Source organism: Dendropsophus ebraccatus, chromosome 9, assembly GCF_027789765.1.
Source record: "Dendropsophus ebraccatus isolate aDenEbr1 chromosome 9, aDenEbr1.pat, whole genome shotgun sequence".
Taxonomy (NCBI): Eukaryota; Metazoa; Chordata; class Amphibia; order Anura; family Hylidae; genus Dendropsophus; species Dendropsophus ebraccatus.
In genome coordinates, this window is record NC_091462.1 from 63,204,411 (window position 1) to 63,348,589 (window position 144,179).

The 144,179-nt window shown below is 45.0% G+C and overlaps 3 protein-coding genes across 6 annotated transcripts in view; 2 read left to right on the forward strand and 1 right to left on the reverse strand.

Annotated features, from left to right (window-relative positions):
- Positions 1 to 665: 665 nt before the first annotated feature.
- Positions 666 to 59,358, reverse strand: INPP1 (inositol polyphosphate-1-phosphatase). 4 transcript variants are annotated; one of them, XM_069985321.1, is made up of 6 exons: positions 59,252 to 59,358; positions 14,306 to 14,529; positions 10,472 to 10,532; positions 6,529 to 6,729; positions 5,588 to 5,762; positions 666 to 1,463 (listed from the first exon to the last, which is right to left on the reverse strand). In XM_069985321.1, exons 1-6 carry the CDS (start codon positions 59,256 to 59,258, stop codon positions 896 to 898), a joined length of 1,236 nt encoding a protein of 411 aa, XP_069841422.1. In that variant the 5' UTR covers positions 59,259 to 59,358; the 3' UTR covers positions 666 to 895. The 4 variants fall into 4 exon arrangements, with proteins under 4 accessions (XP_069841422.1, XP_069841425.1, XP_069841424.1 ...); XM_069985324.1 differs by lacking the exon at positions 59,252 to 59,358 and adding an exon at positions 40,225 to 40,249; XM_069985323.1 differs by lacking the exon at positions 59,252 to 59,358 and adding an exon at positions 32,072 to 32,205.
- Positions 59,359 to 64,057: 4,699 nt separating this feature from the next.
- On the forward strand, positions 64,058 to 81,606 carry HDDC3 (HD domain containing 3). The gene is made up of 4 exons (XM_069985325.1): positions 64,058 to 64,240; positions 69,967 to 70,022; positions 72,503 to 72,743; positions 80,686 to 81,606. The coding sequence occupies exons 1-4, from the start codon at positions 64,126 to 64,128 to the stop codon at positions 80,814 to 80,816; spliced, it is 543 nt and encodes a 180-aa protein (XP_069841426.1). The 5' UTR covers positions 64,058 to 64,125; the 3' UTR covers positions 80,817 to 81,606.
- An 8,059-nt stretch (positions 81,607 to 89,665) lies between these two features.
- HIBCH (3-hydroxyisobutyryl-CoA hydrolase) overlaps positions 89,666 to 144,179 on the forward strand; it is a 67,587-nt gene continuing 13,073 nt past the window's right edge. Inside the window, exons 1-11 of the mRNA XM_069985326.1 lie at positions 89,666 to 89,767; positions 95,765 to 95,807; positions 102,605 to 102,745; positions 111,627 to 111,711; positions 117,084 to 117,164; positions 120,723 to 120,775; positions 124,974 to 125,052; positions 136,378 to 136,523; positions 137,504 to 137,590; positions 140,695 to 140,753; positions 142,800 to 142,881. Of these exons, the coding sequence (XP_069841427.1) occupies positions 89,730 to 89,767; positions 95,765 to 95,807; positions 102,605 to 102,745; positions 111,627 to 111,711; positions 117,084 to 117,164; positions 120,723 to 120,775; positions 124,974 to 125,052; positions 136,378 to 136,523; positions 137,504 to 137,590; positions 140,695 to 140,753; positions 142,800 to 142,881 (894 nt within the window). The 5' untranslated portion in view covers positions 89,666 to 89,729. The remainder of the gene's footprint in view (positions 89,768 to 95,764; positions 95,808 to 102,604; positions 102,746 to 111,626; positions 111,712 to 117,083; positions 117,165 to 120,722; positions 120,776 to 124,973; positions 125,053 to 136,377; positions 136,524 to 137,503; positions 137,591 to 140,694; positions 140,754 to 142,799; positions 142,882 to 144,179) is intronic.

Sequence of the window (144,179 nt, forward strand, 5' to 3'; positions counted from 1 at the left end):
AAATCCCGGAATGGAATGCCCACGGTGACTACATCTTGCCTGGTTGTGGCAAACAGAAAAGGCTAACATTACAAAGAAACAGGCTGTTTTACATTATTTCCTTAGCTTCCACTGAAGTAAATGGGAGGTAAGGACACAGCATACACAGCGAGCTAATTGTATGATATGTATAACTATATGTTCAAGCAGGGGTTTCAAAGCTCTGTATCAGAATAACTGCACACTGATATAAAATATATATTAAAAATATATTATCAAATAATTCACTTTAAAGGGGTTAGCCAGCAAACATATTTTTCTTTCAAATCAACTGGTTTCGGAAAGTTATAAAGATTTGTAATTTACTTCTATTTAAAAAAAACTCTAGTCTTCCCATACTTATCAACTGCTGTATGTTCTGTAGGAAATGTTGTTTTCAGTCTGACACAATGCTCTCTGCTGACATTTCTGTCCAAGACAGGAACTACCCAGAGCAGGAAAGGTTTTCTATGGGGATTTGCTGCTGCTCTGGACAGTTCCTGTCTCGGACAGAGATGTCAGCAAAGAGCACTGTGTCAGACTGAAAACAACATTTCCTGCAAGACATACAGCAACTGACAAGTACTGGAACACTTGAGATTTTAAAAAAAATAGAAATAGATTACAAATCTATATAACTTTCTGAAACCAGTTGATTTGAAAGAAAAGGATTTTCGCTGGACAACCCCTTTAAGCTATAAAAAATTGGCACTGCTTTCACAGTCAACAGCAGCAACAAACTTACAGTATACTACATCTTCCATAACGCATATGTTTTATTTTGCTATTTCTAGAATAGCATTGATAATACAATATAAAATATACATGCAATCCATGTAACATATACTTTCAAAGTATAACATTCACTAAAAGATTATTAATGAAGTTCATTTGGTAAAGACAATTTTTTTATGAAGAGATTCATAAAGAATTCTAGATCTTGTTCTGATCTGTAAGCAATAAGTCCTCCTTTATTGGCCCATCTGTCTGCTCCTTTTGCTCCTTGCACTTCAGAATTGTACAGGATATGTGGTCTGACACTTGGCACCTGATTCTGATTTGCAGATTTTAAACATTCGGAAAGGTCCAACATTCCACCTCCAAGAGATTTAAGAATGGCATGAGGAGCACAGCTATCCCACTTAAATGTGGTGTCTTCTGAAAACACATAAAAATCCACAAGACCTTGAATCACACATAGACATTTATAGCCTGCTCCAGCAGCAAAATGCAGATTTTCACCACACACATTTGACAGGGCCCTAAGAACATTTTCCGATTCTGCGGAGCTTGTTACTGTGGCATAAGAATTCTTTGCAGTAGCAGCACTCTGCTGGGAGCCTCCATCAACTTTGTTGTCGGGTTTTCCACTGGCAGCAGAAAAGTGTAAAGAACAGATATTTGATCCCATATATGATAATCCCCAATACCACTGACCTTTCCATCTAAATTGAAGAAAACAGATTATTAAATATTAAATAGGGTCACAAAAAAAGAAATACTAAAATTACTTAAAGTGTCACTGTAGTCTGTAAAAACATTTGACATGTCAGTCTGTTCAGTGTTCAGACCGGTACCCAGTGGCGTAGCCACCGTGGTCGCGGGGGTCGCTGCCGCGACCGGGCCCGCCACAAGGGGGGCCGGCGGGGCCCCCCGATCAATCACTCTTGTGACCGCAAGCATTGTTTTGCTTGCGGTCACAAGAGACTGGCTCCGTCTTTCCCATGGCTTCTGCGCGGCTGCCGGGGGTGTCGGGTCTTACCCCCGGCAGCGCGTGCATCCCAGAACTCCCTGCGTGCCTTGGGCCCTGACTTCCGGTTTCCGGCGCGCAGGGAGTTCTGGGATGCGCGCGCTGCCGGGGATAAGACGCGACACCCCCGGCAGCCGCGCAGCAGCCGGGGACAGACCGAAGGCGAAGGAGTGAGGATCAACGTGGGAGCGCGATGTCAGGTGAGTTAAGTTTTGTTTTTTTATCAGCCTGTACGGGTGGGGGGAATGGAGGGGGGCATCTATGAGGGTGGGGGGAAAGGAGGGGGGCATCTATGAGGGTGAGGGGAAAGGAGGGGGCCATCTATGAGGGTGGGGGGAAAGGAGGGGGCCATCTATGAGGGTGGGGGGAAAGGAGAGGGGCCATCTATGAGGGTGGGGGGAAAGGAGGGGGGCATCTATGAGGGTGGGGGGGAAGGAGGGGGGCATCTATGAGGGTGGGGGGGAAGGAGGGGGGCATTTATGAGGGTGGGGGGAAAGAGGGGGGCCATCTATGAGGGTGGGGGGAAAGGAGGGGGCCATCTATGAGGGTGGGGGGGAAAGAGGGGCCATCTATGAGGGTGGGGGGAAAGGAGGGGGGCATCTATGAGGGTGGGGGGGAAGGAGGGGGGCATCTATGAGGGTGGGGGGGAAGGAGGGGGGCATTTATGAGGGTGGGGGGAAAGAGGGGGGCCATCTATGAGGGTGGGGGGAAAGGAGGGGGCCATCTATGAGGGTGGGGGGGAAGAGGGGCCATCTATGAGGGTGGGGGGAAAGGAGGGGGGTATCTATGAGGGTGGGGGGGGGGGGGGGGGAAAGGGGACCATCTATAAGGGAGGGAGGAAGGGGACCATCTATAAAGGGAGGGAGGAAGGGGACCATCTATAAAGGGGGGGGAAAGGGGACCATCTATAAGGGAGGGGGGGGAAGGGGACCATCTATAAGGGAGGGGGGGAAAGGGGACCATCTATAAGGGAGGGGGGGAAAGGGGACCATCTATAAGGGAGGGGGGGAAAGGGGACCATCTATAAGGGAGGGGGGGGGGAAGGGGACCATCTATAAGGGAGGGGGGGGGGAAGGGGACCATCTATAAGGGAGGGGGGGGGAAGGGGACCATCTATAAGGGAGGGGGGGAAAGGGGACCATCTATAAGGGAGGGGGGAAAAGGGGACCATCTATAAGGGAGGGGGGGAAAGGGGACCATCTATAAGGGAGGGGGGGGGGGAAGGGGACCATCTATAAGGGAGGGGGGGGGGGAAGGGGACCATCTATAAGGGAGGGTGGGGGGAGAGGGGGCCATTCATAAGGGAGGGTGGGGGGAGAGGGGACCATCCATAAGGGAGGGTGAGGAGAGAGGGGGCCATCTATAAGGGAGGGGGTAGAGGGGGCCATCTATAAGGGAGGGGGTAGAGGGGGCCATCTATTTGGGGGGGCAACATAGGGGGAGAGGGAATACACAGAGGGGGGCATATATTAGGAGGTCACATAGAGTCAGGGCTACCCACTAAATGAGGGTGTAAAGGGGACAGTACAGATGTGCATTGTGTAGAGAGATGAGGATGGTGTCAGAGTGTGGAGCCTAATATATCTGTCTGGCAGATTCTGTGGATTCGTGGCTCGGAGAAGTTCTCATAACGGCCCAGGGCAGATGGAGAAGATAATGAAAAGGAAAGAACTCCGATCAGAAAAGACGTCTCCTGTGAGTCACCTGATATAACTGCACTGTAATGTATATGGTGTATAGAGCCTGTGTAGAGCTGGGGCCACCTCTATATGACTGGATGAGGTGATTTAGTGTACTGGATTTGGTCAGTAACAATATGGTGGTGATGGTAGTGGTTGTGGTGTGGCGGTAATGTTTCCTCCCTATATACTGGTATTACTGGTAATATTGGTCTCAGTATACAGGATTTGGTCGGTAACAGTATGGCGGTAATAGGTAATATCTGTCTTGGTGTGTGTGTGTGTGTGTGTGTGTGTGTGTGTGTGTGTGTATATATATATATATATATATATATATATATATATATATATATATATATATACACATACAGTGGTACCTTGGTTTAAGAGTAACTTCGTTTAAGAGCGTTTTGGTTTAAGAGCTCACAGTTTTTCAAAATTGTGACTTGGTTTAAGAGCATTGCTTTGGTTTAAGAACTTCCTGTATTGGGTGGGAGCGCGAGTGGAGAAGGGGCATGGCCTGCATAGCGGGGTCTACAGCACTGTACTCTAAACACCTTCCAAATCATAGCAGATCCCCTTCAGGCTGGGGCTTACATCAGGGGACAGGACTGTGGGGGGGGGGGGTAATCTCTCCATAGCTGTAACCCCTCTCTCCCCGGGCAGAGAGCGCTGCATGTATGTGCCCACATCTGTACTGCTCATTCCTTTATGCTCCCTGCAGTCTCTGTCAGCCCTTGTGTTTCCCATCCTCTCCATTACTGTACAGTACAGAATAATAAATATATTTGGGGTGTGGAACCAATTGTCTGCATTTACATGATTTCTTATAGGAAAATTTGCTTTGGTTTAAGAGTGGATTTGGATTACAAGCACGGTCCTGGAACGAATTATGCTCATAATCCAAGGCACCACTGTGTATATATATATATATATATATATATATATATATATATATATATATACACACACACACACACAATAGCATCACATGGTCGTGAAAGGAGGGGGGGGGGGACGGGGGGGTCGTGAAAGGAGGGGGGGGGGGGTTTGAGTGTTCAGACCCTGACCAAATCAGAAGAAAGAGCAGGGAGATGACATCCTCTCCTGCCTTTGTGTCAGGGTGAGGAGACCCATTGACTTACAATGTGACAGAGAGCTGACTTCCACATGAGTGCTGTTTAGCCATTTTTACCTACTGACATCTAGGGTAATGACCTTGATTGTAAAGTGAATTAAAATGCCCTTTACACTTGTCTATCTCAGCTACTGATGTTGTGGGTTGTATCTTCAAAAGGAGTCTCCTGATGAAGTCACCGGAGGGTGACGATACGCGTGGAGCTTTCTCCCCAGGGTCGGCCACTCCATGATTGTTGGAGCTTTCCTAGGCATTATTTAGATCTTGTTCTATGGTGATAGGTGATTTTTCTTACTTGAGATTGCATAGGCATTTCACTGTATTATGGGTTTTTCTTATGTATTGTACACATATGTTACGCTGTTGCATAGGGAATTATTTGTGTTTATAACGTTGTTTATTTAGTTATTCCAACTGTTACATGATATGATTTATTAATGTGATATCGCTATTTATGAGAGTTCTTTTGCTTTAGGTGTATAGCATATTTCTTCATCATTTCTCTCACCAATTGATTGTTTATATATATATATTAACATTGTGTATTAGCTCCGGTCATGGTTGCATTATTTTGTGCATATAGCCCCCTGTATGGTTGAGACCCACTGTTGATTGTGCATGTGGGTCAACCTTGAATTTTTCTATATTCCTTATGGGAACTTTTTAGAGGTTTTTAACTATGTGTCTGGTGTTTGACTTATTGTTTAATAAAATTGAGATTTTTTGATACCTGTTTTTTGTGGTGTGCACTCCTATGTTGTGTCTAGCTTTTCTTCTTTTTGAGGTTGTTTGTGATATATTTTAGACACAGAGTGGCACCCCTAAGATATGTGATTTATTGGTAGAGCCTCCAATCTTATGTTTGTTTTTTGATATGCCTAGGACATATCAAGAGCCGTTTTGTTTTTAAAGCTCGAGTACCTTATAATAAAAAGTAGAAAGTGGCATAGCTTGCACAAGTAAACTGGACTACTTATAAAAAACTGTAATGTTTTTCCTTACCTGAGTGTTATAGGATCCTGTATTGCAAAAGGCTGATTAATCACACCCATGACTGGATGCCCTGTGTCCAGAAGAAAAACTCCAATAAGTACAGTTACACACTGCAGGCCTTTAGGATAAATCCCTTTCTCAGGTTGAATATCTCCAGAACCTTTGATATACTGGTAGGTGGAGTCTGAAACAGAAATATTATTGTGAACATTCACTAAGAGTAAAACAGTATACAGTGGCAGCAGTCTTCCTGGAGAAGGAAAGCTCTTTTTTTTTTTTTTTTATGAGAACCAATCGTCTTCCTGATGGAGAGTGAACTGGCCCCACTGCCTTATAGATCGGCAGTGCTTGGCTTTTATATAAAGTTTTCAGCACTGAGTGACAGCTCACCAAGACAGGAGACAGGAAAGCGCTGCGGCCAGTGATTGGCTGAGTGGACTGTCAGACTCCTGTCAAACATAATGGGGGGGGAATTATGAAGGCCGGCGTATGTTGATCTTAACTTAGTCTCCACCCCCTTTTCTCCAGCTTAATTCACTAAGAGATGCACGCCTCTTAATGAATCCGGCCAGCAGGGTACCCAATCCTGTTTCTGGTGTACCAAATCTACACCTGCTTCTAGCAGGTGTAGATTTGGATCAAGATTTACACCTGCAAGCAGGTAAATGCGGCGCATCTGGCAAGTGGGGGGTAATGTCAGGTGTACGCTAGGGAGAAGGGGTGAATCTGCGCCTTCTCCATGGCGTATGCCTCAGGCGGACCTTTCATAAATGTCCCCCAAAATGTTTACGTTTTCTAACAGGGCAGCAACATATAAAACATTTTCTAATGCGAGATAACCCCTTTAATAGCCCAACAGAGTTGCCTGAAGTGCCGATGTTTATCCAATATGCTATGCTTTAGTGAGTACAAAATAATTGATCTGGATCGCTGTTTGGTGCTCGACTTACCAATAGGATCAACCCAAACTGCAATGTTATCTAGAGGGAGGCTCACATTAACATCATCTAAAGCCACGTCTGTCAGAGTCACGTCCTGGTGAACAGCCCTCGCTAAGGTCTTGGCTGCCGCTTTATTGTTATCCAGTACCTTCTGCAGTAGACTGGCAGTTTCCTCCTCGGTAGGGCAGACTTTAACTATGATTTTCTCTCCTACCAATAAAGAACATTCAACATAAGATTATCAAATATACATTTCTACTTAAAAAGATGGTTAAGGAAATAAACCTGTTAAACAAAGAAGGCTCATGAAAGAAAATCTTGTAATGTTATGCTATTTAAGGGTGCATTTTTGGCTTATCCACAGGTGCTCTGCTAATTACGCAACTCCCGTTAGCGTCTATGAGAGCTGTGCAAATTGTGTAAAATAGCTTGTTCATCTGTGTTCAGAATCTCTGTTGATGAGCTGACTGAATAGAAAGCTGCTATTTACCATGGAATCTAGGGGTTAAATAGCCAGCCTCAGCTCTTTCTCCATCGCTTGTTGTTAACATGGAGATGTAGCTGTCAATCACAGCGAACACTTCTATGCATAAACCTGCATTTGCATTTCAATGGACACATACAACCTAATGTCAGTAGAAGGTGTATGGGGTTCTCGACCACCTACAGATGATGTGAGTGACGTTCCTGTATATAGGGAGGTTGGACGGGGAAGGCAACTGACAGCTAAATGACTGTTTGGGGGATTTTTCATATTTCTATAAAGATAATTTTGTTTGCTTGTATAGATCAGTGCTATGCAAATGCATTGCTCTATTAGATTGATGCTCTACTGATACAGCCTGCCTGTGGCAGTCTGTATCAGTAAATCAGTCATGCAGGCACCATTGTTATCATGGGGGCTGACTGGTCCACTAGACTACCAAGGAAACATAGAAACATAGAAGATTGTTGGCAGAAAGAGACCACTAGGTCCATCTAGTCTGCCCTTTTAGTATTTCCCTTCTTATTATGTTAGGATAGATATATGTTTATTCCAGGCAGGTTTAAATTCTGGTATTGTAGATTTACCAACCACATCTGCTAGAATTTTGTTCCAAGCATCTACTACTCTTTCAGTAAAGTAATATTTTCTCACGTTGCTTCTCATCTCCCCCCCAACTTACATTTCACTGAGTCCTCTTGTTGTTTTTTACTAAAAACACTTCCCCCCTGAACCTTTAGTCCTTTAAAGGGGTAGTGCGGCGGTAAGCAATTATTTACTAAATAACACACATTACAAAGTTACACAACTTTGTAATGAATGCTATGTTAGTGAATGGCCCCCTTCCCCGTGTTCCCCCCCACCCTTGAAGTGTAGTGCTCTGAGCATAAATGTGCTCAGCCAATCGCGGCTGAGCAGCTGATGACGCGGCAGAGGGGGGCCGGCACTAAGAACGGTCAGAGTAGTTCGGCCCTCCGCCCGAAGATGACATCATTGTCACAAGATGGCGGACAGGGGTCGACACGAATCAGGTGAGTATAGAGCACTACACTTCAGGGTCTAGCGTGGGTGGGGGGAAACACGGGGAAGGGGGCCGTTGACTAACATAACATACATTACAAAGTTGTATAACTTTGTAATGTGTGTTATTTAGTGAATAATTGCTTACCGCCGCACTACCCCTTTAACATACTGAAAGGTTTCATTCATGTCCCCCCTTTCCCTTCTTTTCTCCAGAATATATAGATTCAAATTCTAAACCCTATTACACGAAACAAGTACGTCTTGTGTAATAGAAGACAACGATCAGCGGACATGAACGATGTCGGCTGATCGTTGTCTTTCAACATGTTGAAAGACAAACGACTAAGATAGCAACGATCTGCTGCTGTTGCTCCGTGGAATAGGAGCGGCAGCAGTAGACCGCTGCTATCTTCTATGGGCTGCCCGGACGATCTAGTGATCACCCAGGCAGCCCCCCCGCCTCTTACCCGCATGCTGCCAACACGTGTAATAGCACTGGCATCAAGCGGGGAACGAGGAGCAAGCAAGCGCTGACAGTGCTCATTTGCTCCTCTTTATCGCCATGTGTAATAGGGGCTTATATCTTTCCTGATATGTTTTATGCCTGACACCCTCCACCATTGATATTTATTGCCGTTGAAAAAAAAAAAAAAAAAAAAAAAAAAAGTTGAATGGCCGACATATAGGTAATCTGTAGTCATTATAATTTTCAGCTGAGACCCACAGGGTATGGAGAGGGTTCGCCATTGTACATGTATGACAGGCGTAAACAGGGTACCCGATGACCCCATGTTATTATTGTATTTAAAAACATCAATATTAGTTTAAAGAGATTACTAATAAAACAGTAAGATATATGTGTGTTTTGCTGTGGCAATTTTGTTTGAACCCAATTGTAAATTCTTTCTACTTTCTCTTTGTCAGAACACAGGGAACACTTCCACAGGATGTAATGCCCGACTCTGTCCTTGAACATCTGCCTGTAGAAGCAACCGCATTACATTCATTATTATTTTTTTTGTTATCAATCTTTAAAAGGGGAATTGTTGCGCTAATCATTTATTCACAAAATAACACACATTACAAAGTTATACAACTTTGTAATGTGTGTTATGTATGTGAATGGCCCCCTTCCCCGTGTTCCCCCCCAACCCACGCTAGACCCGGAAGTGTTGGTGCATTATACTTACCGCATTTGTGTCGACCCCCGTCCGCCATCTTGGCACAGTTATGCTCAGCCAATCGCGGCTGGGCAGCTGGTGACGCAGCACAGGGGGGCCGGCATGAGGGACGGATGGAGCGGTTCGGCTGGCCTCCCGAAGACGACGTCATTGTCCCAAGATAGCGGACGGGGGTCGACACGAATGCGGTAAGTATAATGCACCAACACTTCCGGGTCTAGCGTGGGTAGTGGGAAACAAGGGGAAGGGGGCCATTCACATACACAACACACACTACAAAGTTGTATAACTTTTTAATGTGTGTTATTTTGTGAATAAATGATTAGCGCCGCACTACCCCTTTAACGGGAAACAGCTGGTTTGTGCAAACTGGTGACAACTCCCTACAGCCGTGTACCCCATCTTTTCAGCACTGGTATTCTTTTCTTAGTCAGTCCCAGTTTTTGATAACTTTAATCAAATATATATGTTAATTAGCATGTTAGGAGCACAGGGGGCATTCTTCAGACCCCGCAGAGCACTGTTTGGCCCTACCACCTCCTCCTTCAGTCACGCCTACCTATGTAGTGACCTAACAAGCCAGTCTTTAGGTAGGTGTGAGCAGGCGGGCGCTAATTTAAATATTTCTGTTTGATTGAAGTTATCGAAAACGGCAGAACCGACTAAGGTAAGAGGACTGGAGCCTGAAAGCTGAGGTATGCAGCTAAAGGGAGCTGTCAGCAGGTTCATTTGCAGCTGATAGTTTCACTTTCCGGCTGATAGTTTTACTTCACAAAAAACAAAGCTATACTTACTTGAGATCCAGATCTCCTAGAGCAGCTTTTTAGTCTTGAGCTGGTTGAAAAAAAAAAAAAGAGACCAAACACAAGAAGTCCAGGTCATAAGCACACCCAGAGTAGGCTGTCGTGTGATTGATGGATGCATCGAGCTGTGACAATCTCAACTGGCCGGGACTTTCTGCGTTTGGTCTCTTTTTTCCTTCAACCAGCACAAGACTAAAAATCTGCCTTCAGGAGACTGGACCTGGATTTCTACTAAGTATAGCTTTATTTTGCAGCATGATAGCTTAAAAAATAATTATGCAAATTGTAAACTTGCTTTATATTACATCTCCTGTTGATTTAGATTTTGAAACAATAACAGTGACACTTTAACTGGTATTGTATCCTTTGTAAATGATTTTATTTTTCAAGTTAAATTAATAATTTTTGTCTTCAAAAATAAATGACCACATTTTCTGTTTTAAATAGGAACTTCACCTTACCAAGCTCATTTGTAAACTCATTTGATTCTTCACCCCTTACATTTTCCTCTAAACCTGCAAACTAAAACACACAGTCAATAAAAAAAACAACAACAGGGCATAAAAATTAAAATGGTCAACATCAAAACTGTGTGCCATCAAACATCAAAATATAGTTCATGCTTGCCTTATGTATGCTGTTAGCTTTAATATTGCAGCTTCAGTGGTCCATTTACTGCCCCATTGCACTGCTCAAGCTTCTGCATTTCACTTTAAGTGAAGTTTGCACTACGGAACATGCAAGGAAATTTCAAGCGGAGGCCGCGCCGGCAGACTCTGCTGAAAGTTCAGCCTGTCCCATTGATTCAAATCTGCTGTCTCAATCCGCCATCCGAAAAAGAATTGACATGTTATGTCTCGCAGCCTCAGCTTGAAATATCCTTGCATGTTCCGTAGTGTGAACAAAGCCTTAGCTGGTGTATACAGGGACATGTACAAGGGTGTGCGTGGCCACTGGTCAATCAGCATCCATCTTCACTGGGCAAATCTTTTTCGCTTTTACTAAAAGCCAAATGGCATTATTGTTGGAGCCTCGACTGCAGTTTTGCAGTAAGTGAGACACCTAGTGGCTAATTTCATACCATAGAATAATTGAGGCAAATTGCAAAAATGTAGTATATCACCTCCCCTGCTGATTTTAAAGAGGACCTGTCACCCCCGTGCTGCGGTGACAGGCTCCCGACCCCCCGTTACAGCCCTCTATACTCACCTGATCCCGCCTGGTCCCGCTTTCGGATCCGGTGGGGTCACGGAGATATCAGCTCCCGAAGCCCAGCGAGCGCGCTGACAGGAGAGTCCGACGCTCATAGAGAATGAATGGGGAGTCCAATGCTCCGTCATTCTCTATGGCATCGGACTCTCCTGTGAGCGCGTGTGCCGGGCTTCGGGAGCTGATATCTCCGTGACCCGACCGGATCCAAAAGCGGGACGCGGCGGGATCAGGTGAGTATAGGGGGCTGTAACGGAGGGTCGGAAACCTGTCACCCCGGCACGGGGGGTGACAGGTCTCCTTTAAATTATTTACTGGTAATGACAGTGCCCATCTAAGGTCCTCTTACAAGGCCCAATATTCGCCTATATACGTAAAAGAGGACACAGCACAAGGCATGTTCAATAGCGTGGCCGGGCCACACAAATGTTTGCTGTAATGTTTGTGCGGCCATTAACATGTATTGCTTACACAGAGAGATGTTCGGCTGATAATGATTTTTATGTCCGCACAAAAGATCAAACCAGCCAACAAACAAGCGTTTGCATGCTAGTCTGCTGGCCCTTTTACACAGGCTGATTATCCGCTGGATGAGCATTCTTAGGAACGTTCGTTAGCAATAATATTTCAGAATTATTATGAATATAATGCAGATAGTAAAATGGAAAATTAGAAAAAAATCATAAGTCTTAAAAACGTGTTTAAAGGACAACTCCGGCGAAAATTTTTTTTGGCTTATTTAACACACATTACAAAGTTATATAACTTTGTAATGTGGTTAAATACCCGGTCTGGCCCCCTTCCCCCACTTTCCGACCCCCGACCCCCCACCCCGGAAGTTAAAGAATATATACATTACCTATTACGGTCGTCACGGTCCTCTTCTCTGGTGTCGAGTGACGTCAGAGCTGGGGGGCGGTCCGGGTCTTCTTCCTCTTCGTCGTCTTCATTGAGAGTGAATGGGAGAGAAAAGGCTGCTGGTGCACATGCGCACCAGCAGCCTTTTCATTGGCTGGAGCGCATCACATGGCTTCCAGCTTGCTCAGCCCTGATTGGCTGAGCTTGCTGGAAGCCATGTGATGCGCTCCAGCCAATGAAAAGGCTGCCGGTGCGCAAGCGCGCTGGCAGCCTTTTCTCTCTCATGGACCCGGAAGCAGGAGACATCGCTGGACAGCGGACGCAGGTGACGGTGAGGCGGACGGCGGGCGAATGGAGTGGCGATCGTCACCGGAGGGATGGTGAGTATGGTGTCTGTGTTTTTTTTTGGGGGGGGGGTCCCGCCGGAGTTGTCCTTTAACATTAAAATTTGATTTAAACCAGAGCTTCAAAACTTTTTGTACCAGGCATCACTTGACAATCCGTGTTGCTGATGGGGCCTTACCAATAAACACATACTACCATGCAGTTCCAAATACAGCCACATAGTGCACATAATATCCCCTAGTAGAGCCAAGCCAACACCACAGTGCAGCAAGCAATAACTACTAAAAATAAGCCTGAACAATACTGTTCCACCTGTAGTAAACTAACACTGCAGGGCAACAATAAATCCTGCCTTACCTGTAGTAAACAAACACTGCAGGGCAGCAATACATACTGCTTCGCCTGCAGTAAACTAAAATCCAGATACTTGTTGTAACCCCAAACCACAGTGAAGCAGTCCTGTTCTCATACCCACCCCTCTATCTGTTTTAAGCCCCCTTCTCTACTAATTGCAGTACTGACTCACCTCTCCTTTAAGTGGCAGCTCCTTTCTCCTTGTAATACATTACCCAGAAGAGTGGAATCTCTTCCGATTTTCAGCAGCTTCCCTGTGCTTCATCTTTAGTTATTCTGCTCCCTTGGTAAAGGACCTGGGAAATCATGGTCATGTGAACATGATCATGAAATCATTGCAGGTCCCTTACAAAACTGTGAGTACAGAGCCTAGTAGGGGGCAGAGCTGTTATCAGTGTAGTCTGTACCTGGAGACCCTGCTAGGTGCTGATTTTGGCACAGATAAGGACCCCGCACCTCCCTACACTGTGAGCCACTCACGATGAGATGCTCCTCTGTTTGAGAAGCACTGATTTAAACAATGGTTAATATTTTGATATTGTCTTTAATCTTATTTACTGAAAAGAAGTTTACTAGTTACAGTTCATACAGTTTAAAAGTAATTAGTTCCTAATCTCCCCCTGGTAAAACAATAGTAGGCAAGTAATTTTTCATTTAAGTCTATGTAGGAAATTTGGAGCTGATTAGCAGACAAAGCAAAGCTTCATTCAAGATATATTATGAAATCAATCAGCACTGAATACAGACCTAAAAATGACATGGGAGTATATTTGGGCTTAAAGCGTAACTGTCAATTCAGGGTCATTTTTCTGAAAACATTAAATATCAACAGTACAAGCGATTTTAAGAAACTCTGTAATAGGTTTTATGTACTAAAAAAGTTTCCTTCTGGACTGAAAAAGCAATCTCCCAGCCTCCCCCCTCACTACAGAAGAAGCAGGATTTCTGTGTCCATTATGTGGCTATGGAGAGGGGAGGGGCTGTTAGGAGTGACTGAGCACGGAAAAGTCCTGCACAGCACAACACCCTGCAATCTTCTCTCAGTAAGTTCATAGATAAGCACTGACCTTTCTGACACCTGAATTTAGCGTTTTAGGTGCCCAGAGTCTACAAACAGCTGACCTTCATGTCACCTCTTCCTGCTCCCTCATCTCCCCCAGCCCCTCCCCCCTCCATAAGGATAGAATGGAGAGAGCAGAGCCCGTCTTCACTGGCTTCTCTGTAATGAAGACGTGTTTGCCTGATAATGCACAGATGCACAGATAATAAGTCAGGGGGGGAGGCTGGGAGATTGCTTCTTGAGTACAGAAGGAGGCTTTTTTGGCTGATAAAACCTATTACAGAGTTTCTTAAAATCGCTTATACTACTGATTTCTGCAATAAAAAACATGACAGTTATGCTTTATGCAGTCAATGGTTGCAGCAAAACAACGTCTGTGATTATACAAATAATCATATCAATAAAATCAGGATTTTTATAGAGAAAAACACATGGCATCCGATAAGATACTTATCTTGAGGCTCCTCACCTTTTTTCCAAGGTCATGTTTAATGACCTCCTGAACCAAAACATCAGCCAACGTTTTAAAATCTGTAAGGAATTTCTTATTCTTCTCGTCCTCTTTTTTCTCCTCAATTAAGAGCTGGAATAAGGCTTCTTCTTGTCGACACGCTCGAGCAATACATGCAGCTTTCTCAGAAGCACGTAACAACTCTTGAAGGATGTCAGCCATCTTTCCGACTGTCTTGTACACTGCGAATCACAATACAGGCACATTATTGTTACAATAATTAAAGAAATGGCGAGACTCCCATCAAACACTGGAGGCCTATCCGTAAAGTGCAACCGTCATTTACCCTCTTAAAGGGAACCTGTCACCCCCCGTGCCGGGGTGACAGGCTCCCGACCCCCCGTTAGAGACCCCTATACTTACCTCATCCCGCCGGGTCCCGCTTCTGGATTCGGTCGGGTCCCGGAGATCTCAGGCGCTGCAGCCCGGCGCGCGCGCTGACAGGTGAGTCCAACGCTCATAGAGAATGACAGAGCGCTGGACTCTCCTGTCATTCTCTATGGGTGTTAGACTCATCTCTCAGCGCGCGCGCCGGGATGCAGCGGCTGAGATCTCCGGGACCCGACCGAATCCAGAAGCGGGACCCGGCGGGATGAGGTAAGTATAGGGGTCTCTAACGGGGGGTCGGGAACCTGTCACCCCGGTACGGGGGGTGACAGGTTCCCTTTAACAGTCACATTAAGGCTATGTTCTTACAACATCTTTTTTGCCATTTGAGGTGAAATAACGACCATCATTTGTACAATAACAGCTATTATTATGAAACAATGTCTGTTATTTTGCTTCAAGAAGCCAAAAAAAGACATTGTGTATAATTTTTTTTATTGTAGATTTTAAATGACTGTCTCAAGTAAATCTTGTTTTCTACATTCTGGAAGCACAGATCATATATGAAGTACAGTGTGTCTCCATGACCTAACAGCTATGTATCGTTATCAGCAGTTTGAAACATGGATTGCAGCTGACAGATTCCCTTCACTGGTTCCCCTTATTGCTGAGAAATAATAAGAATGCTTTTTGTATAGCACCAACTGATTCCTATACAGAGTTTTGTCAATATTGGTCCCTGTTCCCATCAAGGCTCACAATCTAAATTCAACTATCTGTATGTTTTGGGAGGAAACCCAAATAAATTAGCAGAGAACATACAAACTGTTTGCAGTAGGTTTTGAGTCCAGGCTCCTGCATGCTTCGGGGCCTCCCAGCATCTTCCAGCGGTTAGCCAATCAGTGTGCTTCCCCACCGCAGCGCACTGATTGGCTGACCACCAGGAGGCTCCGAAGCAAGCAGGAGCCTGGAGCAGGTGATGTATGCTCCATGACTGCCTCCGGCCGGAGCATGATTTCCCTGTTCGGCACCGCGGCTGTGTGAAGCTGATTGGCTGATGAGGAGCGAGGGGAGCTAGGAGCTTCACGGGGAGTTAAAGGGGCCGAGTCACATATTTTCCACCGGATAAAAATTCTGCTGCCGGTATGTGACCCCATGGGCCTTCACTATACCAGGATCCGCAGCGGATTTCGCTGCAAACTCGCAGTGTGAAAATCCACTGCAGATCCGATATGTGTGAAGGCGCCCGTAAAGTGATCTGTACAGCATTGCAGCGACAGGTGACACCAGTAGATAGAGGAGCAAGAGCACACTCAGTAATGTTTACATTCATCTCAAGGGGACAGAGTCTGTCTATTTTCATCTACGCCCATGAGGCTTGCTGTAAAGCATGTCATTAAACTCTGTTAAGGGAACAGCCCAGGCAAGAGCAAGATGGCCACCCCCATGACAATGTACAAAAGGTGAAGAAAAAAAGTAAAAAAAAAATAGAAACAGATAAGAATAAAAGAACTATTTTTGTGTCCGATTTTAATCAGAAAAAGAAAACGTAGGTGACATATTCCTTTTAAGTGTCTATATACATGCTATGCTAATGAACATGACTGAAATATCTCATGTCTTGCCATGCAATAAATATCAAATTTCCACACTGTAATATATTAAGTCAGCTACTGCAATTTACTTCAAAGTTGCCTCATGCCCACATAATGGAAGCATCAATCACAGCTCTTCCTTACACTGGCTGTTTATGGATATATGCTGAACCTGTAATTTGTATTGCAAAACCTAACTGTACAACTAATTATCATAAGTGACAGAGAAAATGGAATACACATGCAAATATACACAGGGCACTTTTATTAAGTCTGGCATTTTTTGCACCGGGCTTAAAAATGTCCCCGCAGAGCTGAGGCTCTGAGGATTTATTTAGAGGTGTAATGCGCACAAAGTGTAATGCGCACTCCATGCGCACAAAGTGAGAACTACGCATGCTTAATTACATTTTTCCAGCGGAAAAATTATAAATGTGGCCGCACCGCCTGTTCCGCCCCACCCCTCTGGTGGAAGTGTCGATAGGGGGCCCGATGCAAACAAAATATTTGCAAAAACAGCGTTTGCAAACATATTAACGCGCATTGGGCCCATCTGCGCCATTAAAAGGCATTTTAGACTTAGAACTTATGTCCCCCATAGAGCACAAATATCTGAAGCTGGATAGAAAGAGCTGTGCAAAGCTTTGGATAAGGAAATTTATAGGCTGTCCATGTGAAGTGAAGGTATTTTCATACGTAATCTGAAACCAGATACAGACACACATTCTTTGATTTCTAACCTATTTTTGTTTTCTGATTTTAAAAGTTTTATTCTATTAATTTGCACATGATATAAACCAAAGAAGCCTGTATTCCGGAAATGACTCATTGACTTATGGTCTAGGCATGCTCTGTGGCCTGTGCAGATCAAGAAAACCTTAGTTTCCTCCATCATCTAATGTTGAGGGGGATCCTGTGTTACCTGCTTCCGGTTTGATAACTGAAGAGTAATTTTTCATTTTAACCATTCGTGCTTGCCCGCATCAGAACACTCCACTGCACAGTATGGATTGAGCGGCCGCAGCTGCTCGTGCCACAGTGTGCACAGACATGGTTTTCTACGGCCGCTATTCAATGAATTGCGCCCGCAGAAAACTGACATGTCCGTTGTTTGCAGCACCGCTATGGTCCCAGCCGGAGCGTATATTATATGTATACGCTCCGGCTAGGATCCCATAGACAACAATGCAACGTATATTCTCATAATAATCACGGCCGATTTTACGAAAATATATGTTGTGTGAACATAGCTTAACCCTTTGAGGACCAGGCCCAAAATGACCCAGTGGACCGCGCAAATTTTGATCCTACTGTTTTAGTTTTTCCCTCCTCCCCCCTTCTAAGAGCTCTAGCACTTTCCGTTTTCTATCTACAAGGCCATGTAAGTGCTTGTTTTTTACAGGAATAGTTGTACTTTGTAATGGCATCTTTCATTTTACCATAACATGTATGATGAAACCCCAAAATTATTATTTATGAAGATATAAATAGGTGAAATCGTAAAAAAGAATGCAATATGGTAACGTTTGGGGGGTTCCTGTGTCTACGTAATGCACTATATGGTAAAAGCGACATGATACCATTATTCTATATGTCAGTCCGAACACAACCATATGCAGGTTTACACAGATTCTCTAATGTTATATATATATATATTTTTTTAATGAAAAATATTTTTCTTTTGGCAATTAATTTTTTAGGAAATGGGCCTATTGGGATGCTTAAACCGGTTTTATTTTTTCACCTTTGGGGCTGTATGGGGTGTTATTTTTTCCGCCATGATCTCTAGTTTTTATTAGTACCTTATGTGTGAAGATTGGATGTTTTGATCACTTTTTATTAATTTTTTTTTAATATATAATGTAACATCAAATCGGTAATCCACGCACTTTTTTCCCTCTTTTCGTGTACGCCGCTTGCTGTTCGCAATGATGTTATATTTTAATAGATTGGACAATTACGCACGCTATGGTATATTGTATGTTTATTTATTTTATATGTTTTATTTATATAATGGGAAAGGGGGAGGGGCTTTGGGGTAGTGTATTAGTGATTTTAACTTTTTTTTTTTACACATTTGAAGTCCCTTTGGGGGACTTGTACATACATTAGTTTAATTTCTACACTGATCATTGCTTTGCCATAGGCACAGCATTGATCAGTGTGATAGGCGATCTGCTCATTGAGCCTCTGTGAGCAGATTGCCGATCGGAGCACATGGAGGACGGTGAGAGACCTCCGGCAGTCCGTTTCAACGATTCGGACCCCAATCGGTAAGTGATTCCCCCTGGCACTTACACTTAAACGCTGCGGCCGTGCCGCGATTGCGGCGTTTAAGGAGTTACGCCTTAACTCCTGGGAAGGATGTTATCTATAGGGGTTGGGGTACGGGATGTGCTGGCTAACTGAAAAGGGGGTACTTCATTTGGAGGTACAGTCTACTCACAGTGGTGGGGGTGTCTAACCACAGGAGGATTACCAGGGAAATTATTGCTGGGGAAGGGGGTGGCTGCATGGGGAATACATACCAGGGGGATTACCTACATGAGATGGTGCTGGAGGAGATGCCTATGCAGTGTTCCAGAACAGATTTGCTCTTAACTGTATGTCTGCACCTGTATTCTGACAGTTCCTGTTCTGGAAAGGTAATGCCAATGCAAACTGGTTATGTTATGTCACCCCCTCAGTATTCAAGTCTGGTATTTCTCCTATTTTACTATATATATTAATTTACCTGGTATTCAATGGTGTGGTGATGTAATTGGCTTGGTGTCACGTGACTTCCCCGGCTGCCATAGTAACCCCAATAGCCGTCGAGCTTTGGCTGGGGTTAGTTTAGTTACTTCCTGTCTACCTCAGACCTTCTCTTCACCTTCAGGGGAGAAGGACGTGTGCTCTGCTGCTCCTTAGGGAGAAGGCCCGCAACCCCGCGGTACCCGCTTCAGTGCTGTCCAGAAGTATTCTGGTCCAGTCGGGACCTTCCAGATTCTCAAGATTCTCATACTCACTAAAGATCTGGGTGTCGTTCTCCAACCACTACTCCTCTCATCATCCATTCTCATTAACAGCAAGTATTCAGTTCAGTCTATTCCGCTCAGTATCATTCTCCGGGACTACTACTCCCATCATCCAGTTTCCCTCTCGCCCAAAGTAACGCTATTATCACAGCCTATTGCAGCATCACGCAATTCTCAGTTATACTCAAGTTTGCCTCAATACTGGTTGCATCCAGAGAGACTGTTGCCACTGTTGCAACTGACAACTGACTACCTGGGTGTTCCAGACTACTACTACCCTCAGCAGGAAGCCCCAGCGCACCTACATGGAGGATACTACCTTTTAGGGGGGTTTGCCTCCACAGAGAGGTCTAAATACTAGATAAATACACAGAGGGGAGTCTAACTTCTATATGAGGGCAAAGAGGGCCCTTACTACTAATACATGGAAACAGAGGGAAATAATAACTATATTAGAGCACAGAAGGCCTAACTACCATATGGATGCACAGAGAAACTGAATTTCAACATGAAGGTACAGAGGGGTCAGAATACTATATGGGGGTGCACAGGGAGGGTCCAGCTTCTATATGGAGGAAAAAGGGGGATAATCTACTATGTTAGGGTATAGATGGTGGTATTTTTACTATATGAGAGCATAGAGGAACCCTGTGAACTATATAAGGGCTAAAAGTGGGTCTAAATACTACATGGCGGCATAAATTGGCTGCTCTCATATACCCTGTACACCATGGTAATAGGTGCTGATTTCTTCTATATTTTTAACCCCTTGCCTCCGCAGCCTGTTTTGTCCTTAATGACCAGGCTCATTTTTCTAAATCTGACCTGTCTCACTTTATGCTCTTATAGCTCAGTGATGCTTTAATGTATGCTAGCGATTCTGAGATTGTTTTTTCGTCACATATGGCACTTTATATTAGTGGCAAAATTTGATCACTACTTTGTGTTTTTTGTGAAAAACATAAAAATATCATGAAAAATTTGGAAATTTTGCATTTTATGAACTTTTGAAATTCTCTGCTTCTAAAAAGGGAAGTCATAGCACATAAATTAGTTACTAAATCACATCACCAATATGTCCTCTTTATTCTGGCATAATTTAGGAAACATATTTTACTTTTTTAGGGTGTTATGGGGCTTAGAAATTTATTAGCAAATTATCACATTTTGTGAAAGTTTCCAGAACTGATTTTTTTAGGGACCAGTTCTTTTTTTAAATGGATTTAGAAGTCTGGTATCCTGAAAACCCCCATAAGTGACCCCATTTAGGAAAATAGACACCTTAAAGAATTAATCTAGGGTTATAATGAGCATTTTAACCCTACAGGAGCTTGAGGAAAGTATTCACAATTAGGCCGTAAAAAAAAAAATCGAAAATGAAAATTTTCAAATAATATATACGTTTAGATTAAAGTTTCTCATTTTCAGAAGGAACATGAGATAAAAAGCATGCCAAAATCTGTAACGCAGGTTCTCCTGAATACAACGGTACCCCATATGTGGGCGTAAACCACTGTATGGGCACACAGCAGGGCTCAGAAGAAAAGGAGCGCCAATTAGCTTTTTTAATGCAGATTTTGCTGAAGAAGTTTCTGAGCGCCAGGTGCGTTTGCAGCGCCCCTGTAGTGTCTGCAGAAGAGAACCCCCCCAAAAGTCACCCCATTTTGGAAAGTGCTCCCCTCAAAGAATTCATCTTGGGGTGTGGTGACCATTTTGACCCCACAGGTATTAGAGGAAAGTATTTAAAATTAGACAGTAAAAATGAAAAACTCAAATTTTTCCAATAATATGTTCGTTTAGTTTGAAATTTCTCAATTTCACAAGGAACATGAGAGAATCCGCACCCCAAAATTTGTAACGCAGGTTCTCCTGAGTACAACGGTACCCCATATGTGGGCAGAAACCACTGTATGGGCACACAGCCGGGCTCAGAAGGAAGGGAGCGCTAATTAGCATTTTCAGTTCAGATTTTGCTGAAGTAGTTTCTGAGCGCCAGGTGCGTTTGCAGAGCCCCTGTAGTGTCCGCAGAATAGAACCCCCCCTAAAGTCACCTCATTTTGGAAAGTACACCCCTCAAAGAACTCATCTTGGAGTGTGGTGACCATTTTGACCCCACAGGTATTAGAGGAAAGTATTCAAAAGACAGTAAAATTGAAAAACTCGAATTTTCCCAATAATATGTTCGTTTAGTTTGAAATTTCTCAATTTCACTAGGAACAAGGGAGAAGCTGCATGCCCAAATCTGTAACGCAGGTTCTCCTGAGTACAACGGTACCCCATATGTGGGCATAAACCACTGTATGGGCTCAGAAGGGAAGGAGCGCCAATTAGCATTTTCAGTGCAGATTTTTCCGAAGAAGTTTCTGAGCGCCAGGTGCGTTTGCAGTGCCCCTGTAGTGTCAGCAGAATAGAACCCCCCCAAAAGTCACCCCATTTTGGAAAGTGCACCCCTCAAAGAATTCATCTTGGGGTGTGGTGACCATTTTGACCCCACAGGTATTAGAGGAAAGTATTCAAAAGAAGACAGTAAAAATGAAAAACTCGAATTTTTCCAATAATATGTTTGTTTAGTTTAAAATTTCTCGATTTCACAAGGAATGGGAGAAAAAACGTACCCCAAAATCTGTAACGCAGCTTCTTCTGAGTAAAACGGTACCCCATACGTGGGCATAAACCACTGTATGGGCACACAGCAGGGCTCAGAAGGGAAGGAGCGCCAATTTGCTGGAGCAAAACCGCAGCTAGTAATAGTTATTAGAATAGCGCAGTTACTAAAATACAATAAAAAAATTAGATTACAGGTAATGTGGGGTGGTCACGGGCAACCTGGGGTGGTTATGGGCAACCTGGGGTGGTTAGGGGCAACCTGGGGTGGTTAGGGGCAACCTGGGGTGGTTACGGGCAACCTGGGGTGGTTACAGACCATCTGGGGTGGTTATGGGCAACGTGGGGTGGTAACGGGCCACGTGGGGTGGTTACGGATAAACTGAAGTGCTTATAGGTAATCTGGGATGGGTACCTGTAATTTGGGGTGGTTACAGGCAATCTGGCATGGTTACGGGCAATCTGGAGAGGGTCACTGGCAATTTGGGGGGGTCGGAGGCAACGTGCGGTGGTCGGGGGCAACCTCCGGTGGTCGGGGGCAACGTGCGGTGGTCAGAGGCAATCTGGGGGGAATTACGTGTGATTAGGGGCAACCTGGGGGGGTTCCAGACAATCTGCGGTGGTTACGGGCAACATGAGGTGGTTACAGACAATCTGTGGTGGTTACGGGCAACATGGGGTGGTTACAGACAATCTGGGATGGTAACGGATAAACTGAAGTGCTTATAGGTAATCAGGGGTGGGTACATGTAATTTTGGGTGGTAACGGAAATCTGGTGTGGTTACGGGCAATCTGGAGGGGGTCACTGGCAACGTGTGAGAGTTAGAGGCAACGTGCGGTGGTTAGAGGCAACGTGCGGTGGTCAGAGGCAACGTGCGGTGGTCAGAGTCAACGTGCGGTGGTCAGAGGCAACGTGCTGTGCTCACATGCAATCTGGGGGGTTACAGGCAATCGGGGCTGATTGCAGACCATCTGGAGGGGGTCACTGGCAATTCGGGGTGGTTACGGTCAACATGTGGTGGTTATAGGCAACGTGCGGTGGTTATGGGCAAAGTGCGGTGGTTATGGGCAATGTGCGGTGGTTATGGGCAATGTGCGGTGGTTATGGGCAATGTGCGGTGGTTATATCATTATTCGGTGGTTATTATTTATTCATTTCCATCCCTGCGAACAAACATCGTGTCACCTGGGACCCATCTCCTGGCTGGGGAGAGAGCCCAACTGCCATGAAGCCCACCTAGGGGCTGCTGTCCACTGATAAAATGAAGCAATTTTGGAGCAGAAAGAAGACACAGACAAGTATTATACAGGCATATACTGAATGTTCAGCATCTAAGCTTGTGGATGGTGCAGAGTACAGCACATAGAGTAATGGAGTGACAATATCACTTTAAAGTAATATTGTCACTCTTTTGCCATATAAGTTCTCAGCACCTTAGGCTTATATTGTGGACATTTGATATCTTACCATTTAAAGAAGCAGTTCACTTTTTTTTTTTTTTGCCCCCCGGGTAGCCGCTGTCAAGTATACTTACAGAAGATGATCAGTGTCCCGTTCCCGTCGGTCAGTTCCGTCCCGCGGTGCCGTTCACATCGGGCGCGCGCTCACTTCCGCCGGCTGCTGCGAGTCCTCTTCTCTGACCAGTGATTATACGCCGGAAGTCACTCGCTTCCATGCATTCTCTATGGAAGCGCGTGACTTCCGGCGTTCAAATGACAAGGGAGAGAAGAGGAGTCACAGCGCCGGCGGAAGTGAGCGTGCGCCCGATGTGAACGGCACCGCGGGATGGAACTGACCGACGGGAACGGGACACCGATCATCTTCTGTAAGTATACTTGACAGCGGCTACCCGGGGGGGGGGCGAAAAAAAAAAAAAAGTGAACTGCTTCTTTAAAGGATTTCTTTGTGGTCTCTCCTCTCAAAATGCATGTTATTGTTGGTGGACAATGCCATAGTGGCGAGGTTTAATGACCACGGAACCCGATATCCCTGCCCACGTTGGCTTTGTAGGCCCCTCTGTGAAGCCATAGCCATCTAGGCCCTGCCCCTCCCACAGTGTCATCAGAATGGGCCAGCCTAGAGGCATAGCCCCGCTCTCTTTGTGGCATCTGGCTTAGAAGGGGTGGGGATTAGTCCCCTAGGTCAGCTCATTCCAATGGCTGCAGAAGGGGCGGAGCCTAGACAGTGATGACGTCACAGGGGGACACCGACGTGGGCGGAGACATGGGGTTCCACAGATGTTAAGCCCCACCCCTATCACACTGTCCACCAACAATATCATGCATTTTTGAAGGGAGAGACCACAAAGAAATCCTTTATGCAGTAAGATATCAAAAGTCCACAGCAAGAAGCTTCAGCTCTGCACACTGTAACTGCTGTGCCAGGTTACTGAAGCTCTTCTGCCACTGAAGTGAATCTTATTATTTCAGCCTTCCTAATCGCTGTCCCTGACTGAGCTGGTCCCAGTGACGACATGACTGCCAGGTAACAGGTGAGTGAGACTACTAGCCCTAGCACAGCCCTGACAGTAGTCGTGTTGCCACATGTGTTTGGAATGTGTTCCTAACACAGTGGAATCCACGCTCTCTCCCCCCCATAGTTGTGCAGTGTTGCCGGGATTATCGACAACATCGCGGCAGCACTGTCATCTGACCTGTCACTTGGCAATCATGTCGTCAGGGAGACCAGTGCAGGCAGGGGCAGCGATCAGGTAGACTGGAATGGTAGGATACTGTTTATGTTTGCACCTGAAGTATCTGGCTTTGTCTGGACGCCTGACACGGTGACACCTGACCCATGACTGTACCTTCTCCTGTTGTGAGAATCATATAATTTGTCAGGGCAGTTTTGGGAAATAAGAATAAAAAAAAAATTACAAAAACAAAATCTTCCTGTTTGAACAGTGTGTTGTTGTCACATTTCCTCATGGCTTTATGTTATGCTGTATACTGTCACATTCTTCATCAATGCTTACTAACAATCATGTTTTTATAAAACCCTGTAAAAAAAACTGTAAGGCCAGTTTCACACATATTGGATCTGCTGCGGATCCCTTGAATGCCATTTTGAATGAGAATACATACTTGCAGTGCGAGTGTGTAAGTGACAGCCCCCTTAACCCCCTGCCTGCCGGAGCATACATTACCTGCTCCACGCTTCGGGGTTTCTGGCTGGACGTCCCGCTTAACCAATCAAAGCGCAGCCCCGCCGCAGCCACTGATTGGCTAAGCGGGATGCCAGACGTCGGGAGCCCTCAAAGCAAGTCGGAGCCTGAAGCAGGTACAGTATCCTCCGGCCGGCGGATGGTTAAGGGGGCTGTCAATCCCGCTGCAAGTTTGTTTTCTCATTCAAAATGACAGGAAAGGGATCCGCAGTGGATCCATTACGTGTGAAACTGGCCTAAAAGTATGGTGACATGCAGGGCTGTGGAGTCGGAGTCGTAGAGTCGGTGCTAGTTTTGGCGGAAAAAATGTACCGACTCTGACTCCAGCTTTAAAAAAAATCCTAGAACAAATTAGAATTGAGTTTTGATATGAATTTTATAAGTTTTGCGCATCAATATATATTACTAGAAAATGTACCCGGCGCTGCCCGGGTATAAAATGTCAGTGTGTTAATTAGATTTGTTCCAAGGTCGCCCAGGAGGCCAATCTATACCCTTGTGTTTTTTTGTTTAAGGGGAAATCGCCAGGAGCCCTATATACCCCTACATACACTATATACTTCGACAGTTCTGCACTGTTTATGTAAATTGTAGGTTAGAAATAAACTAAAAACTTTAAACACCCTAAATACCTAATAGCCAAACTGAGATGTCATCATGAGATCAGACTGTATACAGAGCCTGGTTATATACAACATTGTCAGTGTTATATACAACCTGGTTATATGCAACATTGTCCGTGTAATAGACAGCCTGGTTATATGCAACATTGGCAGTGTTATACAGTATACAGCCTAGTATACAACATTAACCCCTAGGCGACCACTCCACGTGTTCAGAGCGGGGCCGTGCGGTGGCCGTGCTCTGAACCGGCGCAGTCCTGGATGCCGCTTGTAGCACAGGACCGCGGCTATTAGCGGGCACGGTCCAATCGCAATGCCCGCTAATACAGTAATCGGATGCAGCTGTCAAAGTGGACAGCTGCATCCGGTTACTTACTGTAGCACTTCCCTGGTGTCTAGTGGGGAGGATCGCTCCCCGTCGACTGCAGACCACAAGTAAGGTGTGTGTGCATACACAATCATGCATCATCATAATCTGGCCCTCTTCGCACTACCTTTCATCCTTGGTGAGGACAACACAGAAGAGGTTTCAAAGTTTCTAATACTGTATACACTCCCCCCCCCTTGCAGGTACTCCTATACTGTATACACTCCCTCCCTGTAGGTAGCCCCCATGTTGTATACACTCCCCCCGAAGGTAGCACCCATACTGTATACACCCCCACCCCTGTGGGTGGCCCTCATACTTCATACATTCCCCCACTTGCAGGTAGCCCCATACTTAATACACCCCCCCCCCCCCCCCCTTGCAGGTAGTCCCTATACTGTATACATTCCACCCCCGCAGGTAGCCCCCATACTGTATACACTACCCCCTTCTTGCAGGTTGCCCCCATACTGTATACACTCCCCCCTGCAGGTATCCCCCGTACTGTATACACTCCCCCCTGCAGGTATCCCCCATACTGTATACACTGCCCCCCTTGCAGATAGCACCCGTAGTGTATACACTCCCCCTTCAGGTAGCCCCCATGCTGTACAAACTCCCCTCTGCATGTAGCCCCCATGCTGTATACACTCCCCCCTGCAGGTAGCCCCCATGCTGTATACACCCCCCCTGCAGGTAGCCACCATGCTGTATACACTCCCCCCTTCAGGTAGCCCCCCATGCTGTATACATTCCCTAACACCCCCTTACTGTATACATTCCCTAACACCACCACCCAGAAGGTAAGCCCCTTACTGTATACACTGTACTGTATATACACAGTACACTGTTAGGGTGCCTTCACACCTACCGGATCCGCAGCGGATTTCACGCTGCAAATTCGTAGCGAAATCCACTACGGATAAAGTGTCATCCAACCCTATGACACTACATACTCGCAGTGGGATTGACATCCCGCTGCGAGTATGTAAATTAACCCCCTCGTCAGCCGGAGCGCAACTTACACTGACAAAGGCAGCCATCATCCTGCAAGCACAGACCGCTGTTAGATGGTGCAGGCTCCCTCCAGTGTGTTCAGCGCTGTGCTGCTGCCGGGAACGGCTCTCTCCTCGCGGTTCTGGACATCCCTCCCCGAAGCAAGCTGGAGCGGTGTGCGCAGCCTCCAGAGCTGTGAGGAGAGAGCTGTGCCCGGCAGCAGCACAGCGCTGAACACACTGGAGGGGAGCCTGCACCATCTAACAGCGGTCTGTGCGGGCAGGATGATGGCTGCCTTTGTCAGTGTAAGTTACGCTCCGGCCACCGAGGGGGTTATTTTACATACTCGCAGCGGGATGTCAATCCACCTGCGAGTATATAGTGTCATAGGGTTGAATGACACTGGATCCGCAGTGGATTTCGCTACGAATTTGCAGCGTGAAATCCGCTGCGGATCCGGTAGGTGTGAAGGCACCCTTACTGTATTTATTTCTGTGGATGTTGTGAGGCAGCTGGCCCTAGCAACCAATCAGATTCCAGCTCCCTTTGAAAATGAAAGTAGTAATCCTATTGGTTGCTAAGGCTCACAACTGCCATTTCTGCTGGTCAGCTTCAGCACTAATTATATCACATGTGTGTGCAGTGTGGAGATTTTCCTATTCATCTCTATGGGGCGCTGCTCTTCCCCCTCCCCCTCCCCTCCTGTACATCTGGCGGGGACGGGACCTTCGCTCTAACCTTCCCGGGCACCCAATGTATCTGTGGGCCAAATTTGGGGGTCAAACGGTTCAGGCGTTTGGAAGTCTATACGGGACAGACAGACAAAAGGACAGACAGACAGACAGACTTTCATTTTTATGATATAGATGAGCAACATTCTAGGACATTGGCCCTATTAGATAAGGGGGGTCATGGAAAAGTTGTTGGTCACTATTTGGCATTTGTTTCTGAGCTGGAAGAATCCATTGTGTGTGGGGAGATCTGTGCTGGTCTCTTCCTGGATGCTGGATGACTGTATATGAGCAGCAGTGTAATCTGATATCCTGTGTAATATAGAGGCGGAGGAGAAGACATAAGTAGTGTAGCAGCAACCTCTGTCCTCAATGTGGTGTTTTTCTTTAGTGTTCTATGGCTGCAGCAGGCTGTGTATGTGTGTGTGTGTGTGTGCGCGCGCGCTATGGCTGCAGTAGGCTGTGTGTGCGCTATGGCTGCAGCAGGCTGTGTGTGCTATGGCTGCAGCAGGCTGTGTGTGTGTGCTATGGCTGCAGCAGGCTGTGTGTGTGTGTGCTATGGCGTGCCCCCAAACACCCACAGTGACCTCTCTATATCACTATGGCTGACCTCCATATTACAGGTATCTGGCATTGTTAGCAGTGTTTCTGTGTGTATGGTGAATATTTAGTTAGAAACGTAGAAGATTGTCAGCAGGAAAAGACCACCTGCTCCATCTAGTCTAGTTGTGAGTTAGGGCTGGGCGATTAATCGAATTAATTCGATTAATTCGCCCAGACAGTTAGAATCGATTTGATTTTTTGTGAAAATCGTAAATTCGATGTTCACAAAAAATCATGGCGGGCGGCGCGGTAAAGTGTGGGGCCGGAGAGAGTTGCAGGACGGCGCGGTGAGGTGCAGGGCCGGCAGTCAGGAGAGATGTGGTACTGGCGGCTCCAGCCTCTCCACAGAGCCGCCGCTGACCTGTCCCCCGCCCCTTACACGTTAGTGCCGCGCTGAGCTGCGTCCCGCTCTCTTCCTGTCACACGTGCAGCTGACCGGTCTGTGGAGGAGGCGGCAGGGATCGCAGCAGAAGGAGATCGCGCCGCTGTGGGTCCTGGAGATGTACAGCGGGCAGCGGCGCGATCTCCTTCTGCTGCGATCCCTGCCGCCTCCTCCACAGACCGGTCAGCTGCACGTGTGACAGGAAGAGAGCGGGACGCAGCTCAGCGCGGCACTAACGTGTAAGGGGCGGGGGACAGGTCAGCGGCGGCTCTGTGGAGAGGCTGGAGCCGCCAGTACCACATCTCTCCTGACTGCCGGCCCTGCACCTCACCGCGCCGTCCTGCAACTCTCTCCGGCCCCACACTTTACCACACCTGCCTTAGTCCCGCATACCCCCTCTGTCACCCCCAGTCTGCCCCATAGCCCCTCTGTCACCCCCAGTCTGCCCCATAGCCCCTCTGTCACCCCCAGACTGCCCCATAGCCCCTCTGTCACCCCCAGTCTGCCCCATAGCCCCTCTGTCACCCCCAGTCTGCCCCATAGCCCCTCTGTCACCCCCAGACTGCCCCATAGCCCCTCTGTCACCCCCAGTCTGCCCCATAGCCCCTCTGTCACCCCCAGACTGCCCCATAGCCCCTCTGTCACCCCCAGTCTGCCCCATAGCCCTTCTGTCACCCCCAGACTGCCCCATAGCCCCTCTGTCACCCCCAGTCTGCCCCATAGCCCCTCTGTCACCCCCAGTCTGCCCCATAGCCCCTCTGTCACCCCCAGACTGCCCCATAGCCCCTCTGTCACCCCCAGTCTGCCCCATAGCCCTTCTGTCACCCCCAGACTGCCCCATAGCCCCTCTGTCACCCCCAGTCTGCCCCATAGCCCTTCTGTCACCCCCAGACTGCCCCATAGCCCTTCTGTCACCCCCAGTCTGCCCCATAGCCCCTCTGTCACCCCCAGACTGCCCCATAGCCCCTCTGTCACCCCCAGTCTGCCCCATAGCCCTTCTGTCACCCCCAGACTGCCCCATAGCCCCTCTGTCACCCCCAGTCTGCCCCATAGCCCTTCTGTCACCCCCAGACTGCCCCATAGCCCCTCTGTCACCCCCAGTCTGCCCCATAGCCCCTCTGTCACCCCCAGTCTGCCCCATAGCCCCTCTGTCACCCCCAGTCTGCCCCATAGCCCCTCTGTCACCCCCAGTCTGCCCCATAGCCCCTCTGTCACCCCCAGACTGCCCCATAGCCCCTCTGTCACCCGCAGTCTGCCCCATAGCCCCTCTGTCACCCCCAGTCCCCCCCAGCCCCCCTCATCTAGTCCTGTACTACTACACTCCCATCTATACCTGTACTACAGCTACACCCATCATCTATACCTGTACTACAACTACACCCATCATCTTTACCTGTACTACTACCACACTCCTCATGTTTACCTGTACTACTACACCCCTTATCCACTATACCCCCATTACTACCTACCTAGATGGAGGCACAAAGAAGATCTCCTATACTATATGGGGCACATATTTGGGAAAACTACTTATATGGGGGCACAGGGGGAGCACTGGTACACTGGGAAGCAATACCGTTGTCTCAAACGTCAATAAAATAGTATCTGATGCTGCAGGGAGAAAAATGTCCTGTTAGCAAAATGAAAAAAATTGAGATTTAAATCGAGAATCGTTCAAAATTTTTAAAAAATCGAGATTTTATTTTTTTGCAATATCGCCCAGCCCTATTGTGAGTAGTTCAGGACATGGAGGCTGGAGACTGACTGCATCCACTGCACACACAGGAGAAGCTGCTTCATATATTTCCTCAGTCCCTCAGAAGTCGCCCCAGGATCATGTAGGACATTAGGGAGAAGCTGCTGAGCCAGTGTGATAAACAACTCGCCTGGTATCTGACTGGCCATTTATGAAGGAGCAGGAGTCGGAGTCGGACTTGATAAAATTCAGGAGTCGGAGTCGGAGCTTACTGACTCCACAGCCCTGGTGACATGGACTGTTTGCACTGTGAATGTGATACTGCAGATGTAATGTGGATGAGTTTATGCTGTATTTAAAAGCAGTTTATTCCCTGTGCTAGTGAGGCATTTGGTGCACTGGGGGTGGGACTACAGCCAGCAATGCACCAATCCGCCCTGCTGATATTCATTATAAGGGGCAGGCCCGCCAGGGGTAGATCATGCAATAAGGGTGGTATTTCCTTATCTTCATCCTTAGCGCCCCATGCACTATAGGGAGGTTACATTTTTCTAACCTCCTGATAGTTTACCTTTAATAAATAAAGGGGTAGTTCATAAAAAAAGAGTTCTGTAATTAACTCAAGTCTTCCAGTACTTATCAACTGCTGTATGTCCTGCAGGAAGTGGTGTATTCTGTCGGGTCTAACACGGTGCTCTCTGCTGCCACCTCTGCCCATGTCAGGAACTGTCCAGAGCAGCAGCAAATCCCCATAGAAATCCTCTCCTGCTCTCTGTACTGCAAAGAATACCACTTCATGCAGGACATACAGCAGCTGATAAGTACTGGAATACTTGAGATTTTTTAATATAAGTATTACAAATCTCTGACACTTTATGGCACCAATTAATATGATTTTTTTGTGAACTACAGTACATCTTTAAAGAATACAGACACCAGCGTTCCCTACAGGGGATTGTAGAGGAAGCCTCCTGGTGAAAGCTGCTGTGATTTCACAAATCAAGTATGGCATAAACCACTGTTGTTATTAGCGCCGCACATCTCTGACGTCACACCAGAGTGACGTCACAGACGTGAGGCCGCGCGACTGTGTCACCGTCCACCAATCCTAATCGCTATGCTGTGTACCGGACAGGGACTCCCGCGGCTCCTTCTGTCAGCAGCTCGGAGCTCGCGGAGCTTCCTGTCACCGGTTTCCTGCTCATGAAATTAAGAGCCCTTGAGAAGCCTTTGCCCGGTTTACCACAGAAATGCCGGTCCCGTGTGCGGTCCTATCTCCGCACATCACAGACGGGTGACAGCAGCGGTCATACAGGCAGGGGCCACACTTACCTTCCCCGGTCCAGCTGACAGGCGGAGCCGAGCTCACGTAGCAGCCTCAGAGCTCGGGCACGTCTCGTCCCCGTTCTGACATTTCGCTGTAGCGGTCCCGCCTCCTCGGCTGAGCGGTGACTGGGCGGCTTCGGTTCCCGGGCGGGCGGCGGTTATGTCACACACAGACTGAGGCTTGTGTAGAGGTGCGGCTCCGCGGCCGCCCCCTCCCCTCAGCAGTGATGACACGGTGGGAGCTCCCCCTGGACATGGACGAAACCAGCATTTCTAGTCTGAAAGCTTTTACCTCTGGCCAAGTTTCCACGGACGAGTGTGAGACGAAAATAGCGGCGCGGCTGGGAGGCGGCAGAGTACAATGGAGCAGAGAAGTAGCTGAGGGGAGGACAGAGTGTGACAGGAAGGCCTCTACCCTGGCCTGGGAGAACACTATGGCGGCTATGTGGCCTGACAGAAATAGATGGATCCAAGGTTACTGACACTGTGCTCTAAGGGGGACATGGGTGGTGCCTTCTACCTTCTCCATGGCGTATGCCCCAGCCATAGACCTTTTCTCCCGCCTACTTCACCATGATTAAAGGTCCATTCACACTGCGTAATTGGCGCTGAGATTCCGCTCTGAACCCTCGCCCGCAGACTCTCCGCTAAATAACGTCATCTTTGCCTTTCAATGGGAGGTCTCCTGCCTCTCTGCTCAAAGAATTAAATAGGAGGCCTCCATTGAAAGACATAGCAGGCTGGATTTGGCTCAGATCCCCCTCCTGCGGACACCACGCCGATTCTGTAGTGTGAACAGGCCCTTGTGCCTGCTAGCAGCTGTAAATCAAGGCAGAAATTTACTCAGGAGTAGGTGTAGATTTATGCACCAGGCAAGTCCCGCCAGATTTGCCAAAAAAGCGCGTGTCTTAGTAAATCTGGACAGGAAAAGGGTGTCGGGCTTTATCCAAGACTGGTGTACAAGTACGTCAGTCTTAATAAATGTCTCCCTCAGGGTGCCCTGACACAGCACTTTTGTTTGGTGTTTTTTAGGCCCATAAAAAAAAAAAATGCCAATGCGGTGCAGGGCATTTTTTTATGCGGTTGCATTTTTTTGGAGCATTTTTCACTTTATGTGTGTATGTCTTTTTTGTACTTTGGGTGTTTTTCAGGTTGGCATTTTTACCCTAACATGAATTTCACTGTTGAAGTCCATGCTTGGGTCAAAATGCTGACCCAAGTGCACCCGACCTAGAAAGAAAGGAGTTAAGGGGCCCATTCCTTGCTGGAGCTGGTGGCAGACACGGCACGCAGAGGGTTCTGTATGCCATATCGCTCTGGTACTCCCTGTGGGCCAGACTGTGCTCCTTTACAAGGGAGGCCTGGAGCAGGGACGCTACTTCAGCCATTGACTGACAGAAATGACACGTGCCTTGTCAGCGAATCAGCATTTGCAACGATGCTGTAAGGTTTGAAGAGCCAGAGCCTGGCACACTTGTAGCTCAGTGTGCCAGGCTCTGGTGAAGAAAGAAGACATCGGGGTGAGTATCAATAGGGCCCCCCTTCTCCCCCCAGCACTGCACCCATCCCAGCAAGGAAGGGGGACACTTAACCCCTTTGTGCTGCAGCTAGTTTGGGCCTTAATGACCAGGCTAATTTTTCAAAATCTGACCCGTCTCACTTTATGCTCTTATAGCTCAGTGATGCTTTAACGTATGCTAGCGATTCTGAGATTGTTTTTTCGTGACATATGGCACTTTATGTTAGTGGCAAAATTTGGTCACTACTTTGTGTGTTTTTTGTGAAAAACATCAAAATATCATGAAAAATTAAAAAAAATTGCATTTTATGAACTTTGAAATTCTCTGCTTCTAAAAAAAGAAAGTTGTAGCGCATAAATTAGTTACTAAGTCACATTACCAATATGTCTTCTTTATTCTGGCATAATTTGGTAAACATATTTTACTTTTTTAGGGTGTTATGGGGCTTAGAAATTTATCAGCAAATTATCACATTTTCGTGAAACTGATTTTTTTAGGGACCAGTTCTTTTTTTAAATGGATTTAGAAGTCTGGTATCCTGAAAACCCCCATAAGTGAAACCATTTTGGAAACTACACACCTTAAAGAATTAATCTAGGGGTATAATGAGCATTTTAACCCTACAGGGGCTGGAGGAAAGTATTCACAATTAGGCAGTAAAAAAATTGAAAATTTAAATTTTCCAATAATATATACGTTTAGATTAAAGTTTCTCATTTTCAAAAGGAACATGAGAGAAAAAGCACCCCAAAATTTGTAATGCAGGTTCTCTTGAGTACAACGGTACCCCATATGTGGGCGTAAACCACTGTATGGGCACACAGCAGGGCTCAGAAGGAAGGGAGCGCCAATTAGCTTTTCCAATGCAGATTTTGCTGAAGAAGTTTCTGAGCGCCAGGTGCGTTTGTAGTGCCCCTGTAGTGTCAGCAGAGAGAAAACCCCCCATAAGTCACCCCATTTTGGAAAGTACACCCCTCAAAGAATTCATCTTGGTGTGTGGTGACCATTTTGACCCCACAGGTATTACAGGAAAGTATTCAAAAGAAGACAGTAAAAATGAAAAACTCGAATTCTTCCAATAATATGTTCGTTTAGTTTGAAATTTCTCAATTTCACGAGGAACAAGAGGAAAAAAGTACCACAAAATTTGTAACGCAGGTTCTCCTGAGTACAATGGTACCCCATATGTGGGCGTAAACCACTGTATGGGCACACAGGAGGGCTCAAAAGGGAAGGAGCGCCAATTAGCTTTTTCAATGCAGATTTTGCTGAAGAAGTTTCCGAGTGCCAGGTGCGTTTGCAGAGCCCCTGTAGTCACTCCATTTTGGAAAGTGCACCCCTCAAAGTATTCATCTTGGTGTGTGGTGACCATTTTGACCCCACAGGTATTAGAGGAAAGTATTCAAAAGTAGACAGTAAAAATGAAAAACTCAAATTTTTCCAATATTATGTTCTTTTAGTTCGAAATTTCTCAATTTCACGAGGAACAAGAGGAAAAAAGTACCACAAAATTTGTAACGCAGGTTCTCCTGAGTACAATGGTACCCCATATGTGGGCATAAACCACTGTATGGGCACACAGGAGGGCTCAAAAGGGAAGGAGCGCCAATTAGCTTTTTCAATGCAGATTTTGCTGAAGAAGTTTCCGAGCACCAGGTGCGTTTGCAGTGCCCCTGTAGTGTCCACAGAGTAAAATCTCCCAATAAGTCACTCCATTTTGGAAAGTGCACCCCTCATAGAATATATTTTGGGGTGTGGTGAGCATTTTGACCCCACAGGTATTTAAAGGAAAGTATTCAAAAGTAGACAGTAAAAATGAAAAACTCGAATTTTTCCAATAATATGTTCCTTTAGTTTGAAATTTCTCAATTTCACGAGGAACAGGAGAGAAATGTCACCCCAATATATGTAAAGCAGGTTCTCCTGAGTAAAACGGTACCTCATATGTGGGCATAAACCACTGTATGGGCACACAGCAGGGCTCAGAAGGGAAGGAGCGCCAATTAGCATTTTCAGTGCAGATTTTTCTGAAGAAGTTTCTGAGCGCCAGGTGCGTTTGCTGAGCCCCTGTAGTGTCAGCAGAATAGATTCCCCCCAAAAGTCACCACATTTTGGAAAGCGCACCCCTCAAAGAATTCATCTTGGTGTGTGGTGACCATTTTTACCCCACAGGTATTAGAGGAAAGTATTCAAAATTGGCCAGTAAAAATTAAAAACTCGAATTTTTCCAATAATATGTTGGTTTAGTTTGAAATTTCTCAATTTGACGAGGAACAGGAGAGAAAATTCACCCCAAAATCTGTAACGCAGGTTCTCCTGAGTAAAACGGGACCTCATATGTGGGCATAAACCACTGTATGGGCACACAGCAGGGCTCAGAAGGGAAGGAGCGCCAATTTACAGGAGCAAAACCGCAGCTAGTAATGGTTATTAGAATAGCGCAGTTACTAAAATAAAATAAAAAAAATGAGATTACAGGTAATGTGGGGTGGTTACGGGCAACCAGGGGTGGTTATGGGCAACCTGAGGTGGTTACAGGTAATCTGGGGTGGTTACGGACAACATGGGGTGGTCACGGGCAACCTGCTGTGGTTACAGGCAACGTGGGGTAGTTACAGGCAACGCGGGGTGGTTATGGGCAACGTGTGGTGGTTATGGGCAACGTGTGGTGGTCACGGGCAACCTGCTGTGGTTACGGCAACGTGGGGTGGTTACAGGCAACGTGGGCTGGTTACAGGCAACTTGGGCTGGTTACAGGCAACGTGGGCTGGTTACAGGCAACGTGGGCTGGTTACGGGCAACGTGGGCTGGTAACGGGCAACGTGGGCTGGTTACGGGCAACCTGCTGTGCTTACAGACAATCTGGGATGGTTACGGGAAACGTGGGGTGGTTACGGGCAACCTGCAGTGCTTACAGACAATCTGGGGTGGATACGGGCAACGTGGGGTGGTTACGGGCAACCTGCAGTGCTTACAGACAATCTGGGGTGGTTACAGGCAACGTGGGCTGGTTACGGGCAACCTGCTGTGCTTACAGACAATCTGGGGTGGTTACGGGCAACGTGGGGTGGTTACGGGCAATGTGGGGTGGTTATGGATAAACTGAAGTTCTTATAGGCAATCTGGGGTGGGTACCTGTAATCTGACATGGGCACCGCAATCTGGAGGGGGTCATTGGCAATTTGGGGTGGTCAGAGGCGACGTGTGGTGGTCAGAGGCGACGTGTGGTGGTCAGAGGCGACGTGTGGTGGTCAGAGGCGACGTGTGGTGGTCAGAGGCGACGTGTGGTGGTCAGAGGCGACGTGTGGTGGTCAGAGGCGACGTGCGGTGGTCAGAGGCATCGTGGCGTGGTCAGAGGCATCGTGGCGTGGTCAGAGGCAACGTGGCGTGGTCAGAGGCAACGCGCGGTGGTTACGTGCAATCTGGGGGGGTTACATGTAATCTGGCATGATTACGGGGAACCTGGGGGGGTTATGTGCAACCTGGAAGGGTTACAGACAATCTGGGATTGTTACTGATAAACTGAAGTGCTTATAGGTAATCTGGGGTGGGTACATGTAATTTGGGGTGGTTACGGGCAATCTGGAGGGGGTCACTGGCAAGTTGCGGTGGTTACGGGCAACGTGCGGTGGTTACGGGCAACGTGCAGTGGTTACGGGTAACGTGCGGTGGTTACGGACAACGTGCGGTGGTTACGGGCAACGTGCGGTGGTTACGGGTAATCTGGGGAGGGGTTAGGGGTAATTTGGGAGTAAACTGCAATTATTACTGTTTTATTTTTTTGTATGTTTGTCACTTTTTGTACTTTATACATTCATTTTCACTGTATTACTATGATTACTGTGATATTTTCTATCACAGTAATCATAGTTCAGTGACAGAGACCAAATTGGTCTCTGTCACTTTAAATTTTCAGAGCTTGGCTGGTTGTGAAGCGCATGCGCACTTCATAACCAGCCAGGACGTCGAGGAGGAAGGAGCTCCAGGAGCAGGTAACGTATATGGGGAAGGGGGGGGTGACTGGGGGACGGGGGTGACAGGGGGGGTGGGGGGGCGACTTGGGGGGTGGGGGGACATCACTTTTTATCCCCTGTCACCAATCATTTATGGTGACAGGGGATAAAAAGTGCCGGGAGCACATGGCACAAGCGATCAGCGGTATATAGTATATACCGCTGATCGCTTGTACCGGGACCCCACAGGGGGGTCCCCGATGACTGCCCCATGCTCTCCGTTACCTCCGGTGGCGGAGAGCATGGGGCTTTCATTCATTTTAACTTTTTAATCGCTGTGAACCGACGTTAGTCGGTTCACAGCGATGGCGGCGGCCATCTTGGAAATGATGGCCGCCGGGGGAGGGGGGTTAGTTATCGGGGCACTAGGGGGGGTCTGATCTGGGGTCTGATATACACTTATTTCATCTCCCCCCGCCGTAGATTCACGGCGGGGGGAGATGAAAGGTGGCGGCGGCACCGGTAATCCTCTTTACCGACGGCCGCCGCTATAACGTTAATAGCGGCGATCGTCGGTAAGGGGGGGGGCCGGGACGGACCTCACACACTGCCCCAACCCCTCAGCTACCTCCGGTAGCCGGGGGGATGGGGTGGGGGCCGTCCCGGCCCCGCAGCCTTATTCTCTGCCATCGCCGTAAAAAGCTGATGGCAGCAGAATAAGGCCCATTAGTGACAGCCGTAGAAAGCCGTATCGGCGGTCACTAAGGGGTTAACCCTCTTCCTTGCTGGGATGGGTATATTTTGACATTAGTGTGGCCCCCATGACATTGTTCAGTCTGGCACACAAAGGTTTAAGTGTGGATGCCATGCATCCTCATTTAACCTCTTGCATGGCAGACTTTAAAGAGGACCTGTCACCCCCCGTGTCGGGGTGACAGGCTCCCGACCCCCTGTTAGATCCCCCTATACTCACATGATCCCGCCAGGTCCCGCTTCCCGAGCTGGTCGGGTTACAGAGATATCAGCGCCCGAAGCGCGCGCTGAGAGATGAGTCCGATGCCCATAGAGAATGACGGAGCATCGGACTCCCCATTCATTCTCTATGGGCATCTGACTCTGCTGTCAGCGCGCGCCGGGCATCGGGCGCTGATATCTCTGTGACCCGACCGGGACCCGGCGGGATCACGTAAGTATAGGGGGATCTAACGGGGTCGGGAGCCTGTCACCCCGGTACGGGGGGGGGGGGGTGACAGGTGTCGGTACCTTGACTGCCCATATCGGTACCTTGATTGCCCATATACGTCTTTTTGATCGCTTTTTATTACATTTTTTCTGGATTTGATGCAACCAAAAATGCGCAATTTTGCACTTTGGGATTTTTTTGCGCTGACACCGTTTACCGTACGAGATCAGGAATGTGATTAATTAATAGTTCGGGCGATTACGCACGCGGCGATACCAAACATGTTTATTTATTTATTTATTTATTTGTTTACTTTTATTTAAAACCTGGGAAAAGGGGGGTGATTCAGACTTTTATTAGGGGAGGGGGCTTTTTACTATTAACAACACTTTATTTTATTTTTTTACACATATACTAGAAGCCCCCCTGGGGGACTTCTAGTATATACACTGTGATCTCTCATTGAGATCTCTGCAGCATAGATATGCTGCAGAGATCCATGAGATCGGCACTCGTTTGCTTTCGGCTGCTGCAGCCGAAAACGAACGAGTGCTGAGCCGAGGACGGCGCCATCTTGGACGCGTCCCCGGCCGGCATCCGTAACGGAGATCGCTCCTCCGGGACAAGGTCCCGGAGGAGCGATCTCCCCCACTAGACCCCAGGGAAACGTTGCCTCCGGTAATCGGAGGCAGCTGTCAACTTTGACAGCTGCCTCCGATTAGCTAATTAGCGGGCACGGCGATCAGACCGTGCCCGCTAATAGCAGCGGTCCCGGGCTACTCGCGGCACCCGGGATCGCGGCACTTCAAAGCGGGGCCGCCGCGCGGCCCCGCTTTGAAGTGCAAGTGCGGACATATGATGTACCGGTACGTCATATGTCCTTAAGAGGTTAAACCAAGTCACAATTGTGAAAAGCTATGAGCTTTTAAACCAAAACGCTCTTAAACCAAGGTACCACTGTACTCTCCTTTTATCCATCAAAAATGTTTTTCTTTCAAATCAACTGGTTTCAGAAAGTGATATAGATTTATTATTTACTATGGGCATTTGTCACTGCTCTCCAGAGATGTCAGCAGGGAGCACTGTTTTAGACTGAAAAAAAAAAAACATTTCAGCAGCACATACAGCAGCTGATAAGTATGGGAAGACTTGCGATTTTTTAATTGAAGTAAATTACAATTCTATATAACTTTCTGAAGGTTGATTATAAAGAAAACATTTTCGCTGGACAACCCCTTTACAGTCTCCCAAACGACATCTTGGATTGATCTAGGTTCTTTTTTGATCCTCTAATTTCATAGTAAAACCTTTTTAATAAGAGGATCCACGTCTTCTACGGCAAACAAAGGTCTCCCAGAACTATCTTCATCAGACATATCAGATACCTCAGAATCTGAGCCTTCTATACTATATTAATAACCCCTCCTCATGTGAATCAGACACTGACCTCACTTAGGCTATACAAGAGGGGTGTTTTTTATCTGTTTCTTAAGGCCCTATTATACGAAGCAATTTGCCGATAATCGTCTTGTGTAATAGAAGACAACAATCAGCCGTCATGCATGATGTCGGCTGATCGTTGTCTTTCAACATGTTGAAAAGTAAACAATCACGGTAGCAGCGATATGCTGCTGTCACTCCGTGCAATAGGAGCAGTGGCGGCAGACCACCGCAATCTTCTATGGGCTGCGCAGATGATCTAGCGATCACCCAGGTGCCCCCCGGCTTTTTCTCGCTTCCAACATAAGTAATAGTGCGAGCAGGGAACGAGGAGAAATCGAGCGCTGACCTGTCAGAGCTTGCTGGCTCCCTCTCTTCGCCCTGTGAAATAGGGGCTTTAGGCTGGGTTCACACTATGTATATTTGAGGCTGTATTTGGTCCTCATGTCAGGTCCTCATAGCAACCAAAACCAGGAGTGGATTGAAAACCCAGAAAGGATCTGTTCACACAATGTTGAAATTGAGTGGATGGCCGCCATATAACGGTAAATAACTTCCATTATTTCAATATAACAGCCGTTGTTTTAAAATAACAGCAAATATTTGCCATTAAATGACGGCCATCCACTCAATTACAACATTATGTGAACATAGCCTTTCTGTGTTTTTAATCCACTCCTGGTTTTGGTTGCTATACAGCCTCAAACATACAGCCTCAAATATACGTAGTGTGAACCCAGCCTTAAAGTGTAACTCATCTACGGAGATTAAATTCTTCCATATAGGCCACTGCAGGAGAGTTTCATCCTAATGTAACAACAAGAAAAAACACCCCTTAAAATATGAAGAGAGAAAGCTGAAAATATATCAAACTTGGGGTTATTTGTTTAGAAAAAAGATGTGATCTGATCATAATGGTCGAATCAGGGGCGTAGCTAGGGGTTCAGCCTGGGGGGGGGCGAGTGAGTCTAAGTGGGCCCCCAACCATTGTTACCCATAGGAAACCTCAGCAGGTGACAAGGATTTCTGAATAATAAAGGGAATATTCTTCTACATTTCTTATAGTGAATAAGGATAAAGAGCTGTGTAAGAGGCTTCTACATCTGAAATATAGAACCACAAAAAAAGTAAAAGGGCTCATCCATGTATGTACAATCCAAGATATGTGATGAGCTGCTAGATATCCACTTCTATTCTATCTATCTATCTCCTATCTATCTCCTTATCTATCTATCTCCTATCTATCTATCTCCTATCTATCTATCTATCTATCTATCTATCTATCTATCTCCTATCTATCTATCTATCTATCTATCTATCTATCTATCTATCTATCTATCTCCTATCTATTTATCTATCTATCTCATATCTATCTATCTATCTATCTATCTATCTATCTCCTATCTATCTATCTATCTATCTATCTATCTATCTATCTATCTATCTCCTATCTATCTATCTATCTATCTATCTGATAAGTACTGGAAGACTTGAGATTTTTAAACAGAGGTAATTTACAAATCTATATAAGTTTCTGAAACCAGTTAATTTAAAAAAATAAAAAATGCTGGAGTACCCCTTTAACTGACTTTAGCATAAGGTGTATAGATACCTGCATTTGCAACTACATGATGGTGCAGGTACAGCAAGGGGGTCAAATGTGTTGGGGGCGCTTGTGAAAATGTGGTAAGGGCTAAGCAGTAGAGGGAGGGAGAGCGTTTACCATGGTAAGAGCTCTATAAAGGGACACTAGTTAGCATGGCCTCTGAGAGAGTGTGGGTGCTGCATGAGGAGGAAGGCTAGGGATCAGAGTGGATGTGGGGGGCCTTTGGCCCCCGGACCTTACTCAGTTCAGCACTGGGGAAGGAAGGGGGGCTTTCATCAAGATTGGGGTTACTTGGAAAAAGCAGTGTGTGAATTACGGCATAGAGCGGTGTTCTACCAAATACAAAAACATCATTCAGTCACTCACAGGAGGCGGCTTCTCTGCATGAATTGTGATTTTTTTTTTTTATATTCAAGGTTGTTCACTTTTCCTTTGGTCTCCATCTGGCTCCGGCCACCATGAAGACTTTTCCGACCATGACTTGTCTCCACAGGATCTGCTAGAGAGACATTTTAGGCTCCTCGCTCCAGCATTATCCTCATCTCTATACAAACTCCCCTGTAGTGTAGCCCTCTCTGTGGTATTGTCCCCCCCCTCTCTGGGGTGTAGGCTTCTCTATAGTATTGCCCCCCTGTCAGGGCTGTATTAACAGCTGCTGCTGCCCTAGGCACTAAACCTGAAGACGCCCCATCAACACGCACCTATTGGCGATACCAGACCTGACCAATACCACCATACCCCCCACCCCCCTGGAAAAGACACCAGATTTACTGGCAAGTCTGAACGGTAGGAGGGAAACTAAAAGAATAAAAACAAAAAAATTTGTTTTTTCTGTCCCCCTGCTCCCTGGTACTGCCCCCCCCCCCCCACGGGTGCCTAGTGGTAAATACGGCCCTGCCCCCTGTGTGTAGTACACTCCTCTCCTCCTCTGTTTAGTACAGACTAGGGATGGTCCGAACCGAGTTCGGACGGGGTTCGTACGAACCCGATCCATCCGCAATGATTACCGCTGTCTGCCCGCTCCGTGCAGCGGGCGGATCCAGCGGGAGGAACGCCTGGAAAACTGGGATACAGCCATAGCCATAGGCTGTATCCCAGTTTTCCAGGCGGTCCTCCCGCTGTATCCGCCCGCTGCACGGAGCGGGCAGACAGCGGGAATCCGATGACGAGCGTTCGGGTTCAGCCGAACCCGAACCTCGGCGGGTTCGGACCATCCCTAGTACAGACCCATGTGCAGTCTCCATCATACTGAGTACTATTGCTGGAAAAGCTGGGTGACCTCCATCATACTGACTACAGGATACTGGGAAAGCTGTGTGACTTCCATTGTACAATGATGGGAAAGCTGGCTGACCTCCATTATACTGAATAGAAGATTCTGGAAAGCTGGGTGACCTCCATCATACTGAGTACAAGATGCTGGAAAGCTGGGTGACCTCCATCATACTGAGTACAAGATGCTGGAAAGCTGGGTGACCTTCATTACACACTGACATACAGGATGCTGGGAAAGCTGGGTGGCCTCCATGACACTGATGACAGGATACTGGGAAAGCTGGGTGACCTCCATTATGCTGACTACAGGACACTGGGAAAGCTGGGTGACCTCCATTACACACTGACTACAGCAAGGTTGTCACACTCAGTCCCTCCAGCTGTTGCAAGTTAGAGCTGTATATATATATCTATATCATAAAAATCAAAGTCTGTCTGTCTGTCTGTCCTTCTGTCTGTCTGTCTGTCCTCTATAGACTTCCAAACGCCTGAACCGTTTGACCCCAAATTTGGCACACAGATACATTGGGTGCCCGGGAAGGTTATTGCGAAGGTCCCGTCCTCGCCAGATGTACAGGAGGGGAGGAGGAGGGGAAAGAGAGGCGCCTCATAGAGATGAATGGGAAAATCTCCTCACTGCAAACACAGGTGATATAATTAGCTGCAGCAGACACGGCAGTTGGAGCCTTAGCAACCAATAGGATTACAGCTTTCATTTTCACAGGGAGCAATGGTTGCTAGGGAAGCTGCCTCACAAAATCCACAGTAATAACTGGTAGACCCCCTACTCCATCTATACAGTACATGTATATACAGGGCCCCCTACTCCATCTATACAGTACATGTATATACAGGACCCCCTACTCCATCTATACAGTACATGTATACAGGACCCCCTACTCCATCTATACAGTACATGTATATACAGGGACCCCTACTCCATCTATACAGTACATGTATACAGGACCCCCTACTCCAACTATACAGTACATGTATATACAGGGCCCCTACTCCATCTATACAGTACATACAGGGCCCCTACTCCATCTATACAGTACATGTATACAGGACCCTCTACTCCATCTATACAGTACATGTATACAGGGCCCCCTACTCCATCTATACAGTACATGTATATACAGGGCCCCCTACTCCATCTATACAGTACATGTATACAGGGCCCCCTACTCCATCTATACAGTACATGTATATACAGGACCCCCTACTCCATCTATACAGTACATGTATATACAGGACCCCCTACTCCATCCATACAGTACATGTATATACAGGGCACAACAGATATACCAAACTGTGACTGGGTAACACTGCTACACCAGACCTGACCAATACCGCCATACTGTGCTGGATAACACTGTCATACCAGACCTGACCAATACCGCCATACTGTGACTGGATAACACTGCCAGACCTGACCAATACCGCCATACTGTGACTGGATAACACCGCCACACCAGACCTGACCAATACCGCCATACTGTGACTGGATAACACTGCCACACCAGACCTGACCAATACCGCCATACTGTGACTGGATAACACTGCCAGACCTGACCAATACCGCCATACTGTGACTGGATAACACTGTCATACCAGACCTGACCAATACCGCCATACTGTGACTGGATAACACTGTCATATAAGACCTGACCAATACCGCCATACTGTGACTGGATAACACTGCCATACCAGACCTGACCAATACCACCATACTGTGCTGGATAACACTGTCATACCAGACCTGACCAATATCGCCATACTGTGACTGGGTAACACCGCCACACCAGTCCTGACCAATACCACTATACTGTGACTGGATAACACCATCATATCAGACCTGACCGATACTGCCATACTGTGACTGGATAACACTGCTATACCAGACCTGACCAATACCACCATACCGTGACTGGATAACACCGCCACACCAGACCTGACCAATACCGCCATACTGTGACTGGATAACACCCCCATACCAGACATGACCAATACCGACACTCTGTGACTGAATAACACTGCCATACGGGTAAATACAACCCTGCAGGTATACAGGACACTACAGGTATACAGGACCCCAAAACTATACACTACAAGTGCACGGGACCTTCACAAAACTATATACTACAGGTATACAGGACCCCAAACTTTACACTACAGGTATACAGGACCCCAAAACTATATACTACAGGTATACAGGACCTCCACCAACTATATACTTCAGGTATACAGGACCTCCACCAACTATATATTACAGGTATACAGGACCCCAAACTATACACTACAGGTATACAGGACTCCGAAAATATACACTACAGGTATACAGGAACTCCACCAACTATATACTACAGGTATATAGGACCCCAAACTATACACTACAGGTATACAGGACCTCAAAACCATACACTACAGGTATACAGGACCTACACCAACTCTATAATACAGGTATACAGCACCTTCACCAACTCTATACTACAAGTATACAGGACCCCAAATATACTATAGGTATACAGGAACTCCACCAGCTATATACTACAGGTATATCGGACCCCAAACTATACACTACAGGTATACAGGACCTCCACCAACTCTATACTATAGTTATACAGGACCCTCAAACTATTTACTACAGGTATCCAGGACCCTCAAACTATAAACTACAGGTATACAAGACCTCCACCAACTATACATTACAGGTATACAGCACCAACTATATACTACAGGTATACAGGACCCCTGAACTATACAGTATAGTAGGGCTGGGCGATTAATCGAATTAATTCGATTAATCGCCCAGACAGTTAGAATCGATTAGATTTTTTGTGAAAATCGTAAATTCGATTTTCACAAAAAATCATTGCGGGCGGCGCGGTAAAGTGTCGGGTCCGGAGAGAGTTGCAGGACTGCGCGGTGAGGTGCAGGGCCGGCGGTCAGGAGAGATGTGGTATCGGCGGCTCCAGCCTCTTCACAGAGCCGCGGCTGACCTCTCCCGCCCCTTACACGTTAGTGCCGCGCTGAGCTGCGTCCCGCTCTCTTCCTGTCACACGTGCAGGTCCTGTTCTGTGGAGGAGGCGGCAGGGATCGCAGCAGAAGGAGAGAACGTCGCTGCCCGCTGTACAGCTCCAGGACCCGCAGCGACGTTCTCTCCTTCTGCTGCGATCCCTGCCGCCTCCTCCACAGAACAGGACCTGCACGTGTGACAGGAAGAGAGCGGGACGCAGCTCAGCGCGGCACTAACGTGTAAGGGGCGGGAGAGGTCAGCCGCGGCTCTGTGAAGAGGCTGGAGCCGCCGATACCACATCTCTCCTGACCGCCGGCCCTGCACCTCACAGCGCAGTCCTGACACTTTACCACGCCTGCCTAGTCCCCCTCAGCTGCCCCATACCCCCTCAGTGTCCCCTCAGCTGCCCCATACCCCCTCAGTGTCCCCTCAGCTGCCCCATACCCCCTCAGTGTCCCCTCAGCTGCCCCATACCCCCTCAGTGTCCCCTCAGCTGCCCCATACCCCCTCAGTGTCCCCTCAGCTGCCCCATACCCCCTCAGCTGCCCCATACCCCCTCAGTGTCCCCTCAGCTGCCCCATACCCCTGAGTGACCCCCAGCCGGCTTCATATCCCTCAGTGACCCCCAGCCTGCCCCATACCCCTCAGTGACCCCCAGCCTGCCCCATACCCCTCAGTGACCCCCAGCCTGCCCCATACCCCTCAGTGTCCCCTCAGCTGCCCCATACCCCTCAGTGACCCCCAGCCTGCCCCATACCCCTCAGTGACCCCCAGCCTGCCTCATACCCCACAGTGACCCCCAGCCTGCCCCATACCCCTCAGTGACCCTTAGCCTGCCCCATACCCCTCAGTGACCCCCAGCCTGCCCCATACCCCTCAGTGACCCTTAGCCTGCCCCATACCCCTCAGTGACCCCCAGCCTGCCCCATACCCCTCAGTGACCCTTAGCCTGCTTCATACCCCTCAGTGACCCCCAGCCTGCCTCATACCCCTCAGTGACCCCCAGCCTGCCCCATACCCACTCAGTGACCCCCAGTCCACCCCATACCCCCTCAGTAGTACTACTACACCCATCATCTATACCTGTACTACTACCACACTCCTCATCTTTACCTGTACTATTACACCCCTTATCCACTATACCCTCACTACTACTCCCTACCTAGATGAAGGCACAAAGAAGATCGCCTATACTATATGGGGGCACAGAGTACATAGGGCACATATTTGGGAAAACTACTTATATGGGGCACACAATGTGTTTGTCTACTACATGGGGGGCACAGGAGGAGCACTGTTACACTGGGAAACAATATAGTTGTCTCAAACGTCAATAAAATCGTATCTGATGCTGCAGGGAGAAAAATGTCCTATTTATTTAGCAAAAACAAAAAAATCGAGATTTAAATCGAGAATCGTCCAAAATTTTTTAAAAATCGAGATTTTATTTTTTGGCCATATCGCCCAGCCCTACAGTATAGGTATACAGGACCTTCACCAACTGTACACTGCAGGTATACAGGACCTCCCTCAACTATACACTATAGGTATACAGCCCCCCCAACTATGCACTACAGATATGCGAGACCCCTAAAAACTATACATAGTGGGTATACAGAACCCCTCCAACTATGCACTATAGGTATACACTAATTCCACTGATGAAACAATACCTTTAGCTTGGCCTCCTGGGCACCTTAGAACAAATCTAATTAACACACTGACACTTTATACCCGGGCAGCGCCGGGTACATTTTCTAGTATATATATATATATCCTGCCAGTCACTTATCACTTATATATCCTGCTGCTCACTTGGTCATATATATATACACACACATACCGTATATATACAGCAGTGACCAAGTGAGCAGCAGGAGACACACACATATACTGTACATACAATATATATATATATATATATATATATATATATATATATAAAATCTATATCATAAAAATCAAAGTCTGTCTGTCTGTCTGTCTGTCCTTCTGTCTGTCTGTCCTCTATAGACTTCCAAACGCCTGAACCGTTTGACCCCAAATTTGGCACACAGATACATTGGGTGCCCGGGAAGGTTATTGCGAAGGTCCCGTCCCCGCCAGATGTACAGGAGAGGAGGGGGAGGGGAAAGAGAGGCGCCCCATAGAGATGAATGGTAAAATCTCCTCACTGCACACACAGGTGATATAATTAGCTGCAGCAGACACGGCAGTTGGAGCCTTAGCAACCAATAGGATTACTGCTTTCATTTTCACAGGGAGCAATGGTTGCTAGGGAAGCTGCCTCACAACATGCACAGTAATAACTGGTAGACCCCCTACTCCATCTATACAGTACATGTATATACAGGGCCCCCTACTCCATCTATACAGTACATGTATATACAGGACCCCCTACTCCATCTATACAGTACATGTATATACAGGACCCCCTACTCCATCTATACAGTACATGTATATACAGGACCCCCTACTCCATCTATACAGTACATGTATACAGGACCCCCTACTCCATCTATACAGTACATGTATATACAGGACCCCCTACTCCATCTATACAGTACATGTATATACAGGGCCCCCTACTCCATCTATACAGTACATGTATATACAGGGCCCCCTACTCCATCTATACAGTACATGTATATACAGGACCCCCTACTCCATCTATACAGTACATGTATATACAGGACCCCCTACTCCATCCATACAGTACATGTATATACAGGGCACAACAGGTATACCAAACTGTGACTGGGTAACACTGCTACACCAGACCTGACCAATACCGCCATACTGTGCTGGATAACACTGTCATACCAGACCTGACCAATACCGCCATACTGTGACTGGATAACACTGCCAGACCTGACCAATACCGCCATACTGTGACTGGATAACACCTCCATACCAGACCTGACCAATACCGCCATACTGTGACTGGATAACACCTCCATACCAGACCTGACCAATACCGCCATACTGTGACTGGGTAACACCGCCACACCAGACCTGACCAATACCGCCATACTGTGACTGGATAACACTGCCACACCAGACCTGACCAATACCGCCATACTGTGACTGGATAACACTGTCATATAAGACCTGACCAATACCGCCATACTGTGAATGGATAACACCGCCACACCAGACCTGACCATTACCGCTATACTGTGCTGGATAACACTGTCATACCAGACCTGAGCAATACCGCCATACTGTGACTGGATAACACTGCCATACCAGACCTGACCAATACCGCCATACTGTGCTGGATAACACTGTCATACCAGACCTGACCAAAACCGCCATACTGTGACTGGATAACACTGCCATACCAGACCTGACCAATACCGGCAAACTGTGACTGGGCAACACCGCCACACCAGTCCTGACCAATACCACCATACTGTGACTGGATAACACCATCATATCAGACCTGACCAATACCGCCATACTGTGACTGGATAACACCCCTGTAAGGAATATGGACAGCCCTGTCCTTATTCATGAATATGTAAAGTGGTTTTAGGTGTGGTGTGGTTTATATGTATTCATGCAGTAGATATTTTATAGATTGTGATTGATATTTTATAGATTTAGTCTAATGGCAATAACCCATAGCTGACGCAAGTTAATCATATGGACTTATTGATTAGCTTGGAGTCAGGCCGTCTGATTACCTTGTGTAAAAGACCAAAAGTCTCTCTGCATGGGGGAATAAGCATGGAGCTGTAAAGAAGATGGTGGAGTAGATTGTGACTAGAGTGTTGACTTCGCACCTCTGAGGCAGGCTCACTGACTCCATGCCAGCAGGGGGTGAACTCTCTTTGAGGAAAGGAATAGGAATATGAAATCTTCCATAACTTTCTTCAGATAAAACATAGAGCCACAGAACCAATTTCCTAGTGTCGGTTATGATGAGGACATCGCTGGGAGTCCAAACATGGCCTGTCTACCTGTCCTCATCATGCCATAAGGGGTATCTCACCTTCTGAGTGTCCGAGGCATATGATGTTTGATATGCCAGGAATCAGGATGACGAGATATAAATTATGAACAAGGGCTGGGGCCCGTACCATTGATATGGTGCCTGGGAAAGTATCTTTTTTGATATGTCCAAGTGTGTTCCCTTGAGGGCTGAGGGGGGGCAGCTGAAGCGCTGCCCAAAGGGGCTGAGTTACAGATGTCAGGTGACGCCCTCAGCCCAACCCTTTCAGGTCTTACATAAAAGTGAGACCTAGGGAACATGTAATTGTCACAAAGTTGGGGATCCAATCGAATTGGTTTGTGCACCACTTTCTAAGCCCAAATCCCCTGGGAAGGAAGAACCCATACGACGCATCCTGTGCTAAGTATTAGAACTTTCTTATTTTATCCCTTTTGTTTTCATTGTTTGCAGTGTCTGTATGTCTTTTTGTAACCATCTTTTTGTAACCAAGTACTGTCCATTTTAATGCATTAAACCTAAAAGTTTGATGGTTTGTCTTGTAGCCTAAACGAACCTAGTTAGCTCCAGGAAGAGTGCATGTGCGGTGTGTGACCGTATAGTGTATGACCGGGTGGCTTACTCTACCTTGTGGGTGTGTCTGCTTGCGGGTGGAACACTCTTGGGGTTCCCTGTCTCCCCAGTAACGTAATAGATAGGGTGGTGGCAGCAAAGTTGTGTATGTATGTTGTGTTTGGGTGTCTGGCAGCGGCTGGAAGGTTACGTGTATGACGACAGCCGGTGGGTCCCAACATAGCAAAGTTCTGTGTGCGTGCTTCGTGGATGTGTGTCTGGCTGCGGTCAGTGGGTCACGTGTATGACAGCGACTGGTGGGTCCAGATACTGCGAAGTGTCGTGTTTGTGTTGGCCAACGTGCAGGCAGTGTTCGTGGCCAAGTGGGTGTCTGGTGTCTGGGTGTGCGGAAGGCGGCAGGTGGCGATTTACGCTCGAGTTACGGCCCGGCAGCAGGGCGTAAAGCGTGAGTGCGTGAGGTGAATCGACCTGTAGGGCTAGTGCAACCCAGGGGAGTCCAGAGCCCCAAGTTCCTTTGATTCCCTTGTCTTGTCCCCCCCCCCCCCCCTTTTGATCTTTGTTTTAGATCCTTTCCGCCTGGCGTGGTTAGGACTCCCCTCCCCCTTGTCAGGGCCAGCGCAGGTTGGCGCGCGTGTTCGTGACAAATTGGTTAGCAGCGGTGGGATATCACTTTTTTGTGTGATTAGGCTTTAGTGTCTGGTTTACGGAATTATTCCTAACACTAAAGGCTGGTAGATACCTTGCGAGGTGGACCAGTATACAAGACAAACACAGTGCTTGATTTTTGTTCTATAGACATACGTGCAAACAATTCCCCTCCCCTATCTTGTTTTTCTTTTCTATCTTTTTATTTGTAAACCATGAGGATCATGGATATCTGCCTGCGAAAGTACCTGCGGAATCTAAGTATATATGAGCCCCTGATACGCCTGAAATACGTCCAACCCGAGATAGAAGCTATGAGAGAAATCCAGAGAAAGTTGACAAAACTGCTTGGGAGCCGTGTGGGGGCAATGCTGTATGGGCCCGATCCTGACTATTTGCCCATCATGGAGACAGATGAGGACCTACACACCCTGGGGCCTCTGTTTGAAGAGATTTGTCTACAATTCTATGTGCCGGCGGAAAAATGGGCACACAACTTCATCTGCTGCCTTAGGGGAAACCTGCTGGAAACTTTAGTTTGCTTACCTGCGGAGGCTTACCAGGACTATAACACCATTAAACGTGCACTCATCCAAGAGTGGGGAAAAAGGAGTGCCAAGATGCTAAACCCCAAGGACACTGTTATTACAAGGACTGTGCCAGAACAAGAGGTGGCTACTAGTGTGTGGCTGGGAACCAATGTGGAGCCGAGGACACTCCAGCATGTGGAGACCCCAGTTATGGAAAACACAGCAGCACCTGAGGAGGAGATCAGCAGAACCAGCCAGGTACTGTGTGATACCGATGGCAAGGACTGTAATATTACAACATGTGGGCCTGTGGGAAATGCTGGAGGAGTGTTGGACTGTTCCAAGGATCTGGGAAGTGCTGCAACCACTAGCATCTGGTGTAACCCCTCCCTGGAGACACCACTTTATCTAAATGGACTGTCGAAGGAGGATATTGCTTGTGAACCCACTGATGCTGAGGTGGTGGGTACCCAAGAGGCTGACTGTCCTTTTGAGATGTTTTGCATGGTGGAGGTGGTGCAAGGAACCCTGATGTCTGTAACAGGAGATGGGGTGGTCAGCCCGGAAGCCCCCATAAGTTTGAAAATGGACTGTGTTCCTGCCACTATGGATTCTGTGTCTCAGCAGTGTGAAGAGTCCAAATCTGTGCAAGGGACAGCCTCCCACCCTGGGATTAGGGAGCTGTCCCCAAAAAGCTGTGTGGAGTCGGAGGACTCCAATGTCCAGGAACCTGGTGGAGGTATGGACATTAGCGTGGAGTATCCCATTGATAAAGCAGATACTGATGTGGGAGACTGTGATATATGTAAAGGGCCCTGTGATGCCGGGGCTGAAGATTTTTCTTGTGTTGCCATACAGGAGGGACATCCTGCAGCGGAGGCTGTTGTCCATAAGCCAACTGAGGAAGGCATGGACGGTGTTCCTATAGCTAAATGCAGCCTGAAGTACAAGAACATTTCTAAAGAGTTCCCAGATGCAGAGACTAGGAACTGTGTGGAGGAAACCATGGAGGTGATGGGAACCGTTGGAGTCCTTATTAAAATGGACTATCCAAATGGATTACAAGGTGGAAAAAGTTCAGTGGATCCATCTGGATCATTGGGGTCCTTGGTCATTGAACTTGTTGTCTCTCTAACTACAAGAGGAGTCAAAGATGAGAGGCCCTTCAACATCAAAACTGACCCCCCAGATATCAACAGTTTGTGGGTGGCCGGGACGAGACCTCTTCATGAGATGCCTTGGGATTCTAGGAAGGTAGAGGACTTTCTTAAGATTGGAGGATGTTTCCTGTACCATTGCTATGTAAACTCTGTAATTGTGGCCACCAGTGGTTATGATATACTTGATATCTGTGTGAGAGGTCGGCTGACCTCCACTCATAATTCTGGGGCTTGGTCAGAAAGGATGTGCTTCCCCCTGCTAATGGGTTGTCCCATCAGAGGAAAGGAGCATGGAGATGGCCGGGAGATGATCTGTGAATCGATCTCCCTTGCCATCTCATAAAAGGGGGAGGTGTAAGGAATATGGACAGCCCTGTCCTTATTCATGAATATGTAAAGTGGTTTTAGGTGTGGTGTGGTTTATATGTATTCATGCAGTAGATATTTTATAGATTGTGATTGATATTTTATAGATTTAGTCTAATGGCAATAACCCATAGCTGACGCAAGTTAATCATATGGACTTATTGATTAGCTTGGAGTCAGGCCGTCTGATTACCTTGTGTAAAAGACCAAAAGTCTCTCTGCATGGGGGAATAAGCATGGAGCTGTAAAGAAGATGGTGGAGTAGATTGTGACTAGAGTGTTGACTTCGCACCTCTGAGGCAGGCTCACTGACTCCATGCCAGCAGGGGGTGAACTCTCTTTGAGGAAAGGAATAGGAATATGAAATCTTCCATAACTTTCTTCAGATAAAACATAGAGCCACAGAACCAATTTCCTAGTGTCGGTTATGATGAGGACATCGCGGGGAGTCCAAACATGGCCTGTCTACCTGTCCTCATCATGCCATAAGGGGTATCTCACCTTCTGAGTGTCCGAGGCATATGATGTTTGATATGCCAGGAATCAGGATGACGAGATATAAATTATGAACAAGGGCTGGGGCCCGTACCATTGATATGGTGCCTGGGAAAGTATCTTTTTTGATATGTCCAAGTGTGTTCCCTTGAGGGCTGAGGGGGGCAGCTGAAGCGCTGCCCAAAGGGGCTGAGTTACAGATGTCAGGTGACGCCCTCAGCCCAACCCTTTCAGGTCTTACATAAAAGTGAGACCTAGGGAACATGTAATTGTCACAAAGTTGGGGATCCAATCGAATTGGTTTGTGCACCACTTTCTAAGCCCAAATCCCCTGGGAAGGAAGAACCCATACGACGCATCCTGTGCTAAGTATTAGAACTTTCTTATTTTATCCCTTTTGTTTTCATTGTTTGCAGTGTCTGTATGTCTTTTTGTAACCATCTTTTTGTAACCAAGTACTGTCCATTTTAATGCATTAAACCTAAAAGTTTGATGGTTTGTCTTGTAGCCTAAACGAACCTAGTTAGCTCCAGGAAGAGTGCATGTGCGGTGTGTGACCGTATAGTGTATGACCGGGTGGCTTACTCTACCTTGTGGGTGTGTCTGCTTGCGGGTGGAACACTCTTGGGGTTCCCTGTCTCCCCAGTAACGTAATAGATAGGGTGGTGGCAGCAAAGTTGTGTATGTATGTTGTGTTTGGGTGTCTGGCAGCGGCTGGAAGGTTACGTGTATGACGACAGCCGGTGGGTCCCAACATAGCAAAGTTCTGTGTGCGTGCTTCGTGGATGTGTGTCTGGCTGCGGTCAGTGGGTCACGTGTATGACAGCGACTGGTGGGTCCAGATACTGCGAAGTGTCGTGTTTGTGTTGGCCAACGTGCAGGCAGTGTTCGTGGCCAAGTGGGTGTCTGGTGTCTGGGTGTGCGGAAGGCGGCAGGTGGCGATTTACGCTCGAGTTACGGCCCGGCAGCAGGGCGTAAAGCGTGAGTGCGTGAGGTGAATCGACCTGTAGGGCTAGTGCAACCCAGGGGAGTCCAGAGCCCCAAGTTCCTTTGATTCCCTTGTCTTGTCCCCCCCCCCCCCTTTTGATCTTTGTTTTAGATCCTTTCCGCCTGGCGTGGTTAGGACTCCCCTCCCCCTTGTCAGGGCCGGCGCAGGTTGGCGCGCGTGTTCGTGACAACCCCCATACCAGACATGACCAATACCGACACACTGTGACTGAATAACACTGCCATACGGGTAAATACAACCCTGCAGGTATACAGGACACTACAGGTATACAGGACCCCAAAACTATACACTACAAGTGCACAGGACCTCCACAAAACTATATACTACAGGTATACAGGACCCCAAACTTTACACTACAGGTATACAGGACCCCAAAACTATATACTACAGGTATACAGGACCTCCACCAACTATATACTTCAGGTATACAGGACCTCCACCAACTATATACTACAGGTATACAGGACCCCAAACTATACACTACAGGTATACAGGACCCCAAAACTATACACTACAGGTATACAGGAACTCCACCAACTATATACTACAGGTATATAGGACCCCAAACTATACACTACAGGTATACAGGACCCCAAAACTATACACTACAGGTATACAGCACCTTCACCAACTCTATACTACAAGTATACAGGACCCCAAATATACTATAGGTATACAGGAACTCCACCAGCTATATACTACAGGTATATAGGACCCCAAACTATACACTACAGGTATACAGGACCTCCACCAACTCTATACTATAGTTATACAGGACCCTCAAACTATTTACTACAGGTATACAGGACCCCCGAACTATATACTACAGGTATACAAGACCTCCACCAATTATACACTACAGGTATCCAGGACCCTCAAACTATAAACTACAGGTATACAAGACCTCCACCAACTATACATTACAGGTATACAGCACCAACTATATACTACAGGTATACAGGACCCCCGAACTATACAGTACAGGTATACAGGACCTTCACCAACTGTACACTGCAGGTATACAGGACCTCCCTCAACTATACACTATAGGTATACAGCCCCCCAACTATGCACTACAGATATGCGAGACCCCTAAAAACTATACATTGTGGGTATACAGAACCCCTCCAACTATGCACTTCAGGTATACATTAATTCCACTGATTAACTCAGATGAAACAATACCCAATACCTTTAGCTTGGCCTCCTGGGCACCTTAAAACAAATCTAATTAACACACTGACACTTTATACCCGGGCAGCGCCGGGTACATTTTTTAGTATATATATATATATATATATATAGATATATATATATATACATATATATATATATATATATACTAGAAAATGTACCCGGCGCTGCCCGGGTATAAAGTGTCAGTGTGTTAATTAGATTTGTTTTAAGGTGCCCAGGAGGCCAAGCTAAAGGTATTGTTTCATCTGAGTTAATCAGTGGAATTAATGTATACCTGTAGTGCATAGTTGGAGGGGTTCTGTATACCCACAATATATAGTTTTTAGGGGTCTCGCATATCTGTAGTGCATAGTTGGGGGGCTGTATACCTATAGTGTATAGTTGAGGGAGGTCCTGTATACCTGCAGTGTACAGTTGGTGAAGGTCCTGTATACCTGTACTGTATAGTTCGGGGGTCCTGTATACCTGTAGTATATAGTTGGTGCTGTATACCTGTAATGTATAGTTGGTGGAGGTCTTGTATACCTGTAGTTTATAGTTTGAGGGTCCTGGATACCTGTAGTGTATAATTGGTGGAGGTCTTGTATACCTGTAGTATATAGTTCAGGGGTCCTGTATACCTGTAGTAAATAGTTTGGGGGTCCGGTATAACTATAGTATAGAGTTGGTGGAGGTCCTGTATACCTGTAGTGTATAGTTTGGGGTCCTATATACCTGTAGTATATAGCTGGTGGAGTTCCTGTATACCTATAGTATATTTGGGGTCCTGTATACTTGTAGTATAGAGTTGGTGAAGGTGCTGTATACCTGTAGTGTATAGTTTTGGGGTCCTGTATACCTGTAGTGTATAGTTTGGGGTCCTATATACCTGTAGTATATAGTTGGTGGAGTTCCTGTATACCTGTAGTGTATAGTTTTGGGGTCCTGTATACCTGTAGTGTATAGTTTGGGGTCCTGTATACCTGTAGTATATAGTTGGTGGAGGTCCTGTATACCTGAAGTATATAGTTGGTGGAGGTCCTGTATACCTGTAGTATATAGTTTTGGGGTCCTGTATACCTGTAGTGTAAAGTTTGGGGTCCTGTATACCTGTAGTATATAGTTTTGTGGAGGTCCCGTGCACTTGTAGTGTATAGTTTTGGGGTCCTGTATACCTGTAGTGTCCTGTATACCTGCAGGGTTGTATTTACCCGTATGGCAGTGTTATTCAGTCACAGTGTGTCGGTATTGGTCATGTCTGGTATGGGGGTGTTATCCAGTCACAGTATGGCGGTATTGGTCAGGTCTGGTGTGGCGGTGTTATCCAGTCACGGTATGGTGGTATTGGTCAGGTCTGGTATAGCGGTGTTATCCAGTCACAGTATGGCAGTATTGGTCAGGTCTGATATGATGGTGTTATCCAGTCACAGTATGGTGGTATTGGTCAGGACTGGTGTGGCGGTGTTACCCAGTCACAGTTTGCCGGTATTGGTCAGGTCTGGTATGGCAGTGTTATCCAGTCACAGTATGGCGGTATTGGTCAGGTCTGGTATGACAGTGTTATCCAGCACAGTACGGCGGTATTGGTCAGGTCTGGTATGGCAGTGTTATCCAGTCACAGTATGGCGGTATTGGTCAGGTCTGGTATGACAGTGTTATCCAGCACAGTATAGCGGTATTGGTCAGGTCTGGTGTGGCAGTGTTATCCATTCACAGTATGGCGGTATTGGTCAGGTCTTATATGACAGTGTTATCCAGTCACAGTATGGCGGTATTGGTCAGGTCTGGTGTGGCAGTGTTATCCAGTCACAGTATGGCGGTATTGGTCAGGTCTGGTGTGGCAGTGTTATCCAGTCACAGTATGGCGATATTGGTCAGGTCTGGTGTGGCGGTGTTACCCAGTCACAGTATGGCGGTATTGGTCAGGTCTGGTATGGAGGTGTTATCCAGTCACAGTATGGCGGTATTGGTCAGGTCTGGTATGGAGGTGTTATCCAGTCACAGTATGGCGGTATTGGTCAGGTCTGGCAGTGTTTTTCCAGTCACAGTATGGCGGTATTGGTCAGGTCTGGTATGACAGTGTTATCCAGCACAGTATGGCGGTATTGGTCAGGTCTGGTGTAGCAGTGTTACCCAGTCACAGTTTGGTATACCTGTTGTGCCCTGTATATACATGTACTGTATGGATGGAGTAGGGGGTCCTGTATATACATGTACTGTATAGATGGAGTAGGGGGCCCTGTATATACATGTACTGTATAGATGGAGTAGGGGGTCCTGTATACATGTACTGTATAGATGGAGTAGGAGGTCCTGTATATACATGTACTGTATAGATGGAGTAGGGGGTCCTGTATATACATGTACTGTATAGATGGAGTAGGGGGTCCTGTATACATGTACTGTATAGATGGAGTAGGGGGTCCTGTATATACATGTACTGTATAGATGGAGTAGGGGGTCCTGTATATACATGTACTGTATAGATGGAGTAGGGGGCCCTGTATATACATGTACTGTATAGATGGAGTAGGGGGCCCTGTATATACATGTACTGTATAGATGGAGTAGGGGGTCCTGTATATACATGTACTGTATAGATGGAGTAGGGGGTCCTGTATATACATGTACTGTATAGATGGAGTAGGGGGTCCTGTATATACATGTACTGTATAGATGGAGTAGGGGGCCCTGTATATACATGTACTGTATAGATGGAGTAGGGGGCCCTGTATACATGTACTGTATAGATGGAGTAGGGGGCCCTGTATATACATGTACTGTATGGATGGAGTAGGGGGCCCTGTATATACATGTACTGTATAGATGGAGTAGGGGGTCCTGTATATACATGTACTGTATAGATGGAGTAGGGGGTCCTGTATATACATGTACTGTATAGATGGAGTAGGGGGTCCTGTATATACATGTACTGTATAGATGGAGTAGGGGGCCCTGTATATACATGTACTGTATAGATGGAGTAGGGGGTCCTGTATATACATGTACTGTATAGATGGAGTAGGGGGTCCTGTATATACATGTACTGTACAGATGGAGTAGGGGGTCTACCAGTTATTACTGTGGATGTTGTGAGGCAGCTTCCCTAGCAACCACTGCTCCCTGTGAAAATGAAAGCAGTAATCCTATTGGTTGCTAAGGCTCCAACTGCCGTGTCTGCTGCAGCTAATTATATCACCTGTGTGTGCAGTGAGGAGATTTTACCATTCATCTCTATGAGGCGCCTCTCTTTCCCCTCCCCCTCCTCTCCTGTACATCTGGCGGGGACGGGACCTTCGCAATAACCTTCCCGGGCACCCAATGTATCTGTGTGCCAAATTTGGGGTCAAACGGTTCAGGCGTTTGGAAGTCTATAGAGGACAGACAGACAGACAGACAGAAGGACAGACAGACAGACAGACTTTGATTTTTATGATATAGATATATATATACACACAGTATATCTCCTCCTGATCATTTGGTCAGTGGTGTGGGTGGGTGGTTGTGTCTGTCTGTCTGTTTGTCTGTTTGTGTGTTGTCACTCCTCTCACAATCCTCACTCAGTACCTGACATCTTCCAGCACTCGGCAGCCTCACTCCCTGTCAGAGCTGCTGCTGGACGTCTTCAGTCTCTCCCTGGCAGCCATAGACGGTGAGGATCCCTCCAGCTGCTGGTCCCTCCCCTCCCCCTCATACCAGCTCTGTAGGACAGTGAGGGGGAGGGGACAGCAGCAGCAGCGTGTGTGGAAGATGCAGGGAGAAGATCCAGCCCTGGCCGGGCTTGGCATCCGACAGCTGAGCGGGCCCCTCAGGAGCAGGGGGCCCGCTATCGTCAGGTGCTGTTGGCTTCTTGGGGGCCCCGGTCACTACAGACATGTGTTAAAGGGGTAGTGCGGCGGTAAAAAATTATTCACAGAATAACACACATTACAAAGTTATACAACTTTGTAATGTATGTTATGTCTGTGAATGGCCCCCTTCCCCGTGTCCCCCCCCCCCACCCGTGTACCCGGAAGTGTAGTGCATTATACATACCTGATCCGTGCCGACACGCGTCCGCCATCTTGTGCCAAACGCCATCTTCATCCGGCCGGCTCCGAACACCTCCGATCTTCCCGTATGCCGGCCGCGTCATCAGCTGCTCAGCCGCGATTGGCTGAGCCGCGACCGCCCTCTTTGCCCCCACCAAATTTCGCCACTGGGTCAAATATATGGACAGTACAGGGATCTTTTTACACCTTGGCCTGTAACCATGACGAGGGCATCCTCTACCTCTTCTATACTGTAAGCGCAGTGATCCTATGGAACTGTTTGCCACATGATGTTGTCATGGCTGAGGAAGTCCTTTCTAGGAAACGTGGGGCGGTGTCTCCCTCACTCCACAGAGCAGTAGCTATGGTGTTACTTGTTCTGCACGTATGTTTGTGGTGACATACATTGTTTTATGCTATATATAACCATGCTGCTCTCGTTCATCCTTTGATGTTTTTAAATGTTGTTACCCATTGTGTGTCTCTTTCATGTGATAATAATAATAAAAAAGATTTAGACATTTTTCACTTATTGGGATGTCATACTTATGCCTGTTGGTCTGTTCTTTTCTTTGGTTTGATATGATTACAAACAGGTTGATCAGCATTCTATAGCTGACAGGTGCCCGCCTGTCATATACAATTTACGTTGTCATGGCGGATTCATTCAATAAGTTCAAGGGAGGCCTGGATACTTTTCTCAATAAATATATTACACGTTAGCAGTACTAGATTTCAAGTGATAGGACGTTGATCCAGTGATTTATTTTGATAGCCATATTGGAGTCGGGAAGGAAATTTTCCCTCCCTGTTATGGGGCAATTGGCATCTGCCTTGTGGTTTTGTGCATTCCTGTGGATCAATACAGTAGGGTTATAGGTTGAAGTTTATTTACTCTTGTCTTTTTTACACCCTTATTAACTATGTAGCTTTGTCTCGCCACCAATTGCTGGGGGAGAGCATCCTGAAGTACCTTGGAAGGAGATTCTGGACCTGAAGAATCTTGTCTGGTGTCCCCACTGGTGCTCAATATGAATGTAAAACAGAACTGCTGTCTGACTCACATGCAATGTTAGTATCTCCCTGGCTGTTCTCCACTGAAGGACACCAGTATCTGATGTCATTTTTTGCGTGTGGGTATTCGGACTCCCTTGCTATGCAACTACATTGTGTGTCACAACAGGAAGCCCCAGTGTCCAAATTTGAAGCAAGAGAAGAGCTCAAGCTTTTACATACACCAGTAGCGGGGGAAAGACAAGTCTCCTGCCAGTGGGTCTTGAATGACACCTGTGGTCCTCCGAGATACCGGCAATAGCAGTAGCCACAAGGAGAGGGGAGAGTTCCAGAATGTCAAAGGGGAAAATGCTGTTTCTGTGGAAAAATGCTGGATGCAGGCCTTGCTGCGATTTAAAAAACGGACTGAAGAACACAAAACTACATTGTGTTTCTTATTATCCCATTGACTCCCAGCTAACATCTGGCTGCAATATTTTTGACCCTAAATTTTATAAAGAAAGCAAAACATAGACCAGTGCTTAGAGGACACATTAAAGCGACTCTGTACCCACAATCTGATCCCCCCAAACCACTTGTACCTTCGGATAGCTTCTTTAAATCCAAAATCTTTCCTGGGGTCCGCTGGGCAGGTGATGCAGTTATTGTCCTAAAAAACAACTTTTAAACTGGCAGCCCCGTGCCCAATGACTGGGGCTTAGATTGTGTATGCATTAAGTAGGCACAACCTCTCTGTCCCTCCTCCGCACCCTCCTCATCATTAGGAATGCTCCAGGCAGATTGTCTCCTGTTCCTCACCTGTGTCAGCCCAGCACATGGGCGGGATCATTGAGCACCTGTGCAGTGTTTAGACAGGAGAAAATGTTCCAGTGGCTTTCCTAATGATGAAGAGGTTGGGGAGGAGGGATAGAGGGGTGGTGCAAAGTTAGGCCACAGATACTCCCGTTGGGCACGGGGCTGCAGGTTCAAGGATAGAAACCCACTTTCCGGATCCTGTCCCTATACTTTCAATGGCAGACAAACTCGCAGCAGGAATGTACATCCCTGCTGCGAGTTTGTCCGCAGCCCGCCCCGTTAACCCCCCGGCCGCCGGAGCTGATACTTTAACTGATCCCGGCTCCGGCTTGCTTCGGCGGTTCTTGGTGTCTTCAGCAAGCCGGAGCGGGGACCAGGTGAAGTATATGCTCCAGCCGCCCGCCCGCAACCCCTTTAACACCTCCCGCAGCCCGGCCGCCCGATCAACCCCCCCCCCCCCGGGCCACCCGATCGCCAAGCCCCCCCCCCCCCCGCAGCCCCGGCCGCCATCGAAAGTATAGGGACAGGATCCGCAGCGAGACTCGCTGCAAATACGCAGCGAGGAGACTGCGGATCCGGCAAGTGGGTTTCTACCCTAAAAGTTGTTTTTTGGGACAACTGCATCACCTGCCGAACGGACCCCAGGACAGATCTTGGATTAAAAGCAGCTATCTGAAGGTACAAGCGGTTTGGGGGGGGTCCAATAATATTGAGTTATATCTACCTTTATTAGTCAAGGTCTAGCTTGATAAAGGTGGGAGCTAGCCCACTGAAACTCACTATGTTGTTTCTCTTAAAATAAATCCATTTTAAAATGTCATTACTGAGGCACTTTTCTCCAAATCCTGTTGGTACAATACCATCTTTAGGCGTCCAGGAGGGGGATAAGTTAGTGAACACTAGTTTTTCACCCCTAGTGGATTACACTGCCATATTGTTGTTGAAATTACATGTAACTGGGAAATTGGATTAATGTATCCTGGTGTTTCTGTATATTGTTCTGTCCAGTGTGGATTCCATATCTGGGTTGTATCTGCCGCACTCATGTATGGATGTTCTATGTGAACAGAGATCCGTTTTCGATTTGCTGATGTGGCTTTGAGGTGGTGTGGGTAATAGTTCTGGTTTCTCAGAAAACATTGAAAGAATTTTAAAGGGAACCTGTCACCCCCCGTGCCGTGGTGACAGGCTCCCGACCCCCCGTTAGAGCCCCCTATACTTACCTAATCCCGCCGGGTCCCGCTTCTGGAGGTGGTCGGGTGATGAAGATCTCAGCCGCTGCAGCCCGGCGCGCGCGCTGAGAGATGAGTCCAACACCCATAGAGAATGACAGGAGAGTCCAGCGCTCCGTCATTCTCTATGAGCGTTGGACTCATCTCTCAGCGCGCGCGCCGGGCTGCAGCGGCTGAGATCTTCATCACTCGACCACCTCCAGAAGCGGGACCCGGCGGGATTAGGTAAGTATAGGGGGCTCTAGCGGGAGGTCGGGAGCCTGTCACCCCGGCACGGGGGGTGACAGGTTCCCTTTAAGTAACTGTCATTAATATGTAATTTTTTCAAAAAATCTATAAATATCAATAAAACAAATGATTTTAGGAAACTGCAATAGCTTTTATTCAGGCAAAAGAGTTTCCTTCTGTACTCCCCCCTCACTTCACCATAAGCAGGTTTTTCGTTTCCATTATGCTCTATGGAGGGGGAAGGGGCGAGGGGGATGAGAGAGCAAAAAGAGGAGATAAGGCACCTCTGCTGCTTCTCTGCTCACTCATCCCCCTCGACCCCTCTTTGTAATGGACTGATAATGCACAGATAAGAAGGCTTTTTGCCTAATAAAAACTATTACATAGTTTCTTAACATTGCTTGTATTATTGATTTCTGCTAAAAAATGTGAATGCCAGTTACCCTTTAATCCCTGGATTAGCGCAGCCCTGACCTCTTTCTCTATATGCACCAAATTTGGTGTTTTCCAGAAAAAGATCTTGTCAGCAAAACAATAATGGAAAAAGACATAATTTTCTGGTCTTAAAGGGGTCAAACTAGACACACCGTGAGGAGGACTGTGCACCCAAAGTCGCCAGTCCCTGCAGAGCATTACACTGCCAGGGTGACAGTGCTTCCAGAGTCCCTGTAGGAAAAGACATTGCAAGAAAGAGCATTACATTGCTAGGAAGACATTGCAGCCAGGGTCTCTGCAGAGCATTGCGCAACAGTGAAGAGAGACGAAAAAGCCACCTTCATCAAAAAGGTCCAATAAAGACCACTAAATAGATAATGAGCATGTAAGTTATTTGGATACCATTTCCCTTATAAACTACACCAGGGTGCACCACTGTAATGAGCAGAACAAGGGGGTGTGTAACAGTCTAGGGAGTATTGCATTAGAATGCCCCCACAGTGCCCCCTCTCCTCTTATTGATGCTATTCCACCACCCAACACCCTGACAAACTCCAGCAATACTCTTCTCTGCCACTGAGGAGAAAACTGCATGGCGCCGCCCACACTAGGGGCTGGTCACATGTGCATGACGTCATCACAGGTCCTTCAGCTTCTACAGTAGTGAAACAACGGAGAAGGAGCCGGTACATAGGCGGTGACAGTCATGGACAGGTCCGATGTTGAACTTATTCTAGAGGCGGCAAACTTTGCTGCTGAAAAGCATAAAGCGCAGAGGAGAAAAGACGCAGAGGAGACGCCTTATATAAATCACCCCATAGGTAAAGAGCGTTTGTCAGTTCCATTGATGACCTGTGTCCGGGGTCCTGACCTTGTCTCCAGAATATGAGAGGAGCTTGGTCATGTTTCTGTATGACTTCATGTTAGTGTCAAACCTATAGGACTAGTATTAAACTACTTATGTAGTGCAGGCAATGTAAAATGTAGCCATCACATAGGAGTAGTCAGTCATGTTTGCTACATACAAGATGTGTTTACTGTTACCAGGCTACAACAAAGCTACCAGCAAAAGTGACCACTCTGGATGTGCTGCCCTTCCCACACAGGGTATACCATCACCTCACGCCTTACACAGTCTGTAGATACACCTGCAGTGCCCATCCTACACAGGTATTCCAAGCTAAAAGAGTGGCTCCCCTGTCCACAGGATATGGGCTAAATGGGAAACTGGAGTGTCTGACCACTGGGGCCCCCTTTATACTCCCCGTGCAATATCTCCAGACCAGGGCCCTAAGTGTTTCTTATATCTGGAGCCGCCAGTCATTCATGTGTCTCACCACCATAGGGGAGTTACAGTGGTGCCTTGGAATACGAGCATAATTCGTTCCGGGACCGCGCTTGTAATCCAAATCCACTCTTATACCAAAGCTAATTTTCCCATAAGAAATCACTGAAATGCATGTAGAACAGATGAAACAAACAATGAGAAACTGCTTAATATGTCATATTATAAGTTATTGTACAGTATAGCAATCAGTATGTGGTGTATAATGTATTGTAACTCTATAAACCTGAAAAAGCAACAGCAGTTTATAGATAGAGATGGTCGAACAGTGCTGATGTTCAGCTTTGTACAAACTCGAACCGGCATCGGTATTTGACTCCTGCAGTCTTCCCATTCCGTGGGGAAGGTGGAGACAGCCAGAGTCCCGCCTGTAAAACAGGAATACAGCCTATGGCCCAGGCTGTATTCCTGTTTTCCAGGCAGGATTCGAGCTGTCTTCACCTTCCCCACTGAACAGGAAGACTGCGGGAGTCAAAAACCGATGGTTCGAGTTCGTACAAATCTGAACATCAGCACTGTTCGATCATCTCTATTTATAGATATGGGATGGAACTGCAGATCCTCATAATACAGTAGCGTAGTACAACAGGCTAGAATACAGAGGCAGGGCTGCTGTCAGATATCTGTGTGGTCACATGACAGCAATGGGGAAGGGGTGTGTGTTCAGCATGGACCAATCAGGAAGTGGGAATCACAGAGCTATGCAGGAGGACAGTGACAGAAGCCTCTATACAGCAGTGTGAATGGCTGATTGTGAGTGCAGGCACATTATAGCAGTAGTGTGTATAGCTGATTGTAAGTGCATGCAAATTACAGCAGCAGTTTGTATAGCTGAGTGTGAGTGCAGGCACATTATAGCAGGAATGGAGAGGATGGCAAAGAAAAGGACTGACAGAGACTGCAGGGAGCATGAAGGAATGAGCAGGGCAGATGTGGACACATAAATTCAGCATTCTTTGTCTAGGGAGAGAGGGGTTACAGCTATGGAGAGATTACTTCCACAGTCCTGTCCCCTGATGTGAGCCCCAGCCTGAAGTGAATCTGCTATGATTTGGAAGGTGAGGGAGACTTCCTGGGTCAGAGTACAGTGCTGTAGACCCCACTATGCAGACCATTCCCCTCCCCCACTCGCCCTCTAACCCAGCACAGGGAGCTCTTAAACCAAAGCAATGCTCTTAAACCAAGTTACAATTTTGAAAAACTGTGAGCTCTTCTTGCAAAACGCTCTTCAACCAAGTTACTCTTAAACCAAAGTACCACTGTATTTTAAAGGGATACTCTTGCTGGGGCACCTTTTCTCACAATGCCCAGGGAGGGGGGATGAAAACAATGACCACAAGATGAGACAGAGGCAGGACATTGCTACAGCTGCTGAATGGCCTGGGACGTCAACATTGTTCCCTCAGTCTCTACCGCTGCTGAGCAGTATGGCAAGAGGGCTGGGCAATGTTCAAGCAAAGATGGGCAAACCAAAAACATAAGACTGGAACATTGGTACCTTAGTCTAAAAGCTAATGTAGCATAGCAAATTAAATAAAGTGGGTATAGTAATAGGTAAGCATCTGCTGTAGCTAACTACCCAATAATGAGCCCCCCCAGAATGTATTTAGAAACCCCTTCCTCAGTAGCCACCCCCAAAGTATGGAGGAAAATATTATTGTGTATGCGGCCAAGACCATGCCCCGTGTGGCCACCAAGAACCACACAATGTTGCTAGGATTGATTTACAACATAGCATGGCTATTGGTGACCACGTTGACCATTTTGTTAGTTAGTTTACACACTGACAATTCACAGTAGCAGCACTTTGCATGTTTTGTGTATTTGCCTACTGGAGAATTACTGCAGCATTATCAATAAAGTCAGAGGAGTAAGTAGAAATGGCTGGGCCCCATAGCAAGTTTTTGTTAGGGCCCAGTCATTGACCAACCACTACACCATCAAGTTTAGTCCTAAACTTATGTTACATGGATACTGGATAATGCCAGTATACAAGAGGCAACTCTAACCGCCACACCATGACCACTAATATTACCCCTATACTGTTACTGACCAAATCCTGTTTACTAAGATGAATAATACAAACAGTACCAGATTACAACAAGTAATTCATCCCCAGTAGTAAGCCCACCAGTATGTCAACAGGTCATGTTTTGAGGATTTCTTTAGTATTTCACAGGTGATATAATTATACTCAGTGCACCAGGTATTCTCACAGCTGTTCTTTGTATGGGATACCCTCAAAACATGACGAGTTGGTGAGGCCTGAGGACTGGAATTGAGAAGCACTGTGTTAAACAGACTGCAAAAACCAAGCCATAGTCTGCAGACAAGTCCACATCTGGTGGCCAGTAGGCAGGGCCGCTTTAACCAGAGGGCACATGGTGCACGTGCACCGGGCCCACTGGTTAAAGGGGGCCCCCCGAGCAGGCCGGCTGTTGCTATGTGCGACCAGTGCGGTCGCACAGGGCTCTGGCCACCAGCCTGTCAAGGGGGAGCGCCATGGATGAGTAAGCTACTTACCCCTCCATGGCGCCCCCTGCAAGGCCCCCCCGTCCGCCGCTGCCCCCGCGGCGCTTCAGCAGTAGCGATACTGACAGAGAGAGCCATTGGCTCCCTCCCTGTCAGTCACTCTTGTGGACGCACTTCCTGCGGTCACAAGAGGCAGCACTCTCCCTCTAGCGCCCGACGTCACTGGAGCGTCGGCGCGAGGGTACGGGGAGTGCAGCCTCTTGTGACTGCAGGAAGTGCGGCCACAAGAGGGAAGAGAAGAGGAACGCGTGGACCTAGGTGAGTAAAAGTGTTTTTTTTTTTCAATGTTATATGGGAGGGGGAGCGCATATACTATTGGGGAGCACAGGGGGCTATATACTATTGGGGAGCACAGGGGGCTATATACTATGGGGAAGCACAGGGGGCTATATACTATGGGGGAGCACAGGGGAGCTATATACTATGGGGGAGCACAGGGGGCTATATACTATGGGGGAGCACAGGGGAGCTATATACTATGGGGGAGCACAGGGGGCTATATACTATGGGGGAGCACAGGGGGCTATATACTATGGGGGAGCACAGGGGAGCTATATACTATGGGGGAGCACAGGGGAGCTATATACTATGGGGGAGCACAGGGGAGCTATATACTATGGGGGAGCACAGGGGAGCTATATACTATGAGGGAGCACAGGGGAGCTATATACTATGGGGGAGCACAGGGGGGTTATATACTATGGGGGGGTACAGGGGGCTATATACTATGGGGGAGCACAGGGGGCTATATACTATGGGGGAGCACAGGGGGCTATATACTATGGGGGAGCACAGGGGAGCTATATACTATGGGGGAGCACAGGGGAGCTATATACTATGGGGGAGTACAGGGGGCTATATACTATGGGGGAGTACAGGGGAGCTATATACTATGGGGGAGCACAGGGGAGCTATATACTATTGGGGAGCACAGGGGGCTATATACTATTGGGGAGCACAGGGGGCTATATACTATTGGGGAGCACAGGGGTCTATATACTATTGGGGGGAGAGCACAGGGGGGCTATATACTATTGGGGGGAGAGCACAGGGGGGCTATATACTATTGGGGGGAGAGCACAGGGGGGCTATATACTATTGTGGGAGAGCACAGGGGGGCTATATACTATTGTGGGAGAGCACAGGGGGGCTATATACTATTGTGGGAGAGCACAGGGGGGCTATATACTATTGTGGGAGAGCACAGGGGGGCTATATACTATTGTGGGAGAGCACAGGGGGGCTATATACTATTGGAGGAGAGCACAGGGGGGCTATATACTATTGGGGGAGAGCACAGGGGGGCTATATACTATTGGGGAGAGCACAGGTGCGCTATATACTATTGGGGGGGGAGCACAGGGGGGCTATATACTATTGGGGAGAGCACAGGTGCGCTATATACTATTGGGGGGGGGAGAGCACAGGTGGGCTATATACTAATGGGGGAGCGCACAGAAGGGCTGTATATAACTGGAGGAGCACATGAGGGTCTATATACTACAGGGACACCTTTAAAACTATGGAGGCACAGAGGGGTGTAACTATGTAGGGGTACAGAGGGGTGTAACTACTGTATAGGGGTACAAGGGACCTAACTACTGTATGTGTTGGAGCCTAAATTATTTTTCTGGCAGATTCTGGAGAGAAGATTCACAGCCAGGAGAAGACTTCAAGGTGGCCCAGGCTGGATGGAGAGAAAAAGAAAAGGTGACAGACTCTGATCGGAGAAGACGCCCCCGGTGAGTCACTGAATGTAACTGCACTCTGTTATAGGGTCTGTAGTGAAGGGGTCATGGTGTGACAGTATTATGTAATGGTATCATTGGCGATATTTTTGTTTTGTTCAGTGCAGTTTTTATGTAATATGTAATCACTGTATGGTGGAAATAGTGTTATAAGGTAACTACTGTATGTATTGGGGTTCTTAATACAGTGTGGGGGCAAATTCAGTACATTATACAATGTGCCGAAAGGGAAGGGGGGGGCCCACTCTTGAGGGCTGTGCACTGGGCCCACCAATGTATTAAAACGGCCCTGCCAGTGGGTGCACACTTTTGCCATTAAAACAGCAGTTTTACTGGCAGGATTGGGTAAATAGTTACCACCAAATGTGGTTGTGGTTTTGTCAGCGTGCATGCATAACCTAGATGTATTACATAAATAACATGTTGAAACCCTGATTTAAATGCATTTTATGGAGTTCGGAGGCTGGGGGGATATTCTTATTCAAGAGACGATGCCCCTGGGGAAAAACTAGAAGGAAGAATATGGTTGCCCTACTATAGTTTCCTCTAAGTGACATCCAAGGGACTTCAAAGGGGTTGTATTACGATTCTGGTTACAAGGTATCCCTATCCTCATGATTTTAAGAAGTCTTCCATCAGAATGGAGTGTCGGGATGTGCATCACCACTCTGCTGCAGAAGATAGTGGAGTACAGTGAGCCTGGGGGGGGGGGGTTCCCTGTTCTCACGATTGCAGGGAGTTCCAGCAATCAAACTGCCCATTATCACAGAGTTATCCCCTATTGTGTAGGTTATGCAGGGTAAGACAGATCTAAGTTTATAATGTGTCTCTACTACTGTTTGTTGTCAGTAGGTAATGTTTCCGCTATACTTTTATTATGTGCTATAGTTTAGTAATAAATTGTCTGTGATTTCTTTTGAAGGTGTTGCTAGGATTCTCTCTCACGAAGCTGGAATCAGTGATCTTGTGGTGCTGCAGGTAAAAATGTGCAGACATTTTCTGCCCATTTTATATTCAGAAATCCTGCCTTTTACACACTAATATTAATCAAATCATGGCATGTGTTCTTTCTTTTACTACAACATGCAGGGAAAGCCCATATTATAAAGTCTACTGTAGGCAATTTTACCTTATGAATTGTAGGGAGTATAGCGATGGGGGATAGCGCTCATCCAATATAAAATAGACACAATGATAGACAAACTCACCCGGTGTATGTGGGTATGGGAAAAATTCCCCACCCACTCCACCTATATCCAGAATCGTAGTAATAGGGGTATCACTCTCCGTCCCAATGGGATCATCCAAACATGGAGGGCGCTCAATCAAATCCCGGGGTGGAACCACGCTGGTGGGATAGCAGAATAAACAAAAAAAGAAAAAACGATAGCGCTCAGAGGAGGACACTCGTCTGTATGTAGTGTGATGAAAAGACTTTCCAAGAGTGATATAATCCACTTACTTCACTGTGGGGGAAAGATCATGTCCACTGACCTAACCCCCTCCAGGACGCTTAACATCAAACGGCATCAGAAGGCATATAGCAGGCGTATATTCCGAGTAATGGTTTATTCCAAGTATAAACGGCAACGCGTTTCAGTGGATATTAATTCCACCTTTTTCAAGCCTTGAAAAAGGTGGAATTAATATCCACTGAAACGCGTTGCCGTTTATACTTGGAATAAACCATTACTCGGAATATACGCCTGCTATATGCCTTCTGATGCCGTTTGATGTTAAGCGTCCTGGAGGGGGTTAGGTCAGTGGACATGATCTTTCCCCCACAGTGAAGTAAGTGGATTATATCACTCTTGGAAAGTCTTTTCTTCACACTACATACAGACGAGTGTCCTCCTCTGAGCGCTATCGTTTTTTCTTTTTTTGTTTATTCTGTTATGAATTGTAGGGGTTCAATTGTAGGGGTTTAATTCAACTCTCTACTGGTCCTGAGATAGAAAGTGCCTGCAGTGCTGTTTTAGCACCCGCTATGCAGGGAACTCCAGCATAGCTCTATTCAAGTAATTGTGGGTATGCTTCAGTTCACTGCACAACCTGTAGCAAGGAGTGCCGTCATATGGGAAAAACATTTCTAGTGATATGCTATTAATTAAAAGGATATTTTGAATTAAAATAACATAATCCCTGTACACAGGGTAGGGGATAAGTTTTGAGTCACGGGGGTAGTAGAGGTCAGACCACCTGCAATCTGACACCTATCCACTATTCTGTGGATCTCCAGAACAGGGCCACAAATCTTCATTCTATTATTGTTTACGGACCTGCTATTTGATATCTGAGTGTATGACCACTCATGGTCTAATGGTCTACAGAGCTACTTGAGATCAGTTGTCTTAGCAGCATGAGGCTTTCTTAAAGGGACTGTACTGTCAGGCCTGGGCTGAAGCACTGGAGGCGGGCTGACCCATCCCCAGTGGGAGGAAACCTCTGCCTCTCTATGACACTGCTCCATTAGAATCAATGGAGCTGTATCATAGAGGAATGGGGTTTCCTCCCATTGGGGGTGGGTCAGCCCGTCTGCAGTGCTTTAGCCCAGGCCTGATGGTACAGTCCCTTTAAGGGTGTTGTCTGTCCGTGGAGCAGAAAAGATTTTACCTGTTCTGCACCTCAGCATTCAGACAGCTTTCTCTGTCTTAAAAGTATACTTCCAGGATCCGGGGTCATAAGCATCAAATGCAGAAAAGACTTTCTACTTCCTGGACAAGTAAAAAAAAAAAAATTTTATAAAAAAATCTCCTCCTATAATAAAAATTAAAGTAGTTGTGCAGCATAAACTACTAATCTGTGATTCTGTCGGAGCTGCAGTTGGCATAATAGTGCTGTATACTTACACGTCCCGCCCCACCTCAGCTGCCGGTTCTTAGTCTGCTCGCTGTCCAGCAATGTCCTCATTTTCACAACTTCAGCTAAGGTGACATTCCTACAGTCTATGCCGAGCAACCATTTTCTTTTGGAATGGCACATCAGCGAAAGTTGCAAAGAAGAGTGGACTGTCGGGCAGTCTAGAAAAGTTTTAGGCACTGTTATGTCCCTTGCAGCCCCAGCAGCATCATAGTATAGCAATTTATGCTGGATGACTCATTTAACCTACCTGGTATAACCAATTGTAGAATTGTCTAAGCTGTTGAAATGTAGCATTATTTATTCCTGCATTTTGAATGTTGTAAACAAAAAAGAAATACCAAATGCCACAACTGATGATTTGAACATATGAAAGTGACCTGTATACTGTGTATTTTCTTCAGAAGCACTTAGCATGGCATGCTTTTTATTTGTTTGGTGCTAATAAGTTAGTTTCACTGTATATTAATATTGTGCTCACAGAGACAAAATGATCAAAAACATAGAACCAATCAGTACTGGTTTTTGTGATGCAATGTAGCATCATGGCCAATATTACAAAAGCACTGCAACACATATCCTATGTATTTGTTTCACAGGCAGCTCTTCTTCATGATACAGTTGAAGATACAAACACAACATTCCCGGAACTGGAGGAAAAGTTTGGTCTGGAGGTCAAAAAAGTAGTAGAAGAGGTCACTGATGACAAGACATTGCCAAAGATGAGAAGAAAACAGCTGCAGATAGAGCATGCCCCACACTGCAGCCACAGAGCTAAGTTGGTCAAACTAGCTGACAAGCTGTACAACCTGCGGGACCTGAACCGCAGCACTCCACAAGGTACTTACATCAGCTACATGGGGCAGAACATTTTGTTCAACTTCAGGGTATGTGCATACTGAGGAAATGTGCCGGAAAATCCGTTGCGGATTTCGCTGCACGTTCGTATCTCCGGCAGTGTCATAGACTCAATTCTGTGCAAGGGCGGATTTTGTTGTCCGTCCTAAGAATTAACACGTTTATTCTTTGGAAGGATGATGGATTCCGCCCGTGCATAGAATGGAGTCTATGACGCGGGCGCGGACGGCGATTTCCGTTACGGAGTTTCCGTCACATTTCCTCAGTGTGCACATACCCTTAGTTAGGTTCAATGGACTTTTCAATTAAAGACAAACCCAAAGGCCAGTTTGTCCACCTAAACTAGAATAATGTACCAACAGCTGTCATTGCACTGACAGGTAGCCAGTGTCTTTTCAAACACAGAGGAAAAAACGTAGTGGGAACATAGTCCTGGTGTCAAATGGATTGAAACAAGAAAAAAAAAAGTTGAAGTAGCATCTGTTCTTCATACTTTTTTTTTTTTTTTTTTTTTTTTTTTTTGTATTTCAAATTTTTCCTTTATTTTTTCTAATAAAATATACAATACACCATAAAAAAGAACAAAATCTCAATCCATATAAACAAACATATTCAACAACCCCTAAATTTCCAACCCTACCCCCCTACCCGCCCCGCCGAAGGGAACAACAAAAAAAAAAATAAAAAAAAAACAAAAAAAAAAATCAACCCACAACCATAATTACTGATAGTATTCTTCATATCTAGATCTACACCTCTCCCAATGCACAATGTTAGGGACTTCAGAACTAATCCATTTTCTTATTAGCAACAGTCTGGCATAAAAAAACCACCTCAGTATTTTCTTCACCGTTTTTTTCCCCTTTTTAATCTCCCCAAAATCACCCAGCACCGCAAGGAGCGGAGAAGGTACCAGTTTAATTGCAAATGCTTCATTGATCTTTTTATAGACCTCTAACCAATAATTTTGTATTTGAGGACAGGCCCACAACATATGCAAAAAATCAGAATCATCAGTGCCACATCTTGGACACTTCCCGTCCTGCCTTTTCTCGATCCTATTTAAGAAAGCCGGGGTGTAATACAACCTATGGTTGATATTAAATTGTATTAACTGGTGATTGCCCGACCTGGACACCATACTCACATTCTGATAAATTTTGCACCATTGCTTGTCGCTAATAGGTCCCAAATCATTAACCCACTTACTTTTACTATTATAACTTACATCTACCATTCTTTTTAAATATGAATATACATAAGAAACCACTTTAATTTTAATTGTCCCCTTTATCATTTGCTCAATCAAAGTGTCCAGGTCGAACTCCACCTTCTTCAGCCATATAGTGTTTTCCAGAGCGTGGCACAACCTTATATAATCAAACCAAACATTATCAGCTAAATCATATTCACCCTTAACCATATTCCACCCCTTAAGTTGACCATTTACATAAATGTCCCCTAACCTTAAAATTCCCCCTCTCACCAGGTTGTCCAGAGCTCCCATCTTCCAAACTTCATGAATACTATCATTCCACCATATAGGGGTAAACTCAAAAACAGACCTTAGATTTAAAGAACTCTTCAACTTCTCCCAGGTCCTAAGAGCAGTTCTAACCAGAGGTAGTTTTCCCATCTCCCCATTCCTCCAAGCTCCCATTTCTAAGATCTCATATAAATTATATAAGCCAGCATCCTTATTTTGCCACAGCCGTTGGAAGAACCTGCTACCACTTCCCTTTACCAGCCAAAAAAGTTGCGACGCCAGAAAGTAAACATTCAGATCTGGAAAATCCATACCTCCTTTTATTTTGGGAAGAGAAAAGATCTCCTGTTTTATTCGCGCCCTCTTCCTCCCCCAAATCAAGAAATTAATTACTAACTTAATCCTTTTTAAATAGCTGTCCGGCAACCAAATCGGGGCCACCCCAAAAACATATAAGAACTTAGGAAGACAAATAGTTTTAAACAACACCATCCTATCAACTCTAGAGATAGGTAACTTTTGCCATACCACACTCTTTCTTTCAACCTCCTCTAATATACCTCTCATATTCAGCTCATTAAACTCCTCCAAGTCCCTTGACACCCTTATACCTAAGTATCTGAAGCTACCTCTCTCTTGTAAAACCTTCAGCTGCGGAAAAGAAAAATCCAACCCCCTACCCAAAGGCATTAGAATTGACTTGCTCCAGTTGATACTTAATCCTGATACATATCCAATCTCTCCAATCAATTCCATAACTATTGGCACACTTTTTTGGGGGTCCTCCAAAAACAACAACACATCGTCTGCATAAAGGGACACCCTGTCCCCTTCACCCCTCGCCCCAAAACCTTTTATATCAGGATTTAATCTAATTAATTGAGCCAAAGGTTCAATGCTGAGGGCGAAGAGTAAAGGGGAGAGGGGGCAACCCTGTCTGGTCCCTCGGCCCAACAAAAAAAAATCAGATCTCTCTCCATTAACCAACACCGCTGCCTTAGGATTCTTATACAACAGCTGCACTAACTCAATAAACTTGGGACCTATACCAAAACGCTTCAGCACTTCCCACAAGTATCCCCACTCCACCCTGTCGAACGCCTTTGTGGCATCTAAGGACAGGATGGAGTGGGAACACGGAACTCCAACCAATTGTAAGTTCTCAAACACCCTTCTTATATTATATTTGGCCATTCTACCCGGAATAAATCCGCATTGATCCTCATGGACCAGCCCGGAAATTACTCTCTGCAACCTAGAGGCCAGGAGTTTAGCCAAAATCTTAGCATTCACGTTCATCAAAGAAATAGGGCGGTACGCATCCATAGCTAGTTTGTCTTTCTCAGGCTTTAGAATAAGGGATATAGCTGCCTCCTCCATTGAAGCCGGTAACCGCCCAGTCTCAACCGAGGATTCTATCACTTCCAACAGCCTTGGCAAAAGGAAATCACGATGCCTCCTATACAATTCATAAGGCAAGCCATCTAGTCCTGGAGCAGTACTCCCTGGAGAAAGATTCAACGCATTATTCAGTTCTTCTAAAGTTATCCGAGCATCTAGCTCCGCCTGTTGCTCTAAGTTTAATCTAGGGAGACAGCATTTGTCTAGTACATTATTCACTTCCTCAGTTAAAATGTCATGTTCAGGTGTATATACATTTTGGAAGTAAGCCCTAAACTGACCTAATATCTCTTGTGTATCATTCACAATATCCCCAGAGTCTGTTTTTATTGCCTGGATATCCCTATTTGCCAACTGATTTTTAACAATGGCCATTAGGCCTTTATTAGGAGCACCAGACCCCAAATAATATTTCTTTCCCCAAAAGGCCATCTGGTTCCTTGCTTTTTCTAACAGATATTTATCCAAATTAAACTTAGCTGTTTCTAACTGTAACTTAGCGTTCTCCGAGCCATCCCTCTTATATTCCTCCTCCCCTAAACGCAAATCTTCTTCTAATTTCTTTTCCCTAACCCTATATCCCTTTTTCAAACTAGTAATAATTCCATAATATTTTCCTCTAATTACCGCCTTTAGTGTATCCCATACCACCTGTGGAGATGCTGAACTTACATTAATATCCCATATTTCCTCAAACTCTTTTCCCAGTTCTCCAATATTAGGAATAAGATTCAACCAGTGACCATTGATTCTAATATTAAATATACTACTTATACCCCCTGTGCATAACTCAAACATAAGTGGTACATGGTCCGAAAGACCTCTATTTAAGTGTTTAACATTTTTAACTTTTTGTGCCATGTTCCCATTCACAAACCCTATATCTATTCTTGATAACGTACCTTTTGCCCTATTCCAGCAAGTGTACTCCCTTTTGTCTGGATTTCTATCACGCCAAATATCATATAAACCGTGTTCCACCATCATTTCCCCCAAAACGGACTTGTGTAGATTTAAGACTACTCTATTCCCTCTAAATCTATCGTTCTCTTCATGCATTACTGCATTAAAATCACCCATAACTAGAATTGGTGCATTAAAAAACTTTTTTGTGAATGAGAATAACTGTTCTAAAACAAAAGTGTTAAAGGGAGGAGGAATATAGACAAACGCCAGGACGCATAATAGCCTTTCTAGTTTACAAAATAAAAAAACAAATCTACCATCTACATCAATCTTTTTTTCCAATAATTCCCAGTTGACTTTTTTATGTATTAATACTGTAACCCCCCTAGAGTAACTGGAGTATGTGGCATGGTATTGATCTGCCCACCAAGGTCTGCTCAGTTTATGCTCCGTATCTCTAGAAAAATGAGTTTCAATCAGGCAGACCACAGCCGGCAGATAACATCTTATATAATCCAAAATCGCCACTCGCTTACGCCTGTCCCCTAGTCCACGTACATTCCAAGCAATGACCCTAGATACCGACATCTATCCAAGAAGAAAGAAAAGAAGGGGGCAGAGGACAAAAAAAAAAAAAAAACAAAAAAAAAAAAAACCCCAAAACCTCCCTGTCATACCCTTCGGCACCCCACCCCCAACCACCCACTACCCCAACCCCACTCCCCCCACCCCACCCACTTCCCCCCCTCCCCCCCCTTCTGACCTAGGCAACTAATCACCCAAGTCCCTAACCTGAGCAATACATACTAGACCTCTCTATTCTACTCCTTCATTCAGAGAGCCCCGTTACAGTCCCTTCTGATCCATCCAATTGATTGTTTCTGTCGGACTATCAAAGAAATATGATTTCTCCTCAAAAATCACTCGTAACTTAGCTGGAAACATCAAACCGTACTTTATATTTTTTTCCCTCAACCTTTTTTTAACCTGAGTAAATGCCACTCTTCTCTTTTGTGTATCGAGAGCGTAGTCTGGGAACAGCATGATCCTGTTGTTATTGTATTTTAGCTCCCCCAAAGAACGGGCTCGTCTGAGAATTAGCTCTCTATCCCGTGAGTTTAACAGCTTCATGACCACTGCTCTAGGGTAGCTTCCAGGTGGGGGTTTCTTTCCCGGTACTCTATGGGCTCTCTCTACCCCAAACTGTTCTGACAGGTTCTCCCTCCCCATCGTCTCTATTAACCAATCTTGCAGAAACTTTTCCACTTCCCTTCCTTCTGTCCCCTCTGGTAAGCCAACCAACCTTAAGTTCCCTCTACGGGATCTATCCTCCATCTCTACAAGCTTAGTCTTAAGTGTAGCATTTTCTTGCACCATTTTCTCCCATCCATCCATAATTGGCTTAAGGTTGTCTTCTAGATCACTAATACGTTGTTCCGCCTCAGAGAATCTGTCCTTAAATTTATGGAGGTCGTCTCGAATAATAGATATTTCAGAGCCGATACTCCCCACTTGAGAAGTCAAAGCTGCAATCGATGTGTCACACTTCTTAATTGCAGCCAACACTTCTCCTAACCAACTCGGCTGCTCCATACTACTTGTTCCTCCTAAAGACACTCTCCCTTCCAACACCTCCCCTCCTCCTTTCCCTTTCAATTTTGTGGTCGGAGAGTCTAAATATTTCTCAATTTTTGTGGAAGACTTATTCCCGTTTTTCCCGGGGCTATTCCCTTTGTTTAGTTTAGGAGACATCGTTAATTCACTCCCCACCAAACAAATTCCTTGAGCAGATTCAAGAAGTCTCAACACAAATCACTAGTGATTCTTATAGGCCCACCATAGAGGACAACCCCACCGCACAATTCAATCGTACTCCAACCTGTTTCCAGGAAAGAAATTAGTTAGTATAGAATTAGCAAGGATGAACCATATGATGTTTACAGTCTCAGTGGAACAGAGTTAATGTCCGATAATTGTTAGTAGATAGTATACAGTCAGCCAGAGGGTTTATAGCTTGTCTAAACTCCCTCTAAATACCTCACAGTCTTTCCAGACTGAAAATCCAAACATACGGTTAATGTCCAGGGGATGGTAGTGATTAGAATCAGTCAACCGGGTGAGTTATACGTTATCTCTTCTCCCCTCTTCTATTCCTCACAGACCTCTAACCATATATACCAGACAAAAGGTTAATGTCCAACAGATGTTAGAGGTTAAAGTACTATCAGCAAGGAGGATTATAAATCATATTCATCATAGTCTTTCCACTCTGTAAATCCAGACGTTTGGCTGAAATCCCACAATTGTTAAAGGTTAAGGTACAATTGCCAAGGAGAGACATAAAATTATTACATCCCCTTGTATTTATCACCGTCTTTCCAAACTGTATATATGACCACCAGGCCCAGATACACAGATAATACACCAGAATACAGCTGGCTTGCTACTTCATCCAGCAAGATTTTATTACAGCTCCATTTTTCAATTTGCGTGCAGCAAAAAAAAAAGATAATTTCTCCAAAGCCACAGTTCACACACACACCAGTTACCCTCCTTTATGCTCTGTCTCTTGGACCTTGGGAACATCTGGTAGTGGTTTCTGTGCTGTACACTCAGGAGCTGACAGGCATGCAATCTCCACCGCCGCTCCTCTCTCACAGGACGGGACGAGGTTAACCCCAGCTGACCTCCTGAGCTCCACACCGTCAAACACTCTTGCGAGTCCTCTGTCCGACCCCTCTCTCACCGGCAGCCGTAACTTCAGACCTCAACCGACCTCAGCCGACGCTCCCACCAGCTGGCACTGTAAATCATCCCTCCGCGTCTCTCTCACAGAGCGGGGGAACAGCCGTTCTTCTGCTGTGTCTTCGGAGTCACGGTCCAGAGAGCCCTCTGCCCCACGTCTACTCTCACCAGACGCCTGGAGCTTCAGACCCCCAGAACCTGGAATCGCGTGCTCCTAGGTCACTGCTGCTGCACGTCCGTCACCCTGCTGGATCCTGCTTCATACGCAGCAATCATCCGCTATCTCGCCGGGAGCTCAACCTCATGGTACGCCACATGCAGAGGTCACAGTATGGAGGCGTGCCTCAGCCCCGCCTCATGCTCCTCCTCTCTCCCCACCCCCCTGTTCTTCATACTTCATTATAATTTGCACCTGGTTTGGGCTGCAAAACTGCACTGTGTGAAAGGAACTTTAGGCTATGTTCACACATGGCGTTTAATTGGTGTTAAAGGGAACCCGTCACCCCCCGTGCCGGGGTGACAGGCTCCCGACACCCCGTTAGAGCCCCCTATACTCACCTAATCCCGCCGGGTCCCGCTTCTGGAGGTGGTCGGGTGATGAAGATCTCAGCCGCTGCAGCCCGGCGCACGTGCTGAGAGATGAGTCCGACACCCATAGAGAATGTCAGGAGAGTCCAGCGCTCCGTCATTCTCTATGAGCGTTGGACTCATCTCTCAGCGCGCGCGCGCCGGGCTGCAGCGGCTGAGATCTCCGTCACCCGACCGGATCCAGAAGCGGGACCCGGCGGGATTAGGTGAGTATAGGGGGCTCTAACGGGGGGTCGGGAGCCTGTCACCCCGGCATGGGGGGTGACAGGTTCCCTTTAATTATGCATTTTCATTGCAATTTTAATGCTATTTTCCCACTGAAAAAACTGTTGGGGTGCACTTGTGGTTCCCAATCAGATGTGTACCTCATACATATATGTAAAGCAGTACAAATGTGGTGTTTTTAGAAAGAAGCTTACATCACTGTACCATTTTCTTCCCTATACATCTGATCACTTTCTTCTCTGAACTGTGACCCTGCGGTTGCCATGCAACAGTGCAGACACTTTCCCACAATCCCCCTTTCTTGCATGTGAAGTGAAAATCAACTCTCAGTACTAATGGGACAGATCATGTGACTGTGATTGAGCTGAGCATGAGTGACCCAACCTGGTAAAAGCCTGGTGAGCCAAAACTGTGGCAAACCAAAGCAGGAACATGGGGGATTAGTAAGTCTTTATCTTTTAAGTGATACATTTAAAAAAATTCGTGCATTTGCACCAGCATAGACCTAGTTTCCTTCATGACATAACCCCTTTTCCAGTGTTTTAAGTCTTTTACCTTACCCTTCTTTTTTAGGTTGGTCAGAAGAAAGAGTACAAGAATATTTCCAGTGGGCATTCCAGGTTGTGAATGGTCTACGAGACACAAATGTGGTGATGGAAAAACAGCTGGACCAGCTATTCAAAGAGAGGGGAGTTACAGCATGAACTTAAAATAATAGAAAGGGTTACATCCTGGGATGTTGGTCAAGGGTGCTATGTGGAAAGTTTTTCTAATTTAAGGGTCCTTTCACACTTACAGGATTTGCTGCAGATATGATGCTGTGTTCAATCATGTAGTTAAATTGTTATCTGCAGCAGTTGCTGCACATGTGGATGTACCCTATTGGTCCCCCATACACCTTCAATAACTGATGGCGGAATTCTTGTCTCACAGGATCCCATACACAAAAAAGTTTGCACGGCAGAGTGTTACTGTGTTTATCATGGGGAGGGATAAGCTGCAGCAAGAGATCTATCGCTGCAGCTTATCTTTCCCAGAACGGGTTTGGGTGGTGATTTTCCATCATGCCCGACTATTATCACTACCAATATCCTCTGTCGGTGGTCGTTCGAGAGAGTCCAATGCATCTTCTGCTAAAGGCTGAACACACTATGACCAGGGGGTTCGGCCGAAAAAAGTATAAGGTTAGGGACTATTAGGCTGCATTCACATTGTGAACAAATCACTGGTTTTGGCAGTTTTGTCAAAAATACATAAATTGTTTGTGACATATAGCTTAGAGTGCTGAACCTCAAAACTGCATGTGCTTTACTACAAACTTTAGTGGTTAACCTGTTCCACTCCAAAAATTGTGTGGTGAATTATTTCATTGGAAAACTATGGCAATTTGCAGTAAAACACTTACAGTTGTATTAGGCGGCACATGAACCCAAACTAACATTCAAGCTTTAATTATGTCACCTACCGGATCCGCAGCAGATTTTCATGCTGAGAGTCTGCAGCGAAATCAGCTGTGGATCCTATACTGTGAAGCTCAATGGGTCCCATACACGCAGCGGATCCGCTGCCTGCATGGGACCCGGCCCCTATAACCCCTGCGCCGCCGCTGGCCACCCGCAGCTTACAGACCCGGGAGCATCACATGGCCACGGCCCAAACAGGTGATGTATTCTCAGGGCTGCGATCGGGCGTGGGGGCGGGGATCGGGCAGGTGGGCGGTGCGGGGGTTTAAGGGGGCCGGGGCTGTAAGCTGCGGGCGGCGGGCGGAGGCGCAGGGGTTAAAGGGGCCGGGTCCCATGCAGGCAGCGGATCCATTGCATGTATAGGACCCATTGAGCTTCACAGTACAGGATCCACAGCTGATTTCGCTGCAAACTCGCAGCATGAAAATCCACTGCGGATCCGGTAGGTGTTAACGCACCCTAAATCTTCCCCGTGTCTTTTTCTGTATTTTTAACTTCCAAAAATGGCACTCTTACCCATCCTGGTAAAGCGATAGCTGCTCCAGTCTTTTAGCTGCTATCTTAAACATGGGATGGATTTTCAATGACTGTAAACCACTATGTATTTAAAGTGAACTTTAGTCAGTAGATTAGTACTCATTTACTGATCCCATTACAAGGCTCCACTACCATGCTGGGAGGGCCACATGAATAATCTCTGGATTGTTTATGTGCCCCTTTGCTGCCATCATTCATCGGCTGCACATCCCATGTTACAGAGGGAGATGTACAGCTAGTGTTTACTGGTTCATTGGCTCATTGCTGGTCCTATTACACAGGAAAATATTGCCCTGTTCTGCTGATAATCTCTTAATGTAATAAGGCACTTAGCCAAAATTAATCTGCAGTTACCTTCTGATAGGTCCAGGGATGCAGAGGATGAAGGTTATTTTCTACACGTCTGTGATATATGGTCCATATGCTAAATGTATATCACAAACAGAGCTCTTTAGTAATTTATTATCATACAGTACGCTCCAGAACAGCTAGAGCAGAACCCTGCTTTATTTGGAGCTCACTGTATCATGATGCAGGGGTCCAGTAGAGTTCAGTCTGTAATATACAAGAAGCATACAGACTGTATATTATCCATATATCATGGACGTGTGACTGCAGCCATACCTTCAACCTTTGCTCCATTTTCGGCAGGTAAATCTTCACTTTATTATCAATCTCAAATTAGATTGTTTGGTGCATTGAGGATGGGACTACCGCTCTCAGTGCACCAAGCCCGCCCCTTCTCATGATTATAGAAGCAACCTGCTGCAGTGATGGCACTTACCTCTTCAGTGCCAGATGAATATTCAAGATAAGGGGTGGTCCAGAAGCACAGTATTCCTACCCCCAGTGCACTAAAATGCCTAATCTGCAAATTGAATAAAGTGAAGAATTTACTGAAAATGGCGCAGAGAATGAAGATAAGAAAATTACACTGATCTTTGGTTTCCTCTGCCCTACTGGGAACATAACAACAAGTTTATATTCTTCTAAGAAGTTGGAGTTTTCCTTTTTATGCTTTCTTACTTTTTAATTCATTTCTGTCTTTTGTTCAAGTTTCATCAAAACAAAAACATGCAGGTGCGATTGTAGCCGTACAGCTTTAGTTTTTTCTGCTGCTGTGTGTAACGTGAACCAGGCCTTATGAATTCTTCTCTTATAGAAATATAGTGGTGCCTTTTGATTACGAGCATAATTCAATCTGGGATTGTGCTTGTAATCTAAATCACTCTTTTACCAAAGCAAATTTTCCCCTAAGAAATCATTGAAATGCAGACAATTGTTTTTTTATTCTGAATAGCAGGTAAAACAAATAAAACAAACAATTAGAAAGCTGAATATGTGAGATTATAAGTTACTGTTAAAGTGACTGTACCACCAGGCCCAGGCTGAAGCACTGGAGGCGGGCCGACCCACCCCCAGTGGGAAGAAACCCCAGCCCCTCCATGACGTGACTCTATTAGAATCAATGGAGCCGCCTCATAGAGGGGTGGGGTTTCCTCCCACTAGGGGTGGGTCGGCCCGCCTCCAGTGCTTCAGCCTGGGCCTGGTGGTACAGTCACTTTAAGTATAGCAATTAGCATGTAGAGTATAATGTAAAGCCGCAGTGTGAGTGTGCACATTATAGCAGGAATGGAGAGGATGGGAAACACAAGGGCTGACAGAGACTGCAGGGAGCATGAAAGAATGAGCAGGGTATAGAGGGGTTATAGCTATGAAGACATTACCTCCACAGTCCTGTCCCCTGATGAAATCCCCAGCCTGAAGTGGATCTGCCATGATTTGGAAGGTGAGGGAGACTTCCTGGGTCAGAGTACAGGGCTGTAGACCCCACTATGCAGACCATCCCCCTGCCCCGCTCCGCCTCCCACCCAGTACAGGGAGCTCTTAAACCAAAGCAATGCTCTTACACCAACTTACAATTCTAAAAAAAATGGGAGCTCTTCATTCAAAACGCTCTCAATCCAAGTTACTCTTAAACCAAGGTTCCACTGTACATGCGGTACAAGTATCTGCCATAATCTTATTTGCCTTATGATAAAACAAATGCTTTATAAAATAGCTGAAATATAATGTGTTTTATTAGCTAACTGATTTAGTGGTTGATTTGTTGGAAAGAATGTATAATAAACTGCTTGGATCAATAATCAGATTTGTATGGGATCTTGATTGTGGGTTTACCACCAAGGAGTAATATCTCTGTTGTATAAAGCATTAAAGCACATAGCGTGTGTCTCTGTATATAACATATTTCTGAGAAATAGATCAGGGCAAAGATGTATAGGGAAAACAACAGCTGGTTAGAAGACTCTAACCTGGTCTTATGTTTCAAAAGCAAATGGGACACTGGGGATGATTTCTATAAGTTATATAACTTTGTAATGTGGTTAAATACCCGGTCTGGCTCCCTTTCCCCACTTTCAACGATTTGAGAACATGTTGAAAGATCACAATGAACGATTTATTGTTCGTCGCTTGATTGTACGCAGTGTTTACACAAGCCGATTATCGCTCAAATGCTATCGTTTTTGCAAAGATTTGAACGATAATCGGTCTGTGTAAACGCTCCTTATAACTATGCTATCAGAAAATGTCAGTCATTTATCCCTTTTAACATTTAAAGGAAAGCAATAACTATAACATGGCTGTTACAACTATGAATACATTCCTGTATGGTCTGAGCACTGTTTCCAGGCATATAAATAAATGCTCCGAGCTTTACATTATAATTCCCACCTATGTAGGCATGTGGGCAGTTCTTAGCTGTTAACTAGTCGCTGGCAGGAAACCTCTCCTGCCTCCCTGAGAGTGTTGGCATATAGGAGTCTTTGGTGTCACAGAGAGGCCGTCTCTGAGCACCAATACTCCCAGTGAGGCATGATTTCCAAAGAGGTTTCCTGCCAGCAGTAACTACTTAACAGCTGAGGACCACCCACATGCCTACATAGGTAGGAATTACAAAGTACTTTTTTACTGGAAAGACAAAAAACAGACACAGCGCTCAATAGTGCATAGATCAGTGTTATATGGAGAGCGATGGGAAGTAATGGTGAAACCAGCGTTTCCCCTCACCAGGGGAAGTTGTGCAACACTAAGACACAACTCTCTAATTGTGTGTATGGTTAATTTTAGTGTGCAGCTTTCCCCATACACCCACGCAAGGGCAGTAATACGATGCAGACCTCCACTCCTAGAAAGAACAGGGTAGCAGGCACAGCCACTCTAAGGCAGGTGTAATATATAGTATAAATCAATTTATTAAGGCAGGTGTAATATATAGTATAAATCAATTTATTAAAACAATGAGAGTAAACTGTGTACAGCACAACGTGTTTCCAGGCCGGACAAGCCTCTTCATCAGTGGTTTCTGATAAGTAATGTTAACGTTTACTTTTATGCCTGTGCGTGGGCCATATGGTCATGGTCATGTATGGTATTTAGAGCTGTAACAGCAATTTTATAGTGATTGGTTTCCATAAAGTGGCTAAACGACAATCTGGGACTGTCGGGTGTCTGACTGGTGTCCTCGCAATGTGATTGTGTGCCACCTGCCAAAATAGATCTGCTAGCACAGCCTGCTTCAGGTTTTGGTGTTTTGCTCTTTACAGTATGCAGATAGCTTTTTACAGTCTGGCACCCAAGGGGTTAAGTAAGGATGCATTGCATCCCCATTTAACCCCCTAAGGCCAGACTGATTTCACACTGATGCACCTGTGCCAGCAAGAAAGGGGGTTAAAGGGGTTATCCAGCGTGGGGGCTATTTTTAGATCTGGCCGGGGAGGAGGTGGCTGAAAGAAAAGATGTCCACTCACCTCTCCGATTCCAGCGGCGGCTCCTGCATCGCAGCGCTCCGGTGCCCGGCTGCTTCCGGGTGTTTGACATGGGCCCGAGACGTGACGTCTCCAGTCCGCTCAGCCACCCTTGTAGGGCTGGGTGATTAATTATGAAAAAATCTAACCCATAAATGGCCTTGGTTAAATGCTCTGATTTGCTGCCTGTCTGCAATGAACTCAGTAAATGCTACCGCTCTGTTTAGCGAGCCGATTGGTGCCGAGTTAGGGCCCTATTCCACCGAACGATTATCGTTTGCATAATCGTTAACGATTAACAATCTCAAACGACCGCTATTGCAAAAGACCTGAAAACGTTCACTCATTTCCATGGAACGATAATCGTTACTTATGATCGTATTTGCGATCGTCTTTTCTTCACTATTTCTTCGCTATTGCGTTCGTATCTACTGCGAACGACGGAAGTTTCTAGACTCCTCTCCTCCTCTCGCCCCACCACCTGCCCTAGTGACCCTATTCCCTCACACCTTGTCCACTCTCTCTGTCCTGTTGTCACTACTTACCTTACTAAAATCTTCAACCTCTCCCTCTCCTCTGGCATCTTCCCCTCGACTTTTAAACACTCCGTCATCACTCCGTTACTGAAAAAACCCTCCCTAGACCCATCCTGTGCAGCCAACTATCGACCTGTCTCTAATCTTCCTTTTATCTCTAAACTCTTGGAACGTCTGGTCTATTCCCGCCTAACCCGCTACCTCTCTGACAACTCTCTTTTTGACCCCCTTCAGTCTGGTTTCCGTCCTCACCACTCTACAGAAACTGCCCTTACTAAAGTCTCTAACGATCTCCTCACCGCCAAATCTAAAGGTGACCATTCTCTGCTCATTCTCCTGGATATATCTGCAGCATTTGACACTGTAGACCACCAGCTCCTCCTCTCCACGCTCCGCTCTATCAGCCTCAAGTACTCTGCTCTTTCCTGGTTTTCCTCCTATCTCTCTGACCGCTCCTTTTAGAGTATCACTTTCTGGCTCCACGTCATCTTCTCTTCCCCTTACAGTCGGGGTTCCGCAGGGATCAGTCCTGGGCCCTCTCCTTTTCACACTTTACCCATCGGACAAATCATCAGCAAGTTTGGTTTTCAGTACCATCTCTATGCTCTATGATAACCAGCTGCATACCTCCTCCCGTGATATCACCCCCGCTCTTCTACAGAACACCAGTAACTGTCTGTCTGCCGTCTCTAACGTTATGTCCTCCCTATTTCTAAAACTAAACCTTGCTAAGACTGAGCTTCTTGTCTTCCCTCCCTCTGCTAACCGCCCTCCACCTGTCATCTCCATCTCTGTATGTGGTGCAACCATAACCCTTAGACAACAAGCCCGCTGCCTTGGGGTTATAGTTGACTTGGATCTCTCCTTCACTCCTCATATTAAATCTCTTTCATGTTCCTGTAATCTGCATCTAAAAAACATCTCTAAACTCCGTCCCTTCCTTACTGTAGAATCCGCTAAAACTCTTATAGTCACTTTGATTCATTCCCGTCTAGACTACTGCAATTCCCTACTAATCGGCCTTCCTTCCTCTAAACTCTCCTCTCTCCAGTCCATTCTCAATACAGCGGCCAGGCTCATCTCCATGTCCAGCCGCTATACCGATGCCTCCCCCCTGTGCCAGTCACTACACTGGCTCCCTATTAAACACAGGATACAATACAAAGTCCTCCTGCTCACCCATAAAGCTCTCCACAGTGCTGCACTGTCTACCGCCCTACCCCTGCCTTAAGGGCCTATTACATGGGTCGTTTAGAGCAAACGAGCGCTCTCAGCGTTATTCCACGGAACGATTATCGTCCGTAGTGGCCGATATCGTCCGATAATCATTCCGTGGAATAGGGCCTTTACGCTCCTCTAATGCCTTACCACTAACATCCACCTTGATTCGCACCTCTCACTCCAGTCTACAGGACTTCACCCGAGCTGCACCCAAGACTGTCAGACTCACCTCCAATACACAAAGCTTCAAACGTGCCCTGAAAACACATCTGTTCAAGCAGGTTTACCAGGTTCCCTAATTTTGACTGCTACCCTCAAACCCCCCCCCCCCCCCCACACGCGCACACGCGCACACACACACACACACACACACACACACACACACATCTCCACCACACGCACACACACACACCTCCACCACGCGCGCACACACAGACATACATACACACATGCCAAGCATTTAAGCACTTAGACCTGTACATGCAGGCATTGGCTGGTGACAGGTTCACCCCCCCCTTACCTGCACTGCCTTATTTATATAGATGGCCGGACCATAAGAACAATGATGCACTTTGTCCCTCTGCCATTTTGTCTCGCACCCTCTCCTGATAGTATGTAAGCTCATGCATGCGAGCAGGGCCCTCACTCCTCATGTATGGATAATTATATATATATCTCTGTAATGTTTATTATTTGTCTATGTATGTACCCCCAGAATTGTAAAGTGCTGCAGAATCTGTTGGCGCTATATAAATAAAAAATTATTATTATTATTATATTATTATTTAGTGCGAACGTTTTGCGAACGAGCAACGATAAAAATAGGTCCAGGTCTTATAAAGCGATCAACGATTTCTTGTTCGGTCGTTAATCGTTAACTGCATTTCAACTGAACGATTATCGTTTAGATTCGAACGATTTAACGATAATCTGAACCATAATCGTCCGGTGGAATAGGGCCCTTACTGTACGTGCCTGGGGAACAGCAAGCCGTCAGAGATCTGCAAGATGCTGCTCTTCTTCTGACAAGCCCTAGCCTGCTGTGCTTGTGGTGACCCTGGGGGTGGAGGGGCTGTCACCGCGGAGGAGTGCCTGAGGTTTGCACTCACATGTCACCGTGCTGCCAGATCACTGCACCCCCCCCTACAGTAATACTACAACTCCCAGCATGCCCTGACAGCTTCCCTGCCACACCTACAGCTAGACTACACCTGCCAGCATGCCCTGACAACCTCACTGCCACCCCTACAGCAAGACTACAACTCCCAGCATGCCCTGACAACCTCACGGCCACCCCTACAGTAAGACTAGAACTCCCAGCATGCCCTGACAACCTCACTGCTGCCCCTACAGCAAGACTCCAACTCCCAGCATGCTCTGTTCTTTATTGACAGCTATCGATCATATTACAGTGCATGCAGTGGATACTCCCTGTATACAGGCCGTGGTGGTCTCGTTTGACAGGTCCATTTTGTTACTTTGTTGTAACTACTGACTTGAGGAACCCAGATCACATGTCAATTTTACTACAGGGTGAATGGTGTAAAGGCGAAGCTCCCCCAATTTCACAATAATTTTATGGAAAATGAAGTCTGTCATTGTATAGGACAATCGTGTGGCAAATAGGAGGCAAACCTCCCTAAGAGGTTATTTTAGAAACAGAATCCAGTATATAGATCCATTGAGAACTCCTCATTACACAAGGAGGCAGCTCATGACTGCTTGCTTTATTATTCATTGGGAGATGGTGTAGTGACCAGAGGAGAGCTGCCCGCACATTCACCACACATGTACGTCTATCACCCGGCATCCCCAGCTGTAGCCGCACTACAACCATGATGGGAGGCTGGCAGCAGACGGAGAGATTTGGGAATCCCGCTAAGCCCTTCCTGACGTCTCTGCTATCACTGGCGGCCTCTGCTGTGACGTCATCCGACGTGAAGGTTGGGTATATGCTGCAGCGGCTGGTCACATGGGCATGACGTCACCAAAGGTCCTTTAGCAAATAGTTTTCTAGTGCCTGTGGTCAATGTCAGGGCAGTAGCAGTCAGATGTGTCACAGTGCAGCAATGCTGAGGTCCCAGTACAGGTAGGCTGGCACACACGGCGGCACTGCGCGTTTTGGCCTTGGTGCTGGAGGGTGCATAATGACGGCTTTAGCCTGTTCTGGGCAATGGCAGCTGGTTGCGATGTATACAGTCCTTTCCCATCCGGATGTGACATTGCACAGTTAGTGGTTGTACATGTGTATGGAGCAGTGAGCACTAGATGGGCCACCTTGTTACATTGTGTCATCCATCTGGTTTCTGAGCTGGCACACTATTGTAGTGGTTGTCAGTGTTCCTTCTAATAGCTTTGCCTTCATTTATACACAAGTGCAGCCATTGTAGCTGGGCTGGGGGTCTCGCAGACCTCAACATATGCCTCACAAACAGAATTACAACATTCCATCAGGTGAATGGGGATCTGTTTACAGGTTACCTGTCACAGAGCCGACCAATCAGAAACAGTGCATGAACAGGACAGCCAGACAAATCTGGTGCACAACCCCTATGTTAACTAGTAGATCTTTGGTACAGAACGCAGCAGGCTTGGGACATATGCAAATCAGCGCAGTCTTTTTACTTTGCAAGAAGTACCCTTTAACATGCTGGGACCTACCTGTGTTTAAAGTGACTGTACCACCAGGCCCAGGCTGAAGCACTGGAGGCGGCCGGGCCGGACCACCCCCAGTGGGAAGAAATTCCAGCCCCGTCATGATGTGACTTCACTAGAATTAATAGAACCCTATCATAGAGGGCCGGGGGTTTCCTCCCGCTATGGGTGGGTTGGCCCACCTCCAGTGCTTCAGCCTGGGCCTGTTGGTACAGTCACTTTAAAGGGGTAAGTTTCTTACCTTTCATCTTTGACACCATTTTCAGGATATTAGCAGTTTATTCCCTATGCTAATGAGGCATTTCAGTGTATTGGATCCCAAACACAAAAACACCTCATTAGCATAAGAAATAAACTGCTATTATCCCAAAAATTGGTGCCGAAGATGAACATAAGAAATTTACCTTCATCCTCAGTGCCCTATAGGGGCATATCAGCAGGTTATATGCTTCTATCCTCCTCATAGTTTCCCTTTAAAGGGGCCTACCAGATACTGCTTTAACAGGGAACTAAGATGAATCTTACCTACTGATAACCAGATACTGCTTTAACAGGGAACTAAGATGAATCTTACCTACTGATAACTCCCTATTGTGCAAGGGGCTGAGGTATTTCTCTTACCTTCATCCTCCGCGCCATTCCTGTGCAGTTTAAAGTGACGTTACCACCAGGCCCAGGCTGAAGCACTTAGTGGGAAGAAACCCCCGCCCCTTTATGATAGGGTTCCATTGATTCTAATGGAGTCACGTCATAGAGGGGCTGGGGTTTCTTCCCACTGGGGGTGGGTCGGCCCACCTCCAGTGCTTCAGCCTGGGCCTGGTGGTACAGTCACTTTAAATGTAATCCTGTGTCCTCAGGAACAATTACTAGTGTTGAGCTGATCTGTCAAAAGTGTTCGAGTCGGCAACTGAAAGACTCAGCATTTGATTACCGGTGGCTGCAGAGATTGCATGCCCCCTAGGGCTGCCAGGAAAACATGGACATGACCGTAGGTTGTATCCATGTTTTCCTGGCAGCCCTAGGGCGGCATGCAATCTCTGTAGCTTGTACCTTCAGATAGCTGCTTTTAATCCAAGATCTGTCCTGGGATCCGTTTGGCAGGTGATGCGGTTATTGTCCTAAGAAACTTTGAAACTTGCAGCCCCGTGCCCAACGGGAGTATCTGTGCCCTAACTTTGCACCACTGAAAAGAAAAACTTTGCACAAGTGAAAAGAAAAAAATAAAATAAAAAGTTTTTAAAAATATGACATAGCCCTCCCCTAATAAAAGTTCAAATTACCCCCTTTACCATTTTATATATAAAACACATAAAAATAAATAAATATATTGTATATCGTAGCATGCAAATTTTCCGCTCTATTAACCCTTTCACGACCTGGGGTAATTGATGCATCAATGCCCAGGTCGTTTTTGGACATCAGCTTATGGGATCATAATGATCCCATAAGCTGATGTCCCTATGTCTGCCCCCTCTCCTCTGTCCCCTGCCGCTGTTACAATCTTGTAACAGCGGCTGGGGAGAGAGGGGAGGGGGCAGAGCTCACGGCTACGCGCCCAGCGTGTGCCCTGCCTTCCTCCCCTCCCCCCACCAGCCTCCGTAGCCAGGAAAACGGATGCCTGAAGCTTCCGGTTTCCATGGCTACCATTGGTGCTCTGTGATCACTTTGCAAAGCCCCGATGAACACCAGACAGAGAATTATCCCTCTGTAGAGGGAGAATTCTCTGTCAGGAGCCCTATAGATGCTGTGGTCGTGGTGACCGCAGTATCTATAGGGTTAGCTCTCAGCAGTTGTGGCGGGTCCCCAGCTATCACTGATAGCCGGGACCCGCCACGGATGACACAGGCGCAGCTTCTACGCCTGTGTCATCCTGGATTGTAAATTTATGTTGCTGCAGCAACTTTAACTTACTATGGAGAGGTGGGAGGAGGTTAAGCTATAACAATCATATTCCTGTACAGTGAACGGCATAACTGAAAAGAGGAATAAAAAAATTAACATACGGCAAGAGGATACAGCATTGCTTACCTGTCTACCCTAGTTTTTAAACCACTAAAAATTACTATTAGAGTGTCCACCGACACAGCTTTTTGTGATGTTTTGCTGTTTATCACAAAAAAGCCCGAAAAAACACCATTGCGGGGCATGGTATTTTTTTCATGAATTGCTTTTTTTTGCCATTTTTAAATCTATGTGTGTATTGTGTTTGTGCTAACAATGACATTTTTTGGGTCGGTGCTTGGACCCGAATATGGACTTCAATGCATCGGCACCAGAAAAGAAGGAGTTAAGGTTTGAGGTGAGGCCCCTCTGCAGCTGCTGATTGGCTGAGCAGACATTTGAAGAACCAAAACCCAGCACAAATTACCCTCAACGCCCCCAGCAGGGGCGTAGCTAATGTCTCCTGGACCCTGGTGCAATAGGTTAACTTGGGCCGCCCCCCCCCCCTTTCCAAGCGATGCTATTGATAGATAGATAAAATCTCAAGACTGATATTACCAATAGCACCAGTATATAGGAAATATTATCACCACAAATATTGCTGCCATACTGTTACTGACCAAATTCTGTATACGGAGACCAATATTGCCAATAATACCAGTATACCAGTAAGAGGCAAATATTACCGCCATACCACAACCACTACCATATTGTTACTGACCAAATCCTGTATACTAAGATCAATAAAACACAGTACCAGATTACAAGTAACAAATATTACCACTGCATACTGACTAACACCAACACATACTGACTAACCCCACCGCTGCTACTGAATTATACCACCACATACTGACTAACACCACCACTGCTACTGATTAATACCACCACATACTAACACCACCGCTGCTATTGACTAACACCACCACATACTGACTAACACCGCAGCTGCTACTGAATAAAATACACAGTACAAAGGTCTCTATCACATACAATCTCATACAGTCATATAGAGGGAGAACCAGCTGTACGCAGACTCTTTACACCATATACATTACACTGCAGTTATATCAGGTGACTCACAGGGGACGTCTTCTCTTATCGGAGTTCTTCCCTTTTCATTTTCTTCTCCATCTGCCCTGGGCTGTTAAGAGAACTTCTCTGAGCCACGAATCCACCGAATCTGCCAGACAAACATATTAGGCTCCTCACTCTGGCACCATCCTCATCTCTATACTAACTGCACATCTGTATTGGCTCCTTTACACCCTCGTTTAGTGGGTAGGCTGACTCTATGTGACCCCCATATAGTATATGCTACCCTTTGTGTGGTCCACTATAGTACATGCCCTATTGTATACACCCCCCGTGTAGTCCCCTTTATAGATGGCCCCCCATGTATTCCCCTTATAGATGGCCCTGCATGTGTTATCTCCCTTATAGATGGCCCCCTGTTAGCCCCCATGTAATCCCCCCTAATAGATGGCCTTCAAGTTTTCCCATATAGAGGCCCCCCCAGGTAATACCCCTTATAGATGCCCCCCCAGGTAATACCCCTTATAGATGGCCCCCCTAGGAAATACCCCTTATAGATGGCTCCCCACAGGTAATATCCCTTATAGATGGCCCCCCCAGGTAATACCCCTTATAGATGGCCCCCCAGGTAATACCCCTTATAAATGGCCCCCTCAAGTAATATCCCTTATAGATGCCCCCCCACAGGTAATACCCCTTATAGATGCCCCCCCCCAGGTAATATCCCTTATAGATGGCCCCCCAGGTAATACCCCTTATAGATGCCCCCCCCAGGTAATACCCCTTATAGATGCCCCCCCAGGTAATACCCCTTATAGATGCCCCCCCTTAGGTAATACCCCTTATAGATGCCCCCCCTTAGGTAATACCCCTTTTAGATGCCCCCTCCCAGGTAATACCCCTTATAGATGCCCCCTCCCAGGTAATACCCCTTATAGATGCCCCCCCAGGTAATACCCCTTATAGATGGTGCCCCCCCAGGTAATACCCCTTATAGATGGTGCCCCCCCAGGTAATACCCCTTATAGATGGCCCCCCAGGTAATACCCCTTATAGATGGCCCCCCAGGTAATACCCCTTATAGACGGCCCCCTCAAGTAATATCCCTTATAGATGCCACCCCACAGGTAATACCCCTTATAGATGCCGCCCACAGGTAATACCCCTTATAGATGCCCCCCCCAGGTAATATCCCTTATAGATGGCCCCCCCAGGTAATACCCCTTATAGATGGCCCCCCCAGGTAATACCCCTTATAGATGCCCTCCAGGTAATACCCCTTATAGATGCCCCCCCAGGTAATACCCCTTATAGATGCCCCCCCCAGGTAATACCCCTTATAGATGGCCCCCCCAGGTAATACCCCTTATAGATGCCCCCTCCCAGGTAATACCCCTTATAGATGCCCCCTCCCAGGTAATACCCCTTATAGATGCCCCCCCAGGTAATACCCCTTATAGATGGTGCCCCCCAGGTAATACCCCTTATAGATGCCCCCCCAGGTAATACCCCTTATAGATGGCCCCCCCAGGTAATACCCCTTATACATGGCCCCCCAGGTAATACCCCTTATAGATGCCCCCCCAGATAATACCCCTTATAGATGGCCCCTACAGGTAATACCCCTTATAGATGCCCTCCAGGTAATACCCCTTATAGATGGCCCCCAGTCTGTGCAAAAAAACCCAAAACAACAACATAACGCACCTGACAACTCGCTCCCCCACCGTGTCTCTCTCCTTCTACAGTCCGGTCTGGCTGTCGGCTGGCGTGCGGCTCTCCCGGTCTGTCCCGTCCCTGGCATTACAAGCATCAGTGAGGTCAGTGTGCGCGCTGGGGATGTTACTTCCGGCACGGGGGAGCTTGTTGATGCACCCTGCGCCGCGACCACGGTAGCTATGCCACTGGCCCCCAGTATAGGTGCAGTGTGAGATCAATCTGGCCCCCAGAGGATTAAGTGGAAATGAAATGCATCCTTACTTAACCCCTTGGGTGCCAGACTGAAATCAGCTATCTGTAAAGATGCTGCATACTGTATGGAGCTAACCCCTAACCCCCTCCAACCCCTTACCCACTGACACAGAGGTACTGGGAAGAGCTGGGTACCAGTAGTCTGTTTTTTTACCTGGCTGGTTATGGGAATTGGGGAACCCTGCAAGCTTTTTTTTTTTAAGAAGTAGCCTAGTAGTACCAGAGTGGAAAGGTACTTCCCTCCCTCAACCAATGGTTGAGCAGTTGTTCAGAACTTCAAGTTCCAGAATGCATTGATTGATGTTGAGAGTGGATATCTGTTACAGCAAGTAGAAAATGATTATGAAAAGACCATAAAACCATCAGTGCTGCCCCAGATTCACAGGCTCTGTAGATACAATCCATGCCCGGACTGTATTCTGTGGACTGAAACTTGGAACTTGCTTCTATTATGGAATAGCTAATGACATTTTTTGTTTTTCAGATTGATTACCAGTAACAGATTGCAAATCGTTTTTCAGCATTTGGTGAGTAGATCAACATCCCATATAAAATTCCAAATAAAAAAGATATTGCACCACTTATTCTGTGCAAAGACTGTGTTTTTTTTATTTTATAAGGTGCTTGAACAGGGATAACATTACAGTGGATTAAATGCCATTGTGTCAAATTAGCCTACAATTTCATGCTGACGGTAAAGGGTCCATTAGAGCGTTACTGCATACCAGTCTATATAATTGATCGTATGACTATGGTTTTCTCTGTGCTGCTATAGCCAACGCTCCCCCCCCCCCCCCAACACAAATAAGTTTCCCTCAGCCACTGGATTCCCTCCTGTGCTTCCACCAGCCCCCTGGACACAGATAAGAGTTTGACCCAGCCGCCGTGCCCCCCCCACCCCATCATCCGCCGGCTCCCTCCCATGCTGCAGTGAGTCTGAGCAACCCAGAGCCCTCTCTCTCCCCTCCCCTCTCTCTTCTTCCTACCCCCCCCCCCTCTGTCCTTCCTCCTCCCCCTCTCTTCCTTTCTTCACTCTCTTCCCCTCTCTCCTTCTCTCTCTCTATCTCTTCCCCCTGCATAGTCCTGCAGCTATGACCAAGTACATGTGTACATGTGTCGCATGAGTAATGCCAGGAGGTGTTGCAGGTGGATAATGCGAGGAGGTGTTTAGGGTTTATAATACCATAATTTATACTGATTTTACTAATTACTATTGTCAGGGATTGGTCTGCTCTGTCAGGGCTTGTCTCTTTCAGTTGCACAGCAAACAGCCCTGCGTTTACTGTGAAACCTAGTAATGAGAAGCAGTGGGCAGGAAAGAAAACTAAGGGGGCGGTTATGCGAACTGACCAACCAGAGAGATGCACTGCATGATGGGAAATGTGGTTTCACGGCCGGCGCCATCTTGGATATAGACCGGATTTAAGAAAAACTTGTAACTCCGGAATGGCGGAAGCTAGAAAGACGAAAGATAGCGTGAAATAATAAGGGCAACTTGCTAAGTAAGACCCATCTTTTTGGGTGGAATACCCCTAAACCACTGTGGATTTTCATCTGCAAATATAAATATAAGGTGAAATCTGCATCATGATATCTGCAGTGGATAATGTGGAAATGTACCTTTACTCTTCTGACAATTTCAAACAATTTCTTGCCAGTGGGAGGTTTTTGTGGAGGACAATATTGATCATCTAGAAACATCAATTTTTTTTTCTTGGTTGCAGATAAATATCTTATCCGAATCTTCAGACTTTTGTCTGGCTAAGTGGGATTAAATTGGCCTATTTGACTATTTATAGGAGTAATGCTGCGTTTACACGGAACGATAATTCGCCCGATCGTACGATTAACGATTTCAAAGTAACGATTTTTTTTTTATAGAAGGAACGATATATCGTACGGAAAATTTATTTTGCGATCGTTTTGCGATCGCTTAAGCCTATCTCGCACATAGGTAAAATCGGTGAACAAGTGTTTGCACGGAACGATCTGCAAATTGTTTGCGAAGGACGATTTAAGAACATGTTCAAAGATCAAAATGAACGATTCCTCGCTCGTCGTTTGATCATTCGCTGCGTTTACACGTATGATTATCGTTCGAATGCGATCGTTATCGTGCAAATCCGCACGATAATCGTTCCGTGTAAACGCAGCATAACAGGCAAGGCTTTTATTGTTTAGACTAATGCTGCGTTTACACCGAACGATTATCGTTCAAATTTGCACGATAACGATAGAATTTGAACGACAATCGTACATGTAAATGCAGCGAACGATCAAACGACGAGCACAAAATCGTTCATTTTGATCTTACAACATGTTCTTAAATCGTCGTTCGCTAAAAAATTCGCAGGTCGTTCTGTGTAAACAGTCGTTCGACGATTTAACGTATGTGCGAGATAGGCTTAAGCAATAGCAAAACGATCTCAAAACGATTTTCCGTATGATATATCGTTTTCGTCTAAACGCTGATCGGTATTAAAAAAAATCGGTACTTAGAAATCGTTAATCGCACGATCGGGCGAATTATCGCTCCGTGTAAACGCAGCATAAGGCTGCATTCACACGTTCGTTCCGTGTTCTGCACGGAACATGGATGTGGAATGGCTGTAACGGACTTCTCCCCCCACCGGGCAGCATCTGTGATAAAATGCTGGGAGCGGGGGAACTGTACAGATATGCACCACACCATATTGACAGAGCTGCGCGGCTGATTCATTATAGCACGGCGCATATCTGTACAGTTCCCCCGCTCCCAGCATTTTATCACAGATGCTGCCCAGGTGGGGGAGAAGTCCCTTACAGGCATTCCATGTCCGTGTTACGTGAAGAACATGGAACGTGTGAATGCAGCCTCGGGCTGGGTTCACACTACGTATATTTTAGTCAGTATTGTGGTCCTCATATTGCAACCAAAACCAGAAGTGGATTAAAAACACAGAAAGGATCTGTTCACACAATGTTGAAATTGAGTGGATGGCTGCCTTTTAATGGCAAATATTTGCTGTTATTTTAAAACAACGGCTGTTATATTGAAATAATGGCGGTTACTTACTGTTATATGGCGGCCATCCACTCAATTTCAACATTGTGTGGACAGATCCTTTCTGTGTTTTTAATCCACTCCTGGTTTTGGTTGCAATATGAGGACCACAATACCGACTGAAATATACGTAGTGTGAACCCAGCCTAATGGTGCATTTACACAGACAAATTTATCTGACAGATTTTTGAAGCCAAAGCCAGGAACAAACTATAAACAGGGAACAGGTCACGAGGGAAAGAGATTTCTCCACTTTTCAAGTCCATTCCTGGCTTTGGCCTCAAAAATCTTTCAGATAAATCTCTCTGTGTAAACGCACCATTACGCTATGTTCACATACGGTAAGAGACCGGCCGGATCACGGAATGGCCGGTCTCTGAAAAGATCATTCTGGCCAGTACTGCAGTACTGGCCAGGTGATCTTTATGGCCGCAGAGTTCTGATGCGGGCGCATCCATGTGGACCCGCATCAGAACTCCCCACAGCACACTATGGAGCAAGAGGCAGGAGCCGCTTGCTCCACAGTGTGCACTGACACGGTTTTCTGCGTCCGCTATTCAATGAATAGCGGCCGCAGAAAACTGACATGTAATTTGTTCGCAGCGTCGCTAGGCATCCCGTCTCGAGTGTACACTATGTATACACTATGTATACAGCCGTGGTTTTTACGAAAATATATGTTGTTTGAACATAGCCTTACTCTGGACCCCTAATTATGGTATTTAGAGATACTGCCTTTATTTAAGTGAATAGGGATTGGCCACTGAACACTTAAAATTAAAATTGTTGTGAATGACGTTTTACTCATCATAGCCAACACTGAAGACTCTGTTCCATCCATTATGGACGCTATTGAGGAATTTAGCAGGATTTCTGGGTTCTGCATTATTTCTCCTCAATTGTTTTGAAATTTTTCAAAACTGCAAAAATGGTAAGCTTTCACGTTTCCATTTGAGTGGAAGAGAGACTCATTGACATTTACTTATTGGGCTGTACAACTGTTTGCTAACCCACATCATATCTAGAAACTAAATGTGAGTAGGCTTCCCTTAGTGGTAATCCCGAAAATCCAATCTTGGAAGCCCCTCTGTTTATCTTTTGCTATTAGAACCTATTTAATTAAAATGCTGACTTTTCCTAAGCTGCTTTTCCCGCTACAAACATTACAAATCTTACTAACAAAATGTGATGAGAAATAATTGATGAGGGTTTTCAGGCAGTTTGTTTGGGAATCAGAATGGAGTTCCATGTGAGTCTCTTTTAATTGCAGCAAACTAAGTTTTTGTGTGGTCTTCCGAACCCAAGAACTCACGGCACATTGGCTATTCATCAAGCTTAGCATTGGATTGGAAATGAATGCCGCCTGTTGCTGTTAAAAAAGCAGTGCTTCCATACCTCTGAATCCTGAGCTGTGCTTTTTTTTCCCTTGGTAAATGACTTATCCAGGCTACCTTCTTCCAGAAACCACATCAGTTTCACTAAATGAATAGAGCTGAAATGTAATCCTGCAATCAACCTGAGGAGGCATGGTGCTGTTCTTGCAAGAAAGTAGCTGTTTTTTTCTGAAGCTAAACTACCCCTTTAAATTCTTTTAAAATCTGCTGTAACTGTGTCAGAACGGCTGGGCCTAGGGTTCATGTGCCCTTAGGGTATTATTACACGGGACGATAATTCGCCCTATCCGGCTGATTATCGCTCTGTGTAATAAACACAACGATCAGCCGATGTCATCGGCTGATAGTTGATATAGGTTTGTACCTATAATTGTCGGGTGCCGACCGCGCATCGCTACGTGTATTAGAGGTGCGCAGCTGGAGGCTGACAATATGCAAACAGAATACATTACCTATCCATGTTGCTGTCCCGGCCTATAATTGGCTGAGCAGCCTGTCAGCTCAGACAGGCCTCTCTGAAGCTGGAGCGTGCAGGACTCTGGGAGAAGCAGAGTGCAAGAGGAGCCCTGCAGTATGGATAGGTAATGTATACAGTTTAGCAAGGGCTGATCTAGCAGATCAGTGCTCGTTTACAGTTATTATCGGGCCCCCATCGGCCCGTGTAATAACACCCTTAGCCTGCCACACCATCCTTTACCTTTCCCCCACCGCTGATTTAGTGACACGTCAGAAGTTTTGTTGGTTGCTGGGACCCCCACTGATTCCTAAAATGAACGATTACAAACTCAGCTGAGCACTGCACTTTTTGTCTTTATTCTGCACTTTTTGCTGTGATAGCGGTGTGCACATTGTATGGATATTCAGAGGAAGGCACTAGAAACACCAGAATAGAGAATCAGAATAGGCCAAGTGGTGCCAGGAAAAAACGAACAGCCTTTAAAGATTGCTCATCATTTGTTTAGGGATTGGTGAGGGTCCCAGCATGAGGCCCCCCACCAGACAAGTTCTGACATGTCAGACGTTTTTGAAAGAGACAGGTAGCCTTTAATGCTCTGTATAACTGGGCCCACTCTGAATGTGGGTGATCTTTTGCTCTTCGATGTCTGTATTTGAATCTGCTGATACATTGTGATGGGTGTTGAATTGGTGGTGAATTGAGCTATGTAATGTATGTGCATTGTAGTGTCGTGCCTACATATTGGCACACAACACTATCAGGTTAGTGTCCACTATATGCACTATACCCTATAATGTTTTAAGAAATGGCACAACATCTAGGGCCTGTTGTTTTTTTTATGTTTCTTTGTCTCTATTTAAATAAAGAATCAGTGTGCTGGACCCACCTTCTACAATTTATAAAATATTAGTTGTATTAGATACAACTTTATATACAGTATAAACTGCTCAGTTGAGGCATTAGCCCACTAGTGTATAGTTTATGCCTGTTGTCTGTGTAAATAAATAAAAAATATGGGGTGTGAGGTATTTTCCCCTGCTGCTGTAAATCCTCTTATCCTATTATTGAAAGGGAAAGAACAGACCAGCTGCCAGTAGCCACCACTGGGTGGAGCTCGGTGAATATGAATTTCTACAGCTACTTTGTGAACTGGGTGGAAACAGTAAATATCTCTATCCATTAAGCTCCCCCTACTGGTGGTTTCAGGAAACCTTTAGGACTCTGTTTGTTAGGCAAGGAAGCAGAAGGTTATGATTGGAGCACCTTATTACTGTGGGCATTATAGCACTGTTATGGCGTGGTCTGTCTGTGTGCAAAGTACCCAGAGCTGCTTTTTCTACTAATCTCTCTTTAAGCTTGGAGCTGCCTGATGTGCCTCTATCTGCCATTGAGACCATTTCTATTTTTTATATTGAAAAAAATTTGAAGCAATGTTCCTCTTTGCCTTTTAAGGGTCGCAACGCTTTTATTTTTCCACCTACAGGGCTGGTTGGAGGCTCATTGCGGCATGATCTATAGTTTTTATTGGTATCGTATTGAAAAGACATTTTTTTAATTCCACATGCTATTATACCAAATATGTTTGTTTTGTTTTTTTTAAACTCGCCCTAGACTCACAGTATATATGCAATCATTAGATTGCATATACTGATCAATGAAGAAGATTGATGCTCCTTCACCTGTCAGGGAAAGTGATCGGAATGCTATATGCTGCGTTTACACGAAGCAATAATTTGCCAAATCAATCGTTTAACGATTTTGAAGCAACCATTTGATTTTTATAACGATCAGCGTTTAGACGAAGAGAAAAATCGTTAAAAAAATCGCTATTGCAATTGTTTTAAGAACGCTAAAGCCCATCTCACACATAGGGTGAATGTGTGAAAGACTGTTTACACAAAGCGATCTGCGAATTTTTAGCGAATGACCAACGACAATTTGAGAACACGTTCAAAGATCACAATGAACAATTTCTCGCTCGTCACTTGATCGCTCGCTGTGTTTACACGAGCCGATTACCGCTCAAATGCGAAAATTCGAACGATAATTGTTCCGTGTAAACACACCATTAAATGATGCGATCAATATAAATTGCGTCATTTAATGGCAGTCAGCTGCGTGATTACGCCGTGACTTTCTGAGGTCAAGAGGGATACTTTTCTTGCTTGAGTTATATTGTAACTTAGTGCAACAGGAACATTCAATAGCAGTGCAGGGCTCCCTGCAACTAGCAGACAGCATTTTACTCATTCGCCACTGAGGAGAGATGATGTCATTTATTCCATCTTGTAGAATTATTAAAGTGTTTATTTTTCCAAATATACATGGTTAAATAATCTACTAAACAAATGATGCCATCATATATATATTTCAGGAATTTACATTACAAATATTAATATTTCTTTAATTTTCCCCTTTTTTTCTTTACAGCGTATGTCCAGCCAGGCACCCTCCGATGCAGAGGTTCTGCTCGCAAAAAATGGCTGTGCCGGAGTGATAACTCTTAATAGGCCAAAGGCTCTGAATGCACTGAATCTTAATATGACCCGGCTTATCTACAGTCAACTTAAAGTAAGAAGAGTTTGGGCATACTTATTTGCCTGTTAAATCTCAAATACAGTTACATATGCAGTAAATGTAGGTCTCATTATGTGGGTGTGTGATATGGCCTTAAAATGATAATAATAAAAATAATTTTATAGGCAACCAGCAGGGAAAATAGTAGAAGGTAGATATATACTACCGTGTGGTTGTGATTGTCTTCATTCAAGCCAGCAAGTCTGTCACTGTTCTATTGCATGGCTTCTTCCTCTAGCTCCTGTCTGCCAGATTGCATTCACTGGGAATAAACCGGCTCCCCAACACATACATCAGGTTGTCTCTCCACACCTGATGTCTGAAGCATCAATACCCCAATATCCCAATACCACCCTATGTCTAATAAACATGTATAATCTATCATCTAAATTTATCTTCTCTCTGTCCACTCTGACAACATGCTGCTCCCTCTTTCCTCCTCTCTTTCTAGACACAAGACATGTGATCTCCTCTTTGGGGACTGGGTTAGGTGTCTCCTGCCAGGAGACTTCATCTGCATCATCTCCATGCACCCGTTCACTAGTGAAAGTGCTTCTTTTATAGACTTGCATATGTCCCTGAGCCTAGGTTTCTGTAATATGAAAAGTTATAGTTCTATCTCTGCTTGCTGTCAGTGAATGCAGGGATATGTAACTGTCTTTGTGTCACAGTTCTGTATATTGTGTTATAGATGTTCTTAGAGTCTGCATGGAACTAGAAAGTTTTCATTCACAGTTAGCAAGCAGAGATCTAAACCTACACTACACCCCCTGGAAAACAGATGCCCATTATGCAGCACATACCTACACCATTCACGCATCAGCTCTGCTACATCATCAGCTAGTATAGAATATAAACTGGGGTGATATGATGAAAAACCTGTGAAAAAAACAGTCCTGTGTTTACTGTGCAATAGTGATGACAGCAGCGGTCAGAAAAGAAAACTAAGGGAGTGAGTATGCAAATGGACCAATCAGGGATAACCCCTTTAAAAACACCTGGTAAAGCCTGGACTGGAATGTGGGAACAGCCCATGGTAGCTGCACTGCAGCTATATGAATCAGCCACACACTGCTGGGACACATACATTGAAGTTCTTCAGCTATTTTCCCTGCTTTCCCACCTACAAAGAATGGAGAGGTCTGTAACTTTTATCATAGGTACACTTCAACTGTGAGAGACAGAATCTATTGAAAAAAAAACAAAACAACATTGTATGGTTTTAAATAGTTAGCATTTTTTTGCTTGAAAAAGGTGTTTGATCACCTACTCTTACGGATCTTTTAGTTTTTCTTTAAAAAGGATGTACCATCGGGTACACTCTCTTTAAAATTACACGTGAATCGAATGGTGCCGGCACTGCGGTCCTTTTTTTGAACGGTGGTCCGGTTGCCGCGTACGGTGCCATTCTATTCATGGTTACCGGGCCATGGGTGAAGCACTGGAGGCGGGCCGGCCCATCTCCAGTGCTTCACCCCGGCCCGGTAACCATGAATAGAATGGCTCCATACACGGGAGCCAGGCCACGGGTCAAAAGAAGCACTGACTTACCCATGCACCTTAATTGCACCTGTTTGAACTTGTTACCTGTATAAAATGCACCTGTCTACACAGTTAATCAATCATATTCCAACTTCTCCACCGTGACCAAGACCAAAGAGCTCTCTAAGGGTCACAGGGACAAAATTGTAAACCTGCATAAGTCTGGAATGGGCCACAGGACAATAGGCAAGCAGCTTGGTGGGAAGGTTAGTGCACTTAGGAAATGGAAGAAACACAAGATGACTGTCAGTCTTCCTTGGTGCAAGATCTTGTCTCATAGGTAGGGATGATTCTAAAAAAAAGGTGAGGAATCATCTCAGAACTACATGAGTGGATCTGGTCAACAACCTGAAGAGGGACCACAGTCTCAAAGATTACCATTAATAACAAACTACGATGTCATGGATTAACAGGCCAAGGTCCCCCTGCTCATACCAGCACAGTCCAGTTCAGAGTTCACCAGTGACCATCTGAATGATTCACAGGAAGCATGGGAGAAGTTCATGTGGTCACATGAGACCAAAATAAAACTTTTCAGTATCAACTCCACTTGCCGTGTTTTGGAGGAAGAAGGATAGCCAACAACCTCCTTCCCTCAGTAAGAGCATTGCAGATGGGTCATAGCTGGGTCTTCCAGCATGACCGTGACCCAAAACACCTGGGTGGCCCTATAAGAAACATTTCAAGGTCCTGGAGTGGCCTAGCCAGACCTGAACATTATAGAAAATATTTGGAGGGAGGTGAAATTTAATGTCACCCAGTGACAACCCTGCAAGGGAGGATGATTGGGCCATGTATCTGTCTGGTAATGGCTGATCTCTCTAATTGCAAACAAAGGTTTTTGTGCAAAATATGAAGTTATTAAAAATCAAGTAATTATCAAGTAATTGTCAAGATTTTTTTTATAGCTTCTGTCTCACAGTGTACCTACATTAAAGATTACAGACCTTTCCATTCTTTGTAGGTGCAAAAACGTCAGTGTGTCAAATGCTTATTTTCCCCATTGTATGTATATAAATATATAAGAAAAAGTTAGGGATATTTGTCTTGCGGGTGAAATTTCAGGGTGAACCTAAAATGCACTCTAACCTTTACAGTTCAACTTCAACTTGAGCTTTAATGCACATGTCCAACTGTTCAATGTCTCAGTACTACTTGCACAAATTGCTGTTCTCTAACAAGCTTGCTTGTTAGGTGGTGTTACAATGTGGGCAGGTGTGTCTAGTCAATACAGAACTTTACCTGAATGGTACAGTGACAAGCCCATACTACTTATGTAGCATAACTAACTTATTAATTAAGTCATTGTGCCTCTGCGAGAACAACACAGGCCTAATCTCATCTTCATGGACAACAAAGCTCCAGTTCAAGGAGGTCACATCATCAGGGAGTGGCTGCTGGAGATTGGGGTACCTCAAATAGAGTGGCCTTCAACTTCTCTAGACCTGAATCCTATAGAAAACCTATGTGATCAGCTGATTCGCCATGTACCCCAGAACTTCAATGACCTAAGAGCCTCCTTCAAGAAGAGTGGGATGTTTTAAAGGGGTTATGCAGCGTTGTTCTGAGTATAAATATATACTTTGCATACTTTGGTCGCCGTCATTGCAGTGACGGCCGTTAGTACATAATTGCAGTTTAGATGAAATAATGAGCACTCTTAACACCCTTTTGGGTGTGGCTTTCTTTAACCCTTAGGCGACCCTGGACGTACCCGTACGTCCAGGGCCGCCTCACCGCGTTCAGAGCGGGGCCGCGCTCTGAACCGCCGTGGTCCCGGGTGCCGCTCGTAACCCGGGACCGCAGGTATTAGCGGGTACGATCCGATCGCTGTGCCTGCTAATACCGTAATCGGATGCAGCTGTCAAAGTTGACAGCTGCATCTGATTACCGAATGCAGCCGTTCCCTGGTGTCTAGTGGGGAGGATCGCTCCTCCGGGACGTTGTCCCAGAGGAGCGATCCACACATCTTACCCCTTCGGGGTCAGCGCCGTAATGGCACTGATCCCGGCTCGGCACTCGATCGCTTCTGGCTGCAGGAGCCGGAAGCAATCAATGTGCCTATCTCATGGATCTGTGCTGCATATCTATGCAGCACAGATCTCAATGAAAGGTCAGTGCACTTATACTAGAAGTCCCGCAGGGGGGCTTCTGGTATAAGTGTAAAAGTTAAAATAAAAGTGTGGTTATTAGTAAAAAGCCCCCTCCCCTATTAAAAGTCAGAATCACCCCCCTTTTCCCATGTTATAAATAAAAATAAACAAATAAATAAACATGTTTGTTATCGCCGCGTGTGTAATCGCCCGAACTATTAATTAATCACATTCCTGATCTTGCACGGTAAATGGCGTGAGCACAAAAAAATCCCAAAGTGCAAAATTGCGCATTTTTGGTCGCATCAAATCCAGAAAAATTGTAATAAAAAGTCGCATTTGCGCAATCAAGGTACCGATAGAAAGAACATATCATGGCACAAAAAATGGCACCTCACACAGCCTGGGAATGGAGCAATTTTTAGGAACATAAATTTGTTAACAATGGTTTGAATTTTTTACAGACCATTAGATACAATGAAAGTTATACATGTTATATATCGTTGTAATCATAACGACTTGAGGAACATATATAACAAGTCATTTTTACTCCAGGGCGAACGGCGTAAAAACGAAAAAAAAAACAAATAAAAGAAATGCGTTTTTTTTTTTCAATTTCACCACACTTTTTGAATTTATTTCTGGTTTTGCAGTGTACTTTATGAAAAATTCAGCCTGTCATTGCAAAGTACAATTAGTGAAAAAATGCAACTGCTATGGGAAAAACGAAAACGCAAAAATTGAAATTGGCCCGGTCCTTTAAGGGTTTTTAAAGGTCTATTGATTTTAGTATAAAAGATGATGAAAAAATTAAATCTGTGTTTGAACGACGTAAAATAACGATCGCCGTTCGCTAAATAACAGTAGCAAATTAATAACATGAACATTAATTTGGCGGCCGTTATTCTGTACATTCTGTGAACTAATGGCCATTGTTTTCATTGACTTCAATAGGAATTATTGGAGACTGAAAACAACAGCTGTTATTTTAAATAACAATGGCAGCCGTCATTTTACGAAAAAAGACAGTGTGGGAACTTTGCTTGAAAATTCAAGTGCATAGACTATCATGCTATAGTTCGCTGAATAGGGGTATGCAGGTTGTAAACATACCAATGTACATAGAAATACAATACAAATAGTTTCAATCTGCTGGTCCCCACCCCAGACTCCAACGCCATTTCACTCCTGCTTTTTCAGGGAGTGAGGGACAGCATATTGGGTTTTTAAAATAGTTTCTTCCTGAGAGTATAGGTGTTTCAGATTTATGGAAAACTTAAAAAGTTCACACTACAGTGATAATATATATTACATCCAATAAAGAATTTATGTAATTGTTACATTTGAGTTTTTCGGTTTGATTTATATAATATTGGTTATTTTTAATAGGTGTACTGATGTAAGCCAATATATATATATATATATATATATATATATATATATATATATATATATGGTGTGTGTGTATTAATTCTCAGAGCCCGCCCGACCCCCCCCCCCCCCCCCGCTGCAGCCCCCGGATACTTACCCTTTCCGGTGAGTCCCGCTCCTGGAGCCCGTCCCGTGACGAAGATATCAGCGCCCGAAGCCGTGCGCGCGCTGTATGCAAATTACCTGAGATGAGTCCAATGCCCATAGAGAATGAATGGAGCCGTCATTCTCTATGGGCATTGGACTCATCTCTGCAGCACGCGCACGGCTTTGGGCGCTCATATCCTCGTCCCGGGACCGGCTCCAGGAGTGGGACTCACCGGAAAGGGTAAGTATCCGGGGGCTGCATCGGGGGGTCGGACGGGCTCTGTGCCCACGGCCACGGTGACAGGTTCCCTTTAAGGGCAATGCTTAGTTTATTCTCAAACTTCTTGTTTTTGCTAAGCAAACTCCCATTACATTCACAGCTGTTTATCCATATACTGTATACTGATATCACATCTCATACAATACGGGAAAGAAGTTATCTGAATTAAAGGGATAGTTCGGCAAAAGAAAAAAATTCTTTCAAATCAACGGGTGTTAGAAAGTTTCAGAGATTTGTAATTTACTTTTATTAAAAATATTCCAGACTTCCTGTACTTATCAGCTGCTGTATGTTCTTCAAGAATTGGTGTATTTTTTCCACTCTGACACAATGCTCTCTGCTGCCACCTCTGTCCATGTCCACAACTGTCCAGAGTAGTTGCAAATCTCCATAGAAAACCTCTCCTGCTCTTCAGGCTGGTGAAGGAGTGTTTATACTGTATGGGATTTGCATAAGCAAAGACAGTGCTCTGCTATCTTTGTCTTTCCCTTAGAGTTGAATGGAGTAGCAGCCCGTATGTCATCCCACCTCACCATTTAAAGTGGTTATGCAGGATCGTAAAAAACATAGGGGGAGATTTATGAAAGGGTGTAAATATACACCTGGTGTAAACTGCCCACAGCAACCAATCACAGCTACTCTTATATTCTACCACAGCTGCAAGCTGAGCTGTGATTGGTTGCTGTGTTCTTCCAGAAACACAGCACCACACCTTTCCTTAGTGTAATACACAACCACGGACAACCTGAAGACAGGTGAGGTGCTGTTTCTGAAAGAAAGCTGCTATCGTTTTTCTAATCCTGCATAACCCATTCAACCAGAGGATATGGGCCCCCCTTATTCTTGTGATTAGTTTGGGTCCTAACAGTTAACATCCCATCAATCAGACGCTCATCACCTGTTCTGCAGAAAACCTTTCTCTTATCATTCTATCTACAGAGCCATAAAGGGCATTTTTTGCCAGAGCAGTTGAACACCATTGAACACTAAAGTGTTTATCGCACCTATTAAGAAGACCTGTGGGAAAGGATTCTTGTAAAAGCAAAATATTGATTCATTAAAAGCAGAACAGTAGAGAAGAGAGAAGCCCTAGGCTTATAGTAGACTCTATATAGAAACCTATACTTTATCAATATATCCATAGCACTAGTTACTCTGTAACATCCTCCAGGCATATTCCCAGCTAAAGAGCTCATCCAAACATTTTACTCAAGCTCTTTCGAAGGGATTTGAGTCACACAATTGCAAAAGGGCAAAAAGATTAGGGAGAGGCTATGCCAAAACCTCAATTCGGAGACTAGATACCAAGCTAGACACTAATAGGGACACCTACAGTGAACCTGCCTGCACCAGGTGACAGTAGTAGAACTACAAAAGGAAAATGGATTCTGCACCACCTGAATATAAAGGGGTGCTCTTACTACATACCTAAATTACATATTGATATGGTGAAGTGTGGTTTATCTGTGTTTACAGTGATGTGTCTCATATTTTAGCTGGTTGTCTATTATGGACTTGATTTGATTTTTTGTTGTTTGATACAATTTAGAGCATCACTTTACACTCGCACTTTTTTGTCATTCATTGATTGTTATATTTTTTCATCTATTATTGTTTGCATCCGGGGCATACATTTTTTACAGGTTGTTGAGTCTAATGGAACCTTTATATTTGATAGGTCCCTGTGTTGTGTATTTTTTAATTGTTTTTAAATGGTTAGGGGGCTTTGTGGCCATATGACTATCCTATGTATTTATATGTTTTTTCTTGTAATCTCAATCATGTGAATAAAGATTTTTGCATTTTTCTAAAATTATTTGTGGTGTGCCTTACGCTCATTACATACCCCTGGTGTTCTTTGTTGGTTTGGTAAGGTGACAGTAGTAGGCATCGAAAAAATTAAAGCACTTTCAGGAGAAGTAGACAAGGGCACTTACCGATTCCTAAGGACCCACATTTATTTATAACGTACAAATAGGCAGTCCACAATATCTGCGGAACTAATCTTTCATCCAGACCCAGTTCCTTTTGCGCATTTGGTAGACAAGATAATCCTTGCTGTGAGGATAGCAGTGCTGGTTGATTTACCTCTGCTGTTCGTTCGGGAATCCCAATGAAACACCCATTGGGGATTCCGCAGCTCGCAGCCGTGCGCAATTCCTCTGCAACCATAGGCTTCATTCCATGGTTTGCCAGATTCCGCCGTCCACCCGGAAAATGAGCAGGTTCTTTCTTTAGGCGGACGGCGGAATCTGTCAAAACATAGAATGGAGTCTATGGTAGCATAGGAGACACGCGCTTCAGTGAGCTGCGGATTCCGCAACAGGTGTTCCCTTGGGATTCCGTAGTGTTCACATACCCTAAAGCTTTTTGGACCTAAAATGAAACAAAAAGTTAGTCAGGGAAGATGTAATTCAGATATTTACCACCTAAGAGAGCATAAAATAAATGACAAAGGATAGGGTTCATCCAAAGAGGAGTGTGGGAAGAGTAATTTGTTAGGTGCCATCTAACTGCTTACGAGTTGCGACCCACAGTGCATAGTGGAACTGTCCAGAGCTGCAGCAAATTCCCATAGAAAACCTCTCCTGCTCTGGACAGTTCCTGTCTCGGACAGAAGTGTCAGCAGAGAGCACTGTGTCAGACTGAAAAGAAAACATTTCCTGCAGGAGATACAGCAACAGATAAGTATGGGAAGACTTGAGATTTGTAAGTAGAACTACTTCTATATAACTTGTTCAAAACCAGTTAATTTGGAGTACCCCTTTAATTACAGCAATTAAATGATGCAGTAACGCAATGAAAATGCAATGTGAATGTATGTGTGAACACAGCCATACAGTTTATGACCAGCACGACTGGGATCACTTATGTTGGTCATTAATGGTGAGTCTTTGCTGCTGTTATCCAGCACCCACTGTCAATGAGGCAAGCTAAGCTCCTGAGCTTGTTTTATAATCTTCCAGTGTGAGCATGCCATATTAGCTGTACCTTTTTGTGATTTAGCCAACGGATTATAAAGGTCTTCCACAACTAAAACCAGGCCTCCAACAACAAAGAAGATCTCCCTAGACCCCCAACAATTGTTAGAACAAGCCAGGTGAAGCATTCAGTTGGTTGCTCACTGAAGACTACGCTGCTGACTGTAGACTCCATAGAGAGCTTGTTCTAACAATCAGTGGTGATCTCACCCAGTCTCCTGCGTGGAGGCACCTCTTCATTTTGACAAAGTGAACCAAGTGACTTCTATTTAAAAAAAAAAAAAAAAGAAAAGAATGGAAGTCAAGGTAAAAACGGATGCACACAAATGCATGTTTTTTATTCTTTTTTTTTTTTTGCAAAAAATGGATGAGAAAATGGATTGCAAAAGCACAGCCTTACACTGATCTTTAAATATAATGTAGTGATAAATCTTAAAAAACTATTTGCTTTTCCTGTTTAGCTTTGGGAAGAGGACCCTGAAACACATCTAGTGATCATTAAGGGTGCTGGAGGCAAAGCTTTCTGTGCTGGTGGAGACATCATTGGTGAGGGCTCATTTTAAATATTTACATTATTCATTGTGTTGGATGTAATACATTGTTTTATATAAGGGAAGATATATGTTGATCATATGGCCATAACAGAAGGACATTTGGACTGGCGAGCACTGCTTTCACTGGGGTCACTGATCACTGGGGTCCGACCACCAGAACCCCCATCTACCCCAAGAATGAGGATGCAATCGCCCTGAATTCAATGGAGTGCATCTGCTCAGCGACCAAGGACTGTGCTTTATTATATTTTTATGGGGCAGTCCAACACTTCCAAAAACAATGCCCTGATTTTTCAATCTTTTTGAAAAAATACTGTCTAATTTGCCTATAGCAACCAAGCACAGCGCAGCTTTCATTTTACAGATTCCGGTAGAATAAAAGCTGAGCTGTGATTGGCTGCTGTGACCTACATCAGAGTGAGGCCGGGGTTTGTTGAGATTTTACAATTTATTTAAAATGTATTGGCCTTTTCAAGGAAGAAAAAAGGAAAACACCAAAAAAGGGGCTGTGACTTAAAAGGGTAGTTCAGCAAAGTAAATAAATACATTTTTCTTTCAAATCAACTGGTGGCAGAGATTTGTATTTTACTTCTATTAAAAAATCTCAAGTCTTCTAGTACTTATCAGCTGCTGTAAGTCCTTCAAGAAGTGGTATATTCCAGTCTGGAGAGCAGGAGAGGTTTGCTACTGCTGTGGACAGAGGTGGCAGCAGAGAGCACTGTGCCTGACTGGAAAGAATACACCACTTCCTGCAGGACATACAGCAGTTGATAAGTAGTGGAAGACTTGACCTTTTTAAATAGAAGTAAGTTACCAATCTCTGGCACCAGTTGATTTGAAAGAAAACATTTTTTTTTTTTTGCTGAACTACCCCTTCAAAGGGGTTATCCAGGCTTAGAAAAACACAGCTGCATTCTTAAAGAAACAGCATGAATCTTGTCTCCAGTTTGGGTGTGGTTTTGCAACTAAGTTCCGAATAAGGTAAACGGAGCTGAGTTGCAATACCAGACACAACCTGGAGACAGGGGTACTGCTGTTTTGCAAGAAAGTAGCTGTGCTTTTTCTAATCCTGGATAACCCCTTTGAGTGACACATTCCCTTTATCCCTTAACCCTTATGTGTTTGGCATTCACCATAGTAGAAGGAAAAAACACTGCCACCACTCACTTAAAATTTGTTCAGGGGTCTCTCCTTAACCGTTCCCTATTCTCCTTCGATGGTGCTCAATGGTTAAATAGTAGATGAGGGGTGTAGTAGTAGTAGGAACAGATGAGAGGCGTAGTAGTACAGGAACAAATGGGGGGGGTGGTAGTACCAGTATAGTAGCTAGTGTGGTGCTGGCTCCTCCCCCGGCTCTCCGTTGATGTGGTCTGGGACTGGGTCACTCTCCTGTTTCTTCCGCTGCTCCTGCGTGTTAGGGCCCGGCTGCTGCTACTGAAGATCTCCACTGCTGTGTATGGGTGCTACCTTCAGCAGCTGGAGGCCGCCACTAACCAGCCGCCTGCCTGCCCGCATTGGTGGTAACTATGACTCTGCACCTCAAGAACATGCTTTTGGGCTGCCTTGTCCTACCTGGCCAAGCTGGGGCTGGTGGCCATATTCTGGGGGAGGTCGTGCTGTTATGCGCTCTCTCCAGTTGGATTGCATGTTGATCCCGGCAGGGCAGAGCGTGCAGTGATTTTTTTTTTTTCCTAAATCAAATTTAGGCCCAAATTCTGGGCAAATTAATCAAATTAATTTGATTAGTTGCCCAGCCCTATGAAGTGCCTTAGTTGTCCTTTCTACTTGTGAATATGCTTATGGGCTTGATGTTAGCAAAACAAACCCAACAAATGTCCTGTTCTGGTCAAAACATGTTGTTTTCTGTATTAAAGGTTGTTTTAATAGGTTTAATTAAATGAATTCATTTGTATAAACATTGGAGTCCTGAAAGCATTATCCCAGCTTTTTTTGTGAGGATCATTTCCATATATAGGGTTGTACTGTCTTCTTGCCAACCACATGGAATGCTATTGGAAAGGTTGCAGCAGGTTTGCAGTTCCCAAGAGATTCATATATAGGCTGGGTTCACACTACGTATATTTGAGGCTGTATTTTTGAGGATGTATAGCAACCAAAACAAGGAGTGGATTGAAAACACAGAAAGGCTATGTTCACATAATGTTGTAATTGAGTGGATGGCCGTCATTTAATGGCAAATATTTGCTGTTATTTTAAAACAATGGCTGTTGTATTGAAATAATGGAAGTTATTTACCGTTATATGGCGGCCATCCACTCAATTTCAACATTGTGTGAACAGATCCTTTCTGTGTTTTCAATCCACTCCTGGTTTTGGTTGCTATGAGGACCTGACATGAGGACCAAATACAGCCTCAAATATACATATTGTGAACCCAGCCTATTAAAGTGCAAAACCGTGTTCTACCATCTCTAGCACACCAGTAAGAGTTGATTGCATCTCACCTGGGGAAGTCTTTTAGCAGATGATGTATATCATGGTAATACACTAGGACCACCTCTTTTGTGAGTGGCTGTTAGGGGCTCAAACACACAGCCATCCTATGGATCCATATTGTACAAATCCACAAAACAGCACCAATAATGGGCTTATTCTGTACTTCTGATTTCATATAGAGGTATAGAGAGTTTTATTAATTCCTTTCCTGGAAAACCTTGGGAGAAAAAAATATCTTTCACATTCTTTATACCAGAGAATATGCTTCCACGATATATGTTGTATGAGCCTAAGGCAGTCTGACTCAAAATCAATAAAATATTTAGTGCATTTGTAAAACCCTGTTAGGCTTTCAGTATTTAAAGGAGAAGTCCGGTGTAGGGGTGGGGGGTAAAAAATAATTACTGCGCTGCATCACAGAGCTCCCGGACCCCACCGGCTGTCATCTTCTCCCTGTTCTGGGTACACCATGACCTGGGTTTCACGTCAGTCAATCAGTGACTGCAGCAGTGTCCCGCCCCAGTCATTGACTGCCTGAGTGGGGCATCTGTCAGCCGCTTCGTGACATCACATTGTGACTGTAACTTGTTTTTATTCTCCCCACACCCCCTGCCCGTAATGATTTTTTTACTTCCTGGACAGACTTCTCCTTTAGGGTATATGCACACTGAGCAAATTAATTTCCACTGACTGATTCCGTGCATTTTAAGCGCTCGCCGAATTGTCGCAGGATTTTGTGTGAAAAATGAGCTCCCATAGAGGTCTATGGTATTCCGCCGGCGCAATCCCCCCAAAAATTGACACGTCCATTCTTCAAGCGGAAAGCAGATTCGCGGCAGAAAGTTTGACACGGAAATTCCGTTGTGTGCACAGACAGACAGAAATCCCATTTTACTCTATGGAAAGGAGCAATGTTGCATTTAAACGGGCAGAATTCTGGACACTTTTTGCCGCAAAATTCAGTGAAGAGAATTGCTCAGTGTGCATATACCCTAACTCTAGCAAAAGAAAATGTTATACACATTTGTAAATTACTTACAGTATATTAAAAAATCTCAATCCTAAAGTGATCAGCTGTCCTACGGAAAGTTGTTTATTCTTTCCAGCCTGATATGGTGCTCTCTGCTACCACCTCTGTCTGTAACAGGAACTGTAGCAGAGAGCACCATATCAGGCTGGAAACAGTACACAACTTTTGGCAGGACATACAGTAACCGATGACTGCTGTAAGTAATTTACAACTTTGTCTATTTTTTTTACACCAGTGGATTGATTGATTTTCTTTTTTGCCGGAGCACCCTTTTAATACAGATCCAAACATATTTAAAGTGTGGGCCTGTCATAAAGACATAAGTTGTGATCAGTACACTTTTAGGTTTTGAGACCACCACAGAATACAGAATAAATTAACCGACAGATTTGAACTACCAATAGTTCTATGTCCATAAGCATCAAAATGCACACCACCTATAAATGAATAATGCTTCACAGTGTTCTACATATATCAAAGAGATACTTTATTTATTACATACAACAACAAAAATTTATATTGTTTAAAAACATATATTAAAAAGGGAGCAGAAACCCATACAATACATGCATCAGATGGTATACAGGGCAGAAAAAAAGATAATAAATAGTATACTCGCTATATATTAAATCATTGATGGTATATCAATTGACCCACAGAGGTAGGAAAGAGCAAAAAAAGGGAATGTATAAATGATAAATACAAATGATCCAACCAAAATAAATAGGAAACAATTAAGTAAATCTACATAACTGAAACTGCAAGTGCAGTCTAAAGTGCAACCAAGGGTCCCTTGATAAAGCTTGCACAGCGAAACGCGGCGTTGGGTGAGTGGTGGTACTGGGCAGGTATATATACTATATACCCAGAGGTTGGATCATACACTTGTATGGTTTAGATACTACACATGGTATTGCACTTGGTTGCACTTTAGACTGCACTTGCAGTTTCAGTTATGTAGATTTACTTAATTGTTTCCTATTTATTTTGGTTGGATCATTTGTATTTATCATTTATACATTTCCTTTTTTTGCTCTTTCCTACCTCTGTGGGTCAATTGATATACCATCAATGATTTAATATATAGCGAGTATACTATTTATTATCTTTTTTTCTGCCCTGTATACCATCTGATGCATGTATTGTATGGGTTTCTGCTCCCTTTTTAATATATGTTTTTAAACAATATAAATTTTTGTTGTTGTATGTAATAAATAAAGTATCTCTTTGATATATGTAGAACACTGTCCAGCATTATTCATTTATAGGTGGTGTGTCACCACAGAATACAGAAATAAAGCGCTCAGGACCAGGTTCAGGTTCTTGTAGACCAGAGCAGAGGATGCATTGACTCATAAACATTCTATGAGCCTGTATAATGCTAACCCTGTCTCTGAAGAGAGTTTAAGAGGTAGTGTCACAAAGCAAAGGAGAACTACTGTATTAGTAGAAGCTTACATTCCTGCACTGTACTATGCTTTATTTCCTTCTGGTTTCCTGTCTGAACTGTGACCCTGCGGTTGCCTCTTGCTGCATGGGAAGTCAAAACCAATTGCCAGTACTAATCAGACAGATCATGTGACTGAGATTGAACTGAGCCTGAGGGTCCCAGGAAAGCAGAAGCCTGGTGGGCCGTTACCAAGGGCAACAGGTTATGAATTAAAGCACCACATGGGAGAATTAGTGAGTCTATACCTCTCAAATGATACATTTTAAGAAATGCTTGTAAATTTGGACCTAGTTTCCTTTGTGAAACCACCCCTATCACAGCCATAGTGGCCAAGAGTTTAACTGAGCACGTCTGCATATCATTTTCTATCTATCTCCTATCTATACATCTATTTATCTACATTTTCTCTTTGTATTTTATTCACCAGCTGTTACAGAGGCTGGAAAGGCTGGCAGTCCACTTGCTCAAGAATTCTTCAAAGAAGAGTACATGCTAAACAATGCTATTGGTAAGCAGTAATCATAAGGTTGGTTTATAGGTGTGGCACTGCCTACAATAAAGGGATGTTGTAGGTACCATTACACGACCTGATGTATGCACCAGTCCCTTAGATTGGTGCTTATTTAAAGTGGCACTGTCACCCTGCATGAGGACTTCTCTACACAGCTGTCAAGTTTAAATTCTGCAGTTTTCATACCTTACTTTATTATATATTTATTGGTGCTTGCTCCAGTAAAAATGCTTTTTATCTTTTGTGGCCCTGCCCACATCTGTGTTGTAAGCCCTTCCGTGACGTCATCACCAACTCCTCAGTGGCCATTGGAATGGGCGACCTAGAGGGGAACGGGCCTAGACCTCTAGGCCTGCCTGTTCCAATAGCCGCCAAGGGCTCGGGGCCTAAGCGACTATGACGTCACAGAGGAGCGGGGCCTACTGTGCAGTGTGGGCGGGGCTACGTGGCGCTGCACCTGCGAAGCCCCACCCAGGTGGCTCAATCCACCAATGATAAAAAAGCATTTTTTACTGGACCAAGAAATCTATAAAAAAGTAAGGTATGAAAACTGCAGAATTTAGGTTTTACAGTTGTGTAGAGATGTCCTCATACAGAAAGTGTCTTTAACCTCTTAAGGACATATGACGTACCCCTACGTCATATGTCCTCACTTGCACTTCAAAGCGGGGCCGCGCGGCGGCCCCGCTTTGAAGTGCCGCGATCCCGGGTGCCGCGAGTAGCCCGGGACCGCTGCTATTAGCGGGCACAGTCGGATCGCCGTGCCCGCTAATTAGCTAATCGGAGGCAGCTGTCAAAGTTGACAGCTGCCTCCGATTACCGGAGGCAACGTTTCCCTGGTGTCTAGTGGGGGAGATCGCTCCTCCGGGACCTTGTCCCGGAGGAGCGATCTCCGTTACTGATGCCGGCCGGGGACGCGTCCAAGATGGCGCCGTCCTCGGCTCGGCACTCGTTCGTTTTCGGCTGCAGCAGCCGAAAGCAAACGAGTGCCGATCTCATGGATCTCTGCAGCATATCTATGCTGCAGAGATCTCAATGAGAGATCACAGTGTATATACTAGAAGTCCCCCAGGGGGGCTTCTAGTATATGTGTAAAAAAAAAAAAAAAAAGTGTTGTTAATAGTAAAAAGCCCCCTCCCCTAATAAAAGTCTGAATCACCCCCCTTTTCCCAGGTTTTAAATAAAAGTAAACAAATAAATAAATAAATAAACATGTTTGCTATCGCCGCGTGCGTAATCGCCCGAACTATTAATTAATCACATTCCTGATCTCGTACAGTAAACGGCGTCAGCGCAAAAAAATCCCAAAGTGCAAAATTGCGCATTTTTGGTCGCATCAAATCCAGAAAAAATGTAATATAAAGCGATCAAAAAGTCGGATATGCGCAATCAAGGTACCGATAGAAAGATCACATCATGGCGCGAAAAATGACACCTCGCACAGCCCCATAGACCAAAGGATAAAAGTGCTATAAGCCTGGGAATGGAGCGATTTTAAGGAACGTATATTGGTTAACAACGGTTTGAATTTTTTACAGGCCATCAGATACAATATAAGTTATACATGTTATATATCGTTTTAATCGTAACGACTTGAGGAACATGCATAACAAGTCAGTTTTACCCCAGGGCGAATGGCGTAAAAACACATTTCCCCCAAATAAAAGAAATGCGTTTTTTTTTTCAATTTCACCACACTTTGAATTTTTTTCTGGTTTCGCAGTGTACTTTATGCAAAAATTCAGCCTGTAATTGTAAAGTACAATTAGTGACGCAAAAAATAAGGGGTCATGTGGGTTTCTAGGTGGAAAAATGCAAGTGCTATGACCTTTTAAACACAAGGAGGAAAAACCGAAAACGTAAAAACGAAAATGGGCCATGTCCTTAAAGGGTTAAAAGAGACTTTAAACTGTCACTGTCGTTTTGCAAAACTTTTGACATATAGACACATGTCAAAAGTTTTGATCAGTCTGGGTGTGAGTGTTCAGACCTGTACCAATCAGGAGATCGAGCGGGGAGAAGACCACGCTGCAGTACATTCATACCTCACTCTGTGTTTATAAAAAAAAAAATAAAAAAACAAACAAACATGCTCATAACTTAAGTTTATGAAGCGTGGTCCTCTCACCACTCCTCGCCACACTCGTACCCGGACTAATCAAAACTTTTGACATGTCTCTTTGACATGTCAAAAGTTTAGCAAAATGACAGTGACACTTTAAAGAGCCTACTACAAGATGGGAAGATCGCACGTGGAGGGACACACAAGTGATTTGGCCATTATTTATTGGCTGCACATCCCCTATTAGGGTATGTGCACACTGAGGAATCCGGGCGGATCACCCGGGGCGGATCATCTTGCTATATGTCTACATTATAGCTATATTTACACCAGCCCAGACAACTGTTTTCAGAGCGATGTTTTTAAAGTGGTGGTCTGCAACCTTGACACCGAGTTGTTAAAAATGGGAGGAAAAAAGCAGCATATCAGGAGAAGGAGGTACATTTGCCAAATTAATGTAATTGGAAAAATCTTTAACTATGTGAGCCCTACAATCATAACTATGTTAGTTGAGATCAGAATACCCCTTTAATATAAATGACTGTAACACCTAGTAGTAAGTAAGGGGAAAACATTACATTTTCCTCCAAGGTCAGACCAAAAGATGCTCAGAGAAATCCCAAGATCCACATCTTGGACTCTATTGGCCTCAGCGGGTTAAGTATTCAAGTTCATAATAGTTTGCTTAGAAAAGCACTGAGCTAAATATGGCTGGTTAGGAAGGGTTGCTGAGAGACAGCCTCTCATTTTATTTTATTTTTTTGAAAAAGTATATGGCAGCACAGCTTAAAGGAGAAGTCTGGCGAAAATTTTTAGTAAAGTTTTGTATTGCCCCCAAACAGTTATACAAATGCCCAATATACACTTATTATGGGAAATGCTTATAAAGAGCTTTTTTTCCTTTCACTTTCTACTGCATCAAGGCTTCACTTCATGGATAACATGGTGATGTCACGACCCGACTCCCAGAGCTGTGCGGGCTGTGGCTGCTGGAGAGGATGATGGCAGGAGGATGCTTAGTGTCCCTCAGTGTCCCCCTGCCATCATCCTCTCCAGCATCAACAGCCCGCACAGCTCTTGGAGTCGGGTCGTGATATCACCATTTTATCCAGGAAGTGAAGCCTTGATGCAGTACTAAGTGTAGGGGAAAAAGCACTTTATAAGCATTTCCCATAGTAACTGTATATTAGTGATTTGTATAACTTTTGGGGGACAAAACTTTAATAAAAAATTTTGGTGGACTTCTCCTTTAAGTTCGCAAAGTTGCACCTGAACAAACCACAAGACTTGGGCAATGATGTTGGCCAGACAAGACCAAAGTGGAGACGTTTTGCCATAATGAACAGATATTGAATTGCTATTGGTCCCCAATTCCAGTCACTGATGGTTAATGTCAACTGCTGAGAGTCTTGTTTGGAGTGTGTGCCTGAGAATTAAAGGGTTAAAAAAGACAAAGCTTATAATTACACTATTATTTTTTTTTCTTTTAACAGGTACTTGCAAGAAACCATATGTAGCTCTTATTGATGGAATTACAATGGGAGGTGTAAGTAAACTGCCAATAGGGCTACACTTTCTAATATCACTTTTACAAAAGGTGTTTACCACAAGTTAAAGGGGTTGGCCACATTATAGTAAAATAGTTCAGTGTACAGTATTAGTAAGTGTACTCACTGTAAATACTGACAGCAGCTTCCTGTGCACCTCATAGGGTTTAAAATTAGACTCCCCTCCTCCAGGCTGGGCTGCCCTGCTCCATGGTGAGGCTTTCCAGAAAATGGTCGACATCTGCAGTTTTAGGCTATGTTCACACTACGTAAAACTACGGCTGTAGTTCTCGCCGCAGAACTACTGCCGTAGTTTTGAGGGGTGTAACATAGCCTTATTTTCAATGGGATCCCAGCCTGAGCGTACACACATTGTATACGCTTCGGCCGGGATCCCATGCGGCGCCGGAAAAAACTGACATGACATGAATTCAGTGAATTCCGGCCGCAGAAAGACCTGTCAGTTCACTTCACTGTGGGCTATGGGAAGCTCTGATGCGGAGCGCGCGCATCAGAGCTCTGCGGCTGGAAAGATCACCCGGCCGGTACTTACGTACCGGCCAGGATGATCTGGGCTGAGACCGGCCGTTCCGTGACCCGGCCGGGGTCACGGAATGGCCGGGTGTACACGTAGTGTGAACATAGCCTTAATATGTCCATCCATTCCCTTCCCCTGACACAAGGCAAGACCATATCTGTTGTCTAATTCCCTTTGTGCCGGTTTGTCACTGATATAAGAGCATCTGCAGCTTATAGCACACAGTACCTGCATGTTGTACCGTGTATGGCGTGGATCTGAGCGTTCTTTATACTTCATGAGTTAATATCTGTATCTATTCTTGAATTGCAATTATAAGCTGTTCAGATAGCATTTTTGTGGGTTTGATATTAGATATTTATATTGATTTATAAGTGGCCCTGGCTATATAGTGGACGTGATTATTAATGGAGCATGGCGATGTGGGGGTGGGGCAGTGCTCCTAACGGTGCTCCCGGACGAAGATTACGCTAACAGTTGGGACGGGCGCAGAGAAGGAATGTAAGATAGACCTGCTGATAGTACCTTTAAGGACACATGACGTACTCGAATCCCGACGCTCTCGGCTGCGACCGCCTGCTCCCGCTAATGGAGACAGTGAAATGCAGTTGTCATAGCGTTATTCTACTTTGTTGCCTCATCTATTTAATTATCATCTGGGGCCAGTTGTATCTGCACTCTGTAATGTCGGAAGGGTTAATCACAGTGAAGTCATCAGCAACTTGACCTTAGATTAACCCTCCCAGCATTAGGGTACGTGCACACTACGGAATTGTGACAGAAAACCCGTCACGGATACAGCAGCTCTATGCATGGGTGCATTCTGCCATCCGTCCAAAGAATGACCAGGTTCATTCTTTGGACGGATGGCAGAATCCGCCCGTGCATAGAGTGGAGTCTATGACACGGGCAGAGATGCGCGCAGGTGCGAGCTGCAGAATCCGCAAAGGGGTTTTCCGTTGCGATTCCATAGTGTGCACCCTTACAGAGTAAACAATCAGCCGGCCAGGTAGCGGTTTACATGAACCCTCTAGGATAGGAGGAAGGATACAGAGAACAGCTCCTAACCAGTTAGCTCCTTCTGACTGTTGTATGTGGGAACTTGTTTTATCCATATTAGTTTTTTTCCTTTTTTTTTAATATTCGGGATGAGATATGTAAGAGTTTTAGAGCTGATTACCAGTTTTTCATAGCGTTTTGTTCCCAAAATACAATAGTTTCAACAATGGTTAAACTGGAACTAATTAATATTGTAACTTGAGGGACCACACTATACACTTTAACAATACAACTTGTGGTCTTGGTGTGTTCTCTCAGTAAACAGTTCAGGTCTCAACTTTCATTTCAGGCAAAGATTCACCATTATGTAACCAGATGTGCTCTGTTCAGGCATTAGATCTGGATAAAACATTAATGACTGCAAGCTTCTCTGTGGAAGGCACAGGCACAGATTTCCATCTGTCTCCTCTTAAAGTACACTGCTGATTTTCTACACATTAAGACACTGTAATGCCAACAGTACCATATGCCATTAGCCTCATTCAGATTTGTGGCTTATTGGCAGTGTTGGTTCCTTATGAAATGATACAAACATAGTAACAGTTGAATGTAATATAGCTGTACTTCCTGTATTTTTTATGTATTGCTAATCTTTCGACTCCTTTCTGACCCCTGTTTATAATACTCTATCAGCCTTAAACAGAGGGCCGTCAGTCACCATTAGTTGTTAATGGCATATATATCTGGCACAAACGCATCCATGGGACATGTACTTGATTGTTTACAGGATAATGCAGTGTTTTCATGCATGGCTAAATCCAGCCTCTAAACCCTGTTTGCAGATCAGTCAGATTTAGGCATTATCTACTGCAGCCTGCTTTTCAGATATGCGAGTGACTGTACACAGCCCCCGCTGGACTGACCTAATTTTCAAGTGCAACAATAATTCTTTGTTTCATAGAAATTGCACACATTCTGCAAAATGCTGAGTGATGCAGTTTTACGGTGTACTTTGAATGGCTGGCTGTATGCTGGTCGGTTCCTTTTGTCTATTAGTGTTTCACAATGTTTCTATGCCAAGTACATCTAACTTATGTAAATTGTATCAGAGTATAAACCAGGGATATGATTATAGACTATGGTGCTCAAAATACACAAAACAGTTATTCATAGTGCTGTAAAGGTTAAGCCCATCATATGTATTTTCTGTCAGTGTTTTTATTTTCATTCATATGAAAAAATGTGTGCATACATACAAGGCTGTCCTGTCTTAAAATAGACAGGACACAGACGATAGATTATGTTGTTTGTTTTTGCTGTCTATATAGATTTGTTCGGTTTTCCAAGCCATATTTAACAGTTTGTTTTCCATTGCTCATAATGTTTAATATGGCAGAACCATGTTTGTTTTTTTTATTTTATTTATAAATGTCATCTGAAGTTCCCTGTCATGTAAAACAATGCAGCCCAGTAAGCAGGCAGCATGTAATGGAGCAGGAGGAGCCGAGCAGATTGATACATGGATTTGTGGGTAAAGTTGTATACACTTATGTGCAAAAAAGACTGCAGGACATTGCATTTGTTAAAAAAATATGGAAAAAAATAACATATAATATAGTTTTCTCAATGCTTGCCCAAGTCTGCCGAGGTCTTCTTCAAGAAGGTCTTATTTTTTTTACATTATCACTGGCACCTGTGTTTATTGTTATAATATCATGTCCAAAGTAGTGCTGAGGTGCGGCTTATAAATGCATTTTGTATGGGGACACATGATATTCATTGTAATGTGCTCACAGTTATGTAATATCACAACTTGTGTGATCACAACTTTTACATTCATGATTAATGTTTATACATTTACACTTTTTTAAGTACATGATTCATTGATTGATTTACAATTGTATACATATGCATTTATAGGGAGACTTTTGAAATGTTCTGGATCACTGCTTGAGAAAGACGGCACATTGAGCCGAAACATTGGACTGGTGTGATTAAAAGAGTGAAGATTTGTCTCCATATTGTCTTTAGTGAGTCTGCCTGCCTGCAGAAGATTACTCATTATGACTTGTGGCACTTCCTTATTTCCTAGTGGCTTCTGTCACAGATTGCGATGAAGGGCGGACGTCATTGATGGTGATGACCTGGATGTTAATCGCAGCCGGTCCTCACCCACTTTGAAGCGAGCTCAGCTCCTGAGCTTGCTCCCTAGAGCTCTAACAGATAATGGTGTAAATATATGCCATCCGTCATTTGGTGACAGACATGCCTGACATATACATTTACGTCATCTATCATTAATGGGTTAAAAAAGGATATCCAGCATCGGAAAAACATAGCTGCTTTCATCCAGAAACAGTGCCACTCTTGTTCTCAGTTTGTGTGTAGTATTTGCACCTCAGTTCCATTACAGTGAATGGAGCGAAGTTGTAACACCACACACAGGACATATTTGGCATTGTTTTGTAAGTCAAACTGTTTTTGCACAGTCATCTTGTCTAGAGTTTATTGGGTGGCTTGAATAGTATGTACTAAGTGAGCAAGCCGTGCATGGCCTTATCTCTGAAATAAATTAATTACTTATGATAAATTATTTCTCCCTTTCTGTATTTGTGATGACTGAGTCCCTCTCACCTGTAAAATATTCTGTTTTCCTTTAGGGTGTTGGTCTTTCTGTTCACGGACATTTCAGAGTGGCATCGGAGAAAACGCTGTTTGCAATGCCAGAGACAGCTATTGGTAGGTTATATAATTTTCTTGTGACATTGACAAAAAAGCTTTGTATACTGTCAGAGTATTTAAAGAAATGTTAAGAAAGAAAGACATGTAAAAGGTTTTGATTGATCAAGGTCTCATAACTGAGACCCCTATGATAGGCAGACTGCACTTCACGTCCGGGCTTGCATCGATCTCCATCAAGGCTGATTTATTATAAGGAGCAGCTGAATGGAGATGATTGACAGGGGAAAGTGCAGCATGCTACCACACCCTGCTAGTTCCCCTGATTCATGGGGGTTTCATCAGTGAGACCCCGACCAATCAAAACTTTTGACATGTCCCTGTATCATGTCAAAAGGTTTAGTTTTTTTGTGTGTTACAGATACACTTTTAAAAGCAATTATTGTTTGCTTTTATACAGCAATTTATCATACTGAATTCTTGTTTTAATCCATCTTATCCATGGAATATTGTAAAAACTGTAAAATTATAATTTGAGTGGAACATCTCAGGATACTTTACCCAAGTGGATTGACAACTAAAATTAGGTTGCAAGATTATCAAGACACTGACATTTCATCTTTTTTGTGCCAGTAAGAATGCTGCTATATTTGTTCATATGTGCTTGTGTGTTTTGTTTGTTGGTGGCTACTGGTGCAGAAAGATGCAAATATTGTTGCCTATCTAGTTTAAAATGCAAGCAGGAGCATTGAACTTGGGTTTCAAAGTAAATCTATTAGCTACAGTTCATGTTCCAAATTGCTGATATCTGTTAGATGAAGGAGACATACAGTACTATTCATTCCCTCTTCTTTTCCTGTTGAAAGTGTCAAAAAGGTTTTCCTAAGTTCCTGAAACGCCTTCTTGCCCCTCCTGCCATGCTTGGAGGGATGGGAGATATCTTACCGTGTCAGCAGTTTTTAACATGAATTGTAGCTGGCAGATTAACTTTAAAGTGTAGCCAGGACCACCTATTAAAGAAGCATTTACGTTTTTTTTGCTCACATTATGCACACTCACAGTCACTACTCCTAAACCACCATTTATTTCATTACAGTGCAGCTGCATCCATACAATTTATTACTGTAACTGTGTCAGTTAGTTACCAGTGTCGGAGAAGAGTTAGTGGGATTGCTTGACTTTTTAATTTTTAAGGAGGTCTTTAGATTATGAAGTAATTTAGTTAACATGCTTTCTTCCCACTGACTTTTACTTTTAATTCATGGTGTTTTCTGTAGTTCATATACTATCTACAGGTTTCTTTGCCTTATGTGTACTGTACTCCTAAAGCATGACCATTAATGTCATACAGACTTAGGATAACCACGTAATTGGGTCACATTCAGCAGTGCATTACAGCAAAGGCTATAGTGTAATTTCTGAGAAAATCTGTGCCACATGTATCTCTCTAAAACTGCAATCCCTGAAGGATTTTAGATGCCGAGTAGGAAAGAGACCCCCTATGCATAATCCGTCTGAGCTGTAGCTTAAGGGATTTAGCAATTTTTAAGGAAATATCACATTTATATCAATTAAACTCTTGCAATAGATCTTACAAATTTCTTACAAATGGTAAGGAAGAGTTTTAGAAATGTAAATAACTTAGGACATGAAAAAGAACCATGGGGGAGATTTATTAAAAATGGTGTAAAGGGAAACTGGCTCAGTTGCCCCTAGCAACCAATCAGATTCCACCTTTCATTTTCCAAAGAGTCTGTGAGGAATAAAAAGTGGAATCTGATTTGGTTGCTAGGGGCAATTTAGCCAGTTTCACTTTACACCATGTTTGATAAATCTCCCCCCATATTTATTATGTATGGAGGATAGACAGTTAATATGGGACAGGGTTCTTTAAGGTGGCATGCACACGATATACGGTCCGCAAGCTGACTGTATAGCACAGACTGCACTCTTGACCTCTTTTGGAACTCTCAGCATCATACTTTATTATGATGCTGGGGGCTTGGAAACAGGCTCCTGTATTGACACAGCCATGTCAGTTCAACAGCATAGAACTTTAGATGCTGAGAGTTCCATAAGAGGTCAAGAGTTCAGTCAGCTTGCAAGACCATACATCATGGACGTGCCCATGCTGCCTCAAGAGGTAGTAATGAGCAATACTGTGACAGCATTTAAAGTGAATTAGTTAGCTGTAATTCACGTTCCAAACTGCTGACACTGTTAGCTGTTAGGTCAACGAAGCGCTTGGTACCTTTCAGATATCATGTCTGTGCTTCAATAAAGTAGAAATAGTTTTATTCTCCTGTGCAAAGTGTCAGTGCACCTTTCCCTACTTGTAATGCCTCCTTGCTCTTCCTCCCATCCTTGTCTCTGCTTGAATGACAGTCAGCTACAAAGTGAGCTCCAAGCAGGACAGGTATCGGTGGGGTGAGGAGACTTTTTATTCTGCAGCTTTCATGAGCTTGGAAAAGCCGCTGATACTTTGCACATGAGTATTAAAGGGGAACTATCAGCAGGTTAGACAAATCTAACCTGCTGATGGCTCCCTAATGGGCACGGGACAGTGAGGATGAAGGCATGTCTGTCTGTTATCTTCATCCTTTTTACCATTCCCGTGCTGTTAGCCGTTAGCGGCACTGGGATGCGGCGCCCTCCTCCATTGATGATTATTAGAAGGGGCAGGTCGGCCGGGGCTGTAGCCCCACCCCCCCGTGAGGCGATCCAGGTTGAATTGGTGTTCGGGGTGGTGGCAGCCCCTCCCCCAGTTCTCCTTATGGCTTACTGGGCAAAGAATTTTAGAATAAAGAGCACGGGAACGGGGCAGAAGATGAAGATAAAGGACATACCTTCTGTCCGCTCAGATCCCGCCAGTCAGTGACAGAGGCGGGATCTGAACGGACTTGAAACGGAGCCCCCCTCTGTCACTGACTGGCTGAGCGGACTTGAGACGTCTCGTCTCAAGCCCACATCAGACACCAGGAAGCGGCCGGGAACCAGGGACCGTAGCGCCGCGATACGGGACCCGCCGCTGGATCCGGGGAGGTGAGTGGACGTCTTTTCTCTCAGCCACCTCCTCCCCGGCCAGATCCCAAAATAGCCCCCCCCCTCGCTGGAGTACCCCTTTAATCAGCCATCAGCCGTGCATCAGCTATTACCTAGGGCATCAGCCCCCCCCTGGAGTACCCCTTTAACCCTTTCCCGCACGAGGACGTAACTGTACGTCCTCGCGCGGGTGCGGGCGCTCAGAGCGGGGCCGCGCGGTGACCCCGCTCTGAACAGCGGCGGTCCCGGGTGCCGCTTGTAGCCCGGGACCACCGGTATTAGCGGGCACGGTCCAATCGCCGTGCCCGCTAATACAGTAATCAGATGCAGCTGTCAAACATGATACATGATACCGGATACAGCATTTCCCTGGTGTCTAGTGGCGGAGATCGCTCCTCTGGGACGTTGTCCCGGAGGAGCGTTCTCCCTTTCTGATGCCGGCCGTGGACTCGTCCAAGATGGCGCTGTCCCCGACTCGGCACTCGTTTGTATTCGGCTGCAGCAGCCGAAAGCAAACGAGTGGCGATCTCATTGATCTTTGCTGTATAACTATACAGCAAAGATCTCAATGAGAGATCAAAGTATATATACTAGAAGGCTTCTAGTATATGTGTAAAAAAAAAAAAAGTGTTGTCATTAGTAAAAAGCCCCCTCCCCCAATAAAAGTCTGAGTCACCCCCCTTTTCCCAGATTATAAATAAAAGTAAACATATAAATAAATAAACATGTTTGCTATCGCCGCATGCGTAATCGCCCGAACTATTAATTAATCACATTCCTGATCTCGCACGGTAAACGGCGTCAGCGCAAAAAAATCCCAAAGTGCAAAATTGTGCATTTTTGGTCGCATTAAATCCAGAAAAAATGTAATAAAAAGCGATCAAAAAGTCGTATATGCGCAATCAAGGTATCGATAGAAAGTAAACATCATGGCGCAAAAAATGACATCTCATACAGCCCCATAGACCAAAGGATAAAAGCGCTATAAGCATGGGAATGGAGCGATTTTAACCCCTTCAAGACCGAGCCTATTTGCACCTAAAAGACCAGGCTCATTTTTCAAAATCTGACCTGTCTCACTTTATGCGCTTATAGCTCAGTGATGCTTTAACGTATGCTAGTGATTCTGAGATTGTTTTTTCGTCACATATGGCACTTTATATTAGTGGCAAAATTTGGTCACTACTTTGTGTGTTTTTTGTGAAAAACATCAAAATATCATGAAAAATTGAAAAAATTAGCATTTTATGAACTTTGAAATTCTCTGCTTCTAAAAAAAGAAAGTTGTATTACATAAATTAGTTACTAAGTCACATTACCAATATGTCCTCTTTATTCTGGCTTCATTTCATAAACATATTTTACTTTTTTAGGGTGTTACGGGGGTTAGAAATGTATCAGCAAATTACCACATTTTCGTGAAAGTTTCCAAAACTGATTTTTTTAGGGACCAGTTCTTATTTTAAGTTGATTTAGGAGGTTTGTATACTGGACCCCATTTTGGAAACTACACACCTTAAGGAATTAATCTCGGGGTATAATGAGCATTTTAACCCGACAGGGGCTGGAGGAAAGTATTCACCATTAGGCTGTAAAAAATGAAAAATTAAAATTTTCCAATAATATATACATTTAGATTAAAGTTTCTCATTTTCAAAAGGAACATGAGAGAAAAAGCACCCCAAAATTTGTAACACATGTTCTCTTGAGTACTACGATACCCCATATGTGGGCGTAAACCACTGCATGGGCACACAGCGGGGCTCAGAAGGGAAGGAGCGCCAATTAGCTTTTCCATTGCAGATTTTGCTGAAGAAGTTTCCGAGCGCCAGGTGCATTTGCAGTGCCCCTGTAGTGTCAGCAGAGAGAAAAAACCCCACAAGTCACCCCAAAGTACACCCCTCAAAGAATTCATCTTGGGGTAGGATGAGCAATTTGACCCCACAGGTGTTAGAGGAAAGTATTCAAAATTAGACAGTAAAAATGAAAAACTAAATTTTTTTCCAATAATATGTTCCTTTAGTTTGAAATTTTTCAATTTCACGAGGAACAAGAGAAAAAAAGTACCCCAAAATTTGTAACGCAGGTTCTCATGAGTACAACGGTACCTCATATGTGAGCATAAACCACTTTTCAATGCAGATTTTGCTGAAGAAGTTTCTGAGCGCCAGGTGTGTTTGTAGAGCCCCTGTAGTGCCAGCGGAGTAAAATCTCGCCATAAGTCACCCCATTTTGGAAAGTGCACCCCTCAAAGAATTCATTTTGGGGTGTGGTGAGCATTTTGACCCCACAGGTATTAGAGGAAAGTATTCAAAAGTAGACAGTAAAAATGAAAAACTCAAATTTTCCCAATAATATGTTTGTTTAGTTTGAAATTTCTCAATTTCACAAGGAACAAGAGAAAAAAAGTACCCCAAAATTTGTAATGCAGGTTCTCCTGAGTAAAAAGGTACCTCATATGTCGATATAAACCACTGTATGGGCACACATCAGGGCTCAGAAGGGAAGGAGCGACAATTAGCTTTTTCAATGCAGATTTTGCTGAAGAAGTTTCTAAGCGCCAGGTGGGTTTGCAGTGCCCCTGTAGTGCCAGCGGAGTAAAATCTCGCCATAAGTCACCCCATTTTGGAAAGTGCACCCCTCAAAGAATTCATCTTGGTGTGTGGTGAGCATTTTGACCCCACAGGTATTAGAGGAAAGTATTCAAAAGTAGACAGTAAAAATGAAAAACTCGAATTTTTCCAATAATATGTTCCTTTAGTTGGAAATTTCTCAATTTCACGAGGAACAGGAGAGAAAATTCACCCCAAAATCTGTAACACAGGGTCTCCTGAGTAGAACGGTACCCCATATGTGGGCATAAACCACTGTATGGGCACACAGCAGGGCTCAGAAGGGAAGGAGCGCCAATTTGCTGGAGCAAAACCGCAGCTAGTAACAGTTATTAGAATAGCGCAGTTACTAAAATACAATAAAAAAAATTAGATTACAGGTAATGTGGGGTGGTTACGGGTAATCTGGGGTGGTTCCGGGTAATGTAGAGGTGGTTTCGGGCAGTCTGGGGTGGTTACGGGCAGTCTGGTGTGGTTACGGGCAGTCTGGGGTGGTTACGGGCAGTCTGGGGTGGTTACGGGTAATCTGGGGTGGTTACGGATAATCTGGGGTGGATACGGTCAACATGGGGTGGTCACAGGCAACCTGCTGTGGTTACGGCAACCTGGGGTGGTTAGAGGCAACCTGGTGTGGTTAGAGGCAACCTGGGGTGGTTAGAGGCAACCTGGGGTGGTTATGGGCAACGTGGAGTGAATACGGACAACCTGCTGTGGTTACAGACAATCTGGTATGGTTACAGGCAACCTGCTGTGGTTACGGACAATCTGGGGTGGTTGCGGACAATCTGGGGTGGTTACAGGCAACCTGCTGTGGTTACGGATAAACTGAAGTGCTAATAGGTAATCTGAGGTGGGTACCTGTAATCTGGCGTGGTTACGGGCAATCTGGAGGGGGTCACTGGCAATTTGGGGTGGTTAGAGGCAAGGTGCAGTGTTCAGAGGCAAGGTGCGGTGGTCAGATGCAAGGTGCGGTGGTCATAGGCGACGTGCGGTGGTCATAGGCGACGTGCGGTGGTCATAGGCGACGTGCGGTGGTCATAGGCGACGTGCGGTGGTCAGAGGCGACGTGCGGTGGTCAGAGGCGACGTACGGTGGTCAGAGGCGACGTGCGGTGGTCAGAGGCAACCTGCGGTGGTTGCGTGCAATCTGGGGGGTTACATGTAATCTGGCATGATTACGGGCAATCTGGGGTGGTTATGCCCAACCTGCGGTGGTTATGCCCAACCTGCGGTGGTTAGGGGCAACCTGGAGGGGTTACAGACAATCTAGAATTGTTACGGATAGAGTGAAGTGCTTATAGCTAATCTGGGGTGGTTACATGTAATTTGGGGTGGTTACAGGCAATCTGGGGTGATTACGGACAATCTGGAGGGGGTCACTGGCAACGTGTGGGGGTTACGGGCAACGTGCGGTGGTTACGGGCAACGTGCGGTGGTTATGGGCAACGTGCGGTGGTTACGGGTAATCTGGGGGGTTACGTGCAATCTGACGTGATTACGGACAACCTGGGGTGGTTACAAGCAACGTGCGGTGGTTACGGGCAACCTGCGGTGGTTACGGGTAATCTGGGGGGGGGGGTTAGGGGTAATTTGGGAGTAAACTGTAATTATTACTATAATAAAAAGTGTGTGTTTTATTTTTTTGTATGTTTGTCACTTTTTGTACTTTATACATTCATTTTCACTGTATTACTATGATTACTGTGATATTTTCTATCACAGTAATCATAGTTCAGTGACAGAGACCAAATTGGTCTCTGTCACTTTAAATTTTTAGAGCTTGGCTGGTTGTGGAGCGCATGCGCACTTCATAACCAGCCAGAACGTCGAGGAGGAAGGAGCTCCGTGGATCCGGTGAGTATATGGGGAAGGGGGGGTGACTGGGGGACGGGGGTGACAGGGGGGGTGGGGGGCGACTTGGGGGGTGGGGGGACATCACTTTTTATCCCCTGTCACCAATCATTCATGGTGACAGGGGATAAAAAGTGCCGGCGGCACATGGTACAAGCGATCAGCGGTATATAGTATATACCACTGATCGCTTGTACCGGGACCCCACAGGGGGGGTCCCGATGACTGCCCCATGCTCTCCGCTACCTCCGGTGGCGGAGAGCATGGGGCTTTCATTCATTTTTCTTGCTTGATCACTGTGAACAGACATTAGTCTGTTCACAGTGATCGCGGCGGCCATCTTTGATCCGATGGCCGCCGCGGGAGGGGGGGTTAGTTACTGGGGCACTAGGGGGCTGATCTGGGGGCTGACTTTTACTTATTTCATCTCCCCCCACTGTGGATTCACAGTGGGGGGAGATGAAATACAGCGGCGGCACCGGCCCATTAGTGACCGCCGTTTCAGCGGTCACTAAGGGGTTAATGGGGGTCAGCTGCGGGATCGCAGCTGATCCTCATTATCTCCGATGCTGTACACAGATGAGAACGGGATCGCTGTCCCTGCAGCGATCCCGTTCTCATCACAAAGCCCCGTCAAAGTCGGAACGTATATGTACATTCCTACTGCACGGGGCATGTGCAATAGGAACGTATATATACAGATGGCTGACGTGAAGGGGTTAAGGAACGTATATTTGTGAACAATGGTTTGAATTTTCTACAGGCCATCAGATACAATATAAGTTATACATGTTATATATCGTTTTAATCATAACGACTTGAGGAACATGCATAACAAGTCAGTTTTACCCCAGGGTTTTGTAGTATACTTTATGCAAAAATTCAGCCTGTCATTGCAAAGTACAATTATTGACGCAAAAAATAAGGGCTCATGTGGGTTTCTAGGTGTAAAAATGCAGGAAAAAACGAAAACGCAAAAATGAAAATTAGCCTGGTTCCGAAGGGGTTAATCAGCCATCAGCCGTGCATCAGCTATTACCTAGGGCAGTGATTTTCAGCCAGTGTGCCGTGACACATGGTCGGGTGTGCCGTGGGGAAAGTTCCCCAAACTATGGTGCCCCTGTGAAACAGGAGAAAACAATGGGGGAGAGAAACCTGGGGATGGGGGAGAAACAGGGGAGAGAAGCAGGGGGGAGAGAAACATGGGGATGGGGAAGAGAAACAGCGGAGAGAAGCAGGGGGGAGAGAAACATGGGGATGGGGGAGAGAAACAGCGGAGAGAAACATGGGGATGGGGGAGAGAAACATGGGGATGGGGGAGAAACAGGGGAGAGAAGTTTGGTGGAGAGAAGCAGGGGGAGAGAAGCACAGGAGAGAAGCAGGGGGGAGAAGTATGGTGGAGAGAAGCAGGGGGGAGAAGTATGGTGGAGAGAAGCACAGGAGAGAAGCAGGGGGGAGAAGCATGGTGGAGAGAAGCACAGGAGAGAAGCACAGGGGGTAGAAGAAAACAGGCCCAGGTTTCACACTGAGTGAGTATAAATACATTTAGAATCTATATTATTAACTATATGTATAATATGTACTGTTTTAGTGTCATTTTGTGCCATTTTGGTTGGTGGTGTGCCCCGGGATTTTTTAAGTATAAAAAGTGTGCCGCGGCTCAAAAAAGGTTGAAAATCACTGACCTAGGGCATCAGCCCTGCATGGCCAGCAGGCAATGATTTTTAAACTTCTTAAAAGACAACACTTAGCTGACGGACAAACTATTGCTTGCTTCTCAACTGATCACAAGATGGTGGAAAATCCTGTACATCATAAGATTGATTTAAATCTGTCTACAGAATGTTGGGGGTGTAAAAATAATCTAGGGATGCTATTCCACATCAGATTTTACTGCCCAGAAATTAAACCTTTATGGGAAAAGATTGAAGAAATGATGACTTAGATATTTTGTTTTCATTCACATATGTCATGTTAAACAGTCTGCTATTATACACCCTATGACATGCTCAATGCAGCTAAACCAATGGTTCTTAAAGGGGTTGTCCAAAAAATAAAATGTCATACATAGCTTTTATGGTCCGCAGCACTACCATGCAATCATTTGCTGCTAACATTGGAGTTTTCTCACCCAGTGTCGGCCGTTAGCACGCTCTGGTAATCACTCCATTTCCGGGTTTAGATGGGTCTTCTCACATCTCCCCCTCACCGCACGTCTTCTGTTCAGCACACTTCTTGCCCAGCTTCTTGGCAAGTCTATCCTTCATGCACTTCCCCTTCCTACATCCTGCCAATAGCTGCAGGGTGGGTGTCCCATCATTGCCCTACGTTAGAGAGGGGAGTGTTCTATTTCTCCGGGTTGAGAACAGACCAGTCCCACTCTGCTGACATGTGTCAATGACGTATTGACACAAAATGGCGACAGTGACCATAGAGTAATGGAAAAGCATGACTTCCGGTGTCAAATATAATTTGAAAAAAAAAGGGGGGAAGGGCTCTATACCTCTGATTAATGTTTATTACCAAGTTGCATAACTTTGTTGTCAGCAGGGTTGCAGGGACCTTTTTAAAACTACCCCGGACTACTCCTGTAAATATTGAACCAGAAACTACTAACCCGACAATTGGGTTTCAGAACTTCAGATGGTACATGATTATGAAAAAAAAACCCTGCAGAATACAGGGTTGTCTGGGGAGCATAAGACAGCTGAAGCCTTCTGCTGCCTGGCATTAGCTTCTTGGGAATTCATGGCACGCAAGTAAGCTTTCCAAGATGTGGAGGGGGCAGACATATATCCAGATGTCTAATAGCTGCATGATGTCCCCACAACATTGGCAACAGCGTGCAACTTTTGGACATTGCATGTGGGCACGACCATGCAATTTAGATATACACCCACCCCTCCGGTCTCAGAATGTTCGGCTCTGACATAGGGAATTGGCCATCTTTTGCTCGCCGGACTACCCCTATTTTAGTATATAGGCAAACCTTGATTTATTCTAGGATTGTATGATAAAAGTATACTCATAATGTATTTGCAGAGACAAAGGGCCTGGACATTCAGACTCTGACCTATGAGTAGAAAGAGTGAGGAGGCGACTGCACTGTGGCGCACACCTCGCTTTAGTCTGTCTGATACCTAGATGGCCCAATAGACTTACATTGGGAGTCTGTCCAGGTCATGGGAAACAGAGCCAGGAGTGATCGTGCATACTTCCGGTTTGTTCTTCAGATACGTTGCGGTCAAACCTCGACCAATCAAAAGCTTTTGTTAATGACAGGTCCTCTACAAAGTGTACCTATCGTTATAACATTCAAAACCTAAATCAACAGTACATGTGATATAAAGCAAGTTTGAAATTTATATTAATAATTTTTTTAGTTATCATGGGAAACACAACACTTACTGTGTTTAGTCTCTCTTATTTTTTCTCTTAAAACAGGAATCCCGTGTTTCCCAGGTCATCTGCATGCTCATAGAGAAGCTGTGACTCTCTTTAGTGGACGGGACTTCAGGTGTATAGCTTTGTTTTACAGCATGATAACAAAAAATAAAATAATAAATGTGTTTTTTACACTTGCTTTATATCACTTTAACATTTCATTTAGATTTTGAAACTTATAATGACAGGTTCACTGTAAAGAGTCACTGTATTGAAAAATAACTTTTGACATATCATCAGGTGTGTCAAAAGTTATTGATCACAGTTGGTCAATTCCCATATATATATGTATATATATATATATATATATATATATATATATATATTTTTTTTTTTTTTTTATACTTTTTTTTTTTTTACTGTAATTTGTATAATTGTGTATTTTTTAAAATTTACAGAAAAACGTATATATCCTTTATGATTTTCTTTTAATGCAGGACTATTTCCTGATGTTGGTGGGGGATATTTTTTGCCACGCCTGCCTGGAAACATTGGCTTATTTATTGCCCTTACTGGATTTAGATTAAAGGGAAGGGATGTACAAAAAGCTGGAATTGCTACTCATTTTGTTGATTCACAAAAGGTGGGATTTATCTTTTCTTTTCAAATGTAAAATATATTCTTATAATAATTGTTTTCATAGGTTGAAAGGCTTGTTCTAAATTAGTGGCTAACTAGGTACTGCAAGATCAAGCTTTGTCCGCAAAGGCCAGTCTAGAAGGTCTGATTGGGCATTTGGGAAAGACTTATCTTCAAGAGAATTTGTCACAGTAGTTTAAGATGAAAAACAAAGGGTAACTTATTGAACGTGAAATGGAAATGTGGTAAAAAAATAAAATATTTTATCTTCCATGATAGAGAGATGTATACAGTGAAATTAAAATATGTATAAGGTTTTTTAATGAACAGGTTGTCCACCTTAAACTAGCTTTTCCCCTATCCAAAAGAAAGAGATTGTAGGGGGTCCAACCTCCAAACCCAGACAATCTCCAGAACGGCCCCGACTTTCTTATTTTGAATAAAACAGCAGGTGCACCATAGGGAATAGGGGGCAAGTTTGTTTAAGGTGGACTCCTCTTTAAGGAAACCATAATAAACCTATCAGGAAGAGTTTTTATGTACATTTTATGTGGCCTAAGAAATAAATGGGTCCGTGTTCTGTCCGCTTTAGCCACATTAAATGCATGTGTTAAAGGGGCCTTAATTTGTTTATTCAATTTCAAGAAAAATTAAAGGAATTTGAAAATTAGAAAATGACATTTTCTTTATATTAAATATAACTAAAACTAATCTGAGACTTCCTGTACAGTCTGTGATAAGGGGGAAGTTGCTGAACTTTGTAGGGAAAAAAATAAATATGAAGGGGTGTGCAACACTAGACACAGCACTTTGTCCTCTTTATTCTCATAATTAGAGAGGTTCCCAGAAGTAGGACCCCACTGATCATTAAATGATTTCTTTAAGAATATTTTTTTATTTCCAAAATAAAAATATATTTTAAATACCCTATTCAGAATTATTTTGCTTGGGTCTGTTTTTAGCCACTGTTTTTTTTTTTTTAAGATTCCCTCTCTAGAAAACGACCTTATAACTCTGAGAAATCCATCCAGAGAAGACATTGGTGATGTACTTGATGCCTATCACAAAGAGGTACACTTTATTTGTTAATTAATACTAGAAGATGTTATAAATGTAGATCTAAAGGAAACCACTCACGTCCCTCAGCCTTTTCCATTATGTTAGCGACAGAAAGGGGGATTGGCTTAGCTCCTGAACTCTGCTACACAACCATAGAAACATAGAAAATTGTCGACAGAAAAAGACCACTTAGTCATTCTAGTCCCTTTTAGTATTTACTTTCTTGTTATCTATGCTTCCGATCTTTCTCCTAAGTATCCTGTGTCCCCTTGTTCTTAAGTTCAGTTCAGCTAACCCTCAAATTCATCTATATCATGTGGAGAGAGATGGGGGAAGTTCCCTTTTTGTGTTAAAACAAGCCCACAAGTAGAGTGTGACCAATATTGTTAGCAGCATTTTGGGGCTATTTGCTAATACAAGTGTAATGAGAGGGGAATAGGAAAAAAGGGAGAGGATAAAGAGTAGTAGGAGAGAACTGAGAAAGAGAGATGCACAGATTGTAAGGCACTCAGCTCAGTGCAAGAGTTATAGCTTACACTGCTCAGTACTGCTCCATAATGTCCTCCATGCTTCCCTTTAGAGCGTGCTGTTGAGACATACTGGATCATTTTAGCTATATTCCACTTACATAATACCCAGAAACAGTGCTGCTCCTCATGTACACACAACAGCTTAAAGGGGTTTTCCAGGCAAAACATACTTATCAGTCATTCATCCACCACAAGCAACTGTTCAGCACCCACACTACTCGGTGAACAGGGCCAGAGGCAGTTGAGTTCACTATGTAGCAGGGTTATCACGTAACTGCAGCTGAGCTCCCTTTCAAGTAAATGGCAGCTAGGCTGCAGTAACCAGATCTAGCCACTACTCAGTAAATGCAGACAACTGCTTCTTGCCCTATTCACAGTGTAGCATGGGCCCCAATTAGTCAGGAGAGACTTTATTTAGCTATTAAAATAATTATAAATTGAAATATCATACAAAAAAAATACTCATTGGACAGTTTAAAATGGCATACCAGTTTCAGACCTATAAATCACGGTCCTTAGTCACTGCTCCATTAAAGTGGTTATCTGGTTGGGTAAAATATATGTTGAATCATCCCCCTTCCTGGAGACTAACAATTCATTCTTTACATATCTTTACTAGAGATGAGCGAACTGGGTTCGGGTTCGAGTCCATCCGAACCCGAAAGATCAGCATTTAATTAGCTGTGGCTGCTGAACTTGGATAAAGCTCTAAGGTTGTCTGGAAAACATTGATACAGCCAATGACTATATCCATGTTTTCCACATAGCCTTAGGGCTTTATCCAACTTCAGCAGCCACCGCTAATCAAATGCCGAAAGTTCAGGTTTGGATGGACTCGAGCCTGCTCGAAGTTTGCTCATCTCTAATCTTTACCTTTTCTGACTCCTTCCCTCAGTTTTGAGCATGCTGCTTTCTGCTAAAGACATAAAAACTGAAACTGAGCAGTTCAGTCCCTCACTGTTCTCAACCCCCTCCTCCCTCCTCCTGTCTGAGACAGCTGATGTAAAGTCAAGTCCCTATCTGCATAAGAAAAAAAAAAGGAAAGACAGCACAAATATGCAGCACACCCACTGATAAATAGAGTATATCAAACAAATCTTTATTAAAGCACAGAAAAAATGGCTAAAAACAAACCCAACCAAATAGCATCACCACAATACGGTGTACTACTAACTCTGTCCGAATGGTAATAGATGATCACCAATACCCTGATAGGGGAATATGATGTAACGTATATACAAATAGGCAGAGTTAGTAGTACACCGTATTGTGGTGATGCTATATGGTTGTGTTTGTTTTTAATTGTTTTTATCCATTTTTTTTCTGTGCTTTAATAAAGATTTGTTTGATATACTCTATCAGCGGGTGTGCTGCATATTTGTGCTTGTCTTTCCTTTTTTTTCTTTTTTCTGATACATGTTGTAATTTTAGCACAGCAGCACCCTGACATTAGTTATTTAGTGGTGCCCTCCCTATCCACATATTTCAAGTCCCTATCTGCAACTTTGTAATGCTGGGAGGAGTAATCACAGTGCATTCATCAGCAACTTGACCTCATATTAAACTTCTCAGCCTTACAAAGAAGTTACTTGCAGATAAAGCCTGCCAGGTACTTTACATCAGCTGTCTTGGAAGGGAGGGAGGAGGAGCAGGAGACAGAGAAAGCTGCAGCTCGGGGCTGGGGAAGGAGACCGAATAGATAATAACAAGTATGTAATAAATTGTTAAGGCCCTATTCCACGGAACGATTATCGTCCGTATTCGGCCGATATCGGCGCTACGAACGATAATAAGCGTCCCGTGGAATAGAGTGCAACGATCAGCCAACATCGTTCATGTCGGCTGATTGTTGCAGTCGCTTGTTTTTCAACATGTTGAAAAACAAGCGACTGATATAGCAGCGATCTGCTGCCGTCGCTCCGTTGAATAGGAGCATCGGCAGCAGACGCTGCTATATCCTATGGGCTGCCCGGACGATCAGCGATCATCAGCGAGACAGAAACAGTACAGTGATGTGTTAAAGAGGCAATGTCATTTAAATAAACTATGACCCCCTTTACTGAATTATCCCTTTACAGCCTTAGACCACCAGGGAAATTTAAATAGCATGTTTTAGATAGATGCGGAAGTATAAAAAGTGCATTTACAATACTTATTGTTCATGTTTTTTATTTTAGATCTAATTGAGTTGTTTTGAATGTGCTAATTGGCTTGGGATTTTGGCACAATAGGGATTTGGTTATCAAATGTATCAAATTATAATGCCCAAAAGAAAAAAAAAGCGATGTATTTGTTTAGTGCTAGACCACAGGTGTCAAACTCAAGCCCTCCGACTGTTACAAAACTACTAATATGAAGCGTAAGCTGTCCAGGCATGATGGGATTTGTAGTTTTGCAACAGCTGCAGGGCCTGAGTTTGACACCCCTGTGCTAGATGGTCATTTTACAGAGAAATTTGGCACATGTTTTATAGGACATACAAGTATTTCAATTAGTATTTATTTTAGAGACGTTAAATACTTTTTGAATTTTTTAAGAAATTAGCCTTCATAAAAAAAAAACTGAAAATATCTATTTTATGCCCAGAGTGCTGCCAGTGGAGATCAACCATTTATTCTTGCTGAACATTTGGACAAAATAAACAGGTAACACATGTAAATTTATGAATATGGTTCCATGGCATAAAACCTTGTTTATTTTAATAAACACTAGATTTTCCAGATATACAATTTAATTATTGAATAACATCAATGCAGTTAAGTCCTTAAAAGCACCATTAAGCTTAAAGAGGATGTTCCATAAGGTACATCCCCTTTAATCTTTGTATGGTAAAACATTGTACTAGTTTCTAAAATAAATTCTATCAAATTTGAAGACCTCTGCTTACAACTATATGTCAATTTAACCTTTAGTTTATATGTTCAGGGGATCATAGTCTGTCCTGGCTATGTGATAGGCACAGATGCCCAGCTAATTTTTCGCAAAACTATAATGAAACCTTTTACATCAAGGTTTCCCAGAACAGCTGAGCAGCAATGTACAATCAGATATCGTTTATTTAGATGTGTTTTATTGTAATGAAATGTTCTGCTTGGTGAAGCATGTATGCAGAGATGTCAAAACTAAAATGTCTATTGGGGATAAAGGATAACAAATGTCTGATGTCTCTGAATTGTAGCCACCCCTCTCCTGAAAGCATACACGTTGCTGTCTGAAGTGAACACACTAAACCTGTGTCCAGACAATGCTGACCTTAGGTCGCCCATTAATGTAGATACTTTAATGTCTGCGTTAGAAAAATGACCCAAAGAAAAATTATCCAAATATGTTGGCTTAAATTATACTTATTAGATGATGGATTTGATTGATTACCAAAGACAATCCAAACCCCAATATTTATGACGTAACTTAGGAATGGCTATCTACTGTATTGATTTTTATTCCATCTGTTGTGCTGGAATGCCATTTGGTCCTTGTGTTTTTTTCTTCTCTTTTATGCTGACAACTGTTACAGGCTATCCTTGCTCTAAGCCACTCAAAACTGTAATCTAGTGCCTCCATCACCTCTGCAGTTGTGTGCTTTATTTCCCAGCAGTCTCTGTCTCTAAAGACAGAGCTTCATTACTAGTCTATTGAGCTTGCAAAGATAATAGAGCTCAGATAGGGTATGATAAAATGAATAGAGTAACAGAGTACCTTAAAAACAGAGGTTCAGACTAGAAGTTGTAGAGTATTTACTGTAAGTTATTTGTGTTAATATTTTTTATTATATCCACTGGTATAATCAGTAATATTGGCATTGTCTTAAAGCAAATGTACCACTGTACATCGCTTTTTTGTTTTTTACATGAATAGATTTTACATTAATTAAAATCAATGGAGCCGCGTCATAGAGGGGATATTGTCACACTTGAGGCCAACTGGCCCGCCTCTAGTGCTTAATGTCCGTCCGGTAAGAGACCGGTGCAGTGCGCAGTTCAAAAAAAGGACCACACCACCAGACCACCAGAATCCCTGCATCGTTGACTGTCTATTCATGAAAAAAAAACAAAAACAATGTACAGGAGGTACATTCGCCTAAACTAGTTATCCCTTTTTCAGGAGATGCAGTATACGCTCCGGCCGGGATCCCTTGCCGTAGGAAACCCTGTTAGTTCACACAATGAAGCGAGCGGCTCCGGGATGATCCGGGCAGAGACCGGCCGTTCCATGACCGGTCTCATACGTAGTGTGAACATAGCCTTAAAGTGTCACTGTCGTTATAACTTTCAAAATCTAAAACAACAGTAGATGTGATATAAAGAAAGTTTGCAATTTACATTCATTATTTTTTTTTTGTTATCATGCTGTAAAACTAAGCTGAACTTACCAGAAATCTAGGTCCAGTCTCTTGAAGGCAGATTTTCTGACTTGTGCTGGTTAAAAAAATTCCAGCCAGTACAGAGAGTCATGGCTCATGTGTCCATCAATCACATGACTGCCTTCTCTCTGTGAGTGCTCAGATGGCCTGGGATACACAGTACTTCCTGTTTCCTGTTTTTTTGAGAAAAAAAAGTCACTAAAAAAAAGTAACTAAAAAAAAAAAAAAGAATTTAAATTGCACACTTTAATTTAGTCATTATAAAATATGATAACCAATAAAAAATATAGGGTAATCAGATTTGCTGATGTATTTCTAATGTTATCCACAGTCTGTTTTCAGGAACTGGTGTTGAAGAGATTTTTGAGAACTTGAAAAGAGATGGCTCACCTTTTGCACATCAGCAGCTGAAGGTAAATTTGTAAGAAATTAACCTTCATGGCCAAAAATGAGAGTTATACCCCATTACTGACACTACAGAGTCATGAGAGTTTTTTTTTTTTTTTTTGCACAACCAATTTTACTTTATAAAGCCATCCTTGACATTACCATAAAATATACTGAAATATACTGGTTCCCTCTGCGTAAGCCACTGCCGAGCAGAATGGCAAGAGGGCTGTGCAATGTTCAAGCAAAGTTTGGCAAACCAAAAATAACACAGGAACATTGATACCTTACTCTAAAAGCCTATGTAGCATAGCAAATTAAGTATAGTGGATATAGTGATAGGTAGGCATCCCCTGTACTCAATAGTAAGCACCCCCCAGTATGTAGTATTCCTCATATAGGTAATCCCCACTGGTAGTAAGCAATTCCCTCGTCAGTAGGTATCCCCCTGGCAGATAGCCCCCCCAAGTATAGAGTATCCCTCTGGCAGATAGCCCCCCATGTTTGGCATATCTCTTGTTAGTTAGCACCTCCCATGTTAGGCATATCTGCCCATCCACCAGTGGCACACCCCCTGTGTTAAAACTAAACAAAAGCCACATTCCCCCCGTCTTGCACCACTGCCCTCTGGCATCTTTTTGCTCTCCGTGCTCTGCAAGTGCATGATTGACTTAACTTGTGTGCCACCGGAGAGCTGGGGGTGGGAGCGATCTCATGTGCTGTAGGCAGAATGCTGCCTGCAGCTACAAGGGAGATTGGCACAGCAGCTTAAAGGGAACACTGTTAGTGAGTTGTTCGGTACATTTACATTGTATTTAAACTGTTTAAACATTTCCGCATGTGGCAATAGCAAATATCTTATGGAGTCTTTCGTCTTTCTTGTTAGTTTCTTTTTTTTACGTTTTCTATTTGAAAATATTTTTTAAAAAGGGTGGTTTGAATTATAGAGGTTTTTTTTTTTTTTTTTTACATATTTTTCAATACTTTTCTTACTTTAACCTTTTAAACCCCCGTAGGGGATTTCTATAAGCAATCATTTGATTGCTTTTTTAATTGTCATTGATTTTTCAGCAATTGGCTTTTGCAGTCTGCAATAGGCGGACTAGACTGCATCCAATGTGGAAAAGTCACATTTGTAACATCCCATTTGTGTCTGATGAAGACTAATCTGTGCTCCAAAAGCTTGTGAATACATAATTTCTGATTAGCCCGTACCATTCCTATCATATATTAATTGTCCACTTGCGGTCACTCAGACTAAGGGCACTATTACAGGGGCCGATGAAGGCCTAATAATAAATGTAAACGAGCGCAAATCTGCTAG

Excerpts from the sequence above, each read along its gene's own strand:
- INPP1 (XM_069985321.1), bottom strand. Across the intron at positions 5,763-6,528 it reads AGTTTGGGTTGATCCTATTG|ACTCCACCTACCAGTATATC; the intron begins GTAAGTCGAGCA and ends TTTCTGTTTCAG. Across the intron at positions 1,464-5,587 it reads CAGGATCCTATAACACTCAG|ATGGAAAGGTCAGTGGTATT; the intron begins GTAAGGAAAAAC and ends TCTTCAATTTAG.
- HDDC3 (XM_069985325.1), top strand. The coding sequence starts at position 64,126 with ATGGACAGGTCCGATGTTGAACTTATTCTAGAGGCGGCAAACTTTGCT. Across the intron at positions 70,023-72,502 it reads GTGATCTTGTGGTGCTGCAG|GCAGCTCTTCTTCATGATAC; the intron begins GTAAAAATGTGC and ends TTTGTTTCACAG. Across the intron at positions 72,744-80,685 it reads GAACCGCAGCACTCCACAAG|GTTGGTCAGAAGAAAGAGTA; the intron begins GTACTTACATCA and ends CTTCTTTTTTAG.